General features: G+C 32.3%; 3 protein-coding genes across 5 annotated transcripts; 2 read left to right on the forward strand and 1 right to left on the reverse strand.

Annotated features, from left to right (window-relative positions):
- Positions 1-437: 437 nt before the first annotated feature.
- LOC143081673 (alpha-1,3-mannosyl-glycoprotein 4-beta-N-acetylglucosaminyltransferase C-like) lies at positions 438-15907 on the forward strand. Its single transcript, XM_076257428.1, has 4 exons — positions 438-652; positions 11539-11618; positions 12870-12933; positions 13693-15907. Exons 1-4 carry the CDS (start codon positions 559-561, stop codon positions 14838-14840), a joined length of 1386 nt encoding a protein of 461 aa, XP_076113543.1. The 5' UTR covers positions 438-558; the 3' UTR covers positions 14841-15907.
- Positions 15908-18990: 3083 nt separating this feature from the next.
- Positions 18991-52522, forward strand: LOC143082912 (alpha-1,3-mannosyl-glycoprotein 4-beta-N-acetylglucosaminyltransferase C-like). Of its 3 annotated transcripts, none has more exons than XM_076258921.1 (4): positions 18991-19235; positions 29771-29832; positions 50150-50213; positions 51053-52522. In XM_076258921.1, the coding sequence occupies exons 1-4, from the start codon at positions 19145-19147 to the stop codon at positions 52198-52200; spliced, it is 1365 nt and encodes a 454-aa protein (XP_076115036.1). In that variant the 5' UTR covers positions 18991-19144; the 3' UTR covers positions 52201-52522. The 3 variants fall into 3 exon arrangements, with proteins under 3 accessions (XP_076115036.1, XP_076115035.1, XP_076115037.1); XM_076258920.1 differs by lacking the exon at positions 18991-19235 and adding an exon at positions 24958-25287; XM_076258922.1 differs by lacking the exon at positions 18991-19235 and adding an exon at positions 29048-29357.
- A 1561-nt stretch (positions 52523-54083) lies between these two features.
- Positions 54084-79067, reverse strand: LOC143082914 (uncharacterized). Its single transcript, XM_076258923.1, has 10 exons — positions 79012-79067; positions 77029-77095; positions 76359-76469; positions 73977-74270; positions 72737-72939; positions 70074-70222; positions 67649-67791; positions 60175-60262; positions 58986-59139; positions 54084-54175 (listed from the first exon to the last, which is right to left on the reverse strand). Exons 1-10 carry the CDS (start codon positions 79030-79032, stop codon positions 54155-54157), a joined length of 1251 nt encoding a protein of 416 aa, XP_076115038.1. The 5' UTR covers positions 79033-79067; the 3' UTR covers positions 54084-54154.
- Between the last annotated feature and the right edge of the window lie 34050 nt (positions 79068-113117).

A 113117-nucleotide genomic window follows, 5' to 3' on the forward strand; every position in this document is an offset into this window, starting at 1 on the left:
AGAAACAACAAATAATACATGAATTCGCTATAATGTATCAGCATTTCGTGCATATTTAGACTAGAGGCAATTCAAATACCCATCGTTTTAATTGTTTATCGTTAATACTTTGACAAAACTAAACCAACTGACTGCTTATAAACAAATATTATTTCTATGTTTTACTTTTATAAATGTTTGAAACTAATGGGGAAAAAATATGTTTTATTATTTTTGTTTAATTCACCAATGTCCCTTTAAAATATAGAACATTGATTATATAATTTAGTACATTCAAATGTCTTTTGAATGTCAGCATTGTTTTTAAAACAATATATGCAGCGAAGCAAGAAACAAAAGAACAATAAAAATAGATTTAATACTTTAAAATCCTAAATAACATAGTTATAGAACTTAACATACATTTAAAACTGACAGACAAATCATGTAATCAACGGTCTATTGTAAATGACAAAATTAACGAAGATATATTCGTTTTTTTCTTTTAAAATTAGCATATATTTACATACTATCGTCTGAAGCAAACAGATCATTTAAGGTAACATCGTATTGTTCATTATGGCGAGCGTCGGACAGTTCTCAGCAGGATTTGCAGTCATAACTATAACTTTAATGTTATTACAGATTTCAATGTTCCTCAGATCGGAGCATCGTAAGTATACATGTAATCTTACTTTTAATTCATATTTAGTCAGCACTTCGGTGTTGACATGAATATCAATTATATGGTCACTTAAAAAAAAATTCCTGTTTACAGATGAATGAATTTTTCGAAATACTAAGGATGTTCTTATCCCAGGCATAGATAACTTTAGCCGAATCAATTGGCACAACTGTTGGGAATTTTGGGTCCTCAATGCTCTTCGACTTTGCAATTATTTGGCTTTATAAATGTTTTGGTGTGAGTGTCACTGATGAGTCTTATGTAGACGAAACGCGCGTCTGACGTATTAAAATTATAAGCTTGGTACATTTGATAACTAACGTAACGGTACCCAAATTGCACCGAGTACCCAAATTTCACCGAGTACCCAAATTGCACATATTAAGCAAAAATAGCAACGGAAATCTTACAAGTCTTATCCTAGAGACTAAACAATTTGTATTTTATGATTTGATATGTTGCACGTCTTTCAACAAAGGAAAACATATTTAGATTTACACAAAACGTTTAAAGTATTTATCTACAGATGAAGTGTTTACTAAAAAAGTAAATATGGCGACGTCATCAAAACGTCATCTTTTTAAAATTAGCAAATACAATATGTTACAAGCATCCATTTCTTAAAAAATGAAGAGTAAGACGTCGCGCAAGATACTGGTGAGACGTTACGCGCGATGTTCGTACCGTTTACGTTTTTTGTATGTTTTGTGGGTAAAACTGCGCTGCAGGTGCAGAAAAAAACGTATTCTAATTAAAACAAAGATATTAATGTGCTTGATTTAAATGTCCTTGTTCATTTATCTTCATTAAGACATAATAAAACGCATTTGTTCGAGTTGTTATGCATTTGATTATGGATTTTGGAAAAATAATGGGCTGTCCCGGGTAACATTTGACGACGAAATCTGAAGTATAAGCCTTCTTTTCGACTTTCTGTTTGCCGATTTTCATGATATTTTTTTTTTGCCGCAAATTACCATGAAATGACAACCCATTATGATATATTTATTTGACGGCTAATGGCGTCTTATTCTGTTACGCCAGGTAAATCTGCAAAGTTTCATTGTGTCCCATCTCCATTTTCGAAACTACTTTAACGAAAACAGTTAAAAAATACGAATAAATGATGTCATCAGGTGAGAAAATGATATAGCTAGTATAATGTTATTTTTCTGTAAATAATTAATTTCAAACGCAAAATCGGTCAAACACAAAAACAAAAAAGATTCTAAATTTTAAAAATTGGTGAATAAAATGTCACACGTTCATTTTTTGCAAAAACGTTGCGTACAGTCGTAATTAAAGTAAACTATGTTTAGTTTTGCACTTGATTATCGACAATGGCATTCTAATATAGACATGTTATTTTTCTAATCTTTTCAAAATATCTATATTGATCTCCATAGCATTTGTACTTTCCGAGAAAAAAATGTTTATAAATTGGTGAAAAAGATGTCGCACGCATTAAATTTCTCACGGCGGCAACCTGACGTCGTTTCGAATAGCCAAAAACAACAAAAACTGCAGTGCCATAAAAACACACAGAACAAGCCCACAACTTAGTCGATTGTCGGAGCATGTATTGTTCAACTACATATATAGAGAGAGACTTTTTTTAACTACGATTTGATTTATCTATATGTTACTGATTTTTCGGATTCTTTTTGTTATTCCGTGATATTGATAAGTGTTGCCCTCAACCCGGAACAGATTGCATGTTTTATTTTTACTCGCAAATTTTAAATTAAGTGCAGAACTTACAAAGTTTTTAAACGAGTAAAACTTGGGTGCGTATTTGTACGAGCATTTCTTTTGTGTTTCTATCTTATACCAATAAAGAGGCATCTTTAAAAGTTAGGGACAAAATATGTTTCGGATGATGCTCCCAATGTATCTTTAAAAACGATACGAATATATTTCTGTGAAAACTAAGAAAAAACTTACACTTGTCAGAAAATGCACTAGACCGGATTATGTGTAAGTACTCTAGAGAACTTTTATACAAATTCGCTGGACATCAGTTCCGTGCATAGTGGCAAAATGCACAACTTAAATTTTTGAAAGAAAACATTATTATAGACTACTTGTATTCCAAAAAGTACAGTTGCAAAAAAAAGTTTGAACTTCAACAAACTTATTTTCAGCGCAACGAGGTATTTATCTATGTGTCCGTTGTTTATCGACATAGAGGTAGACGGAGTAGAAATTTTGCCGGATATTTCATGTATTATCACTTTATATTATCAGTTCAGTAAAAGTCACGAAATTGTTTTTGAATGTTACTAAATTGACATTTTTTTCAAACACGGATATAAAATTTTCATTCGAAATTATTTCGAAACTTGAAAGGGACTTTAGGACGCAGCCGGATTTTTTTTAATATTGCGGGAAACATTTGAACGGCACTAAGTTATTATATTGTAAGCGCCGAATATTTAGATATGTCGAAAGTACAGATCGTGACACAATATCTTTTAAATTCGTTCCTAATACCAAAAGTCTCTATCGAGGTTTTTTTCTTCTTTGGACGATGCTTATTTGACAGTTAGGTACCTGTCATGTCATTCTTGTGAAAACTATTTGGTTGGTAATTACAAAGACTGCATAAATAATACCATTTGAAGTATAAGGCGACCATTGTCGAGTACAACTGAAGCCGCAATTGGGGTCCCACAGAAGATGTGGTATGATTGCCAATATGACAATTAACTCTTCGCAAGAGACCAAAATAACACAGAAATTAACAACTATATGTCACCTAACGGCCTTCAACAATGAATAAAGCCCATATCGCATAGTCAGCTATAAAACCCCGCAATGACAATTCAAACGGGAAAACTAAGAGTCGTATTTATTTTAAAATGAACGGAAAACAAATATGTAACACATAAACAAACGACAACCACTGAATTACGGGCTCCTGACTTGGGACAGGCGCATACATACATAATGTGGCGGGGTTAAACATGTTAGCGGGATCCAAACCCTTCGCCTAACCAGACAAGTACATTAACTTTACTTATTCTAGAGGTATTTTTGTAGCGCCAAAACCATGAACAACGTCCGATTTTAGCGATAACGTCTGTTACGCTTATAGACACGAACATCGCGCGTAACGTCGTGACAATTTGAAGGTGATTCGAGAAAAATCGGCGAAAAGGCTAACTGTCCGTTTAGGACGCAACAATTTGCAGAATCGCTAAATAATTTTCGTTACCCAATCTAATGGCAACATAATATCTGTTTTTCATGATATTTTTTTCACGAATAGGTTTCGATTTGAAGCGCGAAATTTTATGAAATAGGCAATTTTGCCGTGTAATGCGTAACATTGAACATTGAGATCTCCAAACATTTTTGAGAATGAAATATGGATTGAGTAGCCAAAGGTAGTTCTCATTTGGAAGGAATTAAGAACCATATGTAAAGTTTTGAATTACATAATTTTACTTACATATATGACGTCATACATGTAGAAAAATGACGTCATAGCAACTTTTTGATCTTGTAATGGTGACAAATAATCTAGACTCCAACTGCAAACTTTGAAGATCAAATTCATATACTGAAGGTAATTTTAAAAGGATATCCTTTATATTTATAATTTATAAATTACAAACATTTCTGTTTAAATTGGTACCAAACTTTTTGAGTTTACTTGTTTTAAAAAAAAACTATTGAAAAAATTTAAAATCAGAAAAAATGTCCCGTATCATCTGAAATCCAAACAAATATTCCATTTTGACGATTTCGGGATCTACGATGTATCGCGATTAAATCAGAAGAAAAATACTGATACAGATTTCAAAAATTACAACAAATACTGAACATGATAATATAAATACTGGCTGTTTTTATATTTTATCCTTTTCGCAAATAAAGAAAAGAAAAATCAGAAAAAATGTCCAATGAGACAAAAAACGTCGAAAAATAATGAAACGTCATACTTCACACAGAGTCAATACGCAAAAGAAATTATAAGAAGAACTTGTAAAGAATCGATCTTCAAACATGAAACGATATGGGCATGTTTTTGCCTTAGGGAGCTTCCATTTGATTTTTAATGGGGGGGGGGGGGGGGGGCTAGAATGAAATTTGAAAAAGAGGGAGGACAGGGGTTTTGAGAGTAAAAAAAAGGCAGACAGGAGTTTCGAGTAAAAAAATAATGAATAAGAATGGAAACGGGGAATATGTCAAAGAGATAACAACCCGACCAAAACGTAGAAAACAGCTCAAGGTCACCAATGGGTCTTCAACATGCGAGAAATCCCGCACCCAGAGGAGGTCTTGAGTAGGCCCCGAAATCCTAATGTATACTAGATCAAGAAAATGGACGCCACTCTTCACTTCGAAACACAGAGATGAACTAAAAGTAAAAAAATATAAAAGACTAACAAAAGCTATAGGTACCTGACTTAGGACATGCGCGAACTGCGGTGGGGTTAAAAGTGCAGGATGAGCAATTGGCAAACAAACCCAGGATAAACTTGTAAAAAAAGGCAGGACCAAATATAGTGAAAATAAAAAGGCAGGACCGAGATAACAACTAAAAAAATGCCGGACAAAATTTTTCATCCTAGCACCCCCCCCCCCCCCCCCCATTAAAATCAAATGGTTGCTCCCTTAATGAAATAAAAATATTATTCTATATTAAAATTCGTAAAAAATGATTTGACTTTAGGAAGTTCTGAAACAATCTAAAAGAAGAGTTACCATATTAGATAATTTTCGTAGACAAAACAAGAGGCACCAATCCCTTCAAACAACCGAAATGATCTCTGGTGTTTCAGGAGAATGATTAGTTCCAAAAAAATAAAACACGAGACAAAAAAGACTCATATTTAATTATTGAATGTATTTATAAACCAACAATCAATTAAAATAATCGGACTTAAAAAAATCAGACCAAAATTTTGTGTACATTCAAATATAAATATGCTTTCAGAAATATGAATAACAGAAAAAAAAGTAAACTTTCGGCTAAGGAAATACTTATTAGGAACAGAGAACGAAAAAGGCTTCAGAAAAATGAAACGAGTAGAAAATCTTATGGAAAGTTGTACAAGAATAAAGAGAGCGAGACAAAAACATATAGTCAAACGATTAATGCAAGAAAAAAGAGAGAACAAAGGGAGAAATCTAAGAAAATAAATGAAAGAAAACTGAAAAATAAAATGAATGTCCGTAAACACAGAGGTAAAAAAAATGTAGAACTTTCATCAATGTCACTTGTTGTACCAGAAGGTTCAAATGTTTTCAAAAACAGAATGGAAAAGGCCAGAGCCCTAAGAAAATTTAAAGAAGGTTTACCAAAATCTCCATCTAAACGATGCGCAGTTATATCGACTTATTTGGCCCGCAGATCCCCTCGATCGCCAACAATAGCTAATCTGAAACATTCAGTTTCGCCAGTTGAAATGGCCGTCGTTGCAGATATTCAAGAAATAATAAAATCTACAAAATTAAAGCGATCTAAGAATGCACGTTCGGTAATGAATTCTGTTACTGCATCAATCAGCGGGGAAAATTTAGCAAACTCGAGAGGTAAAATTAAACTGTATAAAAATTTAGGTTTGCCAGCAAGAAGGGTTGCTGGAGGCCAGCGTATTAGGTCTAGAATTCTTAAAAGTGAATCGTCTGCATGGGCTCTTACGCAACAGAAAACAAGAAAAGATTCCATTTCAGAAGAAACAAAGAAAACAGTTTATAACTTTTGGCTCTCTGATGGCATATCACACCCGACCGGCAACAAATCCGATATCAAAAGGGAACGATTGGGACCAAACTTATATACTTCGCATATGACACACGTGCTGGAAAAAACACAAACTGATGCGTATTTAGATTTTGTCGCCAAATATCCGGAAATTAAAATTGGACAAAGAGCATTTGAGAAACTTCGACCGTTTTTCGTAAGACCTGCATCTGAAAAAGATAGAAATACATGCTGTTGTAGATATCACGTGGAAGCAAACCTTGTTTTCAAAGCATGTATGAAGTTCAGAAAATCGTGTGACAGGGAAACCGATTCGCAAGAAAGTGACTATCCCGTATTTGAGAAAATGTCAGACCTTATACATATTACGCTATGTCCAAAAGTAAATGGATTTTATAGAAAAAAATGTCTTGACCGAAAATGTAGCCTTTGCGGAGTTGGTAATTTCAAACTTTCACCCAACGAATCACAGTCGTCTTCAACTGTTGAATGGCAAAAATATGAATATATAACTGAAAAATCGAAGGGTAAAAATGTAAGGCGCCGACTGACCCTGATAAAAAAGAAAACTAGCGTAAACGAAATGTTTCTCAATTTAAAAAAGCTTCTCGAAACTTTCCCCGCTCACCAGCACCGATCAAACTGGCAAAGCAATCAACTTAAAAGTCTTGTTCAGAACTTGCCAGTCAATCATTGCATATGCATCCACGATTATTCGGAAAATTATCGCTGTGTCGAGAAAGAAGAAATCCAATCCAATTACTTCCAAAGAACTGAATGCAGCATTCATGTAACCGTCATATGCACCGACACGCCATTTTAGAATACGATGGTGTAGACAGTACAGAAGAATTTCCGGAAATAATTACGGATCATTTTTTCGTAATTTCCCCGGACCTGCAACATGATAATGATTTTACAAAATATGTCCAAAAGAAAGTTAAGGAATACTTAGATTCAATATCATACACAGTTGATCATATGCATGAATTCACAGACGGTTGTTCTAGCCAATATAAATCGCGGCACTGTTTAGGAAGTTTATCTACTGCCATCCCTGATTTCGGATATAAAACATTCCATAGAAATTTCTTTGAAACAAGCCATGCAAAAGGGCCTCAAGATGCCGCGGGGGGATTTATAAAAAGACAGGCGGACATATCTGTTCTACGTGGCAATACAGTGATTCAGAATGCGAAGGATTTATTTACGTTCTGCGAAAGTAGCCTTAAAAAGCCAAGAAGTGCATTATTTAAAAGAAGGGTATTTCGATATGTGGACTCAATTGATAGACACAATTCCAAAATATTTAAGCCGATCCAGCAAAATAGACAAATACATCATGTTTTTACTAGTACATGTAATGAAATCATTGTTTCCGATCTCTCTTGCTACACGTGCGATCAATGCATTTTGGGGAATTATCTTAACTGTTTAAATGTAGAAAATACCGGGGTAAAGAAAACTATTAAGCCACGCGAAATAACACAAACTTCTAACGAAGAAGAAGTAGCACAAGACACTGACATTCTTTCAGAAGACATATCAGATTTGGTATCCATAAACTCTGTTGTGGCTGTCAAAACCGACGATGATAACTTTGACTATTATTTAATGAAAATTTCCAAAGGTTCACACGTATTGAATTCAGCAGAGAGTGACAGCTGGGGTGCTACATATCCCCCTGGATTCGAGGTTTTCCGGGGTCATTATTATGACAAAATCAGTGACAATGATCCGTTAAAATATAAACTTAAAGACAAAGACTGCTTTGGTACCGACGAAATCTCTGCTATACATACTTGCTGATGTAGATGCCTCTTATCGTATAACTATTTCAGAGGACACCCATCTAGACATTCTTTCTGTATTGGACAATTTGGATTGAAATAAGAATTAAATTATAAAACATCATGAACTGTTGTTTAGCCACTCATAAAATATTTTAGTAGACCTTTCCGATTCAAATGAAATGATTCAACGTGGCTCTGCTTATAATTAAAAAATATAAAATATATATATATATATATATATATATATATATATAAATAGAGAATAATACATGGCAAAATCCGTATCATATGTCGTATCATCCCGAGACATCAATATCAGCCCAAGGGCCTTTAGGCCCGAGGGATGATATTGGTCGAGGGTGATACGGCATGTGATACGGATTTTGCCATGTATTATACGCTTTATCATATATTTCAACAGAAGAGTATTATATTAAATGAACTGTTTTCTGATCCATAGCACTGGGTTACCTTCAGTTTTGCCTTTTGTTTTGTTTCAAAGCCTTAAATAACTGCTCAATTATTTATACGAAGCACCTGGGTTACCTTACAATCTGTTGTTTTAAAAATATTTTGTTTATTATTGTATTTTTTTTAGTGTTTTGTATTTTTTATAGTTGCATTTAGTGTGCCAAAAAATATGTTGTGAAAACTTGATGTTCGTGACGTCACACATACAATATGAAAATTTGACGTTCGTGACGTTACATACCAAACAATGACGTCATTCAAAAAATTGACCTATTTTGAGGAAATTTTTTCTTAAGCAAAAAAAAACCAAAAAACTGACTATGTTAAAAAAAAAAAAAAAAAAAAAAAAAAAAATGCGATACGGGTTTTACCATGCGATACGGGGTATGCGATACGGGTTTAGCTATGCGATACGGGGTATGCGATATAGGGTAGGTGATACAGACTGGAAAAACGAACATTTATTAGATATACAAAATAGCTGTATTTTGTACTAAATATATGATAAATATATATATATATACATTTTTCGTTAAATAAAATATACATGAATATCTTTACTGAAAAAAAATATTCCCATGAAAAAAAAACCTGAATGAATCAATGCTTACACATTAGAAATCACATTAGAAAAACGTTACGTAAAAAACAAGAAAATAAGACGGCTTTTTGCTATATTTCCGACGTTACGTTATTATCACCAGTATTTTGCGCGACGTCTAAGCATTGACTAATATCTAATTGTATAAAATATTTGAAGAAATTAAACAAAAACCCTGTTATTCGACTTTTGACGATGCGAATTTAAGCATAGACGCAATTTTGGTACTCCTCATTACAGAATCATTGATCGTTTGGAGGTCAGTTCAGAACAATTTTTCTATGATTCAATATGGATTCAAAATTAAATAGGTGAAACCATACAGTAAATAATAATACATCTACAAAATAAACACATAATGGAAACTTCTGTCTGGAGCATAAAAAAAACGTGGGTTACAAAACTGTAAAAAAAAATAGCTGCAATTTGGAGACCCTCACGTTATATATAAAACAAGATAAAGTGAAATATTGAAAATTATAAAAAAAAATATAAAAAAGAATATTACCTAAATTGATTAACCAATTGACTTTTTTGGCAAATGAAGTAGAAAAGAAAAAGAAATGATACTCCAGAATGGATCGTTACACTAGAACATTGACATGATTGACGAGTAACAGTTTTGAAACAGTAACAGCTCTCCTTGCAAGTTCACTGACTTTACTTTCGTTTATGAAGTTTATTGTATTAATAAGTTTTCTAAACTGTGATTTTTGCATACTTTTGACCTAATGTTTTTTTTTTAACATCTAAAGTTGTTGCTACCGTAAGAAAAATGTATAGGAATGCAGAATCTAAAAAAAAAACATTATAAATGTTGGAAATTTTAATCAAAAGGTTATCAAGATTAAATCAGGACCAACGCATCGACATTTTTGTTGGTGCAGTTTAGTTTATCCGTGTTAACAGTGCGAAATTAAAACTACTTAAGATGGTATGGGAGTCTAAAATAAAAATGATAGAATTTGTTCATACTTTGCCAAAACGTTGTATCTATTGATACATGTTGAAAAATATAATAAAAATGATAGGTCACCGCGCATTTTCTCAAGCTACAGGACGGGACAAAATGACACATTTTGTATGGATTATACAGGAAAAAACACCATTTTGTGATTAGAAACTAAACAAAATGATAGAATTGTTAAATACTTCAGGAAAAGATAGCTTTCAGACAATGCTTTGAGAATATCAAAAGAAAAGATAGGGTCACCGTACGTTTTTTCCGGCTAAAATACAAAATAGGAAAATTCCATACAGAATCCTTCAGAAAATGCACTTTTTTTAGAGTTACCTCCCCTTAAAATGCCAATTTTAAAAAAACATAAAAACAACAAAAAATAATTAACATTTGCAAAAATATCAATGTTTAGAAGTTATATTCTTATAAATTGGTACTTTTAAATGAAAATGTACATTAAACATCTGCATTCCTGCATCAAATTTTGCTAACTTGATGGAAAATCTGGACCTTTGATTCTCTGTTTTTTACAATCCAAGATGGAGGAAGACACCCATACCACCTTAAAAAGATTTTGTTAATTTCTTTGTCATTTCGTCTGTTGCTGGGAGTTTTCTCATTGGCAATCATACCACATCTTCTTTTTTTATATTTACACAACAACTAATTATTCTAACTGATATATCTATAACATAGTACAGAAATAGTAGTTACGCCAATGTTATTCTCTTATTTATAGGGAAAACGGTACTGTTTCATTTTCCCAGCATTAGGTTGGCCTTTTGTGTACCCAAGACAGGTGAAGGAAGTCAACTTAGGAGGGCTGTGATTGGATGTAAGGGGGCAATATATTTTTTTATTTATCTATGAATAACTGCAGTGTGTAAATTTACAATATAAATTTTAAAACCTATTGAAATATTTTCTAGAGAATTATTCGAAGAGGCTTCCAAAATTTCCTTAATTTGGTGTAAAATGACGGTGGGCATGGATAACATAAACAAGCTCCGTTGGAAATTGGTCATGATACTATTTGGCTTCAATTTTTAAAATAGAGTTATAAAGTACTAACACCACACATAACTGTTTTATCCAGGTTTTTATTACTAAAACTGGTAAATTTAGAAAATGTTAGTATTGTCGCCTATGGCAGAATAAATAGTACCGTTTTCCCTATTATACATGTGCTATGAATGTTACACTGTGGTATATGAGCAAAAGGTTTTGTCACACATTGAAACAACATTTCCCTGAATAAAACATGTCTTTTTTCAAAGATTGTACTTCAGGTACTAGATGACATGTTAATTATCCAATGCTCTCATCATTTAGGGCATGGTGTTAGACAACATTTAGAAGACAAAAAGATAGAGTTTGTATATCGAATGAACTTCACAGAATTGAAGATAATTGTAAGTTTAAATTACTAAAAAGAGACGAAAGATGTCACAGGGGCATTTTGAACTCGAGTTGAAAAGAAATTGACAACGCCATAATGAAAAACAAAAAACCAAAACAAACAAGCTGTAAACAAAGCACTATATTATACAAAGAAAACTAAATTATGGGACCAAAACCTGGAAGATGCTCCAGAAGGGTAAAACTTTCCTTGTCATAACACACCACTAAAAATTATTCCAATTAACATATTTAATTGCATGTACATCAAAGTTGAGATGTTTACATGAAATTAAAGCTTTTGGTTGAAGGACGATTTGCAAAGCCATTGGCGTGATCCATGTAATATGAAAGCGGAAACCAAATCATCAAAGATACCAGGTTTGCGTGTTTTGTAATGTCTTCAAAAAAAGAAAGAGGGACGAAAGATACCAAAGGGACAGTCAAACTCATAACTCGAAAATAAACTGACAACGTCATGGCTAAAAATGAAAAAGACAAACAGACAAACAATAGTACACATGACACACCATAGAAAACTAAAGAATAAGCAACACGAACCCCACCAAAAACTGGGGTGGGGATCTCATGCAGGTGTTCCGGAATGGTAAAACATGATGCTCTAGTCAAAACCGTTATCAAAAGATGTATCCTCACTTTTTTTCAGAACAATACTTGTTTTTTTAAGAAACTAGCATATGTTGAAATATTACAGCAAACCCATCTCAAGATCCATTTGTAGATTCTTTAAGAAAGTATACATCTCATGAGATGAAAACTGTGATATGAACCCAACTATGGCACATGTGACATTTTCTTGTCTGTTTTTGCAATATTTTATTTTTTGATTCCATGAGAAGATGGTTACATGTTAAGGGTAAAACTAAGTGCTACCTGATTAATTACAATTAACTGTCAATTTTCATGTGGTAATTTGACATGTTGGAGCATTAAAACGTTTGCCTGTATTGGGTTTTCTCGTTGTTGAAGACCGTACTATGACCTTAACTTAGTTACATTTTACCTCATTTAATGTCTATTTGATAGTTACATCTAATATACAATCATACCACATCTTCATATTTCTATATGATAAGAAAAAGGCTTTGAAACATATAACATTGTAGATTACTAGATCTCTTTTGTTTTTCTGATGATTGTTTATATTTAGTGTTGACATTAGGCAAACATGTTATGTGATTCATACAAGGAATCCAATTTATTTGACACTAAAGTTAAGTAATCCTCTTTTTTATTTTTAATAGCCTTCTCAAAATAGGTCGATCACAAGAACTGCGGGAAGATTGAAAGAAGAAAGAATGCAAAAACGTAATATTAATTAATGTATACATGTTTTTATTTTATTAATGTATAATACATTGTTTTATTTTATTAATGTATAATATATGTTTTTATTGTATTAATGTATAATACATGTTTTTATTATCAACAGGAGAAAAAATTACACAAAATTTAATATGGAAACAAAAATACAACTTGATAATCAGAAGCTAATGTAGTAATTTATTGATTTATACAAATGTATAATACACTTGATAATAAGGCAAAAAAATAATATTTATTTGTCTGACTGCGCCATTTTTCTGTGGTATCAAATACCTACCCAAAAGCTAAAGACTGTAGGATCAATATGTTAATGCAGATGGTAAGGCATTAATCATAAATTGAGTTTTTACAATTTATCTGTTATAACGTTCGATCTGACAAAATCTAAACGTTTTTTTTTTTTTTTTATTTTTAGTCTAAATTGATCGGAGACTGTTTATAAGACAATCACCTTTTTAAACTGGAGTAATGGTTCTTGGTCTCGAAATGATAAAAAAATACAATCCAAAATTGAGGTAATAGATAAACTCATCATAGATACCAGGGTTGAAATTTTGTATTAACACCAGACGCGAGTTTCGTCTAAAAAAGATTCAGTGACGCTCGAAAAGAAAAGAGTTTAAAAAACCAAATTAAGTACGAAGTTGAAGAGCATTGAGCACACACGCACAGACAAAGACAGATATATTATTATTTATTCCAAAGTTAATTCATTTTTAATTTTGTTTTCTTTATTTTCAGGATATCTCACGATAGGAATTCCTACAATTTGGCGCCCTCGTACATATTACTTGTGGTACACGATTGATTCCTTACTGAATGCTACTTCCAACTCACAGCTGTTACAAATATATATAGTTATTTTTCTAGCAGACTTTAACACAACATGGAAGGAAATTACATCAAAAGATATAAAGCGCAGATATAAAGCATTGGTGTCAAACAATACTATTCAAATCATAACCGCTCCTTATAGCTTTTATCCACCGCTTGATAACTTGAAACAGACATTTAATGACAGTGAATCCAGAATGAAATGGCGTTCAAAACAAAACATTGATTACGCGTATCTTTGGTTGTACAGCAAGAATATTTCAAAATACTACATTCAAATTGAAGACGACGTTAAAACGAGTCCAACTTATTTTGCTGCTATTAAACAATTCATCTCCAATCAGAAACTACCCTGGGTATGCTTAGAATTTTGTCAACATGGATTTATTGGAAAACTTTTTCATTCACACGACCTACAAAAACTGGCCAAATATATCGTGTTATTTTATGCTGAGCAACCGATAGACTATTTATTGAGATACTTCAATTTTATTCATTTACAAGATACCAAAAGGGAACGAAAACCAAACGTGTTTCACCATGTCGGATTATATTCTTCTTTAAAGGAAAAGATGGCATACGTCAATCCGAGATTTTTGGATACAAAGAAATCTTTAAAAGGACAAAATCCTAAAGCTGAATTATATACAACCATGACATCTTTACCGAAATTTGATCTCAAAGCTGCATATTCGGTATACAATGGATACTTCTGGTCAAATTCACCTCCAGTTATGAATGATTCTATATATGTTATTTTTAAAAGACCACAAAGCATAAAAAGTGTCATTATTATGACTGGAAGTAAAGAGCATCCAAATGACAAACTAGAGCATGCACAGTTAAATGCATGTAAAAGTTGTCGACTTGTTGGCAAAAACAGAATTATTTGTCATGATACATACCTTTTAGGGAGGTTCAACAATGGTTCTGTAGTTGCAAATGACGTACGTAAAAAATATAACTTAAAATTATTCGGCTGTTTAAGATTAACAGTCACCAAAAGTCAGACTTCGTGTCTCATAATAAAAGAGATTGCTGTGTTTCTACGGTAATACACTTGATAAAGTCAATTTATTTATTTGATGGCTGGTTAGAATACATTTTTTTAACTCGTTATTTAACATTTTGAATTCATTTGATAATATGCATGTTGACAGCCATAGAGATATACATCTTACAACAAGTATACAGTCAAATAACAAAAATACCGAACTCCAAGCAAACTTGTTAACGGAGTCCCTCAGCAAATGGCAAACTCCAATGCTCAAACACATCAATCGAATTGATATTAACTGTCATATTCCTGACTTTGTACATGTATTTTCTTATGTAGAAAATGTTGGATATGTAGGTTTAAAGAAACAGAAGTGTCTATGATAGAATGAATTATTGCTTCGCATCACGGTGCGGAGCTATTAGTTTCAGTAGACATACACGCCATCTTCAAATAATTACTGATCACTGATTGGTTACTTTATGATGCGGCTGAGAATCAGCAACAGCCATTGGTTTAAATGAGATAAAGAATTACAGACTTTTCTCGTTCAGGATAAGTCATTTAAAGCCGAAAAATTAACTATGAGTATATCAGTTCCGATCAACTGTCATTAATTTATGTCCGTTTTATTATGCATATATTGCACACTGAAATTCAATATTGAAATATCAATTATCAATACACGTTTATTTGCTTTGTCAATCTGCAATATGCACGATTTGTTTTGCTAAACAATGTTCCTATACAACGTTTTTAAAAAAACATGATCTGTGTTTTATAACTTCTCATAATAGGCACACCTCCAGAGAGGCACACTCATAACGCACTTTTAAAGTAAATTCAATTTTATATCAATCAATTATCTAACAATACCTTTACATTAAATTAGGATAAAGCGAAGCAGTCTACAGCTTTTAAGAAAGCTAAAACTTGTGTCATAAGTTCGTAGAATAAAAGAAAATCCTATCATACCTGTAAATGGATGATGTTTTATCCATTAACAATCGAACCGACCATGCAAGGGCTGTATAGCTAGTCAATGTCGTTAAAAACTTCCATCGTAATAATCGAAACTTTCTAATAAGTTCCAATGTATTTACCTAGACTTAATAAACTCATCATAGATACCAGGATTAAATTTTGTTTTTATGCCAAATGCACGTTTCGTCTACAAAAGACTCATCAATGACGCTCGAATCCAAAAACGTTAAAAATGCCAAATAAAGTACAACATTGAAGAGCATTGAGGACCAATATTTCTAAAAGTTTTGTCAAATACAGCTTTTAAAGTATATCTATCCCTGAGGTAGAAAAGCCTTAGTACAATGTATTTTAAAAATTCAAAAGTTTTGTAAACTGTTAATCCATAAATATGGCCATATCCATGATGATTCATGTCAGAACAGAAGTGCTGACTACTGAGCTGGTGATACCCTCGGGGAATTAAAACTCCACCAGTAGTTGAATCGACCTACGTGATTTAAAAGACAACAAACGAATATTACTGTGCCTGATTTTGAGACATATACTTAGACTTCAGCGTTCACCACAGTACCAGAGTTTGTGACAGACGAGACGACATCAACTTAAAATTTTCAGCAATATACCAACTGCAATCCGGTATAGGGTATACATAACACTTCTCAAATCATACGGTATGGAAGTGCTTGTAGCTGTTACTCAGACTTTGTAAAACCCCTCGGTGTTTGAGCAATTGTTTGATGAGTCAGTATTTGTCATTTAGCTCTCGTCCCTTTTCTAAAATAAATCATCGGAATAGATCATGACCTAAACGATAATTTTAAGAATAATACAGAATTGTTTAGAGGTTGATAATTCTATATATGTGTTCAGGTTGTGTTGTGTATCGTTTTATTTACACTTCTGAGCTGTATTCGTCTATTATGTTCCTATTGGTCGTATAACACTTTACGGGACTCGATCTTTATGTCATAATGATATTCTATACTATACTATCAATATCAAATAATAGAATGGAAATGGGGAATGTGCCAAAGAGACAACAACCCGACCATAGAGCAGACAACAGCAGAAGGTCACCAACAGGTCTTCAATGCAACGAGAAATTCTCGCACCCGGAGGCGTCCTTCAGCTGGCCCCTAAACAAATATATACTGGTTCAGTGATAATGAACCCCATACTTAACTCCAAATTGTACACAAAAACTACTTTTATTAGCGCATTTGCATGTTTAAAACAATTCCGTTGTCAGTTGTGCTTTGTGGCTTTGGTGTTTGGTTAGACATTTCGGTTTTCGAACACCAATTATTGTCACGTTAACCAATCATTTCTACTCACGCAATGTTGTATATTTATCGGAACTATAAACTGTCATATAAAATTAATGAAAGGTTCAGCTATGATAAAGCCAGGTTTAAGCCTTCATTTTCTTTGAAAAAAAAGGTTTGTCTGAAGTAGGGAACATTACAATATTTTTCCATGCGTTTCTTTAGTTGATAAACGAATGTTGTCGAGTGTTTAGTTTGGTCAAGTCTTCTGGACTTCTCCCTTTATAAGATTACCTTTGGTGTCGGTATTTTTGTTAATACATGTTTTACTCTTTTGGTGTTTTAAGGGAATTGATTGCTTTTGCTGGCCCTTAAAATTCGGTTGACAGATGACTTTTCGACTCTTTAAACTACACTCAATAATAAATTTAACAGATACAATCAAAAGATCTATATTGAAAACACAATTCTCAAAGTAACGTGACGGTTAAAACAGCATGGAACCTGAAACGAAAAATAAGTAAAATTGACAATAGAAATGGTGAATTTGTCAAAGACAACAACCCGACCATAGAGCAGGTATCAGCCGTCTATTAAAGTGTCTCATGTAAAATTCACAAAAAAATAAGTATTCATACTATTAACACAAATTGATTCAAATAAGTAAGTGTGCTCAGATACCTCATTAAAAAGAAATAAGAATATTTGTCTGTTTATGCGGTCCTAAAGATTTGCAATAGTTAACGTCGAATGGTAAATTATTCCATATGTATGTTCCAAAGTACATTAAAAGTAAGGTGATTGCTATGAGATGTACATAACAAGGTTAAAACAATTCCACCTACCACTGACATATATTTGAGCCATTTCTTAGTTATCAAGAAACTTATCTAAACGCGAAAACGTTTTTAATGGTTTACCTTTAATTTACTAATTGTGACTTGGGCGAGAGAGTTGTCCACTTGTCTCATTAACACTCATACCAAATCTTCTTATCAATCTTAGACGTACTCATACCGTACAAAAGATCATGTTCGGAAATTCATATACTCCTTTTAACTATTCTCTAAACCAAATAATAGTTAACATATAACTTATAGTAGAGGAAAACCTAATCCAAGTGCGACAATTTTAAGTTGTCTTTTACAAGTAATTGGATCTTAAAAATGAGGAAAAGATTAACTGCAATTCACCACAAGGAAGACATCTATGTAGAGTGGGAGAAATTAGTTTTAACAAAAAATGTGTTCTTTTGTGCCGCAACATACTTGCGCAAATGTTATATTTGGGTGACTTGTTTTCAAAGTGTCTAGTGTCATTTGTTTAGCTCTTCTACTGTTTGACATACTAAATTTTTACAACGAGTTAATACCATCCGAACTGATTAACATACATCTGTCTCGCATTCTGCTATGTTCATTGAAGACTAGTTAAAAGCGTAATGTTGAGAAAAACTCGAATTAAGGAAATTTATGAATAAAACAAATGGTTCTGTAAAGCAGCCGACTGCATAAAACAATTCAAAACAGAAAATCAACGACGTTGTTTACATAATGAATTAGAAAAAGAACAACAATCAACGCAACCACTGGATTACAGGTTTCTGAACTGCGAAAGGGACAAAAGGAATTAATGTAACGGGGTTACACATGTTTGTGAGTGCTCAACCCTCTCACTAACTAGGGAAAGTTATGTAACAACTAATTATAAGGAAAAAAATATAAAAATCTTTTGGAAATGACTTGAAACATTATAGATCGGTTCTACTTACAAAAACAATGCATGTTTATTCGTATTAATTATTACTTTATAAATTATGCAAACCTTTTCCTTATTTAAGCGCTATGAACTACCGAGTACACAAAGTGAATTAAAGTTTTAATTTATATTAGACGAATGGAAATGCAAGTTTGAGGATGAAATAGATTAAAACACATCAAGCGTCAAACAGAACATATTTGAAATATATTATCAAAACAAATTGTGTTTGTACAATAAACATGTGGTTCAAGAGAGACGGGCACCTGCTATCGTGCAGAAAATAACAATAAGATTAATATTACTGAAATAAAGACTATCTTGTCATTCCTTTTGAGAATGAAACTGTATCATGAGGTTACGGAAAAAATACAAACGGTATGGACTTTACATAACATGTTCTATTATTCTGTTGGAGTTCGTTTGTCTGAATGGAAAATGGCGTAAGTACATTTATATGCAATATTCAAAGCAAATGATCGAGTATTTTCAATGACGGGGATTCCTACTGCATGGGCTACTTGTCAGTATATTGAAGACCGGGAACATCGAGGCCAATACAACTCAAGATTAAGAATTTAGATTCTTCAAATTCGGGACTGGGGATGGCATATAAAAGAACACAATATAATTCGAAATATTTGCAGCACATTATGTATCATTTAATTCTTTCAATACACGAAAACAAATGAAAAAAGGCATAGTAAAACAACAACCAATGTGTGTACAAAGCAGGAATCAGCTGTACAATATATTTATATATTTAACTAAATTAGTTTATATACATGTATATTCCAAAATACCACATTTTGGGTATATTAAGTGTTATCATTGACCGTCCGTTCTTCGATCTTTTCGTCCTTCGTCTTTCGGTCCTTTCGTGTTTTCATCCTTCCATTTCACAGTCTTAGCGGGGCCATTTGTGTTTGAGGTATTTCAGAATAGAAAATGCATACGGTTATCAAACTTTGTAACTTATTATCTCTCTAATTATTATATGAACCAACATCAGAAGTAATGACCGGGCGTTGTCTTCGGTGTCGTTTTTTATCTCTCTATTAGTATGCAATTACAAATGTGTGCCATAAAATTTAAATATATGTGCAATGAAAAAATTAATAAAAATACGTAAGAAAATTTACGATTCGTTTGAAGTGTGTTGCGTATTGAATATTTTCTACTATCAAATTACAAAACAAAGAAGCAAACAAATGGTTTGCTAGTTACAGCGCCATATTTGCAATATGATGTTCATACATAATAAAATAGTAAAATAAAAAAAAGTTAAACATAGTTTATCGTCATCAGTTTTGATTTAATCAATTAACATCTAAAATTTCTATATTAAATGTAAATGAAATGAGTAATTTGTGACAACAAATAAAGTAAATTATATGAATCACTTTTTTTTTTATTTTTTTTTTTTTTTTTTTTTTTTTTTTTGTTAACTCTGGACCCTTTACTGGACGGCACACATTTATGTATTATCATTATTAACTGTAAATAAAATAAATGCACATATGATCATATATATTTATACAAAGATAACCTATATTATGTGTTTTCTGTTTTCATTTAAAACCTCTGATAATCATAATCAAAATGTCTCTACACATATACAATACAATAAAATATTCAATTTTCAACCCACTTAGAGGCGGATCCAGCCATCTAAAAAGGGGGGTTCCCAACCGAGGATAACAGGGGGAATCCCAACCATATTTCCCCATTCAAATCATAATGCATTGATCGTATAAAAAAGGGGGATTCCAACCCCCGGACCCCCCCTTTTCTGGATCCGCCACTGCCACTTTAGTTACCTTCATTGTCTGTCAGCTGCCGGGTATGAGAAAAATTGTAATTCTAATCCAATTCAATATTGAACAGGATTATCAAAAATCTTTTATTATGGTGGCCTAACACATATACTCTGATATATCGCATTACACGAAAGGTTCCTATAATAAAATGTAGAAAATAGTACCCCCAAAGATGTTTTTTAGTATCAACCGTTACGGTTAATAATCATTGTCACGTGTTCTTTTTAAAGTTTAACACGCTTCACTTAATTTTTCCATAAATCTGAAAGTATGCTTTTTTATCACTACGATCTTAATATATTGAACAGCTACAGACAAAAATGGCGTGTTTTAGAGAGAAATGCCTTCGTCTGCTATTCTTTTTCCAGTTTTGATGCATGAAACATTGTATTGATATAAAGAAGCAGTAAGCAAACTCTTTGGATAGTCGGACCACGCTATCTCGATGCTCAGCGCCTCAATGTCTTTAAATAGCATGAAAATTCTTGTGATTGAAAAGAATAACTACTGGGACAATATCTAGAGTTGGGATGGAGAAACACGTTGGATACCGATGCTTTAATATTTTGTCTTACCCCCAGATGGACTTTGCCAAATGTGCTGTTTTGTTGTATTTAATGTACTCTTCATTTAATATTTGGACATATAAGATGTACTAAATGTACACAATATTTTATTTATAATAATAATGCACATTTGTTTTTACAAACAGTTACTGTATTTCTCTCACCCTTACAACCAGTGAAATAAAGTTGAAATCTTTATTTTCATTTCATTTCCTCATTAAACATTAAAAGAAGGTAAACCTTGAAACTAATCTGAAATATTTATTTTTAGATTTTTAAGTGAAATCGAGAATGATAAAGTTGAAAATTCACTGTATGCATAGATCAGTCTATGGAAGAAGCGATTCGATAAAGCTTTTCTTATATCAACGAGCGATATTGTCTTATATCAACGAGTTGCATTGTGGGAAATTTCAGACGAATGTTAACATTTGTACGAAGAAAGGCAGATTTCTAGGTATAAAGAAATAATTCTTTTCTTAAAACAGGGTGACATTTAACACGACATACGTCTGGTGTATAATTTCCATGAATTATATTATGTAATAACAAGCAAGGTGTATTTAAACGAGAAAATTGAATTGTTGAATAAATGAAACATAAATGCACGATTATTCATTTGTAGATGTACAAATTCTATAAATATCATGTAGCAAATTCAGTGGAAGGCAATTGAGACGAATTCAATTGTTTGCTAAGCCAAAATCACCTATAAGTCAAAGATACTGCTATATTTTATTATATAATTGCGATATTTGTCTAATATCATAGCGATGATTTTTTAATATAAAAAATTTATGAATGCGATACTTTTTTAATATAGAATGAAATTCATAACAGTGTGGCTGTGGCCATTGATTGACACATTAAATTCATCCATTGACTGGAACAATTTACGTGAACGTTTGTCTGTAACGACCACTGTTCACGACGTACCTACGATAGACATTTAAACTGTGGGGCCACCAAAGGTTTCTTAACGCCTTTAATTATAAAATAATTCGAAAAATTAATCAGGAATAACCTTTATGTTTTGATTTATATAATTGATATAAATCAAAACATCGTGTTATTTCTGATTAATTTTTCGAATTACTTTATTAAGGTGTTGAGAACCTTTGGTGACCCCATAGTTTAAGTGTCTTTAAAAAGTAAATAGTGAGCAGTGGTCGTTACATACAAACGTTCACCTAAATTGTCCCAGTCAATGGATGAATTTAATGTGTCATTCAATGGCCACAGCCACACTGTTTTGAATTTCATTCTAACTGCTATAGTTTTCTAATATAAAATGAATACGATGACACGTCACAATGCATGTCAAGAAAACTGCAAACATAATTCACAAACTTAGATCATGACCGGTTTAATGTTTTAGGATCAATATCATTAAAATTGCGTAACTGTAAAAAAATTTACGCTTACATGAACTTATCATTTCGAAAATGTTGCTTGACCCTATTGATCATTTGATAGTTGAAAGTGTTAACAACCTGTTCAGTCGATTGTTTTCAATCCCATGCTTTAACCAACTAATTCTATTTGAAGTGATGATGCAATGGCGGAATTTAAATGCGGTTGCAAATAGTCTACCAACCTATTAGATTCTAATATACTGGTCACACTGCTATAGCCTATCCACCTTGGTAATATCGAAATAGACAAAAATATCATTACTTAGAAGAAACATTCATTCAAATAATCCAATCCAATATACTATGAATATTAAAATTGGAAAATAAATAATCCAAACAAATTAAAATGTACAAATGCTGATGTCCCGAACTTTGAAGATACCAACTGAGTAGCCTCAGACTATAAATTGGACAACTTCAGATACAACGAAAATCAAAAATCTTGTCAAACAGAAAATGTATTTATTATTAACATAGAAAAAAATATTGAGAAGGAAAACAGTTCTTTTTGGATATCAAAGACTTTTTCCGTTTGTAAATCGATATCTCTATGAACATAATCAGCTCGCCGCGTACACGATCTTTTACATCGCGATGTCCGTGAGGGCATTCCGATGTATTGTTGCCACAGAGATTTGACTTTCGTTTTTGACTAGTAACCGATCGATTAAATACGCGAACATTTCTTAGTGCAAAATAACAATCCGTATCGCTTGTTATAAAGAGTACTTATAAAAAATGTTTAGAACACAAATAAATAAGATGTAAATGTCTTTTGACGTTAGAAATGTGTATATATCTTTTCTATATTTATAAATTTAGATCGTTCAGTTGGAGGACTGGAAAGCATTTATTTATAAGGGGAAATTTTAAAGATTTATAGATATAAGAAGATGGTACATGAGTTCGAATTAGACAACTTTCCATCAAAGTAATAATTTGTTTCAAGTAAAGCATTATAGATCAACGTAGGGCCTTAAACACGGAGCATTGGATCACAGCGAACACCACGCTATATAGGAAGAAAAATATTACTAGTGTTAAACCATTCAAACAGGAAAACCAACGGTCTAATTTGTATAAAAAAAAGGAGATTCAAAAGTACAGGTCAGATTTTGTCGAATCAATCTGAACGAGGACAGTATGATTCATCTTTGTCACAAGTTAGTTTCATTGTTATCAATAAAGAAAGTCTTCCATGCGTGCGTTGCGAGCATATCTGATATATATTATTTTGGTGCGTTCATTATAAAATTTGCTTAATGTTATATATGTGAACAATCATTTTGATACTTGGCTATTTGATTACGACATTGTTTATTAAACCCTTATTTGATTAGTTTTGCTTCCAAAACCAATTGAGAAATTTGTAAGATGTTACCAAAAGCAATTTGAATTTAAGCAATGGTCATAAAACTGCTTATTTACATACAATACTGCTAAGAAGAAAAATCACAAAAATACTGAACGCCGAGGAAAATTAAAAATAGAAAATCCCTTATTAAATGGTAAAATCAAATGATAAAACACACCAAACGAATGGATAACAACTGTCCATTTCTGACTCGGTACTGGCATTTTTCAAATTTTGAAAATGGTGGATTGAACCTGGTTTTATAGCACTTTTTTAAAATAACCTCTCACGTGTATGACAGTCTCATCAAATTCTGTCATATTTACAACGATGCGTGAACAAAACAGACATAATAGGTAAAATTGTCAAAATATGGGTACAGCAGTCTAATATTAATACTACATGTATTTAGTACTAAAATTGATATAACAAAAACACCGCCATGATATATAAAAGTATCGGTATGATATTTTAAAAGTATCGCATTGATATAAGAACTAATAGCATTTGTTTATGTATGTATATAAGAAAAACACAGCACTTCAAATTTTACACGGACACAAACTTGAGCTTCTAACTAACTTCTGAATGTATATTTAGACTCAATTGTCAGTGGCGGATCCAGAGGGGGGGGTTCCGGGGGTGCGCACCCCCCCCTTTATTTTGGCCGATCAATGCATTTGAATCGGGACATATGTTTTGCACCCCTGCACCCCCCCTTTGCCCTGGGCTAGCACCCCCCTTTCGAAAATTCCTGCATCCGCCACTGATTGTTGTTTATATTTGAACAATAAGTTTTAAAGTTAGTATTTTCTTCATTTTTCGTTGCCGAAAGCAACATTTTCCATATGGAATGTCTGCATATTTACAATTGATATTAGACAATATCGCTATGTGATATAAGAAAAGTTTTTATCGCTACGCTTCTTCCATAGTCTGTAGATACAAGCTTGAATTTTCTGGAATATATGGAAAGTGTGTACAGTTTCATGGTTCACTTCCTTTATAAACTGATTTATCGATTAAAGTATTATACACAGTAATTTAACATAAAAATTAACAATACTGTTGAAACAGATGTTGCAATGTTCGTCATATTCCAATGAAGATCGAATGGATTTCACGTACATGTTAATGTTGAACAGGATAATTTTTATGACAATTGATACACAATAAGTTTTTTATGATTACCTTTGCACGTATTACCTGATAATGATATCTCCGGAATTACAAGGTCGTAAATTTAGTCATGAGGGTTTTGAAAAAATATAAACTATATGGACTTTCATTAGCATGCTGTATCATTGTGCTGGAATTTTTTATTATAAAATCAAAAACTGGTAAGTTCTTTCGTAAATCTCATTGAATTAAACGAAGAAAAATAATAAACTTAGATATAGTTATATTCATAATATTGTGCTAGAACATGATCATTTATTATAGATAAGCGTTAACAAATATATAAGTTAACAGGATCGTCTGTGACATCGAGATGTGATTTGACGGATTTGTTAAACACGTACAAGTACGTTTAATGCAATAACAAGACACTCGTCTAGTTGTCTTGTTATTTATTTTTACGAAAAAGAATGTAAATGGTTAAAAAATACTTCTAATCTTCCAAATCTAATGTAGATGGAGACTATATTTTTACAACTATTTAGTGAGTCTATCACCTTAGTGACCCATTTCTTGACTGTCTCAAATGTGTCTTGCTAAGCTGAAAAGCAGCAACCATAAGATAACTATATTCGTTGTTTGGGGTCGAATCAAAGAGTTCCTGAATTCGCCCACAGAGGCGAGTAGTTTGCATCAGTAACCATAGTATATCAATTTGCGTTAAAAAAATCAAAACTTTTATAGCATTTTGTATTTTGTTTGGGATTTCTTTCCAGTTCTCTTTATGTAATCCGGCCTTATCTACCAAATTCTAGTTTTGAGCAAACTATAAGCATGATAATTTGGTTATATTTTCAAAAAGTTTTCATAATTAAACTCATCTATGAATTTTTCTATGCTTCAAATTTATTTTTTTTAATCTTAGATTAAAGAAATTTGCGAATGAATTAAGAAAGATGATTTGCAATCTTTCATTTACTTTCATTTACTTTCTACAATACTTAAATGCAGGGGAAAATTTGAGTACACCCTTCGGCTAATCGGAAACACTTATAGTAATAACATACTTTCATTTGCTACATTCTTCAATCTGGTTATAAAATACAACCCCTACATGTGCTGTGTCTCACTCTGTATTTCAAACAAATGGGTCATTCGCGTATATGTAGAAAACAAATGGAAGATTGCAAATCATCAATTAAACAGAGGAATGGACAAATTGATGTTCTAGTCTTGGAAAACAATGTTTATTTGTTAATTGAAATTGAGTTTTGGTGGCGGATCCAGTCATTTTAAATGAGGGGGTTCCCAACCCAGGATAAAGGAGGGTACCAACCTTATATCCCCCTTCAAATACATTGATCGCACTAAAGGGGGATTCCTATCCTCGGGTCCCGACCCCTCTGGATCCGCCACTGCCACTGTAGTTACCTTTATTGTCTGTCTGCTGTCGGTTTGTATACATGTGCAAAATAGTAATTCTGTGGTACTTTGTGTCTTTGCCATTGTTCCAGGTTGGGAGACGATTGATGTATGCATACCTGTTTTTTAAATCATAAGTTATGTTTTACTTATCTTTTGAATTGTTTTTATTGTGAAATTGCTGGCTCTTTAATAACATTTATAGGGCATGTGTTCTTCCTTTTGTTGAAGGCCACACGGTGACATGTAGTTGATCGACCGTATCCTTGTCGTTTGTTTTTTATCAGATTGTTGACTTTGGCCTTGTAAACAATCATACCGCTTTTCTTTATTATTTTTGTTTATCAGTGAAATATGAAAAGAATCATTATAGATCAATCATTATGGTAAGATTTACGTACTGTGTCAAACTTCAAAAATCAAATCACTTGTAAACAAGTAATACACACGTTTGATGGAAATTGAAAAAAAAAAGAAAACAGAAAGAACGACGTCACTTTCAAATCTAAAATAAGTTAAGGTACATGTACACTCTCACTTCATCGAAGTCTGAAACTAGACACGTACAATTTCGTTTCAGATTACGTGATTTGATGTTTAAAATGCAACAACCTTGTCAATGTGATCTGTCATCTATACCACACTTAGTCTTATCTATGACCCAGTTAAGAAATAGTCACATATTTATGCATATATTGTTATACACATCATAATTCTTTTGTTAGTGTTGTCAAAGAAATAAAAATTATTTTATTGTATATCAATATCGTGGACATGAATTGTCAACTAACGAAGACATACATCAGGTAAAATACACACTTACATGTATGTATCAAGTGTACTTCCTGATAATATTGTAACTATTTGTTTGTTGGTGGGTGGGTTTTGTTTAATTAATTAATGGCATAACTTGGCATTCATTCAAACTGTTTGTTTTTATAGTATTATCGATCTATATTTTTTATATATTTTATTGATGGAAATTACGGTTCTACGGAGTGTAAAGTCAAAAGTATAAATCAATATCTAAATATCTAGAAAATAAGAGAATTCTTTAAACAGAAAAAAATGATCAACTAAGTATAAGAGCACGTTAAAACGAAAGTTGGAAGGCACCGCAGAGTTTAAACCGGGTATACTCCTTTCTATAAATATTTTTAACTGTGTAACTGTAATTATAAAGGATAGAGAAAAATTGGCAAACAAAATAAAGAATAGGGAATAATTGGGTGTTAAAATATAAAGAATATCTGCAATATTACAGAATTTTGTAAAACATACCGATTTCTGAAAAGAAAATGCCCAGAATACAGTTATGATGATCAATTAATTACAGAATATCCATTAAAGATTAAAGATATGAGTAATAATCGACAAAAATTAAAAAAAAAAAAAAACAAAAAAAACAACCCAGAAATGAAGGACACCGCCCCAGAGGCGGATTTAGAGGGGGGCCCAGGGGGCCCGGCCCCCCCCCCACTTTTGGGAAAAAATTTGGTTGCTTATATAGGGAATCATTGAAGCGTGACTGGAGCGGGCCCCTTCTTAGGTCAGTCAGTGGGCCCCCACTTATGAAAATTTCTGGATCCGCCACTGTATACCCTGGGGGCCTCTAACATCGATAACTAATTATTGGTTATGTCTGTGTAACAGATTTATAGTAAAATGTTCATACAACTTTGACAAAGAGTTCATAATATCAATACACGTACCTAAGATTAACATTGTATCTAGTGCAGTGATTAATTTACATAATAGTCAATTAACATCAACATTCCGTTAAATGAAATTGGACACCGTCCAGACCCTGGGGGCCTCTAACATCGATAACTAATTATTGGTTATGTCTGTGTAACAGATTTATAGTAAAATGTTCATACAACTTTGAAAAAGAGTTCATAATATCAATACACGTACCTAAGATTAACATTTTATCTAGTGCAGTGATTAATTTACATTATAGTCAATTAACATCAACATTCCGTTAAATGAAATTAGATACACTGAATTTATCCATCTTCGCTAGCCAAGGGTTACGATCCACTTCCCTAGGAAGTTTGTCATCTAGGAGGGAAGTGGATCGTAACCCTTGGCTAGCAAAGATGGCATTTATCATGCTTTTCAATATCATATGATCCAATCGCTCAAAGACCCACCCCTCTTAAATTATTGCAAACTATCATACTGCATTCACCATTATATCTTGATGTAAATAAGTTACACTCATTCGGGCTAATTACGCCCTCACGTGTTATTCCGTAAGCAGTTGCATTGCTCAATACAACTTTTCACTCATGATAACACGTGCTCCAACAATAAAGTGCACAGGTGAATTAAATAATAAAATATATAAAATTCGTGTTTTCATGATCATAGCTAAAAAATGTAATTATAAGTATTGAATGCTTCTTTTTGTAACTTTATAGGGTTGTAAAAGCGTTGACCGTGCGTACATTTTTAGAATGAAGCGCTTGTGCGCTTCATACAAAATGTACTTCGGTCAACGCTTTTACACCCCAATAAATTTACAAAAAGAAGCATTCAATTCTTAAATGATCAAACCTTGTTTACGCGGCATGGTGGTAAAATATGTACACTGTTATTACAGAGCACCAGTGGGAAACTATGCAGGAAAAAAGTATATTGTGCGCACAATCGTTTCTGTACTGGTACCCAACGTGGTCCTGTAAGAATGATAACATTTTAGAAAAGGTTTGCTCGAAAGACATCTATAAAACTCCATACAAATATTATAAAATTTATTCTTGGAATTTACAGGTTAGCAAGTGATTTACAAGATATGTTGGAGATACGGAGATTTCTGCTTACCCTATCGGAGCACTTGAAATCATCCCCGGTTTTTGGTGGGGTTTGTACTGCTCAGTCTATATCCCCCACCCCCGTTGTGTTTTGAATAGTGTTGTTTGTCTGTCGTGTTATTTTCCCCATAGCTTTATCAGTTTCTCATCGTTCTTCCGTCTATCTTCTCCATAGAATAATTATGTTGATATGTTAAAAAACACAAAGGATTATTATATGATAAATATATGTGAAATCCTTTAGCATTTCTAATGAAGGCAAATAAAACAAGGTAACTCCAGAAACGATTGAAATTAAAAATACTGTGTCCCCTTAAAAAAGAATATTGTTAGTATAATATAGTATTATCCCATTTATGATAAGATAAACAGTCTCTTTACTGCATGTACTTCTGCAACGACTATAATTATTTAGACGAATAAAAATAACCATATTTATATATACTCACGAATGTCATTACAGGAAATCAAATGGTAAACAGTGAGGAAGGATTCCACTTCAATACGAGAGAGTTATTGAAAATAGTAAGTCTTTTTTCTAAGTTCTTTTCTTGACATAATTGTTAGAAAACGAAATTAAGGTAACACTTTGTGCTAGCAACTGAATTGCTCATGGTGTAATATATATAGGGGGTTGAATCCGCGTTTCCGGAAATACTGTTCAGTCCGTATATGATTTTGTTATATACATGTATGTAATCGTAATCACATGTACTGTCTCTTTTTCATTTTGCAAGTGCCATTAAAGGACGTAATTTTATTAGCTGTTGATATTTTGCCTCTCGCACCCCCATACAGGATCATTACATGGCGGAGGACCCGAAATATAACTTCATTCAAAGGACTTTATTTGTGTAAACCTGAACTGAAATGAACTGAAATTTTTTTTTCCCATAATTTTCACTTAAGTGGGAAAACCACGTGGGTGGTCAAATTTTTGTATGTGTGTCCGAATTATTAGAAATAACATTTTCATTTATTAACAATATATTAAGTGTACTTTACATTTTCCTATGAGTTTATCGAAGGTGAATAAGCAAATTCGGAACCTCGAACCAAGGTTGAATTCCTTAGGAAATTTAGGGAAAATTCCTGTTATACTCTCTGACAGCAAGGGGATATATCTACAGGAGGTCGTTAATTCACAAAGACACCCCGAGAATAAACTTTATTTTTGGTGTAGGCGTGGTGTGGGTGTTGAAGAACAATATAGGTGGCTTAAAGACAATCTAGCAACCAAAATTCAAGAACTTGACTCTAACCACATTACACTCTACATTTGGCTCGGGACCTGTGATCTCACAGAGAAAAAGGGAAAATTCATTGATTTAAGATCGGAGGATTTCACGACCGTACGACACGTGTGTCAAACATATAAACATATATATGACTATTTGAAAGATTATCCTACAATTTCACTGGTATTTCTCGAAATCCCATATTATTCCATCTACTTGTGGAACGAGCGTCACGACCACGCTTCTCCAGAAAAATTTCGAACACAGGATAAAAAACTTGAACATCAAATTACAGAAGTGAATAAATATATTTCACAGATAAATACACTTTTTCATAAAAACTCTCCATTATTTGGTCTTGACTTGGAACGGAACAGAAAACATAGAGAGCGTTCCCAGGCATCATATAATTTAAATTACGCACTTTATATCGATGGAGTTCATCCTATACCAGAATTAGCCAGGTTATGGGTTATAAGAATCGCCTTGCGTCTGCCTGCTGACTGTCAATAAGTTTCTACATTTCCAGTTTTCGTGATTCAGATACGTGAGATTGATCTCATTATCTGGTATGTTACTATTGAATAAATAATAAACTTTGTGTGTTTAAATTGTGTTTAGTATGCAGATTATGATTTTCTTCAAGTTGCCTTATGAATCCCAGTTTTCTGTACGTGAGATTCATCTCATTACAGGCGTATTATTTAACATGCACATTTGATTTTTTTTATCTGTACGTGAGATTTATCTCATTACGGTGTTGGTTTTTTTTCTTCGTTGATGTCGGCGCCGAAATATAGCAATTTAAATGATATGAGCGATGGTGAGTCTACTTTAAGTTTACACTCATTAGTTGAAACGGACGACGAATTTACCGACGATTCACTTTTAAGTTCATATTTATTGGCACCGACTAGGCCTTCTCAAAACCAAGAATTAGATCAAAGTTTGCATTTATTAGCCCCGACTAGGCCCTCTCAAACCAACACATTAGATCGTTCTATGCCAATTTTAACACCACAAATAAGTTTGGTTAACAGATTGCATCAAAATAATTTGACTTATAACACAAGTGCATGTTACACTACAAGTACGCCTAGATTAGAACATACAAGTATACCTAGAATAGTACATACAGCTGTCATGGAAAAATTAGCTCCGTGTAGGAAATTCGGGGGATATCCCCATGAAAATGGACTTGTTTTCTTGCGTGAATTTGACTCTTTTGCTACACTACATAATATCATGCCTTATGAAAACCAAAGGCGAATAGCAGCTTTTCATCTCCAGTTAACGGGCCCAGCCCTCACGTGGTTTAACTCATTAACATCCAATGACAAAAGCTCCTGGGAAAAACTTATTGAACTGTTTAAGAGAAAATATGTTAATCTCGATTGGCAAAGTCCAACAATCATGCAAGAAAATGAGGTTTTTGAACACATAAAGTTGTCACCGGGTCAAGCACTCGAAGATTTTTACTGCCAGCTTGTAGAAAAAGCTCAATTATTACACAAAGCTGATCATGATATTCTCACCAAATTCATCAAGGGTCTTCCCGAAAAGTTAGCTTTCTTTGTAAGGGCAGGTAACCACAAAGACAGTAATAGTGCACTATCAGCTGCCAAAATGGGCGAAGCATACGGGTACAGGTTACATGATGAAATATCTGTTTCTGCCATCAAACAACAAATTACACCTAAAGCTGTTGTTGCCGAACAAAACCCGTCTGTCGTACATGAACTGAAATCACGAATTCAAGATTTGACAAGTGCAATACAAAAACTTTCAGCTCAATCAGAACAGCCCAGACAGCAACCTCAAAATCGCAGGCAAAATTATCAAAATTTCCGTCAGTCTGATTACCCTAAAGAACAGCGGGATTACAATTTGAACAGGCGGCCCGAAAATCGTCCACCCTTTTATTGTCACGCTTGTAAAGGGCCACAACATTTTAGGCGCGATTGTATGTGGGATGGTGAAGGTCAGGCTAACCCAAGTTCACAATGTCAGCTCTGTAGTCAGTATGGGCATTCAGCGTCACACTGTTTACGTTTTTCAAGCCAACAGGGAAACCGTCAGAACCCGGGGGACACTGGGCACGCTCCCTCGGGCGACCACCCTTAAGTGCCAGAAGGCGTAGTCGCTCTCCTAGTAGACAACACAACGTACATGTACAATCTTGTAATTATACTTGTGACAATAATGAATCTGACTCATATGATAGTACTTGTTCTGAAATAGAAGGAGAGGAGTCATCTCGCCCCAAATTTTTATATATGCCAGTTACTATAGACAATATAGAGATAGCCGCACTTATAGATAGTGGCAGTTCCATAAATGTAATATCACAACAACTTTTTAATTCGTTGCCAGAACATTACCGTAATTCTTTTAAAAGTGCAAACGAAAAGATACTTTTGGCAAATAATGCGTCAATAAATATTGTTGGTACAGCACGTATAAAGATCAAAGTTCCGACTGGCAAACATTGGTTACATGTGTACATACTATCTCAAACCTCGAATCCGTTGATTTTAGGTACCAATTATTTATTTACTAACAAGATAGTGCTTGATTTTGGTAAATTGTATATAAATACTAAGACTGTGAAGGTTAAGTGTCAAAAACGAATTTCTGTCCCTGCAAATTCAGAATTTTTTATGTGGAGTAAACTTGGAAAGAATGTATTATACGGTACGCAGGGCATATGTACTAGTAGTGACTATATGAACAAAATAGGTTTATTAACAGCTAAGGCTGTAGTGTCAGTTGATCAGAAAAACGCAGTGCCGGTAAAACTAATGAACGTTACTAATGAACCTATCACAATTCAAAGAGGGAAAGTTTTAGCAATTTTTAAAGTATTAGATACTGATTATTCAATCACGTCATTAGAACCGGACAAAGGGTAAAATGCAAAGTGTGCAAAATGTTCAGTTAAGTCATAGAACGGAGAATGAAAGTGATGATAGCAAATTTTTATCTTACTTTGATATACCTAGTCACTTGTCCGATACTGAAAAATCAAAACTTAGTCAGTGTTTGCAGTCAAATAAATGTTTGTTTGTAACGGATGAAAATCCAGATTTAGGATACACAGACATTGTTCATCATAAAATATGCATGAAATCCGACTTTAAACCTAAAAACCAAAGACCTTATAGACTTCCACCTGATAAAAAAGAGGCCTTACGTGAACACCTTGATGAACTCCTTCGTCAAAATATAATAGCGCCAGTCAGTGAAACTGAGGATGTTCCAATAATCAGTCCTATTGTTTTGGTTTCAAAACAAGATCGAAACAAGAAACAACAAGAAAATTCACAAAAGAGCAGTGCTAAGTACAGATTTTGTTGCGACTTTCGCTATTTAAACTCCCAAGTTCAAGATTTTTCGTATTTTATTCCTGATCTGACCGAACTAACTGAATCATTTTCTGGGAAAACTCCAAATTATCTGGCTTCAATCGACTTAAGCTCAGGATTTTTCCAAATGCCTGTAGATAAAGACAGCCAAAAGTACACTGCGTTCAATACATGTTTTGGAACTTTCAAATTTCGTCGACTTCCAATGGGGTTAAGTTCTGCGCCTTCATCATTTCAGTTATTGATGGATAAAATTCTACAGGGATTGACATTTAAAGTGTGCTTATGTTACTTGGATGATATTCTTATAGCATCAGAAACTTTTGACCAACATATCGATGACTTGACCACTGTTTTCGGCCGCTTGAAAGAAGCCGGTCTTAAACTAGGACCCAAGAAATGTAGCTTTGCACAGCAGTCATGCGTTTTTCTGGGGCATTTAATTTCCAGCAAAGGCATTCAGCCCCCACCGGAAAGGTTGCAAGCGATCAAGGATTATCCTTCTCCAAAATCTGTTAAAGAACTACGCCGTGTCGTCGGTCTACTAAATTGGTTTAGAAAATACATTCCAAATTTTAGCTCAGAAATAGAACCAATGACAAAATTACTTAGGAAAAATATGAAATTTCGGTGGTCTGCGGTGCAAGAAAATGCCTTTCAAAAACTGAAAAATTTGCTTTTAAATTCACCAGTTCTTGCATTTCCAAATTACAATATACCATTTCATTTGGCGGTTGATACATCCAGTAAGGGCATAGGATACGTTCTTTACCAGATTCATACTGATGAACATGAGGAGGACATGATCAGAGTGGTCCGTTTTGGTTCAAAATCATTAAGTCGTTGGCAAAGATCTTATGGCCCCACCAAACTTGAATTACTTGGAATGGTGACTGCAATTCTTGATTGTTCTGTATACTTGCGTGGGCGTAGATTTATCGTTGAATGCGATCACCAGGCTTTAAAGCCTTTGTTTCAAAAACAGCTGAAGGGAGCAATTTATGAGCGCTGGATCGCCATACTCCAACAATATAATTTTGATCTTCGCTATAAACCAGCAAGGGATATGCAGGTTGCCGATGCCCTATCGCGTATTCCGCGGCAGGAGATTTCTGATGGATTTATTAGTCCTGATATTGAAGACCCATACTTCCCGTATAAGGAGGAAATAGTAGGTGATATAAACATTGAAGGTGGATACAAATTTCCATCATTTAGACATTCGGATTCTAGTGAAAACGACCAGATAAACAATATTCGAGTTGATCAAAATTTAACATCAAATTTCAATTCATTAAATCCGGATTATCAACACAAACCCGACTTACAAACGACAGCAGAATATGATGCCGATACGGAAGATGATGTTCCTTGCAAACAAAACAAACTAAAACGCAAAATTGTTTCAAAGAGAAAATTACTTTCCATTCCAAATATTAGAATAAATCCGTCCGAAAATAACCCAGTTTCAGTAAACAACACAGATATAGAGATCGTTTCCGACAATGATATGAAACAAAATATTGAAATACAAAATCCGACAAATACCGTAGATACCGATATAAGCGTACCATCAACAGATCGTAGTAGTGATGATCAATCAACTGTTTTAAATGAACATGATTCGGATATTTTCAATCTTACAACGGATGTGAATACGGATCAGGATAACCAAATGAGACGTCAAGTTGAAATGATAGATCTGTTCGAGAGATCTGACTTTAGTGTAGAAAGTTTAAGCAATCTACAACGGAAAGATTCAGAATACGGAAAATTTGTTTCGTACTTGGATAAGGGAGAACTGCCGAAATCACAAAAAGAGGCCCGAAAACTACTTTTGCAATCGCCTGATTTTATGTTGATAAACGGATTACTTTTTCATTCTCGAATTGCAAAATCAAAGCGCGCTAAAAATCTAAAAAATTACCAACTAGTTTTACCAGCAGTTGTAGTGAAAACCGTTATTTCTATGTATCATGACTCATCTCTTGGCGGACATGGCGGAATACAACATACAATTGACTTAATAAAGGAAAAATATTTCTTTTCAAAATTGGCTCAGAAAATTTCTGACTATATAAAAAGTTGTCCGGCATGTCAAAGAAGGAAATTGACAAAAATCAACACTAAGGCCGGAATTGTCGCATACCGTACGCCAGATTCGCCGTTTCAAGTGTGGCAAATCGACATTTTTGGACCAATAAATCCAATATCTCCAACAGGAAATCAATATGTTTGCACGGCGATTGACCTTTTTAGTAAGTTTGTATTTGCCGAGGCTATTCCTACCGCCGATACTATTACAGTGTCTGAAGTTTTATTCAGGATGGTTTCGCAGTTTGGTGTATTTGATACTATAATCAGCGATCAAGGCTCCGAATTCATCAGTAAATGTTTCAAAGAAGTTTGCCGGTTACTAGACATAAATCATGAATACACCCCGAGTTTTGCACATCACTGTCTGGGTGCGTGCGAACGTTCGCATAGAACTTTAGCCGAACGCATGACTCCATACATTGCAGATGGTAAGAACTGGCAAGATTTATTACCTTGTATTCTTTTCTCAATGAACAATACCGTTAACGCCAGTCTAGGATATTCTCCATTTGAGATAGTTTACGGCAGGAGGCCTAATTTTCCATTAACCGGACATTTTAGACAGGATATAAACACGCTTCCAAACGATTGTCATGAATATGTTCAAAATTTGTGCGCAAGATTAGAAATAATTCGATCAGAAGTGAAAGAACATGCATTAACTTCTCAAATAAAAATGGTGGAACGTGTAAATGACAGTTTGAACCCTCTACAGTACGCAGAACATGATTATGTTTATCTCAGCAAAAATCCTACAGGACAGGGACAAAAACTGAAATACCGTTATGCTGGGCCATATATCATTCATAAAATTCACAGTCCTCATTTGGTAGTTTTGAAGGACCCAGATTCACAAAAATGCCTTCCGAATCCTATTCACATTAATCGGATAAAACCGGCGTACGTGCGTCAACCAAATCCTGCACAATACTTCATGGATCAAGTTGAAACAAAAATGCATGTAAATACAACCACGGACCAAAATACTGCATCGGACTTCTCTGAAACAAGTGAATTATCGAATACGACAGTGTCACATTCTGAAATAAATGACAATGATTCAAATGATACAGAGAACGACACAGGAAAAATTGTGATGAATAACAATTCAAACAATGCGACAGACGAACAAACAAAAAAGTGCAAAGGGAAAAGTATTCAGTCCCCAATCCAGAAATCAACCCGATTAAAAAAGAAACCAGCTCGGTTTGAAGATGAAGGTTTCACCGATCCAGGAGACAAAACTGTTTCGAGTGATGAAAATCGTTTTTACAAAGTTAAACGAATACTTGCTAGGAAAATTGTGGACGGAACAATGAGTTATTTAGTTCATTTCATTGGAGAACCGGCTCAAAATGCCCGTTGGCTAAAGGAGTCCGATTTTGACAAGAAAACCCGTGATTTGATAAACCACCGACCACCTCCACAAATTCTTTAAGTCGTTTTGTGTCCGTGAGGTTTACCTCATGATACACCGTTTTTTTTAATGTTTTATTCAGACGTGAGCGTTTAATTTTATGGAACGCTCATATTGTACATATTTGTTGTAAAATTCAAGACAATTGCCAATGCTTGACGAGGATGTTTATTTTGAACCTTTTTGTCAGTGAGATTTATCTCATGACAATTTATTAATCTGTGTACAGCGATGTTTTTCTTGAACTTATTGTCCGTGAGATTTATCTCATGACAATGCCCTTTGATGATGGTACAAAGACTTTTTCTGGCGAACTTTTCATGTTTTTGTCCGTGGGATTTATCTCATGACAATCCGTTACTATGATATCAGATGAAATTCAGTACAGAGCGGAGCCCTATTTCAATGTTATTCAATAAGAACTTTTTTTTTTAAATATACGGACATTAGTTTATTTGCATATATAATATACATGTACATGGAAACTGATTATTAACTGCTTAAGATTGTTTTTGCATATGTTGATATTACTTATCTTTTTGAAATACTTGAACAATTCGTATTATGTATGTTTAATTTGCTTGATTTTTTCTATTATTCTGAGGAAAATAATGAACGATTGTTGATATTGCGTATACATGACATTATGCTAAACACATTTTTATACATGTAGATTTTTATTTCAATTTCATTCACATGAGTATCAAGTTTGAATTATCTAGTCATTAATATTTGATTTATTTAATTTTGTAACATAATAGCAGAAAGTTGGTACTGCGTTTTCAGATTTGTAATTCAATAATTATTTTCTATGAAAAATGCCGAATTTTGTATCTTTATATTGAACATCGATCTTTACTATTTTTGAAATATGTTGATGAGATCGTATGAATATGGTTCATTTTGTATTTAGTGGATTTTTACGGAAACACGATAGTGATATACAGTTTCATTAGCAAACAAATTGAGGAAAATGTAGAGAGAATGTTTTTTTTTTGTTTTTTTTTTGCATTGTATAAAGACGGAAATCTGTAGTTAACGTCCTTTTGGAACTTTTATGACGATTGTATTATCTAGGATCTATGTTAGTGATATCGAAATAATTTCATAAATAAACCCCGTGAATTGTATCTTTCTGATATGTTTTATCTGTTAGCAATTTTATATTTTTTATGAGAGTGTGTGTGCGTAAATGGGTTTGGTGCACCATGATTCTGTGAGAGACAGTTGATATATTTTTTTGAAACTTGCAACTTATGAAATGTGATCATTATAGGACATCTTCACAATATTGTAAGAGTTAGGGGCTCTGTTGAATTTATTACTCAATGATACATGTATCACGAAACAATTTCGGATCTGTAAAAATATATTTAACTACTAACTTTCAAAAGTTGAGATTTCGCAACGTCAGATAATTGTAATTTTTCATGCTGTGTTTTGAGATGGTATATGAGTTGGTGCATATATATTGTAAAGCGAATTCAACCCTGAGCAAAATTTACATTTTTCTTTTGTCGGGGGGATGTAATATATATAGGGGGTTGAATCCGCGTTTCCGGAAATACTGTTCAGTCCGTATATGATTTTGTTATATACATGTATGTAATCGTAATCACATGTACTGTCTCTTTTTCATTTTGCAAGTGCCATTAAAGGACGTAATTTTATTAGCTGTTGATATTTTGCCTCTCGCACCCCCATACAGGATCATTACAATGGACTGCAGAAAATTGAATATCAACAGAGTCATTAAAGGGAAACTTCGCAAAAAAATCAAAAATTGATATTATGTTCATTCTGTATAAAAATGCTCAAATTCATAGATATTAAAGTTTTATTCCGCTAGATAAGCGATCACCATCGATTTTAAATTTAGAGTATCAATTCTCTGCGATCCGCCATTTTGTCTTCTTTCCCGATTAATAAAAACGATATGTCTATAAACCACAAAGAAACAAACTACAGTAACCGATGTAGTCGTAATTGCGTGTCGATATCTTGTCAATCGTACGGTTGTTTTATCCGACTAACTAACTTGATACGAAAAATATTCTTACTTTTTTTAAATTACCATGGTCTGTTGTTTTTAAACTGTTGATATTGGAATTAGGTGAAAAGTCAAAGTTGAAATCATAAATAAGTGTTCCGTGAAAATTGTTTTCGAAAATCTAATTTGTTCATAATTCTTTAAAGTAATAAACAAATATATTTTGATCTTCCCTCATCTGATCACCAGCATGGCTAAAGGTATTACTTCCAAAGGTATTGTGAGGGGTGTGAGGTGACACGTCCAGGTATTCAAGCGATTTCCTGTCGGGCTTGCAAGTTCATGCATCGTTTCACTTCTGCAGGTATTGATCAGTGTACACGGCTGATAACTTATAACTTATAACTTTCCATTTTGAACTATCAGATGAATAATATACAACTCTGTCTTACTTGTCATTACTAAACTCATACGCTTGTTTATAAATAACATTTCTGGTGTAAAGAATATAATTCATAAACATATAAATAATACCCAAAAAATAAGATTTGATGAAATTAAAATCTATTTAAATATTTTTTCCAAGGGTGAATTTGGGAAAATGTAATATATAGTCATTGTCAATAGTGAAGGACAGATTGGAACAGACCAGAAATATTGATTTAAAAAAATGTACGCACTTGCCGACGATTCGTTTATACGACTGGATAGAAAGTTACGGAACTATAGCGCAATTTAAAATATATACATGTATACATTGAACATAAGAAAAAAACATATATTTTAAATAAATAGGGGTAAAAGTGCGGTGCGTAGAAATACCGCAAAGGACTTCTTAGTGCACTCAGAACAAGAATTAAGCACTAAGAAGGTGAAAACAGTGTTTAATCAGCACAAAGAACATGTATTTAATAACGGCCATGCTTACAAACATTAAATTCAAAGTTTGATAAAAAAATATTTAATAATTATGAAGTTATTCGACTTTTTAATCAGCGCGTGCCACTAAGCACGTGACTGTCGTTAATACCTTGATGTACATGGTCATCGCCAATCATCATGTTCAATTAACCTTAACAAATAAACAATTATCTTTGATCATGACTAATTGATAGGTTTATGGTAATTGTTGAATAAATGAAGATGTTCGGGCTTGGTGTATATCAAGCTTGATGAGGGAATTAATACAAAAATAATTAATTTTGTGCACAATGTTTTCTTATGAATTTCTCAAATAGAAATGGTTAAATAAACTTCTTTTGATTTCTTTCAAGAAGCCAGTTTTGAGTGATTTTGTTAGAAATTGTTGCATCTTTTATTTCACTTTATCTTTGAAAACAAACGAGTTAACATATAAAGATATATCTGGTATCTGGTAGTGTGAAAATGTGGCGTCCGTGGGGTTCAGAAAAACCCGACTACAAGAAAAAAATAGAAAGACTGCAAGAGGTAGTTCTTATTACTTTTACATTCGAACATAGACATATACTTAATATCTCTGATACGAAGTAATTATAGAAACAGTATAGTAGACAGAGTAAAAAGTTACGAACAGGGTTGCTTGTTCAAAATGTTCACCTTATATAAATAAGAAGATGCGGTATGAGTGCCAATGAGACAACTCTCCATCCAAGTAACAATGTATAAAAAGTTAGTAAATATTTTTTTAAATTGTCAAAACTATTACACGGCTGTATCAGATATATCATTCGATTCTAAAATGATGGAATATTTTCAAATCATCTTGGTTGCAAAGAAAATAAAGAAAATGAGCCATTTTTCACAAATCAAGAAGTCTACAACTAATTCCAACACGAAATTTAATAGAATATTCAATTACGCCTAAATTGATTTTTAAATCAAACGGTTGCAATTTTGTATGTTATTATTTACGTTAAGATATCATATTCGTTTTAAAATTATAAAAAGAAAATAAAAATCGTGATAGAAAATTTATTCACACTCGGAACAAAATGTGCAATTTTTAAAAGATTTTTTTAATGTAACAGCCGTGAAAATAAACACTTTCTTACATCTAGTGTTATATATTATAAATGTGTTAGCAAAGATATTTCCTTTCATCTCCGCTGTTTTCCGATTGTTATTTTTTATTAGTTAATTAATTCTTTTACATAATGTAACGTTGAATATGCTGTAAATTACAATTTTACGGGCTTCTTTTACTATTAGACTATTATTTCTCTTAACCTTCACCGTTGTTTTAGAATATAGGTAGAAATTCCTTCACTTTCAAGTTCACCAGATCAAACCCCGCTATCGACGTCAGATATCGACGATTTGGACCAGTTTCCAGTACTTTTGCCTTCGTCAACTACAACCGATTCATTCAAAAACAATCGCCTCATTAACGGGAATTTGACAGCAACAGAAATCTTCAAAACAATTATTAACACTGAATCTACATGTTATGACGCAATTCCGAATGGTTCAAAAGAAAATGTGTATTTTCTTCTTGACAACAGAAGCAACTTGACACGCAAGACACACTTAAAGTCAAATCAGTTTCATGACGACTGTGGTGCATGGGATTCCCATAATGGCCGTACTGTTAAAACAGACTTCGTTGTTCAATCAGACAATACTTTGCGTTTTATATGTATGAAAGATGGTCAGTACTGCATTGAAAAGCAAGTCAAGGGTAAGAAGACATTTATCCCTTTAAATCCACAGCCTATCCAAGATACCATAGTAACACTGTCAAGATATTATACGCCATTAAAAAGAGACAAAATGTACAAAAAACGTGTCAGTCATTTCAGTCGTATGCCAACACAACATCAATATCACTTGTTGAATATACGGGTGCATTTCCTGAAAACACAGCACCTCATGGTAATGCAAAACATGTCACACATGACTATCAACGGACAGATCCAAAAGTGTTTGATCAAATCCAAAATGGCATCAATTCAAAGAAATCCAACATTGACATTTATCAAGAAATGGTATTCAAAAATCCTGAAAATGCACCAAGAGATCTTCAGCAAATTCGATCAAAAAGATACCACGACAAAAAGCAATCTCACCAAAGTTCAAGTAACCTGCCAGACCAGGTTTGGGAAGCTTTAGCAATGGTAAACAATCACGAATTTGTAGCTGAAGCTGTATATACGCGTGGAAATAATATGCCACCGTCTATAATTGCGTATAGTCCAATGCAGATTGAAGACATGAAACTCCGTATAGAAAATGACAAAGATACAATTCTTGGAATTGACAGGACATTTAATCTGGGACCAACATATGTAACCAACTTGGTGTACAAGAACAAAAAAGTGGTAAAAAAGTCATCACGCGATTATCCAATATTTGTTGGTCCTGTATTTTTTCACTGGGACGCCTCATATTATACATACCATTCGTTTCTGTCTCATGTGAAATGTATTATCAGTGCTGTTTTATGTAATATTTTGCTATAATATCAGTTGTAAAAATGTGTTGTTTAAAATGTTCCTTTATTTTAATAAATATTTTTTCGCGGACTGCGTAAGGTACGCCCGTGCCTTGTGCAGGGTACCTTCGTAGTTTTAAATTTTCTTTTCATATAAATATTTTTTCGCGGACTTCGTAAGGTACGCCCGTGCCTTGTGCAGGGTACCTTCGTAGTTTTAAATTTTCTTTTCATATAAATATTTTTTCGCGGACTTCGTAAGGTACGCCCGTGCCTTGTGCAGGGTACCTTCGTAGTTTTAAATTTTCTTTTCATATAAATATTTTTTCGCGGACTTCGTAAGGTACGCCCGTGCCTTGTGCAGGGTACCTTCGTAGTTTTAAGTAATACAGATAAATGTTGATTTGAAGATATTTATTTAATGCAATTTTTTGTTAAAAAATAATGTATCAAATCAAAGGGTTATTTGCAACCTTTTTTAATTTATAAAGATTATCATTTATTTCCTGGATAAGAGGTCTGCCTTATCATAATTTTTTAAAATTTTAATAAAAACAAATTGTTTTAATAGAATGTGTTTAAATGTATCCTACTTTTTTTTAAATTTTAACACAGCATGTTTTTTAATAGAATATGTTAAGATGTTTCATATTTTTTTAACTGAACACAACATTTCGTTTGATTTAATAGAATATGTTTATTATATATTATACTTTTTTAAATTTAAACATGTTTATATATAAATGTTATACTTCTGTTTTTTGTAATTTAAACATGTTTATATATATATATATATATAGTGTATACTTCTTCTTTTTGTAATTTAAACATGTTTATATATATATAATATACTTCTGTTTCTTTTTTTATCATTCTTTATATTTTATACCACTGTACATTGCTATATATATGTTCTTAAAATAAATTATATGATCTATATTTTAATCTTATTTCATAAATTAACAAAGAAGATATTCTAAACTTGCATATCCAAAAAAAAACTTTCTCGAGAAAATATGCAGAGAAAAAAAACTTGGAAAAATATACAATTAAACAAGATTTAGATCGATTGTTATACTGAAAAACAAAACAAAAACTGTTGACTGTGATTGTTTACCTATTCAATCTAAATAACAAATTGGTCCAGCATGGATGAATGCACACAATTGTTTAATTGATTACACACTCCGCGGGTGATAATTAGGGTATTGTGGCACGTGCCGAGTCTTATATTTAAATAACTTCTTTATTACAAAAGATACAATTCTGAAAATTTAAAGTATGTATCTTTTTATTGTCTTCTTCCATACTGCATTTTCTTTGTGCCAAAAATACTACTCTATATGGTTCTTAGTGCAAAATTTAAGTTCTGAGTGCACTAAGAAGTCCTTTGCGGTATTTCTACGGACCCTTTACGTTGTAAATAGACTAGTCCACGTATGCCAACAGTATGTAATCATCGAATGTCGATAGACTATTGTATACCAGAAGAAGAAGAGAACCAATTTGATTTAAATACAGGTCGATGTATAACTTTTGCTTTGGTTCATTGAAGCTGTGGACCTAGTAAAATCACAGATTTATATTTCAATAAGATTGTTCTCGAACAAAGGAAGTAATTCGTCATCACAATTCTTATATATGCCACTGGACGAACACTAATTATCCCCAGGGAATGTGAATATTTTGCTGGGAAACTTTTGAGTATCAAAGTTTCAAATTAATTTCGGGATTTATTTTCTTTCTTGGTATTCAATAACAGAAGAAGAAAAAATTACTTGTTCGCTAAATAGGGGTATTCTTGTCAGATAAAAGACTTTTAGTTATATTTGAAAAATAGGGAAATATGACATTAAATTGGTTCTGTCTTTTTTTTAAACATCGTTAAAAAGATGTGTGTCTAAGGTGAACGCCACAAGAACCCTGTAATACTAGTACGAGAGTATAGCATGTAAACATTCCTTCTCAATAATATGGTTGTATTGGAAATCTTTTCATACAGATTGACAACTCATTGTCCGATATGCATGTAATATTTGCCACATGACGCCCATAGTTCTTTCTACCATCATCATCTTATTCTGTGATATTGCTGTAAACATCGATGGTTCACACCCAAACAAAATGGGAGTAATGGACCTTCAGAGCTTCTCCGTGTTATACACTTGTGAAATATATAGACGAAATTTCTGTATTGAAATGAATCTACATCTCACAAACAGGATTTTCAAATAACGATTGTGAGTAATCACCTTACAAACCAATATAAACGTATGGCAAGATATAACCATGAAGGAATTTAGTTTTTGTCAGACGCAAGAACTCATCACTATATATATCATAAACGTATACGTATATATATGCATACAGTTTCAAATATTAAGAACAAGCGGTCGATGTCGATAGTCTGTTTTCTAACTGTTCAGAGTTAGACATGCCACTTGTTCATTCTTGGAAGCCTTCATATTCCGCGTCTAACGATGGGAACTCTTTCTGATTGTGTTGACTATAAATGCTTGTATGGTAATTCTGTCGTTTATCTGTACAAGCGGTTGCATTTCCTCTCCTTTCCCAACAAACAAACGAACGAAACGCCACTAGTCTGATTTCTCTGGAGCTCATCCTCAATGGCTCTTATACGTCAGGAAACTTACATGTATACTAATAATGATTGTTTCAAGAACAACGATGTATGGACGAACTATTATAAATTCGTCAATATCAGTTATGCATGACTAAAATATAACTTTTATTACAACTACTGTATTACTTATTTGGATTAATGACGGCTATCATGTTCAACATTGCACAAATATTATCATAGAATTTTAAAAAAAATCCTCAAAAATCCTCAAAAGAAATAATGCCTTAGCTTAGATAATTGATATTCTTTTCACAAAAAGTTCGTGTAAATGATTGTCAAATGAATTTAATTATGTAAGAATAAAATGTTAAAAATAAACTAAAAAAAAATCATGCATGTTGTATGTTGTAATTTTTGTCAATTAAAAACTTTAAAATTGCAATAGTTTTATTAGCATTTAAACACAGCCAGATTTGAATACAAGTTAAGAAATTCCGGTAAAGTCAATGATATCAAACAGATGTACAATGGTATATCAAATTGGGTAATATTGCATTTAGTTTTTATAAAAGATTAAAACTACTATTTTTTGCTTCATATTTGAATCTTTACGCCAATTGCCGCTAAGAAAGTAATCAAAAATTGTTTCCTTTTATTTTTATACACTTTCGGAATTACGAATCTGAATTTTATTATACCCCACGCAACGAAGTGGCGGAGGGTATAATGTTTTTGACCCGTCCGTCCGTCCGTCCGTCGGTCCGTCCGTCAGTCCGTCAGTCCTGTTTCTTGTCATCGCAACTCCTCTCAAACCACACAACAGAATTTCACGAAACCTTTTCAGATAATAAGGACATACTATGTAGTTGTGCATATCGACGGGAAATTGCGATTCAATTTTTTTTCTAGGAGTTACGCCCCTTTGAACTTATTTACTTTAATGTACTACTGCAACAGTTTGTCATCGCAACTCCTCTCAAACCGCACAACAGAATTTCATGAAACTTTGTAGATAATAAGGACATACTATGTAGTTGTGCATATTGACGGGAAATTGCGATTCAATTTTTTTTCTAGGAGTTTCGCCCCTTTGAACTTATTTACTTTAATGTACTACTGCAACAGTTTGTCATCGCAACTCCTCTCAAACCACACAACAGAATTTCACGAAACCTTTTCAGATAATAAGGACATACTATGTAGTTGTGCATATCGACGGGAAATTGCGATTCAATTTTTTTTCTAGGAGTTACGCCCCTTTGAACTTATTTACTTTAATGTATTACTGCAACAGTTTGTCATCACAACTCCTCTCAAACCACACAACAGAATTTCACGAAACCTTTTCAGATAATAAGGACATACTATGTAGTTGTGCATATCGACGGGAAATTGCGATTCAATTTTTTTTCTAGGAGTTACGCCCCTTTGAACTTATTTACTTTAATGTACTACTGCAACAGTTTGTCATCGCAACTCCTCTCAAACCACACAACAGAATTTCATGAAACTTTGTAGATAATAAGGACATACTATGTAGATGTGCATATCAACAGGAAATTACGGTTCAATTTTTTTCTAGGAGTTATGCCCCTTTGAACTTATTTGCTTCAATGTACTTCTGCAACAGTTTGTCATCTCAACTCCTCTGAAAACACACAACAGAATTTCATGAAATTTTGTAGATAATAAGGACATACTATGTATATTGACAGGAAATTATTATTCAATATTTTTTCTTATACAATTTTTTTTTCTTATACTTATTTAATTTCTACAATGACAATGTGGGGACGTGGGGTATGTGAGCGTGCTCACTAAGGTTCTTTAATTTTCAATTAATTTACACAATTTAATTATTGTATCTTTATTCTCATCGTGTATTAAATCTTAGTGTATTAACATCGTGACAGCATACTCTTTCTAATCCTTTCTGTTTATCCTTTCCAAATAACAACATTTATACCTGTGTACGCTTGAACTCACACCTGCGGCTAAATAGCTACAAGGTAAACGAATTGACCTCAAGCCGAGAAATATACAGTGACCTTTACAAAATAATATACACACTCTGCTCACACATTAGTTGCATTGAAATGATTATCAAAACAATAACGGTAAATAGAACTGAAATATTTTCAGTTCAATATCAGTAAAAATGTTCAATAAATATTTTATGAAAAAAATCTCAACAATAATTAATTAAATTTATTCAAAAACATTTACTAGAGATAATTTTATATGAGTTTAATTTAATCAATACAAAACGGTATATGCATATTCATTTTCGTTCATTCTTATATTGTGGTTAATAACTTCGACCATTCGTCAGCTGTGCGCTTTTAATTACGTATATTGTCGATAAGCTATAAGAGTTAAACAGATTTTATTTTTTCCCAGAATTCAATAAATCGGGCTAATACGTCACGACCCACTCGAGAATTCAACCAAAAAAGTTACAAATACTTGATTTTCTCCGTTATTAGAAGGAATATAAATTTAAAACTTTGCAAATGTGTTTTTTTTATGTTAAGATGAACATAATTAGATGATAAGTAAAAAATCGCGGAATTTCCCACAGGCGCTTGGGTCTAGGATACAGATTTTTTTTTTTTTTTTTTTTTTTATTAAAATATTCAATTTTCTATATTTATAATACATATCTATCACTTCTGTGCATGTCTCACCTAGTTTCGAGTGATTTAAACGACCCAGAGAAAATACCCAATTTTACTATCCATACTAAGAAACAAAAAGGCAACTAACTCGACGCCATTTTTCTGCTATCTATAAATAAATAGATTGACCTACCTGGATTCCCCAACGATTTCTCTGGGAAAACGTGCCTTCCTTGCCGTCAGATCGCACACATCGTTGATATTTATCAAATTGGTATTGTTCGTAACATTTTTAGTCCATCTCCAGCATATAATAAAAAGATTTTAACTATTTTGACTAATTTCAAATTTACGTGCCCGGAAGTTGACTGTTTTTCCCGAACTTTTGTTAAAGGGAAGTAATAATTTCCCGGACTTTATCGGAACATCTCTCCAAGTACGTATGAAAATAACAAAGTGATACGATGACTTCCGAACTAATACTATATGTTAACAAACAGATATGATGAACATAGAACAAGATCAAGCCCCTAATTTGATTGTTAGTGGTCATAATCTTTTAATTTTCAAAAAACACACAGTTTTGATTTTATGTTAGAAAGGGAACTGCAAAATTTGGAAATATTGTCCCCCCCTTTTTTTTTACTTCAGTTAACATGACCCATGTTTTGTAATAATTAAAACAAAGTCATTAACATTTTCGTGGAAAGAAAAAAATTAGTAAATTTCCTTGCACCCCCCCCCCTTTTTCCACCAAATAAATATCAGATCAAATGGTCAGTGGCTTAATTTTGGTTAATTCCTCTCATAAGTCAATTTTGTGTGAGTATTTGTATATATATAAATAATCTTGAATCAATGTTTTTATGAGTAACTTCCTTTGGTTGAATTGTCATCATTTCAGACTGAATATGATGACAGATTCTTTTCCGGCAATAAGTTGCGCCTTTTTGGTAAAAGTTCGGAAATCGTCGTATCACTTTATTATTTTCATACGTACTTGGAGAGATGTTCCGAGAAAGTCCGGGAAATTATTACTTCCCTTTAACAAAAGTTCGGGAAAAACAGTCAACTTCCGGGCACGTAAATTTGAAATTAGTCAAAATAGTTAAAATCTTTTTATTATATGCTGGAGATGGACTAAAAATGTTACGAACAATACCAATTTGATAAATATCAACGATGTGTGCGATCTGACGGCAAGGAAGGCACGTTTTCCCAGAGAAATCGTTGGGGAATCCAGGTAGGTCAATCTATTTATTTATAGATAGCAGAAAAATGGCGTCGAGTTAGTTGCCTTTTTGTTTCTTAGTATGGATAGTAAAATTGGGTATTTTCTCTGGGTCGTTTAAATCACTCGAAACTAGGTGAGACATGCACAGAAGTGATAGATATGTATTATAAATATAGAAAATTGAATATTTTAATAAAAAAAAAAAAAAAAAAAAAAAAAAAAATCTGTACTGTATCCTAGACCCAAGCGCCTGTGGAATTTCCCTTTAAAGTACATATGAACTCAAAATTAAATAAGTATATATAAAAGATGTGGTATGATTGCCAATAAGACGGAAACAAAATGACGTTAACATTGGCCACTTTAAGGTCACCCACCATACGGCCTTCATAAATGAGCAACAAATAATTCGCATTGCATGCTATACTATAGTTTGTTTGTTTGATTGATTGGTTGGTTGAGTGGTAAGACTATAAAACTGAGGAGATGGGGTATGATTGCCATTACGACAACTATCCACTAAAATTCCAAGACAATTATAGACAACCGAAGTCCATCAATACTGGGGTCAAATGAATCTGCCAAGTGCGGGGGTTCGAAATCACAACCCTAGTGTTGACAGGAGATGAAATACTTTAAAGACCACTCTCAAATAATATGCACCAGTATTTCGAGCATTTTAATTTGAGTATAAACGCCTCTAATTCATAAACGAGATGACCTGAAAATGAGAAGATGAAAGAAATCATAAAACCAGACAACACTAATATAAATAATATCTAGCATGTTCATAGTGAAGACGATAATTGATTTTTGCACTCACTACCTGATCAAATGTTCTTTAAATAAATAGCAAACGATGTTTTATAGTATATTTTTCTATGCAGCCAGGACAACAGCCTAACTGGAGACAACAAGCACAGATGATTAAAACTAGATCAGTATTACCAAGTAAGTATACCAGTTGCATATCTATGGATCAGTAGTTACGCTGGTCTATTGTACTAGGTTTTGAGGATGGATTTTGTTTCATTTTTTTTTAAAATCCGACAATGACTTGTAATGTTTTCAGTCACATAATTATTTTACTGTACGTCAAAACCCAAACTGAATGTAGTGGTCGCAATTATTGTTATATACGATATAAGATTATAAAGCAGAGTTTGTCTACCCTTCCGGAGCACCAGAGGTTAATACGGGCTTTTGGCGGGATTCGTGTTGCTCATTCCTTTGTTCCATGTTTTTTTTGTACTGTGGTTTATTCTTTTCGTCTTTTTTTGCCGTGGTATTGTCCATTCCCGCCCCCCAACTTATGAGTTTGAAATTCACTTTGGTATTTTTTGCCTCTCATTTAGTAAGTTTTGTTGCATGAATACGATACACATGTAAGTTTTTGCCATGCAAGCTGTAGGTTATGAAATATGTAAATAAAATAACATGAATTTGGTTCAGTGCGTCTCTTTTGATTTTTTTACTATAATATATCTATATGGTCTATTCATACAGTCACGTGACTCACTGACCATCTGTTTAAAATGATATCTCATGGCCATTAAATATCATAACATTTGTAATTATCTCATTTCTACATCTTTGTATAAGTTAAGACTATACGATTGCATTTAAAAAGTTTTTAGATTCCTCTGAAATTATGTGCTTTTGATGAATTTGTCTTTATAACATTTATCAAACTCAATTATGAGTATTAGAGATACATTTAAATGGAAATATATGTAAAAAAATATTTCCCGGATAAGGTTCACATGATGTTTTCGTGTTTTACTTTACAGGATATCTAACAATAGGAATTCCCACCGTGCGAAGACAAAAGACCAGTTATTTTTTTGAAACCGTCGATTCACTTCTCAACTGTACAACTAAAGCTAAGCTGTCTGACATTGTTATTGTAATTTTCTTAGCAGACTTTAACAGCACGTGGAAGCAGGAAATGTCAACTAAAATACGAAATAAATACGAAAATCTGTTAAATAATGGTGATATGCATGTCATAGAAGCACCAAGAGATTTTTATCCTAAATTAGATAATCTAGAACACACATTTAACGATAGTGAGGAAAGAACAAAATGGCGATCAAAACAAAATGTTGATTATGCATTTTTATGGCTATACAGTTCAGACCTTTCGAAATTTTATATGCAAATAGAAGACGATGTTTTTACAATATCAGGTTATTTAGATGCCATTAAGAAATTTATAGCAGAACAAAAAAACGATTGGACCTGTTTAGAATTTTCAACCATGGGATTTATTGGAAAAGTATTTCATTCTAAAGAATTAGAAAAGCTAGCAAAAACCGTTTTAATGTTTTATGATAAACAACCAGTTGATTTTTTATATATTTATTTTAACCATTTGAATCTACAAGGAGGACGTATAATTCGTCGACCAACAATTTTCCGACACGTGGGATATCATTCGTCTCTTCCAGGAAAAACTATGAATGCAGCTGACAAATATTTTGATAATTTTGAAAAATCATTAAAGGGCGATAACCCGACTGCTAAATTGTTTACCACGCTGAAAGTGTCACCAGACTTCCCGTTAGATTTAGCTTATTCTGCAGACTATGGTTACTTCTGGTCTCAGTCAGCACCACGAGTAAATGATACAGTACATATACTATTCGACGAGCCTCAAAGCATTACAAAAGTGGTAGTCGTTACCGGATCTAGAGAACATCCGAATGATAAACTAGAGCATGCGCGATTAGAAGCATGTCTGAGTGTTCAATTATTGGGAGCAAATAACATAAAATGTTATAATACTTTGACGTTAGGTTCGTTCAAGAACGGCAGTATAACGATTGACAACTTGAAAAGTTCAACAAATTTTAAAATAGCCTGTTTAAAAATAGTAGTGACGAAAGAACAATCATGGTGGCTGATTATTAAAGAGATTGCTATTTTCTTACATTAAAGGTTGCACTTTTAAGAACGAAATATAATCAATGTGAAGAATCATACGAAATGGAGTCTTGTTAACATAGGAACGCCAGGGAGTCTTATCAGGAAAGTTTCATGATTGAAATTTGAGTCGAATAACGGAAAGTTATGATCCAGATACGTATAATTGTACTGCTACTAGAATATACTCGCATTCAGCTACGATTCATTAGTATATGATGAGTATAGTACGTGTTTTTTCATTTGTGTGAGAAATTAATGCTATTTTTAGAGCTAAGCCTATTAATTTTTTCAACCATCGACAGAAAATGAAAATAAAATAAAATTTATTTTGAGTTATCTTTCTTGCAATACTACGTATGAAATATAGGAGTATTAAAACGAATTATTATGTCAGACTTATCATGGGAGTAATATATTTCATTGTACTTCCACACTTACATACAACATAATAGGTGTTATATATATATATGTAGATATGTCTACGTAATACTCACTAATTTAGCATTGTTATATCGTCTGAGGTAAAACCGTTACCATTTTGTTTGTATAGTACCTTGACAGTTGAAAGACCACATTTTGGTAATTCTATGGTCGGGTTGTTGTCTCTTAGGCACATTCCCCATTTCCATTAAAAGCTGAAGGACGCCTCTGGGTGCGGGAATTTCTCGCTACATTGAAGACCTGTTGGTGACCTTCTGCTGTTGTTTTTTTCTATGGTCGGGTTGTTGTCTCTTAGGCACATTCCTTATTTCCATTCTCAATTTTATGTAATGGTATTACAAACCGAAAGAGCCATTAAGGTGATCATGCCGAACTGATATTGGGTCATTCAATAAATTGTACTGCAATACACAATTATACAACACGATTTAATGTTTTTTTTTGCAGTTTTTCTAGTAAAAAATATGAACAATGCAGTAAAAGTCAGAAAACGGATATAATACCGTATAGCGGGTTATTTTCGCGGGGTGTAAATTTTCGCTAAATTTCGAGGACAGAACAAAATCACCAAAATAAATTCCGCCAAACTAAAAGTGTACATACTAAAGTATAATAATTGATAAAAATTTTGAATCCGCCAAAATATTTCGTATACCTTCTTCCATAAAAATCGCGAAATTTTACATCCCGAAATTTTACACCCGCGAAAATAACCCGCTATACAGTATTAATAGTTTTATCCCTCTTCATAACATAAGACTAGGATTTTGCTTTGTATATTTCTTCTTCAAATATTTTTTAGTTGTTGCAAATTACAGTGAGATTTTGCATGGACGGACGTACACTTGTATCGGCCCGAAATAAATTAATTTCTTTGGGAAAGTTACTGCTAGTACAGTGAACCTGTTTTAAGAGACCACTTGCTAGAGCCAAAAAAGTGGTCACTTAAGATAGGTGGTCTTTAAATACATTGTCAGGTTCAATTTATATGAAATGTACTACAGAGGGATCTTAAATTAATGGTCTTTGCTTAATATAGGTGGTCTTTGCTTAATATAGGTGGTCTCTTGAGCAGGTTTGCTGTTCTTGTATTCGAGTTGACAACATAAGTACAAGGTTATTATTTTCATGAAATATTGCAGTCCTCAGTCCATCAGTAGGTTAAACTACTTGAATGAAAATATTGGGAAATCGACAATTAATCTTATACATCATAAAACAAGACTCCTTTCAAATTGAATGATACTGGTCATGTGTGTAAATTATCGGTCTAATGGGTTTGAAAACTATGAGGCTTAGTCTTTGTATGTTTGCAACAGACGAGGGCGATAACTGATGATAAAAGCTTCCGCTGACCCGATAACTTTTTTGTATTGTTAAACATCATAACAAATATAGTTGCTTGTAATATATAGCACATAATTATACAAATATAAAATTATAACATACGGATTACATACAAAGAACTATTTTATATACGAAGAACATGTTTATTAAAACAGGCGACTATTCCAGTTCTATAGTTATGTCTTTTTGCAGGAACTCTGAAATAACAATAAAAATATGGAATTATATAGAAGATTAAACAACTTTAATCACAGACTTATGTACACATAACATCACATCAATTTTAAAATCTGTAATATTGATGCTAATAGCATTTGGATGAATATGCACAGAACACTCAGCCCCCCCCCCCCCTTCCCACAAAAAGTAGTGAATGCAATGGGATAAAGGACAAACGACCAGAAAAATATATCATATAGTATAACAGCAAAACTTAATGAAAAGTTGAAACACCCGACAAAAAAACAGGGATGGGCAAAGCAGTGGTGCTACAGAATAGTAAGTTCCTGTTGCACTAGTGTTCTTGTCGTGTTATTCATGCCAATATAACTCAATGACAAGATGCATTAGTTTATAAGTCAACATATATTAAAGGGGGTATTATATTATCTACATGCTCAAACATAGACGATAATTGTCCGTGTACATCTATGCCAAAGATATGTTAATAACGGTCAAATATATAATGATAGAATCCTTAAAACGCTCAAAAAATCACTTTTAATATTACAGTCATATGAAACGAGTGACCGGTAAAAAAATGTTAATCTAATTATTGAACCAATGCATATGCATATATCTTAAACTTTGTCTTCTGTGCACGATTTTATCATTTTTCGCACAAATTTCGTATAATCGTCAAAAAATATTTCAATCAGTCAGTGTTGTTGTGAAAATATAGCATCAAATTAATGGTCGTGTTTTGAAGCCGAAGTTAAACGAGTGTCACCCGTTTGTCAACAATCAACAAAGAAGCATGGATATTCAGGCAAGCACGTGTATAATAGGTACAATAAGATATAGTTATCTTGATGACGGAGCGATGTTTACGTTTAGTTTTCCATTCGCGCTTGCGTATTGCAATCATCAGATCTTTAATAAAAAGGTAACGTATTTAGTTATAAAAAATATATGCATAATTTTTTTTTATTTGAAGTTTCGTATGACTTTAAGAATCTGCGGTTTAAAAAAAAAAGCTTTAGTTTCCTTGTTGATACTCATGTTCCAACACGTTGAACTAGATCGGCTAACACACTCGTGAATATCGTATGAGATGGAAGATAGTATGTACTCCAAACACAGGTTCTAAACTATTGCTACATCAAAATGAAAAACAAACAACGAGAAATTTGTAATAATCTATTTATTTGTAAAGCAGTAGTTTAACATACCTTTACTGTCGGTTTCTTTGTGAATGTCAATGTTTGAGAACTAGACATATTGGTTTCTTGTGTATCCTATGATTTTATTGTATGTATATGAGATCATTTTAGTCGCCTTATATAAAAAAGTTCAGTGAGAGGACATCATCTTTAAAGATTCTAGAAACACAATTTGTTCTCCATGGATGTCGACTTTTTGCTTAAAAGTATTCTGCCAAATACAACAGACAGATTACCAATGACAAAAATGAAAGTACCATGATGAAGTCAGTTTCTCAAAACTTTTCTTTAGAGCTACATTACTAGTGGTTTGTGCATAAACAGAGATTTGTTCGTCTATAAAATAAATTGGAGAAATTGAAAGATGAAAATAAAAATAAGAAGATGTGGTATAATCGCCAATGAGACAAATGTCCATTAAAGATCAAATTTAAAGATAAAATTGTGAAAATCCAAGAGCTTACTAGTAATTGTTTGTGAGGACATTAACGTTCAAAAAGATGTGGTATGACTTCAAATAATATAAATCTCCATCAGAGAGACCTAATGACGAAGAAATTAGCAAATAAAGTATAGCATATTACCTTCAATAATGAGCAAAACCTAAACCTCATGTGTGAATATACGGTGGCGTGAATTGGATCGATTTCTTCATTTTTGATTAAATTTACAAAGACCTATCATTGTTCAAGATTTCGTCTTCGTTTTAGTGTTGATGGATAATGCGTTGCGTTCTAAAGTAAATTATTATCCTAATAAGTCAAGTTAATCAGTCAATATTAAAAGCTACTAACAGCTATAGGTCAGCACACAGTCGTCAACAACAGAAAATTGAACTGCAGCATGTCAGGTTCTAAATCGAACCAAACCAATAATGTTTGTAGTGGGGTAAGTCAAATGAACAACACGCATGGTCCGACACCACAGTTATTTCGTAGTGCATTTCTTTTAGACAATAAATGAAAATTTTAAAAATCCCACTTGCGCTTTCTGAATAATGTTTTCACAGTGTGTTGTACTACTTTTTGGACAAACTATATCAAAATTATAGAAAACTTCATCAGCTCTTATTAGACTTGCTCAAAATAGGACAGTTTTATGTTAAGGGGGTCTTGAAATCAATTGACAGCTTCCGAAATGCTAGTTTTTAATTTTTTAGCTGGACCAAATCACTACTTGACTTTAAAATTCATGACCCAAACCGTTTACAGTGTCATTTCATCCCCCTACTTGCTATTTGAGGCATAAAACATGAAGAAATAAATTTGGAAGGGGTATGAAAAAAATTGGCAAGTAACACACTGTCCAAACTAGGGACTATAATCAAAGGACGATAACTGTGTACTTGGACCACATACTATTTTAAAAAACAATAAATATATATTAACAGCCAGCATTGAGAGATTATTTCACATCGACTGCCCCCCCCCTCCCCCAAAGAAAAAATCAGAAAACAAATCAAAACTAGAGTTCACACGCTGAAATGTCTCGCCTTCTTTACTTATCACTGATTTTATGTTGAAAGTCCTAAATATAAAGCTTTATTAAAACTGTCACATAAACTTAACAAAAAAACTAAACATTGACCAACAAACCATGACAATGAGGTCAAGGTCAGATGAACCATGCCAGGCAGACATGCACAGATTACAATTCTTCCATACAACACATATAGTTGACCTATTGCTTATTGTTTAAAAAAAACAGACCAAAACACAAAATCTTAACACGGAGCAATGAACCGTGAAAATGAGGTCAAGGTCAAAGAAAACCTGCTCGACTGACATATAGAACATAAAATATTTCCATACACCAAATACAGTTACCTATTGCATATAGTATTAGAAAAAAAGACCTAAACTCAAAAAGTTAACTTTGACCGCTGAACCATTAAAGTTAAGCCAAGGTCAGATGACACCTGCCAGCTAGACATGTACACCTTACAATCATTCCATACACCAAATATATTAGGCCTATTGCATACAGTATAAGACAAACAGACCAAAACACAAAAACTTAACCATAACCACTTAACCGTGAAAATGATGCCAGTTGGACATGTACACCTAACAGACCTTCCATACACGGAATATATTAGACCTACTGCTTATAGTATCTGAGATATGGACTTGACCACCAAAACTCAACCTTCTTCACTGATCCATGAAATGAGATCGAGGTCAATGGAAAACTGTCTGACGGGCATGAGGACCTTGCAGCCAAGGTACCCACATACCAAATATAGTTATCCCGGCTTATTACTTATAATAAGAGAGAATTTAACATTACAGAAAACCTTAACCTTTTTTTTTCAAGTAGTCACTGAACCATGAAAATGAGATCAAGGACATTGGACATGTGACTGAGTGGCTGTCGGAAACTTCTTAACATGTGGTATCCCTATACAAAGTATGAAGCATCAATGTCTTCCACCTTCTAAAATATAAAAGCTTTTAAGAAGTTAGCTAACGCCGCCGCCGCCGCCGCCGCAACCGGGTCACTATCCCTATGTCGAGCTTTCTGTAACCAAAGTCGCAGGCTCGACAAAAATTGTCTTTTCTGTATTGCTGACAAGTTTTTTTGTTCTCATTATAGATTCTATCTTCTTAAAATTTTTGCCCCAAACAAAAAAAAACGTATTCAACAATTATTTCGTCAAAATTTGATTAAGTAGTAGATCTGTTCTTTTGATAATTATTGGTATATTTTTTTTTAAAATGTCAATCATCTTTTAAAATTTATATTATTTTAGGGCATTAAACAAAAAACGCAAAAAAAAAAATTTGTAAGCATCTTCATTAAAGAGCAACAGTTCCAATAAGGAGTTGACATGTTGGCTTATTTGTAGATTTTGTATTGTTGATCATATTTCTTATTTAAAGAGTCATATTTTTCGAATACAATTTTCAAGACAAAAGGCAAAAAAACACTAAAAAAGGTAAAAGTAGTCATTAAAGAGCAATTATTTCAATATACGTAAAGACAACTTAAGATTTTGGTTCTTAGACTTAGAGATTCTAAATTGTATTGGTAATCATTATTCTTATTTAAAGTTTCTATCTATGAATATATATATATATATATTGTAGATATTAAGACAAAAAACACAAGCAAATATTAAAATATGTCATTTAACAGCAATAACTCCTATAAGTCGTCTCGACAGCTTTAATGTAAAAAACCAATCTGCTTCTGTCAAACTTTCTCTATTTATAGCAGTTTTCATAATAATAAACAAAACTAACATTTTCCACTTTGTTCTACATGTTGGTTGGCAAGCAAAAAAGATAGATTACTATGCCATATGGGTTTTGTAAATTGTTGAACGATGACCTAAAATAGTTGTTTAAAACTTCTATGTTATTTGGTCTCTGGTGGAAAGTTATCTCATTGTCAATATCATACCAGGCACTATACCTCATTAATATAAACTTATCATACATACCAGGTTTGAAATTTAGTATGTGTGCCAGACGCGTGTTTCGTCTTCAAAAACTTCTTCAGTGTCGCTCGGATAAAAAAAGTTAAAATGGACAAATAAAGTACGAAGTTGAACAGTATTGAGAACCAAAAATTCCTAAAAGTTTTGCCAAATACTGACTCTTAAATAAACATATTAGCTTACCCCATCACAACTTTCGTTACATACAAAAAACTGGCATGCAATGTTTAATCTATGTCCTCTACGTAAAGTGAACATTTTAAAAATTGGACTTTTCCCTGTGAGTCCGCTCATTTTAAAACCTTCTGTAACTTTGAAAGGGTGGCCTGTTCCACAGCTGAAAAAAAGTAATAGTGTATAAATAATTCATGTACTAACACCTACAAAAAGGATTAAGAACAAAATAATATAATTTATAATATAAGACAATGTTATCAATGAATGAAAAACTGTGTGTTCTTGAAATTTAGTAACGATTTAGTAACGATATATAATTATAGATTAATTATTTGCTATAGTACAGTTTATGACTACAACAACTTTACTTATTAAGTCTTTAGAGAAGTAACCGTTTATGACCGTTCTCATATTTAAAACGCCAATTGATGCCGAGTAACCGTTTATGACCGTTCTCATAGTTAACGCCAATTGATGCCGTCGGAACTTAAAATACAATATTGCCATCTCTATTTTAACGAAAATGACAGAAAACTTCGTCAAATCGTGTAAATTTTGATTTTTATAAAAATGGATAATTACTACGTGAATCACTGTTTACTTTTACTCGGAAGAAATTTTTCCGAGTATTCCTTATTCTAATTGGTTAATTTGTTACCTGGATATAGGACGCTCTGTTTCGGGATTCGTGGTACATTTGAAAATTATCCGTTGAAATTATTTACTCTCCCACCCGCCGCATGCAACTGTGTTAGTTATGAATATTATTGTATTCTATAGTATGTACTTATTTATAAGATGTGCTTGTTTATACTATGGCTAGCTCATATGTTGATTCGATTTGTTTGGATGATTATATTTATTATTTCTAATGACTCGACGCTAAATTTGCCCAATTAACATTAACTTTACATTTTATATGTGACTGTCAGTGGTATAGTCGAGTGTTTATCCTGTGCCGTGAAATATATTTGTTTGTCTTGTGTATATATTGTGTCGTAATAAAAATGAGTAACTTTGCTTTCTTTTTTGAGAAGCCTGGTAGTTATACATACGTCGTCTGCAAGTGTGCGTACGTTTTAATAGCGCCAATTGCGAATTGGTGCCATGAAAATGGTGACGTTATCCAATCAAAATGAACGTTAGTAACAATGTTGCATTATAATAGATTGTAGTAAAATGAAAATTTACTTACCCATTTATTATAACAGGTATGACTTTCCTTTTGTTATTATCGGATATTTGACAACTGGAGACGGTAAAAGCTGTTTCGTTTCCTGCAGCTGATAAGATAAGATTAAGATATAAGTATAAAAAATATAAAAAAGAAGATGTGGTATGATTGCCAATGAGACACCTGTCCACAAGAGACCAAAATGACACAGACATTAAATGTACATAATTATATTGTTTTTATCCTGAAATTTACATCCAACACTCGAAACGTTCGTTGTCAAATGTAAACCATTGTCTCTATTATTTCAAAGAAATCGACAGTTTAAACGCAGAATGCGAAGGGACACCCAAAATGAACTGGTTCACAAAAGAAAAATGCCCATAACCCCGTGCTCAATATAGAAGCGGGGTAACAGGAGACTTTATTAGTAATGTACAAATAGGGCAAACATTTATTTGTATACCTGTTATTTATACAATAGATGGCTGATTGCAGGATAAAGTAATTTACATATGTAACACATCATGCTTTATCTATGTATAAGGGAACGACCATTTAACATCATGATCCAAAAGGGTCATCCATAATTTTCAATCATTTTCAAAAAGTGTACAAAACATACACTTTTTCCGACCGCCCATCCTCCTTCAAAAAGTGTACATCAACTATAATTTACAGATTAGATTTAAAGACGAGAATCAATCATTTTAATAAAAAAAAAAAAAAATACTGTCTATTATTATAGTTTAGTTTAATATAAAAATTTGCATTTAAAATAAACTGAAACATATCGACTTTTAAGGTCTTTCCACTTCTCCGTGGAAAGACCTATTGGTTTTCTTCTGATTATTATTTTTTTTCTTCCGCCAACTTTTTTTTCCTTCATATTTTTTTTGTTTCGCAAGATGTCGCTTAGACATATGGTATATGATATCGAACAATTATTATGCTTTTGTAACTGACACCGCGTAACCAAAATCTTTTCAATGTAAGAGTTATCTCCCCGAACACTGTTTTTCTTGTTATCGCTTTATATTCGCAACCGTATAAGAAACCGACAAATTTATTTTACCAAATTGCTCGTTATATCCTCAGGATGATTTGATTAATTTTGACCGAAGCTATCCGGAGACTCCATATGAGAGTTATTTCCCCTTTTATATTTGATATAAGTGATATGTATTTTTAACTGGAAAACCATAAGTGTTAGAGGCCTAGGGTCTTTTGATTTGAGGTCCTTGGTCCAAAATAATGAAAATGAGGTCAAGGTCAAAGGTCAAGGTCATGATTAAAATTTTGATTTTGGCTTGTTATCTCTTATTTTCAGAAATCATATAAGATATTGACAAAATATTTTCACAAAATTGTTAGTTACGACATGTCGTAACACATAAATCTTAGTCGAAAGGGTACGTAGACATTTGATGCGAGTTTTCCACCTTTTTATATCTAATATCATACGTTTGGCAATATAACTCATTAACAATATAAAGTAGAGGACTAGAGTCTTTTTATTTAAGGTCCTTGGTTTATGACCTTGAAATTGAGGTCAAGGTCATATGCTTATTTAACGCTCTAGATTTTGACCTTTGCTTTTACCTCATATGTACACATGAAAAAGCCATGGGACTTTTTGCATTAGGTTGTAAGCAATGTGACCTTTAAAAAGACAACCGGAAGTGACATTTTGTCAACCGGAAGTAGCTAATTTTTGTACTAAATCAATGTAAAAGTATACAGAACCATATATTTTTGGAATCAGTGTCAAGTAAACTATCAAACAATACCGGAAGTAATTTTTTTAAACCGGAAGTAAAAGATTATCTTCCTTTTTTCTATTTTTTTCTATATAGAAACCATATATTTTTGGAATCGGCGTAGAATAAGCTGTCATTTGATGCTGAAACTGACATTTAAAATCAAATTTTAATATTTTCATTTTTAAATAGATTCTTCCTGGTGGAAAGACCTTCAATTGTTCTCTGAACAATTGGTTTTTAATATTGTTCATACATCTCTTCTGAAAAAAAACCCACATGTTTGTTATCAGTTATACTCTGAAACTACAAGTCCAATCGACCCCAAAATTTGCAGTCAGCAGGGCATACATGTACTAAAGGTTCATAAAACAACGTGGTGCAGATATCTCTCAAGAATTTTCCTAGAGAAAACAAATTGCAATGTCGTTAAAATCGATTGCTAGGTCCGTAAATTACAATAAAATGTCCGCTCCTAGATTGAAATACTAATCTGTGTTACAAACAGGTGCTGAAAAATGTACATTATCAGAAAATAATCCTTAAACGTGTTTTAAAGTTACACCGGATCAATTAAATCCAAAGCATGCACTGCTGTTGAACTGTGATCAAAATGTCGATTTCCTACAACGACAAAAGAAATTACATTGTGTACATTAAGTCTCTATACATGTTATCTGTTCAACGTCCCCACCTAAAGAGAAATAAAAAGACTTATTATAAACCCGCGTCACGTGATGTCTCCTCAATCTGGCGAGCGCGCGCTGGACCTGAAATAAAATCAAAACTTTCCGAACTAAACATGAAACTTCCCCCCGGAATAATATAGACCCCTTACAGAAACAAACAAACAAAACAAAACAAAACAAAACAAAACAAAACAAAACAAAACAAAACAAAACAAAATAACCCCCCCCCCCCAAAAAAAAAATCAATCATGTTTCAAAAGGGGAAAAGACCGTTTACAATTGCTTTTTAAAAGCAATTGATTTAATATATATATATATTTTTCTTCTTCTGCCGTCTGAGATGCTTTTTTGTCTTACAACATATCGAATGGATTTTTTGGCCAATGATGTTGTACAGTAATGGGGGTTTCAAAACTCACCCTGTGTGACCGCACACGTATTCTTATAGGACTGTGAAATATCTCCCCGCATCCCCTTTTTCTTGTTATCGCTATATCTCTAAAACCGTAAAAGATTTTAGCAAACTGTTTTCACCAAATTGTTCGTCTACTCTTGAGAATGATTTGTTTTTTTTTACTTGAGTGATCGGAAGACATCTTATGGGAGTTATTCCCCTTTGAAAATTTAAGATAGACGATTTGTTGGATAAATTCATACGTTTTAAGTCGTAGAGGCCTACAGTCTTTTGATATGAAGACCTTGGTCCATTTGAAGGAAATTGAGGTCAAGGTCAAAGGTCAAGGTCATGTTCTAAATTTTAAATTTTGCTTGTTATCGTTATTCCACAGAAACTGTGACAGTAAATGATATGATGTGTCTGCCAAATAACTGTTTACAATTAGGACTTTAACCTATTTCAGTCAAAGTGTTTTGGTTAACCCTTATAGGAGTTTTCTCCCCTTATGCATTTCAAATCAGTATTTCTCAACAACCATACAAGTGATTGACCTCCGGTCTTTCGTTTTGAGTTCACTGACCTATGACCTTGAAATTAAGATCAAGGTCGAAGGTCAAGGCCATGTTATAAATTTTTGAATTTTGCTTGTTATCGTTGTTCAAAAAAACTGTTACAGTTAATGGTATGATTTGTTTGCCAAATTACTGTTTACAAAAAGGCGCAACTTCAACCTATTTCAGTCGAAGTGTTTTGGTTAACCCTTATAGGAGTTTCTCCCCTTATGTATTTCAAATCAGTATTTCTCCACAACCATACAAATGATTGACCTGGGGTCTTTTGATTTGAGATCACTGACCTATGACCTTGAAATTGAGGTCAAGGTCAGAGGTCAATTTGACGTTCTAGATTTTGACTTTGCTAAAAATTAGTTTCTGTTCATAATAAATCAATCAAGTCTTCTGCATATACCTATTAATCTTATTTTTTTTATATCAATTTGAAGAACCAAATAACATCAACATGGAGTGACATTTTTTAACATCGATTTTTAAATTTTATTCTTATTATCGAGGTGGAAAGACCTTCAATTGTTCTCTGAAGAATTGATTTTTAATTAGGTCTTTCCATTTTTCGTGGAAAGACCTTTTGTTTTTCTTCTGATTATTTTTTTTTCTTCTTCTGCCGTCTGAGATGCTTTTTTGTCTTACTACATATCGAATGGATTTCTTGGCCAATGATGTTGTACAGTAATGGGGGTTTCAAAACTCACCCTGTGTGACCGAACACTTATTCTTATAGGAGTTATCTCCCCGCGTCCCCTTTTTCTTGTTATCGCTATATCTCTAAAACCGTAAAAGATTTAAGCAAACTGTTTTCACCATAATTGTTTGTCTACTCTTAATAATGATTTGGTTTATTTTAACTTCAGTGATCGGAAGACATCTTATGGGAGTTATTTCCCTTTGAAAATTTAAGATAGGCGATTTGTTGGATCAATTCATACGTTATAAGTCGTAGAGGCCTACAGTCTTTTGATATGAAGTCATTGGTCCATTTGAAGGAAATAGAGGTCAAGGTCAAAGGTCAAGGTCATGTTCTAAATTTTGAATTTTTCTTGTTATCGTCATACCACAGAAACTGTGACAGTAAATGATATGATGTGTTTGCCAAATAACTGTTTACTATAAGGCGCAAATTCAACCTTTTTCAGTCAAAGTGTTTTGGTTAACCCTTATAGGAGTTTTCTCCCCTTATGTATTTCAAATCAGTATTTCTCCACAACCATACAAGTGATTGACCTCCGGTCTTCCGTTTTGAGTTCACTGACCTATGACCTTGAAATTGAGATCAAGGTCGAAGGTCAAGGTCATGTTATAAATTTTGAATTTTGCTTGTTATCGTTATTCAAAAGAAACTGTTACAGTAAATGATATGATTTGTTTGCCAAATTGCTGTTTACAAAAAGGCGCAACTTCAATCTATTTCAGTCGAAGTGTTTTGGTTAACGCTTATAGAAGTTTTCTCCCCTTATGTATTTGAAATCGGTATTTCTCCACAACCATACAAATGATTGACCTAGGGTCTTTTGATTTGAGATCCCTGACCTATGACCTTGAAATTGAGGTCAAGGTCAAAGGTCAGTTTGATATTCTAGATTTTGACCTTTGCTAAAAATTATTTCAAGTCTTCTGCATATACCTATTAGTCTTATTTTTTATATCAATTTGAAGAACCAAATAACATCAACAAGGAGAGACCTTTTCTAACATCGTTTTTTAAATTTCATTCTTATTATCGAGGTGGAAAGACCTTCAATTGTTCTCTGAAGAATTGGTTTTTAATTTATTTTTATTTTTTTGAAAGCGTACGGTCAAAATGTTGATTGTTTAACCCCTCCCCTCAATGTACGTTTTGTACACTTTGGAAAATGGTTGACAATTATGGATGACCTCTAACAATGTTCTGATCCCCAATTTGATGGGGAAAAAATATTGTGGTCAAGAATATTCTGAATCCAGATTTCCTCCATACCTTATAGTGTTGAATTTAAAAAAAAAATGATTGGTAGCGTTGAAAAACTTATAGTTGTGTTTTACGTTTAAAATCATGAATAAAATGAAGAATAGTATTATAATAATTCTCTATAGTTTTATCTTATTATCAATGATTAAATATATCTAACGACAAAATATTTTCATATTATTAATTTATGTATGAACAAAACTATTTTTATCAGTATTCTTTGAAGAAATGTATTTATAACAAACGATAAGGAATGTTAGTTTGCACTCGTTAATGTCTGAGTATCCAATATGTTAATAGATTAGTACCAAAACCAAAGCGAAACTTAAGTAATGAAAATCTCGGCGACATCCATACATCGGAATGTTCTCACAGTCATCAAGATGTAAAAATCATCATTAAGCAGTTACAAGTACAGAATTTGTCTGTCAATTTAAATTTATATTAATATTGAGTTATAAGAACATCGCTAGTGTTCAGAGGTCATCTCGATTGTTAGCTGGATGGGGTTAAGTCTAAAATACCCATAAATTTCTGAAACAATTTAGCGAGTCCATGTATCGTTAATTGTTTCTTCTGAATTTGTTGTTTATTTGAACTTATATATTTTAGTATGTAATTAAATGAAATATAAAATGTTTTGGTCAAATCAATAGTCTACTCTCTTCAATTGAACCATATTAAGTTGAAGAAATGCAGCCCGTGTGTTCAACAAGTTTAGAAGTGAAAAAGAAAATAATGTCAAAATTAAAAAAAATGAAACGGGAATGGAACATCCCAGAGGAACCATTTCGCTAACTAGTGAAGCCAACAGAAACAATCATTATTATAGAGTAAGAGATAAAACAACAATTTAATCTATATTTTAATCTATTATACATTACGTATTAAGACAGAGCTAGACAAATCACCATTATACAATTGCAAGTACTTGTCTATTTGCATACAGGTATATACATGTATTTATGACTCGGAGTTGCGATGGGGACTGTGAAGTGTAATGGTCTGAACTGCTGTGCAATTAGGCAATAAAAATCAAAACCAAGGAGGAAACAAAGACTCACAAAACCAAAGGACATTTACATAAACAGTTAAAAATAATAATTAAGAAACAACACGAACTCCACAAAAACCCGGGAGTGAAATCAGGTGCTCCGGAAGGGTACGCATTTCCTGTACCGTATACGCATGGTGGCTGTTCTAAAATTTACAGATGTCCAATTATATAGAAAGCTTCGGATTGTTATCACCAGTTGAAGCACATCATGAGTGTTTTAAATAAAACCGGTAATACACTTGATGTTTTACATAAACAGACATTTTTACATTAAAAAGACAAATGATTTTGTTGACCTTATTGCCTCCGATCCACCTTTGCAATTAAAAAAAAGCAAAGTTAATAAGAATAGATCATACTGATGGATGTTTTCTTCTTTTAAATTAGTGTTGTTTTGAACCGCGATGATCTTGCTGATGTGTGATTTTTCTCACGCCAATGTGCGATAATGGCATTCAGACGCTATGTTGTTGTTTGCTACGTCGAAATGCGATGATGGTTTTAAAAGTGTTACAGACTGATTTTCTTTTTCACACTTTTACTTAAGTTTTCCTCATCCAAATTTTGTTAAACTTTTACACAATGCTAAGAACCAACAATTTTTAAAAATGACTTATGTTAGATATTGAGAACGGAGACTGCATAAATATACTTTAACAAAAATAGTAATGTGCGATAGGACCTGGTACATCTTTAAATTTTCACATTGGAATGCTAAGAAACACAACTGAACATACTGAAGCCCAATGAATCATATTACAATAGAATATATAGTGACTTTAAAACATGAATATAATTAAATTCTTTATGCCGCAACAAACCTTAAACTCAATAAAAATCAAAGTGTCATCTGAAGGGTCACATATGTCTTCAATAATAGTTAGTGGTCTCTTGGTTATTAATATACAGAGAGAAAGAGAGACACACACATTTTCATTTTGAATGACTATTCCGAACGACTTGCCATATATTTGGCACCCTGTATATTAAGAAATTTCATATAACGGGAAATTTGTGGTTCATAGCTTAACCATGAGCAATCCATAATACTAAATTATTAGATTCTTACGAGTCATAAAGGCTTTAAAAATAACACGAGCACCAAATTTAGGAGATCTCAGACGCCTTCCATTATACTTCCGAACTTCAACTTTATATGATGCCTCTGACTTTGGACCACTTGGCTGTGTCTGTAGAACAGGGGCAACTATTCTGTAAATATTCAACAACACTAATAATAATTTCACTCGTCAAAATAAAACCTCGTTATATCAATGATTAAACAATGGTATCAGTCTGTCACAGCAGATATTAAAGGTTTCACCGTCCGGAAGTCCGAAAGTCACCTTTTCTTATTCAAAATATATGCAATTATAGCCTTAGGCCATATGATAGACAATATAGTAATTAACGTCAATGTCGTTTTGATATCTGTTGGAGCGCTGTCTCATTGGTAATCATACCACATCTTCTTTTTTTATTATTAAAATAATACTTACTATTAACGTCGGAACATTGACTATCAACAATATCAGCAGATATGTTATTTTGGACACCACAAATTTGCCATCTTATGCTAAACCGATTTTACATACAATTGAGATATAAGTGACCAGAAATAGTATCTTCAGATCGGTAAATACTGTACCATGTGTAAATAAAATTATGATCGCGTCTTTGTAGAGTTATTCTTACACTGAAGCTTTGTTTAAAAATGAGGTATTATTGTGATCTCAAGATTGTAATTCAATATTTCTGTGGCTCCTAGTGCCAAAGAATACAATAATACGCGTGATCAGTAATTAGATTATGATATTTCGATGGTACTTTTGAACACGTTGTACAAGTGAATGTAATAGTTATGTTGAACGAATCTATCCCATCTCACTAGAGATAAAGGATACTACAGATTCAGTTAAGTCTGCCCCAAATCTTGAACTACATCTATAAGTTGACAATGAGGATCGGTTGAAAATAAAACTTTATGACAAAAGAGATTATTTCAGATTCCCAATTGTGAACTTTCCATTTCTATATAGCAACTTTCCAGCAGCGCCTGCATACGGAGTATATATATCTCCCAAATGATACGATATTATCCCGGGCTTGTATTTCCAATCATCATTTCCTTGATAGAGGATTGCTGCTCACAAGGAAGCTATTATACCAAGAGTTCCAAATGGTGAAGTTGAAATCATCCCTTCGTAAATTTTACGGACCTTTTCACGAGTTGGTTGTCCGTTATAGAATATAACAGATGATATCGGATATGTTCCTTATGTTGTAACTACAATACCCAATCCTTTTCACGAATGTGACCTACCGAATAAGAATATTTACCGGAGGTGTAATACATAAGCAACACGACGGGTGTCACATGTGGAGCAGGATCTGCTTACCCTTCTGGAGCTGCTGAGATCACCCCCAGTTTTTGATGGGGTTCGTGTTGCTTAGTCTTTAGTTTTCTATGATTTGTCTTCTGTACTATTATTTGTCTGTTTTGTCTTTTTAATTTTAGCCATGGCGTTGTCAGTTTATTTACAATCTATGAGTTTGACTGTCCCTCTGGTATTTTTCGTCCCTCTTTTTTAATTAAATGAAAAGTATTTGATAGCTTCAAAGATGTTTTTTTTTAAATGGCGGTGGAATATATCAGGAGGACATTCAGAACAACCCATAAGACGAAGAGAATGTCAAAGAAAAAAACCCCGAAAAATCACAAAGTATATCAGACAACAGCACATAAATATATATGTGTACGATCTATTTTTTTTTTGAAAACGAACTACTTTCCAGTATATTCTAAAAGATATAGTTGGTGGTGTTACGTCTTATACAAAGTCTTAGTAGAAATATTTTGGCTTTCTGCTCAAGCAGATGCTAGGGGCCGTCTCAAAATTGCAGTGAGGTTAGAGACATATTTTTACTCAGTGTTGAAGCCTCGCTGTGACTTTTAGATAAAAAACAGTAATAAATGCTATTGTCCGTTGCGCTTGTGTTATTTTTGCTGTGCATACATAGTGTTTCTCGTTTCTTGTTTGTGCATGCCTGTAAAAACGTTTAAACCCGCTGCATGTTTATGCACCTGTTCTGAATCAGGAGTATGTTGTACAGTGGACCTGTTTGTCGTTTGTTGGTATTGTTCATAATTATGCGTTTTTCATTTTTTTTTTAACATAAGTTAGACTGTTGGTTTTCTTGTTTGAAGTGTTTTGCACTAGCAGTCATGTAGCTTGCTGTTCGGTGTGAGTCAAGCCTCAGTATTGAAGTCCGTAATTTGACCTTTTTTTACTTTCTACTTTTTACACCTTGTGACTTAGATGTAGAGTTGTCTCATTGGCATTCATACCACATTTTCTTTCTATGTACTGAATTAATGTCATGAATTGATTACACTTTTAACTTTGTTTTCTTTCTTTTATAAAAAGAAAAATAGAGACTGAATAACACGAAACCCAGCAAAACCCGGAGTTAAAAGCTGATTTCAAACTTACGGTTTGGGCTTGGTGGTTATTTGTGCCATACTGTTTGTAGTGATAACATATGAACAGTGGACAGCAAAGGCGTTATCTTTTGTAGTGTCAACACTCTTAATCGTTCGTCTCACTATTACTCTGCCTGAAAAGTAATCTTCTGAGGTTTTCTGAAATAAAAGAGGTAGGGCCAATTTGTCGCGATATTTTTCACAGAAGGGCCAATTTCAAAAAGTGCCGACAGAATAGAATTTACTATAAAAACAAAAAATAAAAATACTTTTTGATCAATATCTTGATTTACATATATTATAATATGTGTGATAAATAGTTAATTTAACCTTCAAAAAGGATGAAAGTGCAATATGCGGAATTAATGGTGATTTTAGGTGGGAAAAACAGGTTATCCCCCCAGTAGGACATTTCAAACCAAAAAAAATAATTTTTGTGACTGTTGTAACTTATACTACTTTTTCCTCAAAAATGAAATTAGTTTGGTGTGTCCTTATTACGTAAAAATAACTTTTTAATAAAGAAATTGTAACATCTCTAAATTGTACTTATATAGCTCCCAAATAAGACAGTATAACCAAGCGTCGCCGTGTCTCCATCAGTAGAGTATAGAAGTTTGTAACTGACTATATGTAACTGTCTGTTTGTGACACAAGGTTCTGTCTGGTGATTGTCTCATTGTACATATTTGAATAAAATTTTATCAAGAGAAAAATTTACAGAACTACTAATCAAAGACTGTTTTGAAGATAAGGTTCGAATCTCGCTTAGACTTTTTGCTTTTTTTGTGTTGTTATATTAAATTTTAACGTTTCTATCATATTTTTTCGAATGTTGGCTTAATTCATAGAGTCATTCTGGTTCATTTTGACTTTATAGTATACTAGTATATCATTTTATTAAAGAAAAAATAATGTATCGCTTATTATGTGCATTCCCATGACTGTCAATACTCTTGACTTACTTTCTATTCAATGTTTACATTTATTACATACTAGTATATGCAAGGAACAACTGCCGTCAAATTGATGTAGGTGCCTGTACATAACCAATAACAAGAGAATTTATTATATAGCAATGAAGCCCAAATGAGGGTGTGTAATATACACACAACTTAAAATGAGATCATTGTATACAAGTTTCAAAACAACACAAACAATTTTTCGAAACCTTTTTTGAACATGGTATTATGTGTAACAAATGCAGTCAACAACAATTTTGTCGCAAATTCACTAACTGTGTAGATACTAGTAAATAAATGACACATTTACCACCGTCCCTCCACCGGTACCTAAGTCATCAGAAAATAAAACAACACCCCAGAACACTACAAATCGTGATTGTAGGTAAAGCATCAAGAACCTATTGCATCTGTATCACAACGAAGGGCCGATTTGTTTAAATACCAGAAAAGGCCATAAAACATGTGTTAGTAACACAAGGTGTTCTATGACCAACTGATGTAAGATGTTCTCCGGTTGAAATATATATTATCTTATCTTATTTTATAGACGATAAAACCTTAAAAGATAAATACAGATATACATATATTCAAAATGAGAAAAACAGCATCCCATTTGAATTTGTTCGATATTATTTGGCTTGTTGACAAGTTAAGTGGTATGGTACCTTATGCGCATAAAGGGGGTTAACAATTAAACAAAGTCAATATAAAAAAATCAATAATCTTTTTTGTAGGAATACCTGTTCAGGTATAAACCACTTCATAGCACCATTGCTTTCTATGTTTAATTCTGCAATTTCAAGCATGTATGGCTAATTTTTCTTAAGTTCAAATAAAGTGGCAGTTATTTCATGTCAAAACTGTACCTTTTCCTGACTTGTGCTGAAAGAATCAACATTACCTTTAATTGCATATTAGAGCGTACTGGTTCCCGGGAGTTTGATAGTACAAAAACAGGAACTTCTGATCTGAACAACAGGTCAAATGTGCCCTCCTATTAAAATTTCCTATACTTCTTTCTTATTCAAGTAAAACTTTCAACAAGGGTTCTACAGTGATCCCAAGTACCCAAGCTTTCATTTGATACAAAAACTACCCAAATATTCCCCCTATTGACAACGATATTATAGCTATGCATAGGAACTCTTTGTTTCAAATATGTACTACTTTCTTGTATGTTCTTCCGACCGGGCCTTAATTAGTGGTTCTATACCTGTAAAGGTATAAAAATAAATAATGTGACGTATGTTCATGTACTCTAATTAGCATTTATCTGGCTATTTAAAACACGATTTACTTATCTTATCGAATGAAAAGAATACACGGGAAAATGGCCTTAGCTCTTTGTTCAAAGTCAAGGTATTTAAGTAGAGCATAAAAGTATAAAATGTATATCTTTACCAGAGATACCATAAGTTTGTTTTAAAAAATATGGTCCCCCACCCCACCCCCTAAATACGAAGAAAAGGCTAAAAGCTCTTTAGATAGTTGAAAACCATATAATACCTGTAGGTGACCGATTCTTGATCAAGTACTTTCGAATTTGTTACATGCAACTTTGTTATTTCAAAATTCTGAATTCTCTTACCGTAAAGTTACATGGATTGCTAACGTAACTGGTACTGTTCAAAATTCTGAATTCTCTTACCGTAAAGTTACATCGATTGCTAACGTAACTGGTACTGTTCAAAATTCTGAATTGTCTTACCGTAAAATTACATGGATGGCTAACGTTACTGGTGCTGTTTACATTCCCTAATCCTACTGTGAGTGTGAAGTTATCATACTTATCATCCACAGGCGTAAATAAACATTCTGTATTGGTCTGATCCGCGAAAACAACTTCTACTGCAATTCCTATGTAATTCAGTATGACTTGATTTTCGTTCAAGGAACTACATTCATATTTTACTATAAAAAAAAGAAAGTTTCAATATGCATTACGGATTTTCATAATTACGTTTTGTTGAAAATTTACTGGAGTATTTGCTTTTTTTTTTTTTTGTTATCCTTTTTTTTTTTTTGATAATAACATTATACAGTTTTCAGATAGATGTGTGTGTTCCATTCTCGGTTTTATGTCCTTGATATTTTTTTACACAACAAGGCCGGAATTGTCCTTTCCGTTTTCTATTTTGTACAGTTTACTTATGCTGAGTTCACACGTAATTCGAATTCGATTCGGATTAACTTTCGCATTCGAAACGTTTTACGTCCTAACGTCAATTCTAATTCCAATTGCAATGCGCGTCAAATTCGCTTTACTGTCCGAACGACGTTAAGTTTTAATTCGTATTAACAAAAAGTTATGTTTAATCAAGGAAGAAGAGTGTGTGAACGTGATTAGCGAATTCGATTTGTATTCGATTCGAATTCAATTCGAATTTAATGTACGTGTGAACGAGGCTTTAATATATTAATTTTATATAATAGACCGTCGCCTCACATTATTATTTGGGGCCTCGGTTAAGGCCTCTGCTCATTGGAATGATCATTTACATTTCCCATTTGTTACAGAGACGAGGAGAACCTAGACCGCTGGCTACCGATTCAAAAGACAAGAATAATTATCGGCATTCATATTCAAAATTTATGCAAGCACAGTTTAACTTTTTTATATCGACTAATGAATATTATAAAGCTACATTGAGAGAATAATTGTTTCAGGCCATTGATATTGATGTTTAATTGGCGTCAACAATTTTCAGATTTTGATTTCACTTTACATTTGTATGTGTAACCAAAGTTGGGAAGTGGACATTACTCTTTTATGACTCAAGTTGCATAACTACAGAAACATTCCCTAGAAGGTTTTTAATAATTAAATTTAACGATTTTCATTTATACAGCTTATTAATTTTTTTAATAAATATATAACGCAAACATTTGCATGATATAACCCATTTTGATTAATGAGAAATATATTGGTCTAACTATTTTTGTTTTACCTCCTTCAACTGCGACGTGATGGAATTCTTGGTTTACTTCAAAGGCCGTATTATTGGTCCGACAGGAATAACCTGCAGTGTCATCAAAGTTGGTACGATATATTGTCAGGCTGTGTTTAGATAATGTTCCACCGGAATATTTAGTGACATCAGCTGTTAGATTGACACGTGTATTGTTTCCGTCTACAGATTTAAACCATTCAACATCTAACAGCCTGGGTAAACTTACATTTGTATAGCACTCAAGTTTAACATTATCGCCAACCACGATAGCATGATGAATTACTGGCTGATCTGTAAATACAAGTCATTATAATTTTACACAACCTCTCACTGCAGATTCAAGTGTTGGTGTAACTTGTCCTACTTTAATAACAAATATGCTGTTGTTCCTGCAGAAAGCACAAATAATATACGTTGTAGTTTGTTTTTGTAAATCACATTACATAAACTAATTAAAAAAGTGATAAGGTATTGAAAATTCACTTGGAAACCCAACATTTACTTTCTCGACATTTACCAAAAAGGAAATCCTGAACAATCATATTCAGTCTGTTCTATTTTCTTTTGGAATTTCAACAACGAAGAGGAACTGGATTTTTCTGCACTGTACTGGATACCCAAATTACACAAGACTTAGTGTCCATATAAACAACTTTATATTACTGAGACTTTTCAAAAACTCTTTCCAAATTACTAACATCTATTTCTATTTTATCAGCAATCGCGTACGGTCGTGCGAGTTGCTTTCGTGCGAGTTGCTTGTGAAACTTCCATTTTTTTTAGCTAAGAGAAATAGATGGATACTAGAAAATCCCAAAGATCTTTCATCGTGCAGTAATATACCAAACATTTGAACCCTTTAGATACCCTTTATACTATAATTATAATGCATTTGTATTACGCATTATCAATCGAACATGAAATAAATGATCCAAAATATACAATCAATTTAGAATTAAGATGTGGTATGATCGCCAATGAGATCTCGACAATCAAACACCGAATTGCCTTTAACAATTAGCAAAACTCAAAGCATATTTGGATATAAACGGCATCGAAATAAGAAAAGACAAAATGACGTCTGACTGTTATCCTGACTTAAATTTAAAAATTGAAAAGAGGATCGGTTGAGAACTAAATTTTACAACAGGATAGATGAGTACAACTTTCCTATTGTGCACTTTCCTTTTGTTTGATGCAATACCACAGCAGTGGCTGTACATTGCGTATTTAATCTAACAGTTGAAACCGAATAATAAAGCTTCTGTTTTCTATCATTATTTTCCTGGATACAGGTTTGGAGCTTATCCGTAAGCCTTTGAAACTCGCGTACTTAGTGGTAAGTTTCCCTTCGAACTATCATAATTTTGATTGACCATTTTGGAATATCTGTGTCACAGATGACTAGATATATGGTACAATTGTTGTATCCATAATTCCATTTTTTTTTTATTAAATCAAAGCCATCAATAAATGAGACCTGTCATCGAATGTGTTCTTGCTGTAATCAACATGAAGGGTGCCAAATCATGTGGACCCAGATCAGACTTGCTTACCCTTCTAGAGCACCAGAGAACATCCTGATATTTGGTGGAGCTATGTTTTTAAGTCTTAACTTTTATATCTATGGTCACAATGTTTTGTAGGCTGTTATTGGTCTGTTTGACATTTTTCCTTGTTGGTCTTGATTTTGTTGGTTTCTTCGACGTATTAGTTATAATGTTTAGTCCAATTGGTGTTTTAGGTGTCTTTTGAACATAGAAAATAATGCCTCGTACTGCTCACATTCCTAATTCTCACTCCAAAGCATTAAGCTCCAGTACAATTTGTAACATATAATTGCCAGTTTTTCTTTGTATGTTACAGTAACCTGCCATCTGATGTCAAAATGACAGAAATGATACGAATACTTAAAGTTTTTATCAACAAATATGCATATCGAAAGAAGTTATTATATGCATCAGTTTATCTCTAAAAAAGTTTGTCCTTGGGATCATTAACCTTGAAAGTAGTTACCGACAGATAAATCATTTGTAAATGTTACCACAGGCGCTTGGGTCTAGGATACAGATTTTTTTTTTTTTTTTTTTTTATTAAAATATTCAATTTTCTATATTTATAATACATATCTATCACTTCTGTGCATGTCTCACCTAGTTTCGAGTGAGACATGCACAGAAGTGATAGATATGTATTATAAATATAGAAAATTGAATATTTTAATAAAAAAAAAAAAAAAAAAAAAAAAAAAAAAAAAATCTGTACTGTATCCTAGACCCAAGCGCCTGTGAATGTTACTGACAGAATGTTTTTTACAAACCCACAAAACCTGTGGAATATTTAAATACACCGGAAGTAGTTACTGAATATTATACTAACCAAGGTTACAAAAATCTCCACCATATCCCTCGTGACACTCACAATGAAAGCTTTGACCGTCTGCTCTACACGTGCCACCATTTTGACAATGTGAACTAGTGCAAGGGTTGGCTGAAATAGAAAAAAAACATAATTGTAAGTGAATGAAATTAACACGTTAAATATTTTTTTAAACTAGATGGCGTCTAGATCCGTCTAGACTAAAGTATACACGAACTGTTGATACTTATTGTCGAGTTCGGGCATTGTGAATTGTTTATTTTATACTTTATATGTCTCTTGTATGTTATAAATCAAGTATGAGAATTTGAGTCAAACCGGTGAACATGAATTTGACACCTAATGCCCTTTTAAACTAATTTATACTTTTAAAAACCTTTTTCTCTTAAATGAGTTTGTATTGGCCAGCAGTTCACATACTGAAGAACGCACATGCAACCATGCAGTCTCAATAGAATATGTATTTTTAGATCATTTACTTACAATTAAAACTTGTTATAGAAACATTTGCAAGATCAGTTAAGATCAGTTATTGCTCTTTCAGTTTTATATTTTGTTACTTTGAAAAGGTACATATTTCATGTATAAATTAAAATATATGTAATTTTGGTATTATAATCACATTTTATACATGATTACATGCATTTTTTAATAGCGTGTAATTATTTACCATCGTCTGCACCATGGGCTGACGTCAGATCTACCAACACACACAATAACACACTTATCTGTAGAAGCTGTAAAACAAAAATATTTAGTTACGAATTATTTAAAGTCTTAAGAAACCTCAAATTAAAAAAAATAATGCATATGTTTAAATATCAAAAATAAATTCACAAAAATACTAAACTCAGAGGAAAATCAATTCGGAAAGTCCATAATCACATGGCAAAATCAAATAACAAAACGCATCAAAAACGAATGGACAAGAACTGTCATATTCCTGACTTGGAACAGGCATTTTCAAATGTAGAAAATGGTGGATTGAACCTGGTTTTATACTAGCTAAACCTCTCACTTGTATGACAGTCGTATCACATTCCATTATATTGTCACCGATGCTTGAACAAAACAACCAGACATAAATATATTCAAATTATAAATATATTCAAAATTCAGCTATTAAAATTATATGCATATAAATATACAGAAGACTAAGTTTATGATGTTTGTATGCATTGGTTCAAGAATTTGAAGAGCATTATTTTTCACCGGTCACTCATTTCTTATGACTTTAAGTGAAACCAAGGAGCCTATATGAATATATGTTGCTCACCGACATCTACAACAATGGCCACATTTTATTAAAAAAAAAAAAATTAAAGTAATTAGACAATTTCAGTCTTGATGACGTATTTGTAGATCTTATCCTGCTGTTCATTTTTTTACTTTTAAAGTTTCTATTTATCTAGTACAAGTCTTAGGTACTGATAGGCAAACAAAGCAACAACACAAATGGTTAATACTTTCATAAACTCTAAGGGGAAACATATATTATATTGTATTCATACACAATGTGTTTTTATATTACAAGTAGCTAGGATTTTTTTTATCTTATTGTAGGTCATACATTTGTATTAATTCTGACTGTACATTTGTAGGTTATATTATTTAAGAAATAATTCCTTCATGTCATGCTCTATGCTCATTTTAACATGGGTAGGCATTATATTTGTCGATATTTTACACTGAGCGTTAGCGAGGTGTAAAATGTGGTCAATTATCATGCCTACCCATGTTAAAATGAGCATAGAGCATGACATGAAGGAATTATTTCGATTCTAATAGGACAAATACAGTACTTTTATAGGTCGAAGCGTACGAAATTACCGTAAAAATGTTTGGCTGTTCCCGTTTCCTCCTGGAGGAGTCTGTGCATTGTATTTCATATTTAATAAGTTTAATTGCTATATTACGAGCAGGGTAAATATATGTTGTTTCATAAAAAATATAATAAAAATTTATGTTAGCTGCTTAAATGTATATATCTTAAAGGATAACGATGGAAATAACGTTAATATAAACAGTAAGTTCGTGCGCATGTGTCAAACATATTTTGTGCTCATTAGAACACGGCTTTGTTTACAAAGCGTAATAAGGACGTCATATTAGAATAATGTTTATAATATATCTCTGTACCATGGATTTTGGTTTATATGAATAAAGATATACAAATAAAAAGACAGTAACTCCAATAACGAGTCGACTGAAGGAATCGGCCCTTTTGGCTTATTGGTAGATTTTGTGTGGATAACCAAGACATTTAAAATTAAATTGCTAATTGTAAATTTTATTTATCTGGTTTAGCTATCACGATAATAGATTTAAGGGCAGTAAAAATTAGCCGACTAACGATTTCGGCAATCAGACTTACAAATGTATGTACGTACATGTATGTGCACTTCTTGTCTTGTTGATCATTTTTATCATTGGACATATTATAATTTTCAAGAAAATATGCCAAAAATATCAAAGCCACATTTTATATTCCAAATAATTATAACATAATGATTCCGCACGTTAGCACATTCAAATTGCATGAAATTTAAACCTATTTATTCTTAATAATGAATTACAATGTGAAAACAAAGCCACGCTGATATATCATAATGTATCGCCAAACCTATTGAAATGTCTGAACGATGTAACATACCAAAATAAAGATGTGAGCCATGTCCTTGTCGTTTACGTTGTGTTCTCGAATCAATCGTTCGGTGTGTTTGAGTAAGTTCATGTTATGGTTATAAATAGAATACATTTGTATGATGACGTCAGAATTGCTGATCAAATAAAAATATTAAAATGTCTTGGCTACAAGTAATATCCTTGTTATGCCATATTAATTTTAGAAAAAAATAATTAATTGCTAATTTTATGCTTGTCCTTCACATGAAATTTTGAGTTGGTCGCAGACTTTTGATAGATTTATTCACAAACTCATTAGATTCGGATATTGTAAACCATTATAAAAAAGATATGATTGCCAACGAGACAACTCTCCACAAGAGACCTAAATGACACACCTATCATGCCTATAGGTCACCATATACGTACGGCCTTTAACAATGAGCAAAACCCATACCACAAAGTCAGCTATAAAAGGCCTCGAAATGACAATGTACAACAATTCAAACGAGAAAACTGACGGCCTAGTTTATGTACAAATGAACGAAAAAAAATATGTAACATAAAAAAACAAACGACAACCACTGAATTACAGGCTCCTGTAGGATCCCAGCCCTTCACCTTACCTGGGACAGTGGTGTAACAGTATAATATAAGAACAAACTATAAAAATGTGTTTAGTTACGGAATTTGCAAAAGGTGACGTTCATCCAATTCTTCTTATATTCGTGAAAAAGATAACAATTTTTTTCAAAAATTTGAACGCCATTTCAAAACTGTTTCAGTCGAACAAAAAGTAAAATCGCAAAAATACTGAACTCCGAGGAAAATTCAAAACAGAAAGTCCCTAATCAAATGGCAAAATCAAAAGCTCAAAAAATCAAACGAATCGATAACATCTGTCATTTTCTTGACTTGATACAGGCGTTTTCTTCATGTAGAAAAAGGTGGATTGAACCTGGTTTTATAGCTAGCTAAACCTCTAACTTACATGTATATGACACTCGCATCAAATTCCATTATATTGACAACAATGCGTGAACAAAACAAACAAGCATAATACTTAAAAATGTCAAAAATACAGCAGTCAACATTGTGTTATAAATAAACATACACAAAAAAGGGAATAGCAATCCACATATATGAATTTCTGGTTATACATCCTATTAAGAATTTAAAAACAAAATATTTCGAAGGGAGAGGCCATAGAAGAATTACCCGTGTGCCTTGTAAGCACAACCCCTCTTAACTGGCTTGATGAACATTGATTAAACCAACACAGATACATGTATAGAATGATCACAATTCGAGATGTGTAGGAAAGAATATTATGTTCAAGGGAAGACGATCCAAGTTACCAATTTCAATATTGTTTGGTGGTGTTCTCTCTTTTTAATATATATATTAGGATGCCGAAACATTTAACGTTTGGACTACAGAGGGTAATGTGCTAAATCAGAATATACGTACATTTGTCATGTTTATCATTAATTTTATTACTTATCTTTCGTAACTAACCTCAATATTTTTTTAATGGGTGGATGACGTGATAAACGTATTACATTTTGTACTTTCGTATTATTTTGATTGGTATCTACGAAGTCATATTATTTTGACTGGTGTCTGTGACCACATATTATTTTAATTTGTGTCTGCAAGCTTTCTGCTATATTTCATCTTCAAGTTTTGTAGCCACAAGGTACAGCCTGTAATGAAATCATTGTAAAAGGTAGAAATTAATAGAATCTAGATAATAAAAACAAAAAGAATTTAATGTCTTATAGTTCAAGCAGAATCTTTTATTTAATGCCCTTCTATGATATGCAATTTCTATTAACAATTAATCTTTACCTTGTTCATATTAAAATACATTCTATAGTTAGATATGTAGTTGTTGAGAAGAGGATATAATCATTTACAATAAAACATTCAATAGTTAGATATGTAGTTGTTGGGAAGAGGATATAATCATTTACAATAATACATTCTATAGTTAGATATATAGTTGTTGAGAAGAGGATATGATCATTTACAATAATACATTCTATAGTTAGATATATAGTTGTTGAGAAGAGGATATAATCATTTACAATAAAACATTCAATAGTTAGATATGTAGTTGTTGAGAAGAGGATATAATCATTTACAATAATACATTCTATAGTTAGATATATAGTTGTTGAGAAGAGGATATAATCATTTACAATAATACATTCTATAGTTAGATATGTAGTTGTTGAGAAGAGGATATAATCATTTACAATAATACATTCTATAGTTAGATATATAGTTGTTGAGAAAAGGATATAATCATTTACAATAATATATTCTATAGTTAGATATGTAGTTGTTGAGAAGAGGATATAATCATTTACAATAATACATTCTATAGTTAGATATATAGTTGTTGAGAAGAGGATATAATCATTTACAATAATACATTCTATAGTTAGATATATAGTTGTTGAGAAGAGGATATAATCATTTACAATAATACATTCTATAGTTAGATATGTAGTTGTTGAGAAGAGGATATAATCATTTACAATAATACATTCTATAGTTAGATATATAGTTGTTGAGAAAAGGATATAATCATTTACAATAATATATTCTATAGTTAGATATGTAGTTGTTGAGAAGAGGATATAATCATTTACAATAATACATTCTATAGTTAGATATATAGTTGTTGAGAAGAGGATATAATCATTTACAATAATACATTCTATAGTTAGATATGTAGTTGTTGAGAAGAGGATAATTATAATCATTTACAATAATACATTCTATAGTTAGATATATAGTTGTTGAGAAGAGGATATCATCATTTACAATAATACATTCTATAGTTAGATATGTAGTTGTTGAGAAGAGGATATAATCATTTACAATAATACATTCTATAGTTAGATATATAGTTGTTGAGAAGAGGATATAATCATTTACAATAATACATTCTATAGTTAGATATGTAGTTGTTGAGAAGAGGATATAATCATTTACAATAATACATTCTATAGTTAGATATGTAGTTATTGAGAAGAGGATATAATCATTTACAATAATACATTCTATAGTTAGATATGTAGTTGTTGAGAAGAGGATATAATCATTTACAATAATACATTCTATAGTTAGATATATAGTTGTTGAGAAGAGGATATAATCATTTACAATAATACATTCTATAGTTAGATATATAGTTGTTGAGAAGAGGATATTATACAAATATAGCCTTTGTATGAGGTCGATACAAGGATATATTGACCTGAAAGAAGTATATTGACTGAGGACGAAGTCCGAGGTCGATATACTTCTTTGGGTCGATATATTCTGTATTGACCTCATACAAAGGCTATATTTGTTATATTATTAATTTCCGACCATATTTGTATCAAAATCGTCATTTAGGTTTGTTGGAATTTAATAGATATTACATTGTTTCCTTGACAATAACAACATATTAGTTGTTATTTCATTTACTTTTCTTTTTACATCTTATATATTTGAAGATTTTTTTCGTCAAATAATCGATCACAGATATCATGTGTTTCAAAACGTTAAACAATATCCTGAAATTCATTACATGACGTCACAAAGTATATCGGTTTTTAGATATTCTAAAAATAACCGTGCGATATGCTTTTTGCCGGTCAATATGCATTTTGCTATCCGCCGTTTTCTCTCTACCTTCGAAAATATAGTTTAACATGTGACTATCCCTAAACGAATCAAATTTGTTAAAATATACGCATTAATAATATAATCATTTACAATAATACATTCTATAGTTAGATATGTAGTTGTTGAGAAGAGGATATAATCATTTACAATAATACATTCTATAGTTAGATATGTAGTTGTTGAGAAGAGGATATAATCATTTACAATAATACATTCTATAGTTAGATATGTAGTTGTTGAGAAGAGGATATAATCATTTACAATAATAAATTCTATAGTTCATTTACAATAATACATTCTATAGTTAGATATGTAGTTGTTGAGAAGAGGATATAATCATTTACAATAATAAATTCTATAGTTCGATATGTAGTTGTTGAGAAGAGGATATAATCTTTTACAATAATACATTCTATAGTTAGATATATAGTTGTTGAGAAGAGGATATAATCATTTACAATAATACATTCTATAGTTAGATATATAGTTGTTAAGAAGAGGATATAATCATTTACAATAATACATTCTATAGTTAGATATATAGTTGTTGAGAAGAGGATATAATCATTTACAATAATACATTCTATAGTTAGATATGTAGTTGTTGAGAAGAGGATAATTATAATCATTTACAATAATAAATTCTATAGTTAGATATATAGTTGTTGAGAAGAGGATATAATCATTTACAATAATAAATTCTATAGTTAGATATGTAGTTGTTGAGAAGAGGATATAATCATTTACAATAATACATTCTATAGTTAGATATATAGTTGTTGAGAAGAGGATATAATCATTTACAATAATACATTCTATAGTTAGATATATAGTTGTTGAGAAGAGGATATAATCATTTACAATAATACATTCTATAGTTAGATATATAGTTGTTGAGAAGAGGATATAATCATTTACAATAATGGTTAGAAAGAAATGGAAACCGATTATATTGAAAATGCATATGAAAGTATAATATCATAAACATAGGGAACACCACAGGTGCCACATGTGGAGCTGGATCGGCCAAGTCTCCCAAAACCAACCTTTCCTCAGGAAGGTTTTTTTTCTACAGTCTTACGTTTTATATATAGTGTTTGGTAGACTGTTGATAGTCTTCTGCATTGTTTATCTGTCATTAACACGTGACATGGGTAAAATCTCTTTGTTCTTACTGTACTATAATCTGGATAATGCACCACAAAGGTGTGCATTAACTACCTCAGATATACTGCACAGTTCAAATCTATTTTTACCTTTAGGGGCGGTTCCTAGATTTTGAAAAGGGCGTTATTCTATCAAATTAAAAAAATATATAACCTAGTGTAGCGAGACTAAAAACAATACTGACGATTTTAAGGCGAAACACGATACTTTGTCCATATCCTAGGGTTAACGACATGTTCGTCCCCACCCCGAATCCGCCATCTGCCTTGAAATTACGACAAAATTGAAATTTGTACAAATATCGTAGTTTCAAAATAGGAAAAAAAAAGGTTTCTCATTCCTTTTTTTCCATCTTAGCTTGAACATAAAATGTTATTATATTTTACGTACAACATAAATCTTCCAATCAGTGTTTTAAAGTCAGAAATATAGTTAAAACAATTTTTAGTAATTTCCGCCAAAAAAGAAATGTATCTAAGAATATCCGAATAAAAGCAATACAACGATTTGAAAGTACTCAATTTGTCAAATTCTTAATCGTCACTTATTAAATAAAAAATGAGAATAGATCTAACAGAAACATTTTAAAAAAAAATCTACCATTAAATCGCAATTTTACAATAAGTCTAAACCCCAAAGAAAGTTATCAATTTAAAACTTACCAATGAAAGTCGTATTTCCCTCTTTCTTTACCCTACAATAAACTTTCCTCGGATCTGTGGATTGCGGAATATCGTCCACATCTAAAACGTTCACGTAAATTAATGACGTCATGTGTTAAAACAGATATTGGCCAATCAAATCGGTATATAGAATTTAATCTGCACGCGCTCAGGATGACCCTTTAACCCGAACTCCTACGTCGTTCGGGTTAATAAGGGTCACCTGAGCTGTGCAGATTAAATTATATATACCGACTTGCTTGGTCAATAACTACAACTTATTTTGTCGGTTTCTCTTTGACATAAGCGTTTTGGTATCTTCTCTTTGACATAAGCGTTTCGGTATCTTCTCTTTGACATAAGCGTTTTGGTATCTTCACTTTGACATAAGCGTTTTGGTATCTTCTCTTTGACATAAGCGTTTTGATATCTTCTCTTTGACATAAGCGGTTTGGTATCTTCTGCTTCTTTGTAAGACCAAGATAACATTTAATCCGTAGGACCAGAAAATATTTAGATTACACTTAATCGGTAGTACAAGACAAGACTGAGATAAAACTTAAACACATGTGACAGTTAGACTTGTAATTCATGTATACAAACATTCATTTGACAAGACAAGAAAGAGAATAATACACTAAAATCCAAACGACAAGACAGGTTTGACCGAGTTTATACATATAAGAAGATTTGGTATGAGTGCCATTGAAAACTCATGACACAAGAACATAAAAAGATTTTATATCCGAAGCAGCATAAATGACCGAGATTACATTTTACACTTAATAATAACGACAAAACAAATTTACACGAAATTTCAAAGAAAAGCACTAGATGGAGATTTCACTAAAATTTATTGGAAAGCACAAACTGATAGAAGTTCAACACTTCAATCTGTAAGTCAAGACAAGATAAAGAGTACTACGCTAAAATCCCCAACTCAAGACAGAATCGAGATTACATTTCTGCCATTCGAGATCGCACCTGCTTTACTATTCACTTTGTGCAATCTTTCATATGCCAACGTTGTATATTCCCCCTTAAACAAGAGTCCTTTTTATAGTGCTGCAATAGCTTAGAACTATCTAAACATTTCAAAAACACTCTAATTAGAAGGATGTAAAGGCATATAATTGTAGCTAATTACAGGTGCAAATTGTAAAAGACGCCGATACCTGTAACATCAAAGCACCATTCATCATCTGCAATCAAACGTATATAAAATGATAAACGATTCCATAGATAAAATAGAACATAATTTTTCATAAAATTTGTGTTCCGGGCCATTTAAGACAGGGTGACACAAACAGAGAAAAATGTCATTTGATTATGGAAAATGAACAATTTTATCCGTGGGTGTTCAGGTATAAAACGACAAAAGTGAAGTTTAAATTGAGTTTTGTAGAAATCTCAGCAATACCAATTATCTAACACTGCTTCTGTCTTTCTGTTATTGACTCTTATCATTCAAAAACAGGAAATGTTGTTTATTTGTAAAAAATAAAGGACTTCCGAAGGTAAAAAATGTATATATTCGCCCACATTGATTTGAAATGTATGTCACAGATTCATTTATACTTTAAAAAAAAAACACGGAATCATTCCCCATTAAAACCATTGTCACGACGTTATGGGTACGATGTGCTCACCACCACTCAGATGCAACAGGAATACGAGTTTCAAAGCTGACTGGTCTTTTATTTTAGCGTGACAAAACAGGGATTTAGTGATTCAAAATTCCTGACAAAATGTTTACAAGCATTTGTAAACAAATATAATAGAACTAACACCGTTCTACATCCCAATTTCACTTGGACCTTCAACATAAAGCAAATGTTCATACTTAACTAAATGTATGTTGGGATTTGTGTACTGTTGTTTGGTTTTTTTCGTCATTTTTCGGTTTTTGTCATGGTTTGGATTTATGAGTTTGGACATCTTTTTGGTTTCCTTCACCTCTAAAACTGGGGTTTAGGATTGCTTCTATAGCACCACTTTGAACTAAATTCTTTGCTTGTTTTCGACCAAGGTTATCGACTGTGCACTGCATCACATTATAGTTGGGGTATTAGTAATAAATTATAGATTATAACGGAAAATGATATCAAACTTATACTAGTACGATTTAATAAAGAAAATAAGAGTAGCAATAGAAATATCTAATCAATTTAAGGAAAATTAATTCCAACAGTACTATAAGAATAACCGCTGGTCAATCTAACGCAAGTTTAGTGATATTATTTATCAATTCATGACGCAAACTATGATGGCTACTGAATCGTTTCTTTAAGTTACGGACATCGTCACGGTGTTGTATGACCGTTGTTGAATACCAGAGTCATGGATGTGTATCACTATGACTGTCCTAATTTGCTCAGTTTTGATATCATTGATTGATCCCCATATTTTCAATTCGACCCGCCGGAAGATACTAGTTGAACATAATTAAGTAGCTTACAATTCTGCATTCACCGCTAGTTTTTAGTGGAATTCGTGTTGCTCAAGTTCAGTTTTTTGTATAATTTGATGTTGTCTGTTTCCCATCTATATTCGAAATACGATTTTTCTATTACCGCCTATTTCTGTTTTCCCAAATATTTAGACTCTTATCGATTTAGAGCTTGATATTTTGTTATAGATACATATACATGTAGTTGTCTAACTAGACTCAAGCTGGCAGCCACTTTTAGCAGCCAATCAAGATAGCAGCCACTTTATTCCAGCAGCCAATTTTGATGATAATTTTATGTCTAAAAATTAAAAAAAAAACTATATCAGACTCAAACGTCCAAAAATCGCAAAAATCAGTTGTCTATGATATTTTGACCTCTGGATGTTCTTCGGTTATATGTATCGTTAGGTAGCTTTCTGATTGTTGTATTCCAAAATTCGCCTGTCAGTCAAAACCAAGAAAAGAAGAAAAAACAGAGTACATCGAGGTAAATTATAGAAAGCTCTTTGATGCGGTAATCATGCGGTTACAACAAACCAAATATTTACGTTACGAAAAGTTGTTGTGATTCATCTACATGTAGGTCAATAACAAAAAACAATCGTTTCTATTGGTGCAGAGATGCAATTCCCCTGAACGATGTCAAGGCAGCCCCTTCATTCTAAAGAATAAATTCAACACTCCGGAAATGCTGCATTGTAATAATGCCTCACAGTAAAACTAAATATAATGAACACTCCTAGGCCTTTGGTGTTTCCGTGTTTTGATTTAATAGTTCAGTAAATGTTCTTTCTCAGAAAACATGATTGCTGCAGACAATTACACATTGATTATTTATAGGTAAAATGATATGAAATTGAGACTTGAAGCGTCCAAACTTGGTTCTCGATATTTGGAAATTTTGAAGTTTTATCATGTATTAAAATACATCTAGTAGCAAAAACTATTTGTTGGTTAAGCCTAGGCTCTTAACCTAGGCTCATACTCAATATTATAAGACTTTCAAAGTTGTTTTTGCAGTGTTTAGAAATTAAATTTGATGTCTAATTAATTTCTTGTGAAAATCTGCAAAATGTTATTTGATAGATTCATAATACATTTTTATATTTGGGAATTCAAGGGCCCGAACAAGATCTTATCATCCTTGATGGTTAGTATTATTGATACATTTATCTTACCACAAAATCATCATAATTACAGAATGTATTGCACTTTGAAGATTGAAAAAAATACTAGTAATCACACTTAGCAAAGGAAAAGTTACGTCCATTTTTTTTTAACTATGGCATGCAATTTATTTATTTATGTCAATTGAAATGCTTGTAACTGAAATGTGAAATGTATTTTTTTTTTAAAGATCATTTTGAAATTATTGCTACTCAGGAAAATAAGAACATAAAGGTCTAATATGTTAAATATTCTGCAAATCAATTCTAAAACTTCAATGATATTCTTGTATATGTAACTAAAAAAATAAAGTTTATGAATATTGCATGGTTTTCGGTTACAGGAGTTTGAGAGAATATAAGATGGGACAATCATTTATCTATACTACTAAATCTAAAGACCGTTTTTTCTGTTCACCTAACAAACGTATATCCGAAGAAAACTACAAGTCAAACTTATATAAGGGTATATACACTTGATAGGGTATACTGAAAATTATACCCTTTTACATTTGTTCTGGAACTATTTCCTTTTTTTTGTGTTACTTATTACCTTATGTGTACATTCCTCACCTGCCAGACGCACACCAAACGGTGTATTTGGGACTTGTTATATACACGGGTCATAATCACTGGGTTGACACTACTAAATTCATAATTTTCACATTGTTTCCTTTTGTAGTTTTTTAATCAGCATGACTTTTTTTAACTTTTTTTGTTTCGCACTTAGTCTAGTCATTTTTGGCCCATAGGCTCTGTGCCAAAGCCGTACTTTGACCTATAATTGTTTCCTATCATACATTGTGGCTTGTATGGAGAGTTGTCTCATTGGCACTCATATCACTTCTTCTTATTTTTCATAGAAATTTAATTATCAATGTACATTCTTCTTTCAAATCTTGAAATTTAGTCTTTGAAAAATCGGAATTTAGACTTAAAAATAGGACTCGAAATTTCGACTTAATCTCAAAATTTGGATTGATCAAATCTTGAATTTTTGACTGTTAAAATCTCGAAACTGCAACTTTCAAAATCTAATAATTTCGACTTTGACTCGAAATTTAAAATTTTCAAATGTTGAAAAGTAAATTTCAATTTGTATCAACTTTTTATTAAAGTCCAAATTTCAACATTAAGAATGTAAAAATTTCCAGTGAAGTTTGAACTTTTGTGACTTAAAATGTTAAAAAACTTTGAGTCTGAAAAAAGTTGAATGTAATTTAATTTTTACTGCGTCTATAATATGTTTCCGTATAAAAGTCTATTTAACTTTGACTTTCACAAAGTCAGCAAGATTGAACAAATGAACATTATCGATGAAAGGTGGAATAGTAATTGGTTGTTAGATCTTTACTTTAGAAGCTATGGGCAATTTAAAAAGCTATGGGGAAATAGAATAAAAAAAAAACAACCATCATCAACATGAAAAACATTTATCGGTGGTAATGGTGTTTCTTTCATCACCGATGCATGTAGATTTTATATAAATCGTACTAACAAAAAAACTGGTTCAAAATTGAACGAAATGCTTTGGTGTAATACTTTTGCAACACAGAAAATCCTGGTGAAAAATTAAAGTAAAATGTTAATGTATATTGTAATTGATTCTAACTAATTTAAAAAATATGTTGCTTAATAAAGTAAATGACATCACAAACACCTACAGTATTTGGCTTTTTGTTTTAAAACAAGTATAAAAATACTCCGCTTTGACGTCGATTTTGTGATCATGTTTTCTCGACACTGTAATAGTCTATTCAAATTAAAACTGGTAAAAGAGGAAAAAAATCAAAAAATAATCTGTAACGACGCTATACACATGGGAAAAAATATACCAACTAAAAGATTTGTGGCAGTGCAACAACACCGACAAAAGTTCAATGATTAAAATAGAAAATGGACCCGACAGAAGAGCAGAAAACAGCCCCAAAATGTGTACTAGATCAATGAAAATGGACGTCACACTAAATTCCTAAAAATATAAATGAACTAAAATTAAAAAATAACAACACACAATATTAACAAAGGCCAAATGCTCTGGACTTGAAGCAGTCGTAAAAATGCCACAGGGTTTAACATGCTTTGTGAGATCTCATCCCTCCCCTTCATGCATATAAATATCTAGCAGGACTATTAAATTAAAAGATTGCAGACGGCTTACAACTACCATAATTAGGATATGTAGAGGCAGAACTTCAAACTGAAGGAATCACAACACTTTACATGAAAACATGTCCAGGATTATTTATCGTAGTTCCAGACAGCGATTATAATGCTACTACACCCTTGCTTATAGAAACTAATATATTAAGTACAATTATGGAGGATACCAGGAAAGCAATTGGGCCAAGGTATTTACATTGTCCAGGATACAAATCTTTATACGCCATGGTACCTTGCATTCAGATGCCTCACATTAAGGAACAAGGAATTGGAAAAACAACAAAATAGATTAGCCATAGTCAAATCAGCAGAGATGAAACCAATTACAATACAACCGAATTCAGAAGTAGTCATTGTTAATTTTCCTTTTTTAGACAGCGATGTGCCTTTGACTCCATCAGACGGTGTTTATATATCCCAACTCGTTCGGTATGCCCGTGTGTGTACTGATGGCATAGATTGTAACGAACATAATCAATGCATCACTGGTAAATTATTATGTCAGGAATTTCGTTACAATAAATTAATTAAAACTTTTACTTAATTCTTTCATAGATACAAAGATATGATTAGTAAAGGCTGTACTAGTAGAAAACTTATTAAAAATGGTATTTCACATCCTAAATTTTACGGTAATATTGTACTTAAAGCGCAGAAATCACTATATGATCCGTGTAATCTCATTAAACCTTTAAGCAAACTTATAAGTAAGGGTTATCATACCAATGTTGTAATTAGATCTCTGAATATAGTTTACATTGGTACTAATATCGATTTTGTCATAAGCAAATTAAACATAATAGTTGATAATGTCTGTGTCATTTTGGTCTTTTGTGGATAGTTGTCTCATTGGCAATCATACCACATCTTCTTTTTTATATAATAATAACTAAATTGTATTTTCTTTTCAAGCGGGATGTAAAGAGACACACACACGTTACCTTTAAAGAAGTCGCTCCTCACTAGCCTACTACATGTCGATACGTTTATTTTTGGCATTGCACTAGTCATGTCTTCTTTGACTATTCATGACGTTAAAATACTAAATTCCTGGGATGTATTTTACTTGAGTTTAGTCTCTGATGCATGATTTTGTATTAGTAATTGTTTTGGCTTTTAACTAGCTATCAGTAACTCTCAAATCGTACTTTCTGGTTAATTTGACATGTTGATACTATTTGTAATGTTTTTTGTTATTTTATGTTAATATTGATCTCGTCTTTATACCAGCTTTGATTATTTGAAATATCTACTACTGTTCCCTTCATCGTACTACGAACAGCAAAATTATTCCATTTCTCCTTAAACTGTTCTAGCACCTGTACAAAAAGTTTTATCTAGCTCTAATTGTATAGTTTTATTGTTGATATTCTCTCCATATGTACCAAGTGTTAGATTAGTTTTATTTATACTACAGAACTTTCTTGGTATTCCTAATCGGACGATTTTATGACGAAGTAGTATACTTAACGACTAGCTGTCAGTAACTCTCAAATCGTACTTTGTTGTTCATTTGACATATTGATTCTATTTGTAATGTTTTTTTGTTATTTTATGTTAATATTGATCTCGTTTATAAATATACCAGCTTTGATTATTTGGAATATCTACTTTTTTCCCTTCTTCGTACTATGAACATCAAAATTATTCCATTTCATTTTTTTTTTTTCATTTACCTGTGTAGAATATGAAATCGTTTTCTTTTTAATGATGATTTTCTAAAAATTGTTAAATATTTCACAGTGGTATCTTACCATAGCTTTGTATGAACTTATTTATTTACTATTTGTCCCTAATAATAACATTATTATTAATTATGTATTTGCATTCAGGTATCGCAGAACAAATTTATTCATTCATAGTGTGTTAATTTACATTTTTAGCTCACCTGGTCCGAACGGCCAAGTGAGCTTTTCTAATCACTTTGCGTCCGTCGTCGTCTGTTAACTTTTACAAAAATCTTCTCCTCTGAAATTACTGGGTCAAATTTAACCAAACTTGGCCACAATCATCATTGGGGTATCTACCAAGATGGCCGCCATGGCTAAAAATAGAACATAGGGGTAAAATGTAGATTTTGGCTTATATCTCTGAAACCAAAGCATTTAGAGCAAAAATGGGGGTAAAATTGTTTATCAGGTCAAGATCTATCTACCCTGAAATTTTCAGATGAATTGGACAACCTGTTGTTGGGTTGCTGCCCCTGAATTGGTAATTTTAAGGACATTTTGCTGTTTTGGGTTATTATCTTGAATATTATTATAAATAGAGATAAACTGTAAAAGGCAAAAATGTTCAGCAAAGTAAGATTTACAAATAAGTTAACATGACCGAAATGATCAGTTGACCCCTTTAGGAGTTATTGCCCTTTAAAGTAAATTTTTAACCATTTTTCGTAAATCTTAGTAATCTTTTACAAAAATCTTCTCCTCTGAAACTACTGGGCCAAATTAATCCAAACTTGGCCACAATAATCTTTTGGGTATCTAGTTTCAAAAATATGTCCGATGACCCAGCCATTCAACCAAGATGGCCGCCACGGCTAAAAATAGAACATAGAGGTAAAATATAGTTTTTGGCTTATAACTCAAAAACCAAAGCATTTAGAGCAAATCTGACTGGGTTAAATGGTTTATCAGGTCAAGATCTATCTGCCCTGAAATTTTCAGATGAATCGGACAACCCGTTGTTAGGTTGCCCCTGAATTGGTAATTTTAAGGCAATTTTGCCGTTTTTTTGTTATTATCTTGAATATTATTATAGATAGAGATAAACTGTAAACAGCAGTAACGTACAGCCACGAAAGACCTAAAAATAAATCAAACTGACCAAAATGGTCAATTGACCCCCTCATGAGTTATTGTCCATTATAGTTAATTTTTAACAATTTTCAGAAAATTTATAATTTTTTACTAACATTTTCCACTGAAACTACTGGGCCAAGTTCATTATAGATAGAGATAATTGTAAGCAACAAGAACGTTCAGTACAAACACATCACCATCACCAAATCACAATTTTGTCATGAATCCATCTGCGTCCTTTGTTTGATATTCACATAGACCCAGGTGATCGACACAGGCTCTTTAGAGCTTCTAGTTTGATTGAGTTATCGTGTGTTTTTCCGTTGCTGTTATGTTATACTATTGTTTCAGAAAAAGTGAGAAGGTTTGGTATCATTAAAACATTTAATACCGATGCAAATGTTTGCAAATGTCCTAAGTCATGAATCTGATGTACAGTAGTTGTCGTTTGTTTATGTATTAATTTATACGTGTTTCTCGTTTCTCGTTTTTTTTATATAGATTAAGCCGTTGGTTTTCCCGTTTGAATGGTTTTACACTAGTAATTTTTGGGCCCTTTTTAGCTTATTGTTCGGTGTGAGCCAAGGCTCCGTGTTGAAGGCCGTACCTTGACCTATAATGGTTTACTTTTATAAATTAATATTTGGATGGAGTTATCTCATTGGCACGCATACCACATCTTCCTATATCTATATAAAAGGATACATGGACAAGCAACTAGAAAATACAAGAGGTTGTGCATTACTTCATGCTACAGGAAAATCAACACTTTCAACAGATCTTGATATTGTACCAGCTATAGTTAAATACAACAGTCAACGTAAAGAACCAATAATTGTACGCATATCAAATATAACCACTAGAACAGTAGCACCAAGATCGATTATTTGCGAGTTACAACCCGTCAGCATTGAGGATTTACCACCAACTGAGAAATCAGACGTACCTGATATTTAAGATATTGTAAAGCTACCAACTGATGTACTTGAGAATGATGAAATGGATAGAGGAAAAGATTTGATAACAGAAGTAAGGACATATTTTCAACAGGAGACACTGACATTGGCCACACATGAGTAGTTAAACATCGAATTGATATAGCAGATAATTGACCATTTAAACAACGTCATCGCCGAATTTTGCCTTTAATGATTGTTGAAGTTAGGAACCATCTACGTCAACTGGGTTGCGTTCAATATCGTAGCGGCTACATAGAGCTACGAATATTTATACATCTATGGATATTAACATCGACATTTAAATATATTTCATTGAATATGTCCTTTATTTCCTCTTTACTAATGCGTGAAGGTAACACTACAGTATTCCGTCATATTAGATAATTAATGGTGGAAAAAAGATAAAATTTTAGTATCTTACACAAAAAACATCTAATAGCTTCATGCTTTTGTACAAATGCGTCATTGGAAATTTTTGTTACTTTTTGAGATTAAAGCTTGGAAATTCCCCTGACTCACAAATAAACTCATCATAGATACCTGGATTAAAATTTTATATTAACGCCAGACGCGCGTTTCGTCTACTTAAGAATCATCAGTGACGCTCGAATCAAAAAATGTTTAAAAGGCCAAATAAAGTACGAAAGTGAAGAGCATTGAGGACCAAACATTCCTAAAGTTTTACCAAATACAGCTAAGGTAATCTATTCCTGAGGTAGAAAAGCCTTAGTTTTTCAAGAATTCAAAGTTTTGTTAACAGTTGATTTATAATTATGAACATATCGAAGAAAACTCAAGTCAACACAGAAGTGCTGACTACTGGGCTGGTGATACCCTCGATGAAATAAATCTCCACCAGCAGTGGCATCGACCCAGTGGTTGCAAATAAACTCATCATAGATACCTGGATTAAAATGTTATATTTACGCCAGACGCGCAATTCGTCTACATAAGACTTATCAGTGACGCTCGAATCAAAAAATGTTTAAAAGGCCAAATGAAGTACGAACTGAAGAGCATTGAAGACCAAAAATTCCTAAAAAGTTTTACCAAATACAGCTAAGGTAATCTATTCCTGAGGTAGAAAAGCCTTAGTTTTTCAAAAATTGTCAATTTATCCCTTTCTGCACCCATTGTATAAAAAAAAAATAATCAACGTGTGGTTCGTTTGATCTCAGTTCTTCATTGGTTAAAATCCGATTATGACGTTGAATCTGCTTGCTTTCCTCTGAATTTCCTATTGTGACGTCATGAAAAAAAGGCTACCATGCCTGATGACGTCACATAGAAAGAACACATCTTTTTGCAGATCATTCAAAAAGAAGGAATAAGTTTGCCTGCATATTGTTAGAAAATCATTAGAGAAACAGATTCCACCACCAAATCTCGTGTAATACGATATTTATCCACTCTCGGCAGTTAAATTTTAAATATTTAAAACGCTCGGCGAGCCTCAAGTGAGTTATCTACATGTATGTTTCAAATTTTATAACAAAAATCTCTGTATTAAAGGCTGTGGGTTTTCTATAAAAATCTTGGTTTATTTGCCACCAAGTACTCTTTTTCTATAAAATGCAATGAAATAGTAAATAATAAATAATGCTTTGCATCAAGTTTCCCTCTAGTATATGTACAAAATGGCCGGTCTCAATTATTCATTATATCTGTAGTTTTGATACAATTGATGTTTGAAAAATTCGTACAAAAATGGCTCCAGAAGAGGTCATAAACCTTAAAACACTGTAACAATAACATGTCTTCTTATATACACGTAAATTATAATAGTTCGTACTTGTTTAATCTTTTAACATTAAGTTATAGTTTGAATTAAAAATAAAAGTACAGTGATTCAAAACAGACATGAACTCACTAGACAGTGTGTTACAAAACAGTGAACATAGATTACTTTGAACTTGCAAAAGAAGTTGGATGGAATCCGCCTGCATTTGTGTCACTTGTAGGGATCACATAGTAAGCTTGATGTCAACTTATGGAAGGAATAAGTATAATAAGTAATTGAACATGTTTAAATTTCCCACAAATCTTTCCACGTGAATCCACATTGATTCTGTCAGGTTAATAGTTTATTATGTCATTTTTAGACAAATTTAAATTTGTATTTATATATAAGTATAAACATTTGTAATATTATTACAAGTTGAAATACATTTAAATCACAATGTTGGTAGAACATTGAAGTACACGAATTTACGGATATTATTAGAAATTGTCCTGATGTGAAATAAAAAGCAAAATCACAAAAATTCCGAACTCCGAGTAAAATTGAAAACGGAAAGTCCCTGATCAAATGACAAAATCCACAGCTCATAAACACCGAACGAATGGATATCAATTGTCATATTCCTGACTACCTACTAAAAATACCTTTCCCTTCATTATTTGGTAAAACAAAAAATGATTTATTTTTTTACTTCATTCATGTCTAGTACCAATGAAGTTGTTCGCTGGTTCCCTTTTGTGGTGAACGATTGTAATTTTTTTTCTTCTCGACTTCTCGATTTACATCAAGTGATTCTTGCATCAGATAATGATATATATTTGTTATAATCTTTGCATGGAGTAGCGTCGCACATTACTTCATCCTGGCACAGGATTGTTTCTTTAAGCTCATATTTTTAAAAATCGTGATGAAAACCATTGACTCTTATTTCTAACAATAGAAAACTGTAGCTCAATGCTTGAAAAGAGAGATATATCTTCCAGTCGAAAGAACCGCAAATAACAATTTGTATGTTTATATGCTTCATTAGATGTGTATTGAGATTTAAAAACTCATTATTCAATATGGGTTACTGGTACAAAGTCATTAAAAGTCGCACTGAAGATATGGCATGACGCTTATTTTCATTCGTATTTTTATGACAAATTAGAAAAGTAATAGATTCTGACAGAAATAACTTTCGTCCGTCTGTTAACTTATTTTTAGAATCATCTCTCCGGCGCTTAAACCATTATGCTATAGAATTGAAACCAAACTTGGTAAGCCATCTTTAGGATGCTTATCTTCAAATATAATCCAGAGGTAACGCTTGTAAATTAATGGTATTAAAATATTACATATAAGGGGGATATTCATGTTTTCATTGAGCAGTAAGGCTCAAAGATAATAAAGACTTTGCATTTAAATTCATTGCAGCTTTCATGTTATTTTAGGTTGTAAATATGTTAAATAAACTCATCATAGATACCAGGACTAATTTTTGTATATACGCCAGACGCGCGTTTCATCTTTGTCATAAATAACTTATATACATGTCCCATTACTGTTTTGACTTCATAATATGTCTTGGACTAGCACGTTATATTGAACTTATTTTCTTTTCACCTTTTTCTGTTGTTGAAAATTTTGGGTTGGTAACTGTTTGTTTCTGAGTTTGCGATCATAGATGAGTTTCTTTATGGCTGCAGTACTTCAAACATACTTTCGACATAGCCTTACGACTAAAAAAAAAAAACATTCGTTTTTTGAGTCTTCGTTATGCTATCAGGTTTTTGATTGTACAATACCTTTATACCGTTCATATTAACCTAATACCACACTATAAGATATGACTCTTGTGTTGAAGGACTCATTGAAATAATAGACCAATCATATGGCAAAAATCATTACTATGATTTGCACCACGTGACTTTGGCCCTTTTGATAAAATTACTTCCTTTAGTTTAAAATTGAGAATATAAATTAAATCAAATTTGCGGATAATCCAATCTTTTTCGTCATGGATCTAAAACTAATATGTCTTTGAAAACTTCCTTTGGTGGATATTTACAAAAATGTTGTGTAATTCTAATTGAAAATGCTGAAAATTTGACTTTTAACGAAATGGGAATGTTGAAATCATCATGTTTGTAAAAGAATTTGGCCAACAACTTAAGAAAGCAGGTAAGTTATAACTTAGAAAGCAGGAAAGTTATAACTTATTTAACTTGAAAACTCAATCTACAAGGTTTTTCTCTATATGCTGAAAAATCATGAACAATAACTTCTTGTATCTTGATTTCTATTTTGAACCATGCTTTTCTACGATTTTTTACGATTTTTCGCTATTTTATATAGCAATTATGCTACGGTTAGGGACGACATCAAAAGTGAAAATGTAGGATAAAAAACTTAATTCACATAGTTTTTTCACTGACCCCCCCCCCCCCTTCCACCCCCCTCTTAACTTAATTTGGGAAAAATTGATTTACCAATAGGGATATATGTAAAAATCGATTTTCAATATACAAAACTATTAAGTCCGAAAGTTTTCAAAGTTGACAATTTTCATTTATACACTAAAACCAAAGTTCAACGAACTCGAACGTGATCTTTTGTTTGCTTCTCTGTTTGAAGTCTTCTATTTAACTACAGAAATAAGTGAGATTACTAAAATTGAAAAAAATACAAGCAAAAACATTGTTTAAATTATACACGATGTGAGTTCCAGAAGTATTAAATCGTGTATGTGTCATTCCAAGTAACAACATAATGGCAAACAAATATTCCATCACGCTATCTCGTGTGAGACTGCGAGAAATGTTTCCGTCTTTTCGCCGGAATTTGTTAAACATCACAAAAGAGCCTTCTATTTCTCACAAAGTTATATCTGAGGTAGATACTATATTTGGGAGCAAACAATTTTCTGTAATGTTTGTTTTTATCTGATAACCAAAAATGCATTGAAAAGTTAAAAAAAAAAAAATAACGACCAATAACATTCGGGATGATTCACCAGGTTGTACCTGTCACATCAAAGTACATGTCATGAAATTCACCAGCTTGTATCTGTCACATCAAAATACATGTCGACTCATGATGGTTCACCATGTTGTACCTGTCACACAAAAATACATGTCATTGCATTATCTGGTCAGGTAATAAGCACTATTACGATTTGAACTTATCGTCCATCTGCAATATACGTGATTATTAGTATCTAATTGTTCGACTTTTTAAAAATGTGTATAGCTGCATGTCCTCGTATGTTACATGTACTTAAGCATATTCAACAGACATTTACACAAGTAACTGAGAAACTTAAAAGTTAAAAAAAATCCTAGTGGAGTGTCAGTGCCTTATACGGATCATCGCGTTTTGTTTAATGGGGTTTGTTCTTGTGTTTTGTTTGCCTTGCGCTTCAAATGTTCATAATAAATCGTACGTTTATGTAACTTCCTTAAAGTTTTTGTAAACAAAGTCAGATACATTGATTATGGATCGCAATTAATTAGTCAAGTGTAAAGATTATAGATTTTATATGATTTTAATTGACAGTGACGTAAAGGTACCATTAGATTTTTATAGAGTTTACTTCGAATAATATTGTAGATGTCATACTATACGGAAACTCTTTATCTAGTGGTCATGACGTTGTAGGGATACAATGGGACAATAGTCTGTTCCAGATTCTAATTATAGATAAGTTCTTAATTAGGAAATACACTTAGACTACTCTTTAGATTATAATAGGGTTACAGTAACTTAATCTTGTTATTGATAAACTAATTAGGTTTCATATGTACTACTACACGCAATGTTTAGCGCATAAGGGATTGACATTCTATATATTACACACTTTTGATTGGACGTTTACAAATCACATGACATTGTTATAGCTTCGAAGCTGACAGCAACAATTATACCTGTCCAGTTGTTCCCGACTTTTGATAAAACAATGTTTCTGACAGGAATGGCTAATAGATATCAAGTTAAATGGATCTATTAACATTGAACAAATTATAGATTGACTGTTCTATAACTGTCAGTCCATCATAGTTTTGTTTTGAAGTTTAAGAATTTCCATGTTTTAACCTCATTGCAGCAGTAAATATAATGTATCAATTGATAAAAAATTAGTGTTTCATATACTTTTTCTTTGCATCCTATAATACTCCAAAATAAAATGTGGCTAAAATGTAAATAAAAATAAAAATAGGACCGACGTTTTTTTTTTATAAGATTAGTTTCTTCTTCTCCCTATATTTCCACAGTAGTACTGGCATCATCCAATGTTTTGTTTGTTTTATAAAATTATTTATGACGTAAATTCAACAGCATATCCGTTATCTGTTTCCGCAAGCTTGACAGTCAAAAGTGGATCGAAAAGGTACTGTTGTAGAACAAAGCATTTCAAAATATGTATCATTGATAAGTGGTTCTACGAGAGGAAGATCTATTTTAAAGTGGTTCTATAAAAATAAGATTTAGTTATTATATGTAGCGTAGATAAATTGATTTTTTGGAATGTTGAAGAGTTGACCTGTAAAAATATATCTAATAATGCTGAAATGAACAAAATGAATTATTTTACATTAAAGATTAGAAATATTCCGAAAATGTAATGGTATTATTATTATGATGAAAATACAACAATTATGTTCTCCAACTTTAATTGTAATATTTGGTTCCCAGAAGACTCAAAAGAAACTAGTTTGAAAGATTATAGAAACAAGGTCTAAAGTTCATTTCCAAAAGTGGTATTTGATGCGACTGTCATATAAGTGAGAGGTTTAGCTAGCGAAAGACCCAGCTTTTATCCACCATTTTCTACATAAGACAATTCCTATAACAAGTCAGGAATATGACAGTTGTTATCCATTCTATTGATGTTTTTGAGCTTTTGTTTTTGCCATTTGATTACTTGACGTTTTAAATAAAAAGGGTATATATCATATAATACAATATAATAAGGAATACATCTCATTTTGTTTTGTTTTAGACGGTCATAAATAAACACAGTTAAAGTAACCAGTTTACAAACAAAACCCGTTTTGTAAAACCAGATCGCAAACTTCAAGGTTTCTAGCATCCAGCTTATCTGAAAACGAAAAGTGTTCCAGCTTTAATTTTTGTGTAAAATATACTGGTTTATGTACTATTATTCATTTTTTTTTTTAAATTTTCCAATAATAAATTAAGAAATTGTTGAGTCACCAAGGTTCGAATTAACTCAGTCAAATTTGACATTCGATGGATTTGGATCTTTTTGATATTTTACATCCTTGGCTTTCAAAGTTTTAAAATGTTTTGGTTTTGGTTGTTCCTGATGACGTTAAATCCATAAAAGCGCTTTGGACGCAACCGAATTAAAGTATTTAAAATTTTAAAAAATGACATAAATTCATCTGTAAAATGCCTCAAAATGACAAATGTAAAACAATTCAAACGAGAAAATTAACAGCCTGAAAGTTGTGAATTATAACTTCTATGTCATTTTGTCTCTGATGAAGAGTTGTCTCATTGGCAATCATACCACATCTTCTTATTATTCTGTTTATACATATGCTAATTATCAGGTTTTCTACATATCGAGACTACAAATATCAGCTACGGGTCACATTATGAAGCTTTTGTCGTTGAGAAAATAGTGAGAAATAAATGCGGGCGATACGCGTGGGTCAAGCTTATCAACGCGGACCAAATATACCTAACATTGCTTCTCCAAAAAAAGGTTCTTATTAGGCTAGGTTATTCACATTTGACGGCCCAAAAACGTGAGATTCTATTTTATAAAAAGCTAAGCATATATATCACAGACACAAGGAACAACAATTAACATATTTTATACATCCCAATTCCAAAATGTGCGAATTTTTCTCAAAATATCTCTTTGTGATAGGATTTTTAATTTTAAGTTTTGTACTGACAGGCGTAAGGAATAAAACAAACTTTTTTTGTGTTAGTAAAACAATACAAAAGAGAATATTGAACTAAGCTACATATCTGCGAACATTTTTATGATTCTGCATAAAAAGCAACGATTTCTTTTTTTAATAATGCTCATTGAAAGCATCAATTTGGCGGTAATTGTAATCAAATATATACTTGAAAATATGTTCGCAGGATATACTTGATCTTTAACGCTGTTGTACTATCTTTTCATAATATCTTTAAACTTCTAAAATATAATACAAATGGATAGTGAGGGAGGTTCGTGATGTATGGAACAGGATTAAAAGCAGAATTATGTGTTAGCACTTCCTTCTGTGTTAGGCGTAACGACACTAAGAGGTAAAGTCACCTTTATCAATAAAATCATTTCCCGAACGGAACTTACAAATCTCAAATCCAGACATCTCACCGTAATTCTGTTCACCGAGTAATGGCGTGCATCTGACACTGTTATTTAATTAATGCACAACATAAAATGCAAATTTCTGGACAAGACAACTTGGAATGGCCCTTTATTGCTTTGTTAAGACATTATTTACGACATATTGTATAATATTACGTTAACTTGTTTGCGTCACAAAGAAGGGATCAACTAACTCGACATTTACTCGTCATTATAACCTATCGTCCTGGTAAAATATAAAGGTATTACAGCTGTAAACGTGTCTTACTGCGTTAAACAATATTTACCACGCAAAATAAATAGCGGTAATTCAATAAACAGCCACCATAACCCGTTGTTAGTTAGGATAATATTAACTAAATGTCACATTTTTGTTTGTAAAACCGTTATTAAATTTTTCACTGACTGTGAGCACGACTTCAAACCTTTTGTCAATTTTTACAACATTTTTTGCAAATATCATTTTCGATTTCCGATTTTATGATGTGTATTTAAGCCTTGTTAATTTATTATAAAAGAATAAAGCCTTGTTGCATTCCTTCCTACTATATTTTAGTAAGATAATTACTTTTTTCTCTGGAACGAATAATAATCGGTGTGCTTGATTTACAATCTACCATAAATTTTGTACATTCATTATACTTGAGAAACTTCACGAATTCAATAACATGAATATAGATTCTACCACTTCGTTGATTCTAATATTTGTTCAGTCGAGACTGTTAATTTTTTTCAAAATTTAAAAATGCAAAAGAGTGGATACATATAAAAGTGGTAGAGTTTTGCCGAGAAAGTATGATTTCCCTGTGTTTTTTTTTGTTTTGTTCAGCTACCATTAGTTTGCTCAAAGCAGTAGTTTTTATGTTTCATGTTTTTACATAAAACTGTCTTTGTCTAATTTGACATTGAGAGAATCTTGAATAAGTGATTGATAGCAGATATGTTAGGAATTGAAATTGATTGAAAACTGTAATTTTGATATATTGTAGAGTAAATATTTCACATATATTCAAACAAATATGTAAAAGGAAATTTCAGTCTAAAAATGTAGTTGAAGTAAATCATAGAACACCAGCGTCTATTATCTTGCATTGTTGGTAAGAACTAAAGACATTTTTATTCTTGAAGTTGACACATATATCTATAGTTTAAAAATCAACAGTAGTTTACCGATGTTTATATCTCCGTAATCGATTAAGAAGACAAGTCTAGGTACACAAAGAATAACTGAGGGAGTCGCATGAATTCCATAAGGAGGGAATCATGATACAAATATATATTATCACCTGTCATGCAAATCCACACTCAATCAAAAATTTCATAATCGGTAATTAGACAAATTCGGTAAAATTATATTTCAGAAAATTATTCTAGTGTCTGAAGATCTTCTGAGACTGCAAACACGTGTAGCTAGTAGAGAGTTTAAGACACTAATAAATAAATCGGCCAACCAATTAAGGATGGTTGAACGCAAAACTTATGTATTGTCGATTTAGGTCGTTATATCTCATAACACTGTTTGGACCGTTGTTGTGTTAGGAGCACATATCTGACAATAAAGTCAATATTCAGGGAACATGCACTATCATAACTACAGTTGAGGTATGGAAACGTCATACGATGGGACAGTGTGGGTGTTATTACTGAAGAATGAGAAATTGTCGATTGGAAAATTTTAATTATAAAGTTTTCCATAAATCATAGTTTTAAGTAGTCACTCTGTGTCATTATCGATGCAAGGACCGATACTTAAAACAGGCCCTCTAGTTTGGTAGGAACTCTAGTCGATTGGAAATATTAGAAAGAATCATTTAGTCCTTTCCTCCCCAGTGTATTCCCAGCCAAGCTGTTAGCACTTCTTTGTTTACATGCATTAGCGTTGATTAGGTATAAATAAACATTAACTGTCCTCAATATATTGCATTTTTCGATATATTAGGGAATCTAACACATGAATGTATTACCTCAGCTGTATTTGCAAAACCTATCAGACTTGTTGGTCCTTAGTGCTCTTTAACTTCGTTCTTGATTTTTCCGTTTTAATTTGTTATTAGAGCGTCACTAAAGAGTCTTTTGTGGACAAAACGCCTATACAAAAGACTTATTGTTGCACAGGGAGGCTAGAATGAAAAAAGTGCAAAGTCAGGCGTTTACAATTATAACCATGGTATTCACAACCTCGGTTTTCTTTAAAGAGTAAGAAACTACTCATGGCTCATTGAAGGTCTTACAATTTGAATTCGCTATTAAACGCTTGACCGAACAAATTTGATCCGTCAGGTTATTTATCCAGCTTTGGTTATTATGGCAGAGTATTTTTTCATTTTCCATTTTTATAAGATAGAAGGAATATTTGTGTTTTGTTTGTAATATTCAGGTATTGTTTATATTAGACAATTCAGATGCAAATGAGTAAATTTGGTTCCTAATGTCCTGCGAAGAAAATACAACCTATAAAACACGTAAAATTAAACTTCAGCAATACATATCGATCAATAATAATAGATATAAGTAAATCCTATTAAGTTTATTATTTGGAAACCTTAGCTATCCTTTATTCAAATTCAAGTAGGTTTAAGATATCTTGTTTTTATTTTGTAAATATAACCATCCATACCTTTTTTTATTACTGTACATTATCAAAACTTTTTGTAGCGTAAAGAAATGGTTAACCATTTTAAATCTAATATTGTTTATTTTAAGTTATCGTTATAAGGAAAGTCGTCCAATGAATTATGTTGAAATTAAAGCTTCAAGTTATTATTTTTTTATACTCCTCTATATTGTCAATACAAAGATTATTGATAGTAAAGGTTATAAAATATAATTACTCGATATTCATCCCGTTTATTTTTGTGTAAATTAGAAATAATGACTTTTTATTTGAATGGTTTTGACTGTGAATCGACTCTATCTTATATTGTGACGTCATTTCCGTTGAATTATTCAAAAATAAATACATTAATTTTTTGATAGCCTTAATATTTAGTTAAACGGTCATCAAGAGTTTTTTTAATGTTTTTTAGCTGTTAATACAACGTGAAGTTTATTAAATTTGCTTTTCCTGGTATTCATTATTGTTTACATAGTAACTGTTCCTTGACAATTAAATAAATATTTAGTTCGTACACAGATGCTTGGATCACCATCCTAGTTTGGAAAGTCATAGTGGCGTCTAAAGATTAATACAGTTGGAATTTTGATATTACATAATTATGTTACCTTATAAGAGAACGAACATCAGGTGTTAGGTTTACAAATATGGGGCATTACCTGGTAATTAGGACAAATTCCTTTTAGGTAGCTGTTGACAAGAATAACAAATATTGGTATAATTTGACAATCAGAGGTGACAACAAGAGCTCATCATGCCAGACACGCGTTCCGTTTACAGAAATCGACTCATAATTGAAATTCTAATATAACAAAACATGTGATTTGATAGAATGGATCTGTGACTAGAATAGTCGAGGAATCATAAGATAAGAACATTTCATTGATCCCACACTAACAATTTCTTGGTGCTAAATATAGGCAGAGTAGTCCTGGGTTTTTCAAAGGGGATAATGATAGTTTAAAAGAAAAAGAAGGTACTTTGAGTCTATGAAGGTTTAACCCTACCTTTACATTTTTTTACAATGGTTGCATGTTTAGAAACTACCTGATAGCTGCCTTTTCTTTCCTCAGATTTAAATCAACATTGATTAAAATGATTTCTCTTTCTTTGTTATGCACAACAATGATAGCTGAAATTACAATAAATAGACGGTACACCAACCATCAACAACCAAATTCTCAGTAGAAGAAAAAAAAAACTGACCTAAACAAAGGAATATAAAGACAAACAAGAAGTCATGGTCCAGATAGTCATGAAATGTTACCGAATGAAATAAAACACTTGTTCCAGGGAATAAACATTAGGACATTACATTGACCAGAATTTCTCAACATCAGATATAAAAGCGCTAAAACATATAAAAGGCTCATACCAACCTTGAACATCTATTTATAGTATTTGGTGTTTAGAAACCATAAATATGCTGTGCAATCTGTATTATAATGATACATAATGTTTTTTCTGAAAAAATGTTGTTTGTTGAAGATACAAGGGTCCAGATGGATTGCAAAAAGTAAAAATTACAAAGCTACTGAAGTCCGAGGAAAATTCAAAATGGAAAGTCCCTTATCAAACGGCAAAATCTAAAGCTCAAACACATCAAACGAATGGATAACAAATGTCATATTCGTTGACATTTTCTTATAAAGAAAATAAGGGATTGAACCTTGTTTTATAGCTAGCTAAACCTTTCACTTGTATGACAGTCGCATCAAATTTAATTATATTGACAACGATGCAAGAACAAAACAAACAAACATAATAGTGTTGTTATAGAAATTGAGTTATCTAAATAGAACGAGTCCTCTATCTAGAATAGTTAACGATCGCCATATAAGTGCATGTTTTGTAATCCGTATTTGTAAAGTACATCAAATAAAGAGACGGTCAGTCATTATCTTGTGTTCAATACTTATCAAAATTTAATCAACCTTATTTATTATAGCAACCTTCGATTCTTAATTTTAATTCATTTCTAGTTTAACATTACGGTACATCACTTTCCATTTAATATATTTAATGTTTACTTGTTTGCAAACTTAAGCTGTCCTAAAAGGTCAACATATTTCACAGCATTATAACTGACTATTTGTATATAAGTACATTTTTGTCTAACACAGCATGAATAAATTGTGCATTTTTTGCCTTGATTGTTGTCAAGAAATAATCAAAGTATAAAGGCATATTTAACTCTATCAGGATTAGTCTTGCTTAATATTTTGATGTTTTGATCTTAACTTCTATGCAATCATTTCATTCTTTTCTTCGTCTATATTCACGGCACACTGAAAGCGACTTATCCTCGCCATTAAATGGAATATCACAGCTTGAAACATAGATTTAGGGGATAAAAAGACTAAAGCCAGCGACTGTAGGTTTATTAGATTCAATTTTTCCAGCCACGCAAATTGAAAGCATATCAATAGGACACAAGGTTCGTTATATCCTTGCCTGTAATTATGCATTCTGTGTGTATGTTTCTTCAGGATTACACAGAATTCTATAGCGGAAAAAACGTCAATGAAATAATTCGTCAGATTTCAACAATTTCACGAAGCATATCGTATAAGATATAGAAAACTGCCAATACTTTGTTTTATCTTTGCTTTCAGACTTGTTTTTAAATAGTTTATAAAATGTGATATTGTGCTTTTTAAGTGCGTTTTTTTTTTTGTTTTATACAAAACATAATTAGTTAAAAAAAAATGTTTATCATTGTGATGGGTGTCCTTCAACCTTTTCAATGCAAAGATACAAACTAATGTCAAAACGTAGTTATCGCCCAAGTTCACAAGCAATGGAAGCTTTGAACGCTACACTGCAGACATATGTGTATAATCATACCACATCTTTTTTATAAATGTGTTTGGTATAACAGAGGACTTAGGGAATGCTGAAGTTGAAAATATACTTAGAATTTCTTTTTGGTTAAACTTTCATATATTACATGGCAAATTTCAACTGCAGTTTTTATTGATAAAAGACTATTAAAATTGAGAATGGAAATGGAGAATGTGTCAAAGCGACAATAACCCGGCTATAGAGCAGACAACAACCTAAGGCCACCAATGGGTCTTCAATGTAGCGAGAAACTGCCGCACCCGAAGGCGTCCTTCAGCTGGCCCCTGGATAAATATGCATACTAGTTCAGTGTTAATGGACGTCATACTAAACTTCCAACTATACACAAGAAACTAAAATTAAAAATCATACCAAACTAACAAAGGTCAGAGGCTCCTGATTTGGGACAGGCGCAAAATTGCAGCGGGGTTAAACATGTTTTTTAAGATCTCAATCCTCCCCTATACCTCTAACCAATGTAGAAAAAAACAAATGCACAACAATATGCACAGAAAAACTCAGTTGAAGAGAAGTCCAAGTCCGATGGCAATTATGAAATAAAAGAAAATAAACAAAATGACAATAATACATAAATAAGATCAGACTACTAGCAGTTACTGACATGCCAACTCCAGACCTCAATTAAACTGATTGAAAGATTATGTCTTCATCCTACGAATATCAGGCACAATCCCTTCTGTTAGGGGTGTAATATTATACCATCATGAAATATATGAGAAGAACACAACCCGTGTCTGCATAGTAAGCTGTTGCAATTTTTTTTAGTATATTCTTGCATCATCCCTATTTACCACTTGTTGAATTTTTATCTTTTGTAAAATATCGTATTTTAAACTCTGTATGTCAATCCAGCAGAACCTTTGTCACTGTGGCTACTGAAGTGAAAAACATATCTCATACTTATAATAATAAAATGAGGAGATGTTGTATGATTATCATTGAGACAAATACATGTATCTACCACAGTTTTAATGACGAAGATATAACTGTAATTATAGGTCAACGCTAGGCCTTGAGCAATACGAAAGATATATACCATATATTCATCAGGTAATTCGGTGCCGATTAAAAGAAAAAAGGTGTAACAATTCAAACATAAAAATAAACAGTCATGATTTTTTCAAAAAAGTAGTCAGGAGGATTGTGTGCAGATGATAAACAAATTTTCTCATACACATTATGAAGATTGTTTTCTTCTTTAATTAGAATTAACCTTTTACGGTTTAATACACTTGTAATACTTTATCATGTTTACAACCAAGTCCTTTGCAGAAAACAAAGAATGTGAACGACATGGTATATGCAATCTTAAAAACACAGAATATGACGTAGGTGGTCTCTGTAAAAATGATATGATTACTTTAATATCGTAATTAGATTCTAAATGCAGTGAATGTTTTCATATTTTGGAAGTATCTATTTTCATTTCAATGATGATATCCGTTTGCTACAGTACACGGAAATCTGCGTAACTAAATGGTGTCATTATTATTCTTTAATAATTATTTTTACTGATATCCATGCACATCATTGTCATATTTCGTCTAATAAAATTACTCGTCAGGAATAGTAAAATTACTATTTCTTTTTTTTTTTTATGTCACATGATACTTATTTTATAAATTTATTAAGGGGACATGAAAACCATACACATTGATATTACATGAAATCCGTTGTTAACTTAATACCTTTTCATAAAAACATGTCACTAACCTAGAAATATCTGGTTAGAGTAAGTTTAAGTTGCTTCCCGATAATATTACAACAATAACTTTTTTGCGGATTTTTTTAATAATCTATTCACCAATTCTTTTGAGTCGACATGAGGAGTGATTGTGGTCAACGAAAAGAACCGACTGAATTATTCTGGTTAAAAGCGTTGATATACATGATTGTGGCGTTTATTATATTACAGGGATTACTATGTTAAAAACTAGATTGTTATTGAAAGAGGATATAATTTGGGGAAAATCTACTAAAACTATAATGACAAAGTCTTCAAGGCTGTGTATGACGAGCCAAATATATGTGTTATGCTAACAGATTCCACTCACGAGTCATACAATAAACAAAACACAGTTGTTGGCAAAGCGAAAATGTTTGACAGATTGTAAAACATACTTAGTATTTTTAAAGCATCAATTAAGCAATGTTAACCAAACTTGTTCAAAACTTGTTTTATAGCATCTCCTCTGGCATGGCTTATTGTATCAGCCTAAAACTACAAAGCGAATCAGTTACTGTTAAATCATACGAAATAAATGTAAATGTTAGTTCATGTAAAATGTGATAAAACGACTAGTTTGGACGAATTTGGCAATTTGACTTCAGATTTGTTTTCTTTCTTTCTAAATTAAATGAATGGGATATGATTTCCAATGAGAAAACTTGCAACTGCTTATTTATACATAAATTCAATAGAATTTAAAAGCGTAGGCTTTTCCAATGTGTTTGTACATATATCGATGTGAGTAAATTTGTTTTATAAGATCTTAATTTCTCTTAGATCATGTTTGAATAAGTGCATCAGCAGTTAAAGCTATCCTCACGGGTATTTGTAACTTATTCTATGATGAGTTTATTCATGTTCAACCGAACTTTAATTTACAATTGAAAAAAGTACAAACGAATCAGTTATGCCATTGACATACAATAGTCGTAAATAAGGCAACAGTAGTATACCGCTGTTCAATAGGCACGAATGGATTAAGCAAAAACATCTTTGGGTAACAAACTTAAACCTAGGGAAACACATCAATTATAAAACAACAGAATAACTGAACTAACTACAAACGCCAACATACATAGAGACAGACTTAAGATAAAAACTGCCATACTCTTGACTCGGTGCCTAATATTTTAAGAAAAAAAAAATGGTGAGTTGAAATGCTATCAAAATACAATACAGATATGAAATATTTATTTATGATTGTTTCCATTGTAAAGAACGAGTATCATCAACTTAGGAGTCATAGCATCAGACCTTATAGGATTTAAAACACATACCTCTCTTAATGTATCGGTTGATTGATTTTAGAATAGATAAGAAAATAAGTTTAATTTATCTTATGCAAAAATGCCCGTAGCTAGATTCGGCTATTCTTTAAGGTTTGTTTTTGGTAAAATACATATTGCTCCTCCAGTATTCAAATATTTTGAAATCCTTGCTATTAACAAGTTGTATGATCTGAGCGTTCATAAGGAAGATAAATACAGCGATACACTCCAGAAGCACTAAATTACTCACTTAGTGTTATTTTTATAATATATGCTTATGTTGTACCTTTTAGACTATTAAGTTGTGCTTGTTAGCTTTTCCTTTTAATTTTGTTATTCCTTATTTAATGTAGTCTGGTCAGTATCAACTCGTTATGCCATTTTCATTCGGTCTTAAATTAGATAAAAGGCAATTTATATCTATCAGTCTACATTGCATGTGGCGTAGTGATCTGAAAAGATGTTCGCGCATATAGATAATATAGTATAACCTTTGTTGATAGTGTAGGCATACACAATATTTTATTTGAAAAAATAATGTTGAATAAATAAGTAAGTGTTTTATTCCTACTCTTTAATTCTACGCATTTATCTGATACGCATCAACATAAAGACAGTTCACTTCTGATATATCCATAATCTGTGGGAATATAATTATTATAATTGTTCGACTTTCTTTATCTGTCGATTTAATGGCATCTACAAACGAAACGCTGAACCTTGGATCATTGCACTTAGTGCGTGCTGAATTACAAAATAACTATCAGAGGTCAAATATAAACACTTTTAATTTCAAATTCACCTCAAAATAAGACAACTAACATGATAATTATATTATTTGAAAGATATTCATGGATTTTATATCAGGTAAAAAGTAAGTATGGTTTGTTACCGTCCGTGCGAAACCCACAGACATTTTCAATGTCCTTAAACACTAACTAGTAGTACAATTTAAAAGCATATCGACATTTTTCGTCCTGAAACGTTTTTATATAGCAAATTATAAAATGACGCATTTATAAATTTTCAGTTGCAAAAATTGAATCGTTTTTTCAGTGAAGCAACATTCAAGAGGCAAATGCACATTCCGGTATCTACAACTCAAACATAGCTTGAACCCCACCCCGAAAAACTGGACATTGATTTTTATTATGAAAATAACTGATAAGACTTGTTTACTTCAACTAATACAAAGATTTTGTTGTGTCCTTTTATTGACTGTTTTTTTTTTTATGAATATCCACATGCCCTTTTTAATAATATGTGCAGGTTTTTGTTTTATTATTCTCTTATTCTTATAAATGATAGTGAGAAAGAAAAAAGTTTTACTACGAATAAATAGACAGCTCAAAACTAAAATCAGCATCACAAAGACGGCAATAAGATACTCTGGTATTCGAACAGCGGTAAACTTCTCGTGCCTGTATCCATCGTCAAACTCTACATAATAATAAAAAATCTTTGTGCGAGTTAACAGTTATATATTTTGGAAAATGTTGTTTGTGCTGTTTTTAGACCCTTCTACAACGAAATTTGTTTTACATGCACACGTATAAAAATTGCGGTTTTTATCCAACGCAATCATAGGTTTGAACGTAGTTTTCAATTTAGACTTGTATATATATATATATTTACGAAAATACTAACATGGTAATTCTCTAAAGAACATGTGGTATGCATATGGTTGCCAATGAGACTACTATCAACAACAAACTAAATAACACCAAAACAAATAGTAAGTCATTTAAGGACCCCGAGTTGAAACATGAGAAAATAGAAAAACAACAACCTGTTGAATATTGCAAACATTAAACGTAAAACAAATATGGAAACCGTGCCTATAACAATCACTGAGTTACTGGCTCATAACTTCGTACATGCTGGCAGACAAAAAATGTGGCTGGTTTAAATCGTGTTATTTGTGGCGAGCCACACTTTATTTTTTTTCTTCAAAATGAAGTAAGATGAAATTAATCTCTGAAAATTCTTCTATAAATAGTTTATCATTATAGATATTCAAGAATTCAATTTTATACATATGCTTCCAATCACGGAAGTTGAACGATTGATATTTCATTATTTGAAAGATATACCATCCTACAAGGTGCATATACAAGTCCGTCCTCTAACTGTTTTTGCCTTAAAAATTAAATTGTTGAACAGTGTGAGTTATACAATTATTGAGGAGAATTGTCCATGAAGAAGATAGATATTCTCCTATTATCCCTTAGATTTGTGGAACGTGATAGTCTTGTTGACGTTAAACTAGCTCTGCTGATATCAATGTACTAAGAGCTATATTCAATTTTAGTATTAGCTTAGATATAATAACACCCACACAAAAGTTGAACAAACCTAAGAGACTAATGTTGACCATTATTTTGAACTCTTCATTCGGCCTATCATAAGATAATAGAACAGATATCTCATATAATAAGTTTCAGATTTTCATAATTTAAGTCTTATTGATATCCGATTTAGTCTACCATTTTTGTAATTACATGCAAAACGTAGTTACCT

This window comes from Mytilus galloprovincialis, chromosome 7 (assembly GCF_965363235.1).
Source record: "Mytilus galloprovincialis chromosome 7, xbMytGall1.hap1.1, whole genome shotgun sequence".
Lineage (NCBI taxonomy): Eukaryota > Metazoa > Mollusca > Bivalvia > Mytilida > Mytilidae > Mytilus > Mytilus galloprovincialis.

Coding starts and splice junctions, on each gene's coding strand:
- LOC143082912 (XM_076258921.1), top strand. CDS start 19,145: ATGAGGTTACGGAAAAAATACAAACGGTATGGACTTTACATAACATGT. Junction 19,236..29,770: donor TTGTCTGAATGGAAAATGGC/GTAAGTACATTT, acceptor ATGTCATTACAG/GAAATCAAATGGTAAACAGT. Junction 29,833..50,149: donor CGAGAGAGTTATTGAAAATA/GTAAGTCTTTTT, acceptor TTTTCTATGCAG/CCAGGACAACAGCCTAACTG.
- LOC143082914 (XM_076258923.1), bottom strand. CDS start 79,032: ATGGCTCACATCTTTATTTTG. Junction 74,271..76,358: donor TGGAGATTTTTGTAACCTTG/GTTAGTATAATA, acceptor TTGTATTTACAG/ATCAGCCAGTAATTCATCAT. Junction 54,176..58,985: donor GTAACGAAAGTTGTGATGGG/GTAAGCTAATAT, acceptor TTGTTATTTCAG/AGTTCCTGCAAAAAGACATA.
- LOC143081673 (XM_076257428.1), top strand. CDS start 559: ATGGCGAGCGTCGGACAGTTCTCAGCAGGATTTGCAGTCATAACTATA. Junction 653..11,538: donor GTTCCTCAGATCGGAGCATC/GTAAGTATACAT, acceptor CTCATCATTTAG/GGCATGGTGTTAGACAACAT. Junction 11,619..12,869: donor TCACAGAATTGAAGATAATT/GTAAGTTTAAAT, acceptor TATTTTTAATAG/CCTTCTCAAAATAGGTCGAT.